The sequence below is a fragment of the Ovis canadensis genome, chromosome 25, assembly GCF_042477335.2.
Source record: "Ovis canadensis isolate MfBH-ARS-UI-01 breed Bighorn chromosome 25, ARS-UI_OviCan_v2, whole genome shotgun sequence".
NCBI classification, from domain to species: Eukaryota; Metazoa; Chordata; class Mammalia; order Artiodactyla; family Bovidae; genus Ovis; species Ovis canadensis.
Window position 1 is genome coordinate 32,983,813 of NC_091269.1, and position 144,179 is coordinate 33,127,991.

The window sequence follows — 144,179 nt, forward strand, 5'->3', positions numbered from 1 at the left end:
TCAATCCTGCGCTGAGCACTAATCAAGAGTTAGATGACTGAAATTGTTGGTTGCCGATAACATCATTAATGTACTGAAGTTGCTATTACAGACATCATCATTAACAAACAAACTCAGGTCCCTTCTACAGGGCAAGATGAGCTAACAGGCCCACAAGTGATGGACCACCTAGCCAGAGTATCCTAAACCAGTGACATCCTGACTCCTGAAACCACGATTAAGAAATGCCACAGAAATGTCACCATGATTAATCCCAGCCTCCATATTTCTCTCTCGGAAAAAAAAAAACAAAAAAACACAAAAAACCTCCTCACTCCAAGACCAAGTGGAGTAGACCTGAGGCTCATCTCCCACCCCTTCACTTGACACCTGCGATAAACACGGTACTTTCCATCCCCACACTTGCTGTCAGCAGACTGGCTTTGCTGCATGTCAGCCAATGGACCCAAGTCAAGTTTGGTAATACCTCCAAGCTGTCACTGGACTCAAAATTTCCAGGACATAGGACAGTTAAGTTTTCACTTCTCAGACTGTAAATTTGAAATAATCCTTGCAGCAAAAGGTCTTAGAAATGAGGCCATGTTAACCTTGATCTTTGAAAGAACAGAGCTTCTGCCCTTGCTCCCCAGTGATGAATCCCTTGTCAGCTTGAAAAGACTGGATTACTGTGTCCCCTGGGGGAGATGGAAGAGACTCAGAGGCCCCACACCTGGCAAGCACAGTGAGGCGTTCAGTACTGTGGAGAGGAAGAACTCCCCCAGGGCTCTCTCTCAGCCCTCCAGTCATAGCTGCCGTGGCGCTGACAGACGGTATGGAGGAAACGGCTTGCCCGTCTATGTGCACAGCACTTGAAGTGATCCCCCAGACTCCCAGGCCTGCCACTGGGTGAGGCAGAAGCAGCAGATGGGAGCCCACAGTAACAAAAGCAGGGTGGCTGTGACTAAAGAGGAACACCGTGCCTTCCAGGTAGGACCCCAGCCGTGGCCAGCCTCACAGTTATTACCCTTTATCGAGTGCTCATGAGGCCCCAAGATCCCTGCTAAGGTATTTCCAAACCTTACCTCAATCATCATGCCAAAGAGATGAGTACTTTCATTTATCCCTACTTTACAAAGGAGGAAACAGACGCTCGGAGGGGTTAAGCAACTTGCTTAATATCACGCAGCAAATCAGTGCTGAGGTGTATCAAAATTCAAAGTCCATGTTCTTAATTACCAGAAAATGTTACTCCTCATACATGGGAGGTATGGATTAGCCAAGAAGGGACTATACACAACTATGCCTGGCAGAAAGGTAAGTCTCAGCAGCATCTCTCTACACAAGTGATGTGGAGGGGATGAGACTCTGCACTGAAGGAGGGGAAGGGTACCACCTTGCAGGTGTGGGGTCAAGTTAACACCTGACAACTCTTTTTTGAATTCATGGGCTGACTGGGGGGGGGGGGGCTGTTTGATGAGCATGATACCTGCCAATCAATTGTGAATGAGAAAGACAATTATGGTCACCTACTGGTGAAAGGTACAGAAGAAGGGAAGAAAAAGCAAGCTTATCAGAGTACATATACACACCACTTCAATCTAACCTTCACAGCACAGAGGCCCAGAGAGGTTGACTTTGGAATTGTTCACATAGTTGGTAAGAAGCAAAGAAAGGATCCAACTCAGGACACAATATCCCAAGTACCCAGGTGGCTGCTCTAGAGACCTTTCTCAAACCGTATGATCCTACACCCCTTCCCAATAAAGTCTTTTGCTTTGTCAGTGTGTGTCTCCTCAGACAACTCATTTTCCAGTGTTAGACAAGAGCCCACTCTTAGGCCCTAGAAGGGGTCTGCTCATCATCTACACTACCCTAGGCTGTAAATTCCTGGAGGGCAAAGACCTCTCCTCTTTGAATTCACGCATGCAATAAATATAAAGCACCTAGTAACCATTATAACCACCCGCAGAAGAAGGAACCAACTCCAATCTCAATACTTTAAACTTCTTTCAAATACAGTATTAAATACATGTGCATACATATAAAAGATTTTCAAATGGTCAGAAAAGAATGAAGGAGAAGGCTCCTTCACATCCTAGTTGCACAGTTGCCTTAACCTTCAGAAACAGTCACTACATCTTATTCTAGATCATTCCAGAAATGTATGCATAAGCAAGCATATCTTATGTATATACATGAATTATATGCATATATATTATGAATATATATATTCCTGCATATATGTATATATCTACATATTCCTCCCGTTTATATAAATGGAAGATACTGTGCTACTTGGGATTCCCAGGTGTCTCAGCATGTAAGAATCCGCTTTCCAATGCACGAGACATGGGTTCAATCCTTGGGTTGGGAAGATCCCCTGGAGAAGGAAATGGAAACCCACTCCAGGATTCTCGCCTGGGAAATCCTATGGACAGAGGAGCCTGGTGGGCTACAGTCCATGGGGTCGCAAAACTCAGACACTGCTTGGTGACTAAACAACTGAGCTACTTATTCGCCATTTGCCACTCCCATTCTCAAGCCATTTTACGTCCTATTTTACGGCCCCCAAGAGGTGGCCCCTACGTACTTCATTACCCAGTCTCCCTTGCTGGCTGGTTTCCAGTTGAGTCTCCAATGACTGGCACAGAAGGAAGGAAGCTGGAGGATGGAGAGAGAGGTTTGGGTATCACTTCTTTCCCTGTTCTGGCCCCCTGTCCCTGATGGTAGCTGCATACCTCCACACCTAAAGCTCCACCATGCAACCCACACTCCAGGCTCCAGCATTCAGCCCCTTTAGCTCCAAGGATGTACCTTAATCTAGGTTTCCTGGAAACAGATTGAGATGGGGAGGTACATGCACATAGCTTAATGAGGAGCATCTTAGGAGACATAACTGTAAGGAAAGGAAGAAAGCAGGACTGGCCAGAAGAAGTTAACATGAAATACAGTTCAATGAGACCTCCGATGATGCTACAGGGAGCTCTGGACCTGTGGTGGTCCTTCAGAAATGCCCCAAATTGAGAAAAGGGGGTTGGGCTTTTGTAGGCCTGCATCAGATAGTCACTGGCCATGGAAGTCCCCGGGAGAGAGTGTAACCTGAAAGAAGCTGTCCCTTGTGATGGCTGAAGGCAACCAAGTGAGCAGACAGCTGCGAGCCAGCTGGGGTTGATATTCCCAGCCCCTGGGAACAGGTGCATCAGCCCTAGAAAGGAGACCTGGGTGGAGAGCCTCCATTTCCATTATAAGGAGGCAGTGGCTTCTCCCACTGACGCTGGTGTCTAAATGCCTCTGCCCACACTGCTATACACAGTCCATTCATTACAGTCTCAACATCTGAACCAGCTGGGGAAATTTTTGTTTCCCGATGGGATCGTGACCAACACACCTACAATACATGAAACCCCTGCCTCTACTCACACACACAGACTCACACTTTCATGTAATATGCCTTGAAACACATTCCATCTCAGTCTATAATTATCAAATGGCTGCACTGTGATTCACTGCTTCAACAGAATATAATGCAATTACCAACTGCTTAGACACTGAGGCTAATTCCAGCTTTGCTCTTGCAAACAATTCTGCAATGAGCTTTTGTACACACCAACAAGAAAAGGATAAATACCTCAGAGTGAAACTACTGGATCAAAGAGTATGTACCTTTTAATTGTGATAGATATTGCCTCCATGAATAGTTCACTTCATTGTCTGTTATCGTGAGCATATGAGAGTGGTTATATCAGTACCACATGTGTTCACCACTTTCAAGTCAGCCGGTTGGATCTGAGATCTCCCAAGTACATCTACCTCTTACACTTCTCATTCCTCACCTGCCGACATGACTTTTTTGGATATATCCTTATTACTGGCCAGCAGGGAGAACCCACGAAGACAGGCACGGATTTGCCAGCCATTTTTCCTAGTGTCTTTTTGTCTTTCCTTCATGTAGACTGACCTGTGATGCTGACTGTGGCCTCAAGGCCACGTGTCGAGTGTGATGAGTGAGGGATATCCATCTGTTCTCTCTCCTCTCAGAGTTCAGACCCACTTAGTAATTCCATCAAGTGTCTAGAGACAGAAAACCAGAAGGTCACCTGGAATAATGAAACTTGGCATGCGTAAATGCACCATACTGTGTAATTAGTAATCAGACCAGTATCCCACATTCTACACATTCTCACATACTCTATATGGGTTTGCCGCTTGAGGATACGAGCAATCTCACAACGATGCCTTTTTAAATAACAACATCTTAAAGTAGGCATGATCCATGGCAGAAAAAATTCAGCTTCATCAATTCCACCACCTCAGCTCCAATTTCCCCTTTAATGCCCTCCTATCCAAGCATAACATATAGCTGCATTTCATTTGTTTTGACTGGGGACACTGATATGTAAATTACACTCTCTAAAATTAGTTCTGGAACATTCTTGGAAAATGGAAGAAAAGTTACCTAATTTCAGGAACATAAAATGAAGGGCCTCCTGTCATTGTATCTAATGCTTTAATCTCTTGGTTTTAAAATGAGCTACGTTTGATTTTAACAGGAGTGGAATCATCCAGCACAATCTGAGAGGCTTATCAAAGCCCATCAAACGCTGAGATACAACCAGCGAAAAACAGACAGTCTAACCTAGAAGAGCCCAAGAGAAGAGAGCAGAGCTTAGAGTTGATGACTTGCAGAAACCAGGGCAAGGAAGCCTCAGGCTGTTCAAGGACCACAGTAAGAGCTAAGTGCTGCCCTTCTTTCCCTTCATCTTACCAGGAACATGTGACACAGGGAAGCAGATCTAGGTTCTGATCACTCCAACTAAGTACAATAGTGCTGATGTGGCCAGTGGAATCTGACTGAATAAAACAGTCACAAGTCCTAGGTGCTACTCCCAGCTCTGCGCTCTAAAGCAACGCCTCAGTCACTGAAGTGGAGTCCTCTGTTTCCTCCTCTGTAAGATGCTGAGACCATCATCTGCCTGGTTGACATCACATGGCTTTTATGAGGATCCAGTGAGATACTAGATAGGGAAGCAGTCTGTAAGCCAGGCAGTGCTGTACAATCAAAGGGGGCTACTATTTTCTACCCTCATCCAGGGCACCTGCCATTCAGCAGGGCCAGTCAGAATGATTTGCCCCAGTTTACTTCACATTGTAGAGAGAACTTTCAGAGCAGACAAGGCCAGCAGCCACTCGTTAATCAGACAAACACTTCAAGCTGGTTCTCTAGAACTATGGATGACTTTGTAATGGTTTATATACAGCTCTCTCATGTTATCCCCAGAGGTGATTAACATGCATGATCAAAGTCAGGAATTTGTTTTTGGCCACAAAACAAAGCAAAACTAATTGGCCCTGTCTTGAAGGCTCACAGAGGGACAAACATAGTAATTTGGGGCTAATTAACACCAGGCCCAAGTCACTTCAGGCTTCCTTGCTGGCTCAGTTGGGAAAGAATCTGCCTGCAATGCAGAAGACCCAGGGTTGGGAAGATCCCCTGAAGAAGGGAATGGCAACCCACTCTAGTATTCCTGCCTGGAGAATTCCAGGGACAGAGGAGCCTGGTGGGCTATAGTCCACGGGGTCACAAAAATTATTCATCATACATAAGAATAAATCTCCTTAAGAATCATTTATACTCATGATCTCCCATCACCCATTCTCTTTTGAACCTGCTCTAATAAGACCCTTCTGTACTGACTGCTTCTCCAAATGAGTTATCAAGACCACCAAAGGAATATAAACTGGGAATGCAAATTGGTGCAGCCACTATGGAAAACAGTATGGAGGTTCCTCAAAAGACTAAAAATAGAACTGCCATATGGTCCAGCAATCCCACTCCTGGGCATGTATCTGGACAAAATTATAATTTGAAAAGATACATACACCCCTGTGTTTGTTGCAGCACTACTTATAATAGCCAGGACATGGAAATGACCTAAACATCCATGAATGGAAAAGGAGATGTGGTACATACACACAATGGAATACTGCGGCTGCTGCTAAGTCGTTTCAGTCGTGTCCAACTCTGTGCCACCCCATAGATGGCAGCCCACCAGGCTCCACCGTCCCTGGGATTCTCCAGGCAAGAACACTGGAGTGGGTTGCCATTTCCTTCTCCAATGCAGGAAAGTGAAAAGTGAAAGTGAAGTCACTCAGTCATGTCCGACTCTTCGCAACCCCATGGACTGCAGCCTACCAGGCTCCTCCGCCCATGGGATTTTCCAGGCAAGAGTACTACTTGGTCATAAAAAAGAAGAAATAATGCCACTTTCAGCAACATAGATGGACCCAGAGATTATCATACTAAGCGAAACAAGTCAAAAAGAGAAATAGAAATACCCTATGATATCACTTGTATGTGGAATCTAAAATATGACATAAATGAACTTATCCACAAAACAGAAATACACTCACAGACATACAGAACAGACTTGTGATTGCCAAGGTAGAGGGAGGGGGAGAGGGGTAGGTTGGGAGTTTGGGATTAGCAGATGCAAACTATCATATATAGGATGGATAAACAACAAAGTCCTACTGTACAGCACAGGGAACTATATTCAATATCCTATGATAAACCATAATGGAAAAAATGTGAAAAAGAATATATGCATATAACTGAATCGCTCTGCTGTGTAGCAGAAACTAACACAATGTCACAAATCAACTATACTTCAATAAAATAAAAATTTTTTAAAAGACCACCAAAGGATCTCCATGCCACTCAAGCAAACAATGCATCAGCATCATTTAACACAGTTGATCACTCCCTCCTCCTTAAATCACATCCTAGTTTAGGGGACATTATTCTCTCTTCTGCAAAACCTGTTTTACAGAAATTGTTCCTTAAGATGTTGGCTCCATCTTATCTTCCAAATTTTTAAATCATGGAATATCCAGACCCACTCCTTGCTCTATCTACACTCATCCCCTAAAAATCTTCTCGTGACTCATGGCTTTACTCCAAATGCACAAACATGACTCTAAACTTTGTGCCTTTCCGTCCAACTGCCTGCTCAGCAGCTCCACATGAGTGCAGAGTAGCTTTCTCAAGCCTGACACGTCCAGAGCAGAATGCTTATTTCACAGCCTACGAAACACCTCTGCAAACAGTAACTCCATCCTTTTGGCTACTGAAGCCAAAAGCCTTGACATCATCCTTGCCTCTCTCTTCCTCTCTATCATACCTCATAACAAATCCATCAACAGATCTTCTTAGCTCTACCTTCAGAGTAAAATCAGAATCTGGTTCCTCTGCAACACCTCTCATCTGTTCCACATCACTTCTCAACTGTATCACTACAACAGCTTCCTACCTCATCTCTTGGTTTCCCGCCCTTGACTCCCCAGTCCATTCTCAATGCAGGAACCAGGATGATCCTCTGAAAACATGATTCAGATTTATCCCTTCCTTTTTCCCTACCTTCCTCCCTCCCTTTCTTTCCTTTCTCCCTCCCTCTCCCTTGTCTTAACCTCACTGAGAGAAGAAGCCAATATCCCTTTTTTAAGAGAAAAAAGTGATTTTTTATTAAAATTAAATCTTCTGTTCTTGGAACACACTGCTAAGAGAATGAAAAGGCATGTCACAGACTAGAATACAATACGAGAAGCCAGCATCCTTACAACAGTCTATAAGGCCCTAGAAGAAAGCCTGTAAGCTCCTTCACTTCTTTGATCTCATCTCCTCTTCAATTCGACTTCCCTGGTGGCTCAGACAGTAAAGAGTCTGTCTACAATGCAGGAGACCTGGGTTCGATCCCTGGGTCAGGGAAATGGCAGCCTACTCCAGTACTATTGCCTGGAAAATCCCATGGATGGAGGAGTCTACAGTCCATGGAGTCACAAAGAGTCGGACACAACTGAGCAACTCCACTTTCTTTCTATACCTCTTCAATTCACCTATTCCGCCCATCAGTCCTAAGAAGAGTCCTGCCTAAGGGCCTCGGCACTTTGTTCCTTCACCTAGGCTGATTTCTCCCTAGATAGCCATACAGCTTGTTCTGCCTCATGCCTCTACTCAAATGTCACCTCCTAGTGGAATCTTCCCTAACAGCTGTATTTAAAAACACTCTCATCCCTCTTACTCTTTTTTCCACTGTATGTGTACAATATGGCATATGGCAGACACATAGTGGCCATTTAGTTTGTTTTATAACAATTAAGAGAATCCCTTGGACAGAGGAGCCTGGCAGGCTACAGTCCATAGGATCGCAGAGTCAGACACGACTGAAGCAACTTAACACACATACATTTAAGCATTCGATTATTTTGAAGCTAGCATATCATGTGACTTCTTAACAGATGATTTCAGATTTTAAAGTTGTATTCCATATTATCTATCTAGATTTTAGATGGAGAGAGAATATCATCAATTGGGTTCCTACACCATGGATTTGGTACGTGTGAGAAAGTGATTTGAAAGTGCTGTCTCACAAAGTTTTATATGAGATCCTGGACTGAAAATCCTTGACCCCAAATTCTCATAGTGTCAGCAGTTTTCCTCAATGTTTCCTCTTAGAAACTGTCATAAGATAGCTGATTAAAAACATAAATTATTTAACAAGTCAGACACTTAACTAGTTGTTCAAGGAAAAAATAATAAGCTTAACCCTAGCTCATTTATACCAACATATATTTTAGGTGGATCAAAGATTCATATGCTAGAAGTAAATCTGCAAAACCACACAAGTGAGTCCTTCCTTTTTTCTTGCTCGTGATCATTTGCCTTAGGCTTTTCTCAAGTCCCAGGGTTAAATCTTCATTAAGTTATTTTGCCAGTTTAAATTCCAATGCCAGTGATTACACTGGAAATGTGCAAAGGCCACAATTCAGACTTAAGACTTGCCAAAGGGCTTCTTGAGAATGATTTTCATATTCTCAAAACCTGAAATCTGAGGAGGTACCTCCTTTCCCTATGTCTATAATTGTTTGCATGTGATAGCTGGAACAGTGGTGGCTCTCTGAGGCCAGAAGATTCAGCCTACAAGGATAAACTATTGCGCTCAAGATTGCAAAACAAAAAGATGTAAAGAGACTGAGTCCCAGATGACACCGTTGGGCTACAAAATTAATACTTTGACTTTCCCAGTGCCAGATCTTTATTTTGCTATGCAAAATAAATATTCTTCATATATGCACAACCTTTAATTTGACATTCTACAGCCTATAGTCAAAAATATTCTGATACATTTTTAAAAACCATCTTGAAGTTGAGAAGGCCTTCCTAAGCATGACACAAAACTCATAAGGCATAAACAGAAACATTCATAATATTCACGCCATGACATGTAAACTTTATAATTATAAAAATAAGTAAATAAAAATCTAAAACATGCATATAGCTAATATCTAAAACATACAAATTCTTAATTAAAATCAATTTGAAAATATCCAATAAAAAATGAATCAAAGACAAACATTTAAAAGCTTCAACATAACAAAGGTGTCATGAACAAAGTAAAGAGACAAATATCAAACTGGGGAAAAATCACTTTCAACTTATAGTACAAAGTGCAAATAGCCCTCAAATATAAAAAGTTTCAAAAAATAAAGAATAAAAAGGCCAGTAACTCTATGGGAAAACAGAGTTTACAAAGAAATCCAAATGTCTCCTACACATATGAAAAGATGTTCAACTTCACTCACAATAGGAGAAACACCCATTTTTAATAATACTGCACAAACCTAGTAACTAGTTGTCAATCACTTAATTATTAATTAATAATCCCTTAATTATCTCAAGGGACTAAAACACAGCAATCTGATTTCTAAAGACAAAAAGAACTACAAAGTACTCTTAAAGTGTTTTTAGTAATCATGTAATTCACAATGATAGTTTTATCATTATTTTTAAAAGAATATATACATGCTAAGATATAATAAATACTATCATTAGAAAGCCAGAATTTTCACTACTCAGCCATAAAAAGGAATAAAATAATGCCATTTGAGCAACATGGACACAACTAGAGATTATCATACTAAGTGAAGTGAGAAAGATAAATATCATATGATATCACTTATATGTGAAATCTAAAACACAAATGAACCTCTCTATGAAGCAGAAGCAGAAACAGAAGCATGGACACAGAGAACAGACTTGTGGTTAGCAAGGGGTAAGGAGTTGGGGGAGGAGTGGATTGGAGGTTGGGATTAGCAGAGGTAAGCTTTTATACACAGAATGGATAAACAAGGTCCTACTGTACAGTACAGAAAACTATATTCAATATCCTACGATAAACCATAATGGAAAAGTATTTAAAAAAGAATGTAGATATGTATATAACTGAATCACTTTGCTGTACAGCAGAAATTAAACGTTGGAAATTAACTATAATTCAATAAAAAAAATAAAATCAATGAAATCGGACAAAAATATGCGATCCTCAATTTAAATAAGAATTATTATTAACTCATGATGCACTTTCTATTGAAAAATAAATATATTATTTTGTAGAAACAATTTTCAACCCACTATTGATAAACATTCCTACTGCCAAGAATATGGTCTGAAAACCATCCCACATGACTCTTTGCAGGAATGACTAACTCCAGATCTGGGGCAGAAAATGTGAAAGATCAACCTAAAATATTGTGGCATTTCAAAAAGTAAAGAAACTAATAAAAGACTACTGAATTTTTATCAGTGGGACTCAGGAGGCAACTTGATAAGAAAATTTGAGCATCAAAAAAGAAAACTCTGCCATTGCTGGAAATCTACTGCCCCTGAAATTTTAAATCTATGAGTTCATAATGCAGTCTTCCCTCAAGACAGGGCAGGGGAACTTACTGGGGACATTTGGAGGATTCCAGAAAGCCAACCTATTTTTCTGCAACTGATAAATAAAGACAAAGAATCAAGTATGTATCTTACCTTTCTTGTATCTGCTGCTCCTTGAGGAAGTTGATAATTTGACAAGGGGAATCATCTCCTTATAGAGGGATGTCAGCTAACAAATGAAGGAATGAAAGAATATTCACCACTTTGCAACCTCTAGTGAAATAATGAGCATAAGCAATGATCATAAAAAAGTACAAAAACCATTATATGAAAAAAATATTATGGGGAAATGTACACTGGATAATCATGCTGAATCCACTGCTCAATCTTAACACCAAAAAACTGAAGCAAACAGATAGATATTTAGACAGAAGTACACACCACCAATGAATTTTTCTTCCCTGAAAAATCAAATCTCAATGTGACCAAGCCTCTAGATATAACTCCCAGTTTCCAGGTACCAAGCTACAAAAGAATATATTAAATGAAACAAGGAGGGTGCAATCAACAAGATCAAGAATATGGGAAACTCTACAGGCCAAATAAATCTGATTTGTTTACCAAATAATTGAAGAAAAATCTTAAGGTTCATAGCAACAAAATATATAAATTAAAGAAAAATCTTAAGAGAGACTGAAGATGTATATCAACCTAATATAATGTGATGAAAAAAAGTGAAAGTGTTAGTCACCCAGTTGTGCCCAACTCTTTGATTCCATGGATTGTAGCCTGCTAGCCTCCTCTGTCCATGGAATTCTCCAGTCAATAATACTGAAGGAGGTTGTTATTCCCTTCTCCAGGGGATCTTCCCAACCCAGGAATCAAACCAGGGTCTCCTGCATTGCAGGCAGATTCTTTACCAACTGAGCTTTCAGAGAAGCCCTGAATGCAGCTTCAGTTCAGTTAGTTCAGTTCAGTCACTCAGTCATGTCCGAATCTTTGCGACCCCATGCATCGCAGCGCGCCAGGCCTCCCTGTCCATCACCAACTCCCAGAGTTCACTCAGACTCACACCCATCCAGTCAGTGATGCCATCCAGCCATCTCATCCTCTGTCATCCCCTTCTCCTCCTGCCCCCAATCCCTCCCAGCATCAGAGTCTTTTCCAATGAGTCAACTCTTCACATGAGGTGGCCAAAGTACTGGAGTTTCAGCTTTAGCATCATTCCTTCCAAAGAAATCCCAGGGCTGATCTCCTTCAGAATGGACTGGTTGGATCTCCTTGCAGTCCAAGGGACTCTTAAGAGTCTTCTTCAACACCATAGTTCAAAAGCATTGATACTTCGGCGCTCAGCTTTCTTCACAGTCCAACTCTCACATCCATACATGACCACTGGAAAAACCACAGCCTTGACTAGACGGCGGACCAATAGTACTGCCCAATAAATATATAATATGAGCCATATGTGTAATCTTAAAATTTCTCACAGCCACATTAAAAAAGAGAAACAGATGCAATTAATTTCATAATGCATTTAACCTAATATAGCCAAAACAGTATCTAATTATCAAATAATCATCAAATATATACTCAATATTTTAAATTATTAACTGGTGCCTTACTTTCACACATCTCAAGAGCTGACTAGCTACTTTCGCCAGTGGCTACCATATTGGACAACAAAAAAGGTTCTTACTAATCATGACATTCTTCCTACATATTAAATCCATGTTTATTTTCAAGGGGAAGGAGTGATGTCATGAATTTCTAGGTATAAAGAGTGAGGAAGGAGAGTTCCATTCGGGACCCTGTCTCTTTCTGGCCCATGGTGTTTTCTTTCATGAGGTCAGAGGGGTGGGTCAGATCATTTCTGAATGTACCCTCACCTCCCCACCTTTGTCAATAGATAGGAGCTGGGCCTCTGCCTGAAGCACACGGCTTGATTTCCTTGATTCCTCGGTTTCTGCAACTGTCCTTGGTAACAGTGGCTCCCTCTGCAAAAGTTGTGTATTGCCCAAGTAGACTGTCCTCTGAGCAATATGAATCAAACATCATGCCTCTGAGCAGACATTTGCGCAGTGGCTCTGACCAGCAGCACTCCGCTGTAACCTGACTAAAGGTATTAACACATCAGAGGAGAGAACACTGATTGGTCAGCCATGGTGCTGTTGCCACGGAGGCAAATAGTATCTGTGCCCAACAAGCACTGTCCAGAGACAGTGCTTAGAGAGGTGAAAGCAGAATCAGGCTGTCCTCTCATGATGCTGCTAAAAACACACCTGTCACTCAATGAGCCACCATGGCCCTGATCCCAGGAACCTCAAACACCTTCTGATTGGTACTTGGCTTCCCACTGGACTTACCTACCGGGAAAGGGTGACTAGTAAGTGAGCTGGAAAGTTCTCATACAAATTAATAAATTGGCATTTTGGCCCCGATATCCATTCTTTTGGGAATCTTAGTGACTCAGAGGTGACTTGACTAAAATGGGACAATGCTAAAGAGCCATCCCACCTAGAGCTTCCCATAACACCTGGGTCTTCTGCTTCAACTAGCTCCAGGGCTCTGACAAGCTCAAAGAGGTTGGGAACCTTGTCTACCTTGCTCACAGTTACATCCTTGGTCTCTGGGAGAGTATCTGACACATAGTAGGTGCTCAGTTAATGTGGGTTGGGTGAATAAGAAATGAAGAATCTGAATCTGCCACAAGAAAGATGTACCAAGTTAAATGTACCAAGTTAAAAGGCATGTTTGTGCTGGGACTTCCCTGATGGTCCAGTGGCTGACTCTGTGCTCCCAACACAGAGGACCCAGGTTCAATCCCTGGTCAAGGAACCAGACCCCACATGCCCCAACTAGGAGCTCACATGCTGCAAATGAAGATCACGTGTGCCAGAACTAAGACCCGGTGCAGCCAAATACATAAATTAGGAAAAACAAAAAGCATCTTTGTGGCATCGCAGCAGGCTTTGCCTGCTGATACTTGATCTTTGCCAAAGACCTAGGAACTTAAACAGGCCAAGATTTGGTTGTGAAGTATCTGCAACAATACTAGGCACATATAGGCCCCCAAGAAGGATGTCTCCCTTCTCCCTCTGCTCTGATGACCCTGTGAGCAGGGCATTATCTCACTGTACTGGGATCACGGGTGTCTTCAGTCAGGTTTCCTGGTGAAGAGCTGACTATGCAATGGAGTTTGTATGCAGGATGTTGACTGGCATGTAGAAAAGCACCTTCCAGAGAACAGGGAAAACAGGATTGGGCAGTAGGAAAAGTTAAGCTGTGATGCAATTGCAACAGAGGACTCGGTTCTTACAGAAAACCCTAGAGAGAGGATAGCACTTCAGAGTTATCCCAACAGAGCCAACGAAGCCATTCATTAGTCATTGAGGCCAGGGTTACTGAAGTTCAGCTTCCCCTAAAGTGAAAATGAAGACACTCAATCTCGTCTGACTCTTTTGCGACCCCATGGACGACTGTAGCCTACCAGGCTCCTCCGTCCAGGGGATTTTCCAGGCAAGAGTACTGGTGTGGATTGTCATTTCCTTCTCCAAGGGATCTGCCTGACCCAGTGATCAAACCCGGGTCTTCTGCATTGTAGGCAGACGCTTTACTGTCTGAGCCATCAGGGAAGTCAGCTTCCCCTAAGGAGGGAGGAAATTCCTTCAGCTGAAGGCAGTGCCCAGAGCACGACTCAGCTGTGGGCCCTTAGCAACCAATCCTGGCCCCCAAGGGAATGAGTGCCAAGGTCCTGCAGCGATACTGAAATGACACAGACAACAAACACAGATACCTTTTTCTTCCCCTAGACACATATCAGAGAGAGAACTGACCTTTCAGCACAAGTACTGGTTAGAATATTGATACCATGGAATCTAGTTTTCTTACAATTTATTTTTAATTGAAGGGTAACTGCTTTACAATACTGAGTTGGCATGGGATCTGCTTTGTGTTCTAAGAAATAATTGTGAACACAAGGCTACGTCTGTCTTGTTCCTCACCATTATCTCAACTCCTGCGTACTCAGCACACTGTGCTGTGCTTTCGCCTCAGTTGTGTCCAACAGTCGTGCAACCCTATGGACTGTAGCCCGCCAGGTTCCTCTGTCCTTGAGATTCTCCAGGGAAGGATACTGGAGTGGATTGCCAGTCCTTTCTCCAGGGAATGTTCCCGACTCAGGGATCGATCCACCATCTCTTACGTCTAACCTGCATTGGCAGGCAGGTTCTTTACCACTAGCGCCACCTGGGAAGCCCTGAATACTCAGCACACAGTGAGTACTAAATAAAAATTTGTTGAATGGATACATAAATTAACAAGTTTTTAAAAGTGGCTTCTGCATTTATACTTAATTGGATATCAGTTGTTCCTATTAAACCATTAACTCCTCAGGGCAAGAGGCTTTCTTAATTATTCCTGTATTTCTAGCAGTTAGGGCAAAACCTAGTAGTAATACACTGTCCTCTACTGCTATAAAAACGATGGCCCCACCATCACACACAAAACTGTTTTGCAGAACAGTCGCTTGATAATATGCCCAGTGAGACAAGAATTCAATCTACTGTATATTGTGTATCTACTATTTTACCATATACTTATTTTTATGATACTGAGGTTTCCTTTAAGAGAAAAGTGGGAGCAGGGATTAAAAATAATGTCTTTTTTAGAAACAATTACACACTGGACATTTTGCATCTATTATTTCTAAACGTTCCGACAGTACAGTTCACCAGTAACAAAAGATCAACTCAGAAAGCTTAACAAACCAAAGAGTACCCGTCTAGAGAGGTGGTAACTGGAGGAGCTCAGAAGTAAAAGCCTGTTCTGCTGGACTCCAGATCCCATGCTTCGTCCCCCATGCCAAGCTATTTTCTTACAACCACCTATCTCCAATGGTTAGCTTACCAGGACCCTGGAGTTACCACTGCCATCGGCGTTTCAGCAGGTGCCCTGGGAGGATGCGCCTACTCACAGACCAGTCCCAGCTCACTAGGCGCTGAGCCACTGTCTCTGCTGTTACCCAGAGCCCACGCCCTTCCTGAAGATCCCCTGAAGGTGGGGTTAGGCAACTCCTCCCAAGGCAAAGTCAATGACCCACAGAGAAAATCTATCAATATCTTGAACTTCCCGAAGAAGCCCAGCTAAAAAGAATCTTCCTCTTGCCTAGAAACAACGCAGAGGTCTTCAATGTTCAGGTCTTTCTGGAAAGACTGGGAGGCTCCAGGTCCCGAGACAAGATCTTCCTGAGAAATTTCATGGTGGGCTGTGTGGGCTGACGTAACGAGCACCCATCCCTCCCTGTCTCTCTCAACCTCTCTTTCACGCACAAACGCACGCACCACACGCAGGCACGCATGCGCGCAAGCACATAATCCACGTGCGCATGCGTGCCTGCGTGGGTACAAACACACACACGCTTTCTCTCACATTTCTTAGGCACATCCCTACCTAGTCACATCAAAGCTGACTGCTCAGGTTCTTTGCTGCTTCTGTTGGTTCACACCGCTTCCCAGGGCTTTGAGAACAAGGCAGGGACAGAGCTCTTTTCCTCAGCTAGCGACTGCTAAAATGCCCCTCGGAAGTTACAGTTGTTTTCAGTCTTGGACAGTGAACGTTCCCATTTCATGGAACAAACCTATACTCTACAGTTCTGTCCAGGGACCTGAGCTCATCCTGGCTCTGTGTGTACCATGGCCCTCTCACTGGCTTCAAATGATTCCTCTACCTTATTCTCGCTTAACCTTTCCCAGGACTCTTCAAAATGGCAGCTTCCCAGCAGCCTTAGTGGCTATTTGCAAATGAGTTGCTGACCCTGTTCCATCCTTCCTTGGAGACTGATCTAACCAGTCCCACCTGGTCCCCTTAGGTGTTAGAGTTATCCGGACTAGTCTTAGAAACTGCCTCTGAAAACTAGATGTTCGGGAGCCCAGATCCAAAATAATAATTCGTCTTATCACATTGGGAATTATTCCCAGGAAGGAAAAAACAGGCATAGCTCTGTGGCTGTGTAGTTTTAAGGTGACCTATAGCAGTTCAACACCTTAACCACAGTTCATTATTCGTTTTTGAAAATGTGCTGTTTACCAAAAGTTTTAGACTATCACTTAGAGAAAACTGACAAATCTTTTTTAAATATGTTCTTTTATGTTTGAAGGGAGACAAAAGTAAATAATTTTATGAAACAAGGAATATATGTAGCAACAAGCTACTAATGTGACTGAGACTTGCTAGGAACAGAATCCCAGAGGACCTGGCAAGGAATTACACTCCCTCAAGGGTAAATCTCAAAGGCATACTGGGCAGGCAGTGAGGTAAAGGCCCTGAGCTGAAGCCAATTAGTGCTCAATAAACAAACGGGAGCCTTTTGCTTTCTGCCCAATTTCAGTCCCGCCTTCCAAGCAGCTTGGGTGATGAGTTCTTAAGGGAAAAAAAAAAAGTTCAAATTCCCAGTTTACAAAGTGGATTCTATGTGATTTGTGCAAGAACAGCGTGTGTTTTGTTCTGTTCTGTGTCAAAGCTTCTGAATGGCAATTTCAGAAAAATGTGCTGAGTCATGAATCCCTAAGGATGAAAGATTTTCAGAAGAACATGCTTGGGGGAGGGCAAAAACTGTGACAGTTGTACAAGTTGTAGGTAACAGAAGGCTTATTCTCCTAAATGAGACCCTTCAATACAAACATTTACCCCACTCCTATGCCCAGGAATACTCGATACTTGCCCCAGTACTTAGAAGCCACACACTCAAGAGTAAGGACTATAACAAAAATAATAATAGCTAATATTTATGAACATCGGCCAGTTATACATATAGGGGGATGGGCTTTCAGAGGTTTAAATAATTTGCTCACAATCACCCAGCCACAGGAACTGGAATCACAACCTTAATAAGTATGTACACCATCTTTCCAGTTATCCATGTATGATTTATAGATCTTGGATATTTAACTGATTGTGGTTAACCTCTTTACTCAAAGAGGCATCTTACTGACATTCTTCAGACACAATTGACAGTAGCACAAAAGGTCCCAAGATTCTTACTAACAAAAGAGAAATTGTACAGCACTGTTCATGTAAATTGTGTATTTTACGTGTTCAGTATAATACTCTGTCCAAGTCAAAGAAAAAAGGAGCCATTCTTTTATTCAAAACAAAGTTCTTCACTTCCCGTAACATCCTAGGTTGAGATAATCCTACGATGATTGCTAGAAGTTGAGGCTATCTCAGGTCACAGGACTTTCCAGCCAGCACAAGAAAACTATCCTGCTCAATCATGACCTCCGGAACTCCTGATTCTTGGGCTTGTTCCTCATGAGGCCTTTAAAAGTTGGTAGCTGAAACTTTTCCTCTGAAGACCTAGTCACCCTAGAGAAAATTAGATCATCAACTGGCTCCTAGGAGGCTCATGAGAGAGAGAGAGAGGCAGGAAGCAGAAAGGAGAATGAGGAGCTGCTTAAATCAGGGAAGAGGGTCCCTAACAAACTTTCTTATTTCATACATTTCCCAAAATCAACCCTAGGCACTTGAACTGTCAGGAAATATCTTCCGAGTCACAAAAGAAAGATCATATTCTAATCAATAAAATTTTATTAAATGGTGTTTTTAAATACTCGGGAAATAAGCAAGTCATGAATACTTGTCTGCATAAACATGATTCATCTATTCACTACAGGACTGGCTTTGCAGCAATCTTCCCAACTAGGCCCTATTATCCTAGCCATGTTAGAAATCAAAGGGCTTGCTAGAAATATTTCTCATTTTGCTTTTGGAAATGACTTCTGTACATCGTTTGTACCATGACAACTATGTTTTATACCATACAAAGAGGGTCAGAATCACCATGTCACAGGGCTATTATGAGGGATGAATAACATCATGTGCTTGGAACATACCAAGAATTCCATTAAGGATTAGCAAGATCAATATTAAGAATTCCAAAAGGGAGTCCATCCCCCTTTCCTCAAAAGGATTCTGTAGGAATGACATTTTAGCTTTTTTGGAAACTAATGGTCAAAATAATTTTGTTGTTCAGTTGCTAAGTCCATATCCAACTCTTTGCAACCCCAGGGACTGCAGCATGCCAGGCTTCCTTGTCCTTTACTCCTCCTGGAGTTTGCTCAAACTCACATCCACTGAGTCAGTGATACCATCCAACCATCTCATCCTCTGGATCCCCTTCTCCTCCTGCCCTCAGTCTTCCCCAGCATCAGGATCTTTTCCAGTGAGTCAGCTCTTCCCATCAAGTGGCCAAAGTATTGGAGCTTCAGCTTCAGCATCAGTCCTTCCAATGAATATTCAGGGTTGATGTCCTTTAGGATTGACTAGTTTGATCTCCATGCAGTCCAAGGGACTCTCAAGAGTTTTCTCCAGAACCATAGTTCAAAAGCATCAATTCTTCAGCACTCACCCTTCTTTATGGTCCAACTCTCACATCTGTACATGACTACTGGAAAAATCATGCTTTGACTATATGGAAGTCAAAGTGAGAGTCAAAGTCACCAATTTTGGCAAAGTGACCTCTCTGCTTTTTAATATACTGTCTAGGTTTGTCATAGCTTTTCTGCCAAGGAGCAAGCATCTTTTAATATCATGGCTGCAGTCACTGTCCACAGTGATTTTGGAGCTCACGAAAATAAAGTCTGCTGCTGTTTCAACTTTTTCCCCATCTATTAGCCATGAAGTGATTTTGAATACGCTAATAATGTCTAAATCACCAGATTCTGGATCTGAAGTGAAATCAGAGAATTCTTATTTTTACATTCAAGTGTGACTGTAATTCAGTGCTGGAGGTATGGCAGCTAAGAAGAGAAAAAGCAACCACACTGATGAAAAACAAAAAAAAAATTTATTGTAACTTAAAATTTATTCCCAAGACAATGGATAATCCACACATTGGATGATATTAGTAGACATGGTGAAGATGCATTTGGACAGGTATCAACGTTGATGAATGTGGGGATGGCATAAAAGTTTAAAAAAATAAAAAAAGGTTATAGGATTTCCTGAACATGATATTGGCAAAAAAGAACTTTTATCACAAAAACATTTCAGTTAATTTTTTTTTGAATGTTGCTTATTTTACTTACTACCCTGATAGTGACTAAAGAATGAGGTACAGAAAACTTTCCAGAAGTCGGAATATGGAGCAGAAGTCCAAGGCACTTTGGAGCCCCACGATTGGGTTATTGAGTAGGATTCACTCAGGTATGAAGTTCCCCACAACTCCAGGTTTCCTGCCTAGAAAAGCACTATTTACTGACCTCACTGAGGTTTTGTGGGGATTCAAGCTTATAAAGTGCTTCAGCTGCCTTTGAAGAAAGGCAACATAGACGTATAAAATAACCTTACCTATTTCAAAAGAAATGAAAAGACAATTTTGGCACAATGGGCAGAGTGCTTCCTATTTAAAGAACTAAACTTGGCTGTTTATTAAAAAATCCTAACCTCAATGGGTTACTGGTTTTATTTTTTTAAGAGAAAAAAATGTTTCTCTATTGCCAGTCTTATAACAGTCATTCTCAAGTCAGGCTGTGCTCTCAGAATCACCTGAAGAGTTCATTAAAAATATAGATGCTTAGCCCACAGCCTAGATGTACATAATTAAAATCTCTACCAGTGGTACTCAAACAAGTACATTTTAAAAAGGATCTATAGAAACCTCTGTTGCATAGCAAAGTTTAAAAAAACATTTCTTTAGAAAAACATCAATTTATGAAATGTTGATTTTCTTCCTAGAATATTTTTCTTACAATTGAATAAAGTTGGGTGAGGGTATCAATATCTTGTTGCCCCTTTCCACAGAGCACACAGACATGGAGCACAATGCTCACATGCCTGCACACACACACACCACACACTTTTTAGTTATGCCCTTGAATTAAAATTGGATAGCAGTAAAATCCGATAGATGCAAATAAACGCCTCACGGAGAAGATATGCAAAGACTGGCAATTCATCCCCACTGTGCCCGAAGCAAATGGATGTTTCCCATTTGCCGGAATGGAATGCTTTAAATATGCATTTCCAATTTGGAAACAGGTAAAGTCAGCACTTCTTGGGAAATGTCACTGAGTGGCTGCTGACAAAAGTGAGCGAGGTTCCAGCGACCAACCAGGAAGAAAGGGTATGGTGACTACCCCTTTGTTTGGAGACTGCCTGGATCTCAGCAAACACCTTAGGAATGGAAAGGACATGTCCTTGGTGGGCACCAAACATGCGGGCGCTTCATCAAGGTAAACAGAATCATGAAAATGGGGGATGGTAATTTAAAAATCATGTTTTTAAAAAATGACCAGTTTGTGCCATGGCAATTCTTAACGCTGTTTTAGGAACCACTTTCATTTCCTGACTGGCTCGAAGTCTTCTATGTACTAGTGAGTCTAACAGAGAGAAGAGAGTGTTTTAGTCCCTGGCGGCCTTCACACATAACTCATCACACTGCTTGCATCAGTTTTAAAATAGCCAGAGTCTCCTCTGGCTGCCCTGCAAAGGAACTAATGGAGTCGGCAGAGAAATGATATTTCTTTACACAGAGAAAGCCTTCTGAGGCTGGCCAAAATGTTCACAATGTCCAGAACTCATGAATAATAGTAAAACAGAGTTGTCCAACTTTTTGGAAAAAGGGAGGAAAAAAGAAAAAATATAGGAGATCGAGTCTACATATACAGTACATAAAGGATATGTAAAAAAACAAATCATTCAGATCAGACACAGTGAAATTCTGCTGTGTGAAAACAGTCTTTAGCGCCTTCCAATATTCCTCTAAACGTTAGAGGAATTAGAGGCGACTTTGTATAAAAAGGTTGTCGGAGCTGGCTTGGGGAGTTGCTTTTTGCATGTATCCCAGGAAGGCAAGGCTGCCAGCAGCAGAATAAAACCTCCCAGCAGGACGCAGAGGCCACTAAAATAAAATGCAATGTCATAGGTCTGGGTCCAGTCATAAAACCAACCTGAAAAGAGAGTAAGAAAAAAGTGAGTTTGATAGACATAGTGTATATAGGAATACTCTAATCTCATCAGTTTATATACAGTTCATGGGACTGACATATAGACACTACTATATATATAGAATAGATAACTAAAAGAACCTACTTAATAGCACAGGGAACTCTATTCAATACTCTGTAACGACTTACATGGGAAAAGAATCTAAGAAATAAGTAGATATATGTATATGTATAACTGACTCACTTTGCTGTACAGCAGAAACTAACACAACATTGTAAGTCAACTATAACCTAATAAAAAAGTTAATTTAAAAATTTATATACAGTTTGGATTAGGATATAAATTACCCAGTTCTACTCCCAAAGTGGCCTAATGGGAGTTAGAGGAGAATTTCTTAAATAATTGGACAAGACTAAGCAGGCATTTTGGGTTTCTCCCAAATGAAGAATAAACACAAATTCCTGAGCAAGTGTATTGGCTTTTCCAACTATAGCAAAGTGATTCTGAATAAATCATGATCAAGAGGCATTGCAAGCAGATTTATTTTGTATAAATATGTGCTATTATTACAAAAGCAATCCCTGTATTCAGAGACATTGCAAAGAAGAACAGTAAAATGGGCTTGCTGCTGCTGCTGCTAAGTCACTTCAGTTGTGTCTGACTCTGTGCGACCCCATAGACAGCAGCCCACCAGGCTCCCCCGTCCCTGGGATTGTCCAGGCAAGAACACTGGAGTGGGTTGCCATTTCCTTCTCCAATGCAGGAAAGTGAAAAGTGAAAGTGAAGTAGCTCAGTCATGTCCGACTCTTAGCGATCCCATGGACTGCAGCCTTCCAGGCTCCTCTGTCCATGGGATTTTCCAGACAAGAGTACTGGAATGGGGCGCCATCGCCTTCTCTGAAAATGGGCTTACTATAAGATAAATATCTTACCAACAATTGGTGGTCCAAGGCTATTTCCAAGTCCAGCAAAGAACATTAATATCCCATAGGCGTGGGCTAATTTTTCAATTCCCACTGTCTTCGTGGTCACATAAGGAAAGATGGACCAATTACCAGTAAGAAACCCTAGGATCCCAGAAAGTAGTGCCAACGTAACATAACTTTTGGCAAATGGAATTGCACACAAGGCCAGGCTCATGATAATTAAGGTAGCTACATAAAGATATAAGGTATTAATCCACTTGAAGTCAGCCAGTATCCCTAAAATGAGTTTACCAACTGCTGTCATAATGCCAATAATAGAAATAAGAGGCATAATAAACTCCTCTTCTTTCACATTTGAACTTCTTGCCACATCTTCCATAAGTAACGAAGGTGGAAACCCTCCGATGTCAAAGAGAAAGATGGCGATGAAGAGTGCTGAAAATACTTTGTTTTTAAAAAGAGCCACAGTTTCTCCACAATAGTTTTTATATAACTGCCATTTCCTCTTGGCAAGCTGTTTGCAGAAATATGTCCGTTCTGCAACTTTCTTCTTGTACGTTTCAGTCTCTTTTGTGTGTGCCACTGTTGCTGGGGTTTTGTGGAGCAGACTCTCTGATTTGCAGTCGCCATTGGCTAAGATGTTCTTGCATGTTTCCTCCCCACTGTAGCTCTTTTCAAGCATGTTTATGTTTTCTTCTGGGTCCTTTTCTTTTTCTTTGTAAATCGAGTACCTATCTGGTACATTTTCCAGAGCTGTTTTCTCAGGTAAAGGGAGATCAGAGGACTGGAGGGGTCTCATCAGACTGCCACAGGCTAATATATTTAAAGCTAAAGCACCCACAATCAGCAGGCATCCATCCAGTCCATAGAACTCAATCAACAGTCTCTGCAAAGCAGCATATATAAAAAGTCCAACACTTGAACCTAAAAAGGAAATGGGAACTGTTTAATCTTAACCTCTTATCATCGGGACTCTCAGAACAAGCATTATTAGTACTACAGTTCAATTTCTTTGTCACACTGGCATTCATGAGTGTGCCTTCATATTAAAATCACAACAAGAAAACTGAAGATGATGACGATGATGACCTCAACAATAGTAACACTGATAGATCTATTTTTAAAATTAGCATTTGCAGTTCAAACACTGTGTTAAATACTTTACATGGCACAATAATGTTTCCTTACAATAATCCTATTGGGTGCATGTGAGTGCTTGTGTTTGCTCAGTCATATCTGACTCTCTGTGACTATAAACTGTAGCCTGCCAGGCTCCTCTGTCCATGGAAGTTTTCAGACAAGAATACTGGAGTGGGTTGTCATCTCCTTCTCCAGGGGATCTTCCCACTTAGGGATCAAACCCACATCTCTTATGTCTCCTGCATTGTCAGGTCGGTTCTTTACCTCTAGCGCCACTTGGGAAGCCCCTCCTATTGGGTATGTCCTATTATTATTCCCAGTGTACACTTGAAGTGACCTCAGGCTAGAAAGGTTGAGAAATTTGCCACAGCTCAGAAAGCTACAAGTGGCATAAGTAGCATTCGCATTCAGTCTGACCCCAGGAACCTATGTTCTTAACAAATACGTTATACAACTACATTTTTAGTACTTACAGGCTCCATGCTTTATATGTATTCCTTTTGGAAAAGAAAAGTTTTCATATTTTATTTTTTGAGATGAAGAATATATTAATTTTTAAGTTGTAGGATATTTATAGTGGTTTGATAACTCAAGTGTGTTAGTCACTCAGTCGTGTCCAACTCTTTGCGAACCCATGGACTGTAGCCTGCCAGGTTCCTCTGTCCATGGCATTCTTGAGGCAAGAATACTGGAGTGGGTTGCAATTTCCTTCTCCAGGGGATCTTCCCAACCCAGGGATCGAACCTGGGTCTCCTGCATTGCAAACTAGTTCTTTACCATTTGAGACACAAGTAAAGCTCAAATCCATTGCTAATCATCAGAATGAATGATTGATATTAATAAACTATGAGAAAGTAAAGTGAACTTTGATAGGATATTAAAATTACAAAGTATGCCTGCTTGCACACTTGTGCAACACTGTAAATACACCATTTTTTAGTAGATCACACAAACCACACTGGAATGGCAAATTACATCAGCCCAATTAATTTGCAGTGTTCTTATCTGGTTCTGATTTCAGCTGTTGATTGACTATTTTAAAATTTAAATATCACTGAGAAATGTCAACTCAAAAAAAAAATAGGAAAGAAAGTGATCTGTAATTTAAAAAAAAATATTCTAAAGACGTTAATCTACAACAAATTACATCATAATCCCATCAGGATGCCAAGCTTATTGTAAAAATTACAAATAACCAAATGACTCTTAGAATTATTTTTAAAAAAATTTGATACCACAGTTGTCCATTCCTAACATATTTAAAATTAATTCCTTTATCCCCAAAGAAAAAAACTTTGCTTACAAACATTAATCAGTAGTTCACATTAGTGTAAGGACAGTTAATACAGTGTCCTTTTGTGGCTACTTAGGACATCTCCCTGTGCTGACTATTAAGCAATAAAAGCAGACAAGTTGAATCCTTCCTTATCTTTTTAAAAGTGGCACATACTTCAAAGGTTAAAAGCACTTCAGAAAACAAATGGAAAGAACTGAAAAGAGGACTATATTTCATGCACTTCCATAGTGCATTAGCATCCATTTACTATTAATTCATGTTTTCTCTAACATCATTTCTTTGTAGAAGTTCTAACAAAGTGTCATATAATTACTTTAAAATATTCTTGATGTTTTGAAAGTTAAATATTTTGATCTTGAGAAAGTAAACAATTCCCCACTCCTCACCAACTAAGTTTATCTATCAACATTATGAAATATTAAGGGAAACATATCAAATCACTTCAATAGGTGGTTTATCAAAAACCTATGATATGCTAAGTGTATGATAGGGCACCAAAATAAAATTCCACTTTGGACACTAGTGTTTTCAGCCCACATGCCATGAAAATGTAGTCATGGCTTAGGAAGATACATCAGGGAATACTCTGGTGGACCAGTGGTTAGGACTCCATGATCCCACTGTCAAGGGCCTGGGATCAATCCTTCATCGGGGAACTAAGATCTCACAATCCATGTGGCACAGCCAAAAAAACAAAATGCAGAAATTCTTTCAGGGCAATAAGAGTAACTAGAGCTCTCTTGCGAAACTGTGTAAACTGTAAAACTATAATTTTTAATCTTTAAAAAGAAAATCCCAATTTTAAAATCATCAATGTAAAGGAAAAAGTGAGATAAAGCACTAATTATGCTTCCATGCATGTCTATAGAATACATGATCACAAAGAGGCAAAATATGAATTTGATGTTCAGGGAACCTGAAATGGTAAGATATACACATACATCTTGATGAACTCTTCTTCAAGACCATGGGTCAATAGACATTTTCTATAAAAGGGCTAGAGAGGAAATAATTAACTCACAGTGGGCCATCCAAGCTCTGTCACAAATGCTCAACTCTGCCCTTGAAACATGAAACGGCCAGAGAAGAATCATGAAGGAATGAGTATGACTGTGTTTCAATAAAGCTTTATTTATAGACACTGAAATTTTAATTTTACATAATTTTCATGTGCCATGAAATATTCTTTTGATTTTTTTCCAACCAATCAAAAGTGTAAAAACCATTCTTTATGCATGACCTGTCCAAAAAACACTTCGTAGATCAGACTGGGTCCATGGGCACTAGTTTATCAATCCCTGTTCACCAGGGAGTAAGACTATTCCCAAAACTTCCATTTTATGCCCATGTTTCTTTCTTTTATCTCTGTCACAATATTTAAACTAAGTCACATTAATTCAGTTATTTTGATTTGGGGTTCTTTTTCAATTTTTAAAAATTTCTACTGTGAGTCTTATTTTTCTTGTCACCTCTTTTACTGATGGTAGATACTATAAACTGAATGTTTCTGTCTCTCCAAAATTTGCAAGTTGAAATCTTAACCCCCAACATGATGGAATTAGTAGGTACGGCCTTTGGGAGGTGATTAGGTCAAAGGGTGAAGCCCCTGTGAATGGAATGAATGCACTTATTAAAGAGAACCCCAGAGAGCTCCCTCTTCTGTAATATGAGGACAAAGGAAGAAGATAACAGTCTGTAACCTAGGAGAAGGCTCTCACCAGAAGCCAACCCAGCTAACCTTGACACCCTGATCTCAGACTTCCAGTCTCAGAACTCTGAGACATACATTTCTGTTGTTTATAAACCACTCAGTCTAAGATACTTTAGAGCAGCCTGAACAGACTAAGACAGTGGATTCATACTGCTCCCTGATTTCTGCCTCACCTGGCTTCCTATGTGTTGCAACTGAAAACTCCCTAATTCTGCCAAATCTGGATTGTCCACAGTCAGTCCATTTTGGTTCAGTGTGCTAAGGTCCAGGCCCTTATGGTTTCCTCTTTAGACGGAATGGAAAGCAAGAGCAACTCTCTCAGCATACAATTTCTAACACCTTCATCCCAGATAAATCTGGATGTTAAGGGAAACCTAGGTCATAGTTTTAATAGCTAACACTTTTACAGCCCTTGCCATGTGCCTTATGCATATGTTCCTTTCATATTCCTAATACCCCAGTGGGATGGTATATGCTCAGGCCACTCAAAGTGGCTGTTCTCTTGCTCTCTGTACATCCCCTGCTTGACCAGTGCCTGCTTCACGTGTGCCTACTCACACGTCACTGGGTTCTTTCTTCAGTCGTGAAGCTGGGCCAATACAGGCTGTACAGGGTGGAGTCCGAAAGATGGAAACTATTATTATCCTCATTTTATAGTTCAGAAAACTGAGGCTTAACAGTTAATTTCACAGAACAGTTAGGTAACTTGTCTGTCACCAGGCAGCTACTGAGTGATAGAGGATTCAAAACCAAGTGATTTGGCCTCAGGGTCTGGGTTTGTCACTACATTACAGTGCCTTTACCCAAAAAAAAAAAAAAAAAAAAATACAGTATAGGTGGGACTTCCCTGGTGGCCCAGTGGTTAAGAGTCCAAACTCCCAATGCTGGGGGGCACAGGTTTGATCCCTAGTTAGGGAAGATCCCGCATGCTGCATGGCCAAAAAAAAAATACAGTATAGGTAAGACCTATTGTCCTTTAAGGTGCCATGCCTATCTCACAGTCCTCCCCACACTTGTGGAAGATGCTGTCAGTTCTTTAGACTGCTAATGAACTGCTCTGGATTCTCCATCTTTTTGTTTTTTCTCTTTCTTCTCTCAGTTCTACTTTAACCATGCCCTCAGACCCTGGTCCTCTCTCCTCCTGGGCCATGATTCACATTTCGTACCTGGTAAAGCTTTCTTAAACCACCTCGGGTAAATATCCAGCTTAATTTAATCTGATCTGGAGTCACTTTGCTGCACTGGCCTCAGGAACAAAACATTAGTTTGGATCCTGCTGCCTGATACACTACTGAAGTAATTCAGCTTATCGGAACGTCTGACCTCTCAGGAATAGCCACCCATTAGCAAGTAGCAATGTAAACGTACAAGTTTCAGTAAGCCTGGACATTTTATCTCCTAAACAAACTCATAAAATATTGGCCACAGAAATTTTGATAAGTTCTCTAAATGGCTTAGGAAAAAAATACATCTGAAAAATAAAACACCACTCAAAAATATCAGAGACTTGAAGTCCAGAAGGTTTTATACTTACACTCTGCCCCCACCCACCCCCTCCGCCCAGTGATGGTCTTGATTATTAAAGGAATAACAAGGATAAACAGTCTGTCATTTGGATATGCACATAGACTAGGTGGATGTATTCACAAATCAGTACTTTAGAAAAACTAAGTTCCACAATAAATGGAGTCAGAGAGGTATCAGCATTGGTGTTCTTGACAGTGGCCTAAAGGATCTCCATTTTCCTTTCATTTCTCCTGTCTTTCTCAGGGTTCAGGTGCTTTACTTAAGTGCTCTCTGCTTCTTTTAGCAAGGCTCTTACCAGGATGTGATTCTCAAATTATTGGACCCATAAGTTTTCTTTTCTTATGTTATATTGGACATCTAATGCCCCAGCTTTTTTTTATATCTGTATCTTTAGGGTGTTTTGAAAGCTACACCCATATTTACAGTGGAAAATAATTTCCTTCTAGGATTAGAGTAAAAATTAAAAAAGTTGTGCTCCGGAGTGGTAGCTGTGGGATGGTTGGTTAAACCTATCTGTGCTTGGTAACTTTCAACTTTGATTACAAGGCTGAAGAATGGCAGTGCTGTACTTATATTGAAAATGTACCTGTTGAAATCAGGCCAAGGGCAAGGCCACGACGGCTGTCAAAATACTGGCACGTGATGGTCACCGTTGCAGTGTATAATAAACCACATCCGAGACCTACACACAAGAAGACATTGCATAAATTAAGACAGACTATATTATTTCAATGCAAGAAACAAAGAGGGGTAATTAACTCTGAGAGAAACAAGCGTTGTACATTAACACATGTATATGGAATCTAGAGAATTGGTACTGATGAACCAATGTGCAGGGAGGGAAAAGAGAAGGAGATGTAAAGAACAGACCTGTGTTTGAACACCGACAAGCGTGGGGAGGGTGGGACGAATGGATAGATTAGTATTGATGTATATACACTACCAATAGATAGCTAATGGGACGCTGTTATATAGCACAGGAGCTCAGCTCAACGTTCTGCGATGATCTGGATGGGTGGGATGGGGGGGTGGAAGGAAGGCTTAAGAGGAGGGGATATATATGTAATTCTATGTATCTTATATAGAATTCTATATATCTATATATCTTAAGTGAGGGGGATGTATACATATGGCTGACTCACACTGTTGTATAGTAAAAACTAACACAACATTGTAAAGCAACTATACTCCAATAAAAAAATTTATTTGTAAAATAAATAAATAACTCTAATAGGACATTCTGCTACTGATTGGCTAAAACTCTTCAAAGTGTGTGTTCCTAGATCCCTCTGATGTTAGCGGTGCAGCTCCAATGAACACATTTTGGCCAGCCTCGATTTTCACTCCCACCCACCCTTAAGGTCAGGGTCAAAAAAAAATCCAATTTCTAAAGCACAAAGGAGTAATGTAAATTTAATTTAAGACATATGGAGAGATAAAGAAATGGTTAAATCACACACCAAATAGCAAAATTTAACCAAAATTCTCCATTAACTATCTCTCTCTGGCTCTCTTCCACATAATTATCCTCAACTCAGTGTTCTTCCTCCTCTAAGTCCTCTAAACAATTTTATAAAATCCCCTTCATCATTCCAAGCTCTTTCACTAGACTTCACAGCTTGGCACATCCAGTCTACAAAATAAAGGCCTTCTGGGGCTCTCAGATCATCCCATCACTGTAAAATGTGTATCCGTAAGTTTTAATCTTTTACAGATGCAAATTGTTTTATATAGGAATAAAACGTCATGTCTTTAGTTTAAAATCTCTTTGAAAAAAAGAGGAAGAAAATATAATAATATATTAACAACAGTTACATTTAAGAGGTGATCATATGGTTCCTTGCTATACTATTCTTTATTTCTCTGTGAATTTGAAATTCTTTTATGGTTAGGAAAAAAATACCTTACAACCCAATATCCCTTTCTTTAGACCCTAGGGCAATATTTAAGGCTCTTGTCTGTTAGCTTAATCTTTTTCTCCCTATTAAGGATCTAATAACCCCAGTTTTGGTTTCCATAAAGCATTCCTCTGACTTCTAACTTATAACATGTGCCCTCTTTCTGCAATATCATCTGTTCTTGAGGGTCACTCTATAAACAACATAAAAGCCATTGTCTAAAAACTAATTTTAACCATGACTCATTAGGTGAGTTATTAAAGTCATTTTCATTACTTTCGATTGTCACCTGGACTATGATTAGAAAGAATACATGGGTTTAACAAATATGCTGCATAAACATTTTATGAAATTAGCACTTAAGACAACTCAAGACTCAGATGATCATCTGTGACTGTATTAAAAAGCACTCTTAAAGAAACAAGGTAGACTAAAATAATTATACTTTAAATATTATTGAATTTTTCAAATACAGCACCCTTTTGTATGATTTAAGGGAAGAGATACTATATCTCATAAATTAAAACATGAGTTGGATTGACTTATATACTTATCACTATCACATATAATATACTTCAATAAAATAAGACCTGTTCTGGAACAATCAATTTTGTGAAACCAAAAAAATGCCACCCTTAATTAAAATTGTAATTCAAAAAGTTTTGGAGAGGGAATGAATTTACTTTTGGGTAATTTGGTTGTCAGGGCTCCATAAAAAGGACATTTCTGTTTGCCAATGCCAGAAAAGTTAAAACAGTAACTTTTAAATGTTTTCCCTTAGACTAAAAAGAAAGAAATTTTTAAAAGTTATTTCAAGGTCTTGGGTTTCAGATAAGATCACTTCACTTTTTTTTAATGTAGCAGAAATTTTAAATGCCTTTTCTCTAAACTTTTCAAAACACAGAAGGTGACAGGACACTTTCCCAGATCAGGATTAGGATGGAAATAGATGGGGAAACAGTGGAAACAGTGTCAGACTTTATTTTGGGGGGCTCCAAAATCACTGCAGATGGTGACTGCAGCCATGAAATTAAAAGACGCTTACTCCTTGGAAGAAAAGTTATGACCAACCTAGATAGCATATTCAAAAGCAGAGACATTACTTTGCCAACTAAGGTCCATCTAGTCAAGGCTATGGTTTTTCCAGTGGTCCGGTATGTATGTGAGAGTTGGACTGTGAAGAAGGCTGAGCACCGAAGAATTGATGCTTTTGAACTGTGGTGTTGGAGAAGACTCTTGAGAATCCCTTGGACTGCAAGGAGATCCAACCAGTCTATTCTGAACAAGATCAGCCCTGGGATTTCTTTGGAAGGAATGGTGCTAAAGCTGAAACTCCAGTACTTTGGCCACCTCATGCGAAGAGTTGACTCATTGGAAAAGACTCTGATGCTGGGACGGATTAGGGGCAGAAGGAGAAGGGGACGACCCAGGATGAGATGGCTGGATGGCATCACTGACTCGATGGACGTGAGTCTGAGTGAACTCCGGGAGTTGGTGATGGACAGGGAGGCCTGGCGTGCTGCGATTCATGGGGTCGCAAAGAGTCGGACATGACTGAGCGACTAAACTGAACTGAACTGAAACCACAGTTATTAAGGAGATAGATCTCAAGGTCTTTCTCAGAGTGCATGAAGTCAGAACTATTTTCATAATGATACTATCATATTTTCAGCTTTTTTTCCACTCTGTTCACATTTATGCTATTGGTACAAAAGAGATGGTGAGTAAAACAGGAAGAGCCTTAGTACAAATCAAGGTATTGGTACCCAGCTTCTTATCTTATATGCTTCATCACCACTCATTCACAGGAAAAACAAACAAAGAAAAAATTTTTAAATGCTTCATCTGAATTGCAACAATTGAGGCAGGAAAAGTAATTACTCAACTGTTTTAGTAGCCAGCTAAAGTAGCCAAATTTTCCACGTAACCCTGCATGTATTTGAAAGAATGTCTGATAGGCAGACTATGGTTACTCAGACCTATATGTTGGGCATAGATTTTCTTGAAAACAAGCAAGGAAAATAACTGACAATAATGGTTACCAATGATAAAATTAGAATTTTCCAGTAAAAATTAGAATTTTTTGAAACTAGTATCTAACACCATGATTTGACAGTTTCCCAAAACATAAATATTTTCTGATGAGCCTGTTAGGTACTTAGAATAGGCAACAGGAGTCCAGAATGGCGGTGGCTAAAAGACAAGGAAGAGAAAAGCCCGTGAAAATTGAACAAAGGAAGGTCTGAGGACCGGAGTGAGGACCTCAGGTAGACCAAACAACACTCCTGGCTAGCCCAATTTACACAGGGCAGGCCCAGGGGGAGAAAAAACATATAAAAAGAGGAGCCAAAGGGCAGGGGTTTCTCTCTCTCTCCTGCATGCTGGGGAACTCTTCTCTTCGCATCTTTGGGTCAACATGCCCTCACACCTCAAGGATGGATTTTCCTGATATTATCTAAATAAAATAGAGCTGTAACACAGAGCTGTAACACCGATTTGCCTAAGAACTATAACACAGCCCATTTGAGACCTGAGAGCTATATAACACGGTCTGTCTAAGACCCGAGAGCTGTGACACATCGAGGGCTTTAATGTCCGTCACTCCAAATCTTTGTTGTGACGAGACAGAACCGAGGAGCATACACTCGCCTGACAAGCCTATTGGTGATACTAACAGAAGTGATATTTTTAGCTGTTGTTTAAGAAAATGTGTCAACATTTTAAAGTTCCTGCCTAACTCAGAGAACCAATATTTTTCACATATCCAATTCACAATGTGGCAAAATCAGACTTGAATGCTGACCTAGTCAAAGTTACAGACCTGAATAAATTGATTTAATATTACACAGCATGAAAAGTATACTGATGTGGTTTCAGTTTCCATATTGCAATTAACCCTTGAAAACTATGATATATCAAGTTTCTGAAGGAGCAAAGAAAAGTATCTACAGTGACGTGAGGAGAGTATTATAACCCTCTCCCTTTTCCAGTTACACCTTTGTGTGAGATTTTCTTGACACATTTCAATCAAAAAACAAAAACAACATATTACCACAGATTTGAGTACTGAACAGATCAGAGAATCCAGATTCCTCCCATGAAACTAGATGTTACAGAGATTTCCAAAAATGTAAAACAATGCCATTCTTCTCATTAAACTTTGTTTTGTTTTGGAAAACAGAATTGGTTTTTGTAATAAGTATGTTATTAATGCCCTTCCCAGGTAAAGAATCTGCCTTTCCCAGGTAAAGAACCTGACTTTTCCCAGGTAAAGAATTCCCAGTGGGTAAAGAATCCATTTACAATGCAAGAGACACAGGAGATGCGGGTTCAGTCCCCGGGTAGGAAAGATCCCCTGGAAGAGGGCATGGCAACCCAGTCCATGGGTTGCCTGGAGAATTCCATGGACAAGGGAACCTGGCAAGCCATAGTCTAAAAGGTCACAAAGAGTCAGACACGACTGAAGCGACTGAATATAACATAGCACATGTTATTTATGCTGGATTTGTTATTATTATATCTAAATGAATTACTAAACAAATACTTTAAAATTTCTCAACTGTTAATACAGTAACAAAGTAAGTCTAAAGAAGAATAATCCACATAATTAAAGGTTCCTTGGGTTTGAGTAGTCTCTGGCAGCTGGTGATGGACAGGGAGGCCTAGTGTGCTGTGGTTCATGGGATTGCAAAGAGTCAGACACAACTGAGCAACTGAACTGAACTGAACTGAACTGGGGTTCTAAATAAAAGAGTGTAAAGAGTCCAAAGAATAGTAAATTTGGAACCACTGCCTTAAAGCCTTCCTTGGGGAGTGAGGGATAAATTGGGAAATCAATACTGACATATATACACTTCTATATATAAAATAGGTAACTTATAAGGATCTCCTGTATAGCACAGGGAACACTGCTCGGTATTCTGTAATGGCCTATATGAGAACAGAATCTAAAAAAGAGTGGATATATGTATATGTATAACTGATTCACTTTGCTATATATCTGAAACTAACACAACATTATAAATCAACTATACTCTAATGAAAAGAATAAATACATAAAGATAAAGCCTTTCTTGGTCTCAAATCATTTCTGATTAGACTGTGACCAGTGAAAATATTTTGAGCATCAACCTCCAGTATAGCATAATAATTTTTTAAATGAAATATCTATACTACCAACAATTCAAAGCATAATCATTAGTAAAATATACTTGCTATCTTTTACTTATATAGGTGAAACTAAACACAAACATAGGTGGCAAGAATACACAGAAGAACTATATAAAAAAGATCTTCATGACCCAGATAACCACGATGGTATGATCACTCACCTAGAGCCAGACATCCTGGAAGGTGAAGTCAAGTGGGCCTTAGGAAGCATCACTACGAACAAAGCTAGGGGAGGTGATGGAATTCCAGTTGAGCTATTTCAGATCCTAAAAGATGATGCTATTAAAATCCTGCATTCAATATGCCAGCAAATTCGGAAAACTCAGCAGTGGCCACAGGACTGGAAAAGGTCAGTTTTCATTCCAAACCCAAAGAAAGGCAATGCCAAAGAATGGTGAAACTATTGCTCAATTGTACTCATCTCACACGCTAGCAAAATAATGCTCAAAATTCTCCAAGCAAGGTATCAACAGTCCATGAACCATGAACTTCTAGATGTTCAAGCTGGATTTTAAAAAGGCAGAGGAACCAGAGATCAAAATGCCAACATTTGTTGGATCATCAAAAAAGCAAGAAGAGTTCTAGAAAAACACCTACCTCTGCTTTATTGACTATGCCAAAGTTTTTGACTGTGTGGATCACTAAAAACTGTGGAAAATTCTTCAAGAGATGGGAATACCAGACCATCTTACCTGCCTCCTGAGAAATCTGTCTGCAGGTCAAGAAACCACAGTTAGAACCAGACATGAAACAACACACTCGTTCCAAATTGGGAAAGGAGTACGTCAAGGCTGTATATTGTCACCCTGCTTATTTAACTTCTATGCAGAGTACATCATGCAGGCTGGATGATGCACAAGCTGGAATCAAGACTGCCAGGAGAAATATCAATAACTTCAGATATGCAGATTACACCACCCTTACAGCAGAAAGCAAAGAAGAACTAAAGAGCCTCTTGATCAAAGTGAAAGAGCAACGTGGAAAAGTAGGCTCAAAACTCAACATTCAGAAAACTAAGATTATGGCATCTGGTCCCATCACTTCATGGCAAATAGATGGGGAAACAATGGAAACAATGAGAGACTTTATTTGGGGGGGCTCCAAAATCACTGCAGATGGTGACTGCAGCCGTGAAATTAAAAGACGCTTGCTCCTTGGAAGAAAAGTTATGACCATCCTCGACAGCATATTACAAAGCAGAGACATTACTTTGCCAACAAAGGTCCATCTAGTCAAAGCTATGGTTTTTCCAGTAGTCACAGATGGATGTGAGAGTTGGACCATAAAGCAAGCTGAGTGCCAAAGAATTGATGCTTTTGAACTGTGGTGTTGGAGAAGACTCTTGAGAGTCCCTTAGACTGCAAGGAGATCCAACCAGTCAATCGTAAAGGAAATCAGTCCTGAATATTCACTGGAAGGACTGATGCTGAAGCTGAAGCTCCAATACTTTGGCCACCTGATGTGAAGAACTGACTCCTTGGAGAAGACTCTGATGCTGGGAAAGATTGAAGGCAGGAGGAGAAGGGGATGAAAGAGGATGAGATGGTTGGATGGCATCACCAACTCTATGGACATGAGTGTGAGCAAGCTCTAGGAGTTGGTGATGGACAGGGAAGCCTGGTGTGCTGCAGTCCATGGGGTTGCAAAGAGTTGGACACAACTGAGTGACTAAACTGAAACATATTTACATGTTCTTATATTTCTTTTCCATACCTTATGTTTATTGCACATATCTCTGGGTAGACCATAACCTCAGAGGCCTTTTTTCCTTCATCTCCTCCCCCAGACATCAAGTTCGTTATCACACCCACTGCCTAAATTATCAACCTCCCACTCTGTGGACTGCCACTGCCTCAGTTCATCTCCTCCAGATCTTTTCTGTTCTGAACAAATGGCCTCCTCATTGCTGTCTCAGCCTCCAGTACTTTGTCCACCAATCTGTCTTCTAATTATCATACAGTTCTCATCACATCACTCTTCTGCATTAAGACCCTTCATCATCAGGTCTCTGCTGCAAATCAAGCTTTTTTTTAATTTATTTTTTATATTTTTATTTTAGATTTTATATTTTAGCATTGGAATATTCTCCAGGGGATCTTCCAGACCCAGGGATTGAACCAATGTCTCCTGCACTGCAGGCAGATTCTTTTACTGTTTAAGCCACCAGGGAAGCCTGTGTTAGTTTCTGCTGTACAGCAAAGTGAATCAGCTATACATATACATATATCCCCTCTTTTTTGGATTTCCTTCCCATTTTAGGTCACCACAAAGCAATGAGTAGAGTTTCCCCTGCTATAAAGTAGGTTCCCATTTGTTATCTGTTTTATTCATAGTAATGTATGTCTCTCAATCCCAGTCTCCCAATTCACCCCACACCTCCTTTCCGCCTTGGTATCTCTATGCTTGTGCGTCATGTCTGTCTCTTTATTTCTATCATTTGAAGAGATGTGGATAGACCTCGATACTGTCATACAGGCTAAAGTCAGAAAGGGAAATACAAATACCGTATATTATTGGATCTATATGGAATCTGAAAAAATTGGTATAGATGATCTTATTTATAAAGCAAACAAAGCTTTGACATATTTGCAATTCCACTCAGGATCTGTGTGTTTCTTAAACAAATATCCCGAAAAAGACCCCTATTATCCACTATATCTCATGCCCCTGAGCATTTGAGCTCCTGGAATGTCCTCCCACCATCCTCACTCCTCCAACTTGTGCCCACCTGATCACATCCCACCCGCCCTTGAAGACTTAGCTCAAGCACCAATTCCTGCATGAAGCCTTCTTCCATGCCCCCACCCCCCAACATACTATACCTACACTGAACGTTGCTTTCATTTTATTACTGCACTTAATTTTGCTATGTTACGAGTTACATATTTACAAGTCTCATCCCCCAACTAGACAATGAGCCAAGCCACTACCTGAGGGCAGGCTGTGTCTTATTCATTTGGGCCTCCTGGTTCCAGGTCTGAGCCTGGCACAGAGTGTTAAAGTTCTTCTTCTTTTTCCCATCAACTTCATTTGGATTCCCAATTTTAAGTTACATTGGCTAATTTCAACCATTTCTGTCTATTCTTACTCCGGCTGTCACTCTTTCTTGCATTTTTCTCTTCCTCTCTTTGTCTCCTTTTCACTATTCATATAACAAACACACACAAACTACATACATGCATGCTTGTGTCTGAATACACATATATTTTAAAGTATCTTATGTCTGCTTTCCAACTAAATTGTGCTGATTTTTTTAAGTTAGGCCAGAAAATACATCTTAGCTTAAAAAATATTAAAGATTCTTTTATTTCACAATAATTCATGTAACAGGATAGAATCATTATAAATATAGAATTAGAATTATATGGTTTGAATAAAGGATTTACAACTTGTATGCATTATGGGGTGATGGTCTGAGCAAATCTTACTAAACAGCCTCATTTTCTCATTTTTCTTAAATTTTTTTTTTAAATTGTATTTATTTATTTAGTTGTGCTGAGTCTTAGTTGTAGCACTTGGGATCTAGATTTTTGACCAGGGATCAAACCTCATCTCCGTGCATTGGGAGCATGGAGTTGTAGCCACTGCACCACCAGGGAAGTCCCCTTCAGTTTTCTTAGTCCTTATCTACAACTAAAAAACACCCAGACCAATTAAACTGATAAGAGATATGTATATCAGAAGACTATATAACTGAATGGAATTTTCATTTATTTTAGGAGGACAAGCAACAAAATATTGGAAATTGTGCACACATTTTGAAAATTGTTTATGAATTATTTTAAACTATCCTTTCATTATACACATATCTTTGTATATACCTAACTTAACGGACATCTATCGAGCCCCTGTATTTTCTATGAAAATTTCTCCCTGCAGTATTATCTTTACAGAAAGGAAATGGTTTAGTACTAGTTCATTTTAATACAGCAGTCTTCAAAAGTGATGAGGGGCAAGTTACAGAATCCAGATTCTACGTGTGAAATAGGGGTCAGGGGTAGCACCTAGGACTTTCTCGGTTTGGCCACTAGAAGTCTGATATCCTGGAAAACCCTTCATCCTGGGCAAACTAGAACAGCTAGTCACCGTGTGTAAGGACTTGTCTCTTGGGAGACAAGTCTCTTGTCTCATTTGGGAGATTGCCCCCTCTCCATGTTCTGGAACAAGCATTTGAGCACCTCTTAAAATAGCTGAGCCAGAGGATTTATCCTCTTGATCAAAGGTTAAGGTAGGCAATTGCATATAGTATTCCAGAAATATCTACTTTTAGAAATGAATTTGTGAGAATGGAACTTCAGATGCTAAATAAGATAAGTTTAGATCATCCAAATGCAATTACTGGTTATACTTCTAGCCTAAAACATCCGCATGGAAAAAGTTTAAAAGTTTAAGCAACTGGCTAGCTTTCTGATTGTCATGGTTTTATACAGGCATATGGGTTTGACACTGGCTTGATTAAAGCACAAACTTTATATGCTCAACATGAGTACTCTGAACATAACATTAGCTGGTCAAAAGCATAGGTTTGGGATCAAGCAGGTATGGATTCAAATCTCAACTCTAACACTTACTGGCTGTGTGACTTTCAGTTTCCTTATCTTTAAAACAATCTCATCGGTTAGTTGCAAAGATTAAGAGACATTCAAAAAATGTAAAATATTTTAGTATCTGTGCTTGGACTATAATAAAATATCCTGAAATAGACATTATACTGATATATTTTTTCAGTTTTCACCTGAGTATTACGGAATTACATAGCTATATAGCCTCAGACTAATTAGAAAATCAGAGTTCCTTATTATAACTGAACATCCACGAGAGACAAAAGGAAATCTTTAGGCATAACCATCACAAACAAACCAAAAAAGGCTTCTAAAAGTCTAACTGCTAAAGTGAATATCCAGAAAATGACCTTTACACAATTTGCCATCACTAGAGGAGAATGAGATTGTCTATGAATGTGGGCTATGCCCTCCTCAAGCTCAATGGACTATGAAGATATGACCAAGAAAATGAAGGAAGAGAAAATTGAATTTTTCCAAAATCGAGAAGATATTATTAAGAAAACAGTAACCAGGTAGCCAAGTATCAGTATAATATGAAGAAAAGAGACTGCAAGAAATTGATTTTTTCAGTTGTGCTTTTCAGAAAAGCAAAGAAAATTAATTGGGAACAAGCTTGAGCAATTCATTAATGGAATATTGTGGTCCCTGCTCCCACTCCCCCCCATCTCCCACTATACTTTGTTTTTTCTAATTTTTTTTTATATGGACCATTTTTAAAGTCTGTAATGAATTTCTTACAGTATTGCTTCTGTTTTATGTTTTCTGGCTGCATGGCCTGTGGGATCTTAGCTCCCTGACCATGGATGGAACCTGCATCCCCCGCACTGGAAGCACAGAGTGCCTCCAGGGAAGTCCCTGATTTTACTGATTTTAGGAAAGTTTTTGAGAAAACAGGAGCCTGAATTCCTGGGTTTGTGTGACATAGAGCCACTTGAAAACCAAGCAAGCTGTCATTTTATTCCAGCTACAAACAAAAACAAGATAATCTTCTATTTTCAAAATGGTATTTTTTTAAAACGATAAAACAGAATTATGCCAACTAATATACGTCAATATTATTTTTGATGTTTTACATTATAAACATACTACATAACTTCCATTTCTTCATATTATTTCATCTGTTATACAAATATTTCTGATTCAATAGAGCTTCTTCAGTTGCAAAAATCTACTGCTGTGGTCTTAAACTAAGAGGTCTTAGAAAGGTCTTTCCTTAGAAAGGAATATAAGGAGAAGGGAACAAGTATGCATTAAACACCTTTGTGCCTCTCTACACACCTTATTTCATGAATAGTCACAATATTTCTGAGAAGTCTTATTAGTCTCACTTCTTAAGAAATACAAACGGAACGGCTCAGAGAGGTTATATAATTTTCCAAGGTCACAAAACTGATAACGATGGTTATGCTAACCAATACTCATTTCATTAACTCATAGTTCAGTTCAGTTCAGTCACTCAGTCATGTCCGACTCTTTGTGACCCCATGAATCACAGCACGCCAAGCTTCCCTGTCCTTAACCAACTCCCAGAGCTCACCCAAACTCATGTGCATCGAGTTGGTAATGCCATCCAGCCATCTCACCCTCTGTCGTCCCCTTCTCCTCCTGCCCCCAATGCCTCCCAGCATCAGGGTCTTTTCCAATGAGTCAACTCTTTGCATGAGGTGGCCAAAATATTGGAGTTTCAGCCTCAGCATCAGTCCTTCCATGAACACCCAGGACTGGTCTCCTTTAGGATGAACTGGCTGGATCTCCTTGCAGTCCAAGGGACTCTCAAGAGTCTTCTCCAACACCACAGTTCAAAAGCATCAATTCTTTGGCATTCAGCTTTCTTCATAGTCCAACTCTCACATCCATACATGACAGTGGAAAAACCATAGCCTTGACTAGATGGACCTTTGTTGGCAAAGTAATGTCTCTGCTTTTGAATATGCTATCTAGGTTGGTCATAACTTTCCTTCCAAGGAGTAAGCGTCTGTTAATTTCATGGCTGCAATCACCATCAGCTGTGATTTTAGAGCCCCCCAAAATAAAGTCTGACACTGTTTCCACTGTTTCCCCATCTATTTCCCATGAAGTGATGGGACCAGATGCTATGATCTTCATTTTCTGAATGTTGAGCTTTAAGCCAACTTTTTCACTCTCCTCCTTCACTTTCATCAAGAGGCTTTTGAGTTCCTCTTCACTTTCTGCTGTAAGGGTGGTGTCATCTGCAAATCTGAGGTTATTGATATTTTTCCCGGCAATCTTGGTTCCAGCTTGTGCTTCTTCCAGCCCAGCGTTTCTCATGACATACTCTGCATAGAAGTTAAATAAGCAGGGTGACAATATACAGCCTTGACATACTCCTTTTCCTATTTGGAACCAGTCTGTTGTTCCATGTCCAGTTTTAACTGTTGCTTCCTGACCTGCATACAGGTTTCTCAAGAAGCAGGTCAGGTGGTCGGGTATTCTCATCTCTTTCAGAAGTTTCCACAGTTTATTGTGATCCACACAGTCAAAGGGGCATAGTCAATAAAGCAGAAATAGATGTTTTTCTGGAACTCTCTTGCTTTTTCCATGATCCAGCGGATGTTGGCAATTTAATCTCTGGTTCCTCTGCCTTTTCTAAAACCATGAACATCTGGAAGTTCATGGTTCACGTATTGCTGAAGCCTGGCTTGGAGAATTTTGAGCATTACTTTACTAGTGTGTGAGATGAGTGCAATTGTGCGGTAGTTTGAGCATTCTCAAATGAATGAAGCAGGGCAAAGGCTAAGAGAGTTTTGCCAAGAGAATGCACTGGTCATAGCAAACACCCTCTTCCAACAACACAAGAGAAGACTCTACACATGGACATCACCAGATGGTCAACACCGAAATCAGACTGATTATATTCTTTGCAGCCGAAGATGGAGAAGCTCTATACAGTCAACAAAAACAAGACCTTCTGACTGTGGCTGACTGTGGCTCAGATCATGAACTCCTTATTGCCAAATTCAGACTTAAACTGAAGAAAACAGGGAAAACCACTAGACCATTCAGGTATGACCTAAATCAAATCCCTTATGATTATACAATGGAAGTGAGAAATAGATTTAAGGGACTAGATCTGATAGAGTACCTGATGAACTATGGATGGAGGTTCACGACATTGTACAGGAGACAGGAATCAAGACCATCCCCATGGAAAAGAAATGCAAAGCAGCAAAATGGCTGTCTGAGGAGGCCTTACAAATAGCTGTGAAAAGAAGAGAAGCAAAAAGCAAAGGAGAAAAGGAAAGATATTCCCATTTGAATGCAGAGTTCCAAAGAATAGCAAGGAGAGATAAGAAAGCCTTTCTCAGCAATCAGTGCAAGGATATAGAGGAAAACAACAGAATGGGGAAGACTGGAGATCTCTTCAAGAAAATTAGAGATATCAAGGGAACATTTCATGCAAAGATGGGCTCGATAAAGGACAGAAATGGTATGGACCTAACAGAAGCAGAAGATATTAAGAAGAGGTGGCAAGAATACACAGAAGAACTGTACAAAAAACATCTTCACGGCTCAGATAATCATGATGGTGTGATCACTCACCTAGAGCCAGACATCCTGGAAGGTGAAGTCAAGTGGGCTTTAGAAAGCATCACTACGAACAAAGCTAGTGGAGGTGATGGAATTCCAGTTGAGCTATTTCAAATCCGGAAAGATGATGCTGTGAAAGTGCTGCACTCAATATGCCAGCAAATTTGGAAAACTCATTATTAGGGAAATTTAAAAAATAGTCTTGTTTAGGTTTCAGAGACAAAGCAGAGCAGGCCTCTGGCCTTGCTTCTAAGCTGCCTGGATACTGTCCTACCTGGGAGTGACTATGAGTGACTGCCTACTGTGACTGCAAGACTCGCAGACCATAGATAAGATGGGGGAGAAATCTTGTGCTTGTTGAGCCCCTGGAGGGGGCCTGGCCACCAAGCCCCAGGCTTACCTACATTCCAAGTTTTACACAACAAAAGAAACAGCATTAACTGGAAACCAGAGCTGCAATTTGGTGAGAGACTGAGGATGATATCAGTTTGCTACCGTCCTGGGATTATAAACAGGAACCCCAAACTGCAATCTTTGAAGTCTCACCCATGGAGCGGATGCGCTGCCTGGGACCCCTTCCCAATGGGACTCCAGATGTGCGGTGACACGGGACTCCTCAGCGCTGATTAACTCTCAATGTTGGTCAAAACTTAATTTGGTGATGTATCCTCTGCTCTATTTCTCTTTTAATGTCAGTATATTGAAAGTAAACTAGATAATTCTAATAAATATTTGTATTACTTATATACGAGTGGCTTATTTGTCAACAAATCCCTTGAACCTGAGACGAAAGTGAAAACTTTTGGCAAAATACTCATCCATCCACAAAACCTTCTAAGGTAGATACCATTGATATGTTCCATTCAAAAAATGAGAAAACAATACGTAGCTTGTGTGTAGTCCATGTGGCTAGCAAGTGAGTAAGATAAGATTAACCCACATGGTCCAACTCCAGAGCCTACTTGTTAGTCCTTGCTCCTGTGTATGCCATACTGCCTTTCTCAAGAGACCGTCTAGTTCATTCCAGGTGAAGGAGAATGCTTAGAATACTGCACAGATTGGGTGCTCAATACATGTTATTGTTAGACTGAATCTTTCTTGTTTTTTTTAAAGGAATTCATAATACCCAGTCTCAACTTATAAGTTTAGACTATGTTATAATTTCCTGTCACTTCCTTTTCAACTGGATACTCTGATTTCAATGGGAACAGATGAAAGTGTCATTGTTCATTAAATTCCCATTTCTTTATCCCATGAATATTCTATGAGCCCTATACTCTGAGCTTACTGACAAAATAAAACCACAAAGAAGTCAACCATGATTAGAACTGTTAATAATCTGCCAGCAAAGAGGTCCAATTATTACTACAGTGAGTGACTTTTTAATGACTGAAATTACAACTTGAAAAAATTTTAATTATTTAAAATGATTGGAAATTACAAAATAATTATCGAAATGAAAAATTCAACTGATTTTTTGCCGTTGAAATCCAACTCATCACTCTTATATATCTTATTTTTATTTTGCCTGATTTCACCTAGTCCTTACAAGACCTGTGTGATGCACGTTTCTTAGTTTGCCCTCACAGATGAGGAGACAGTCACTATTAGAGATCAAGAGCTTTGCACAAACTCATAGAACCTGTATCTCCTGAGCTTATAATTTTCTCCTAGCCACAGAGATTCAGAATCTGTTGCCAAATCAGAGTCATATACAATCTTTAGACATAGCTTGCTTTGCTCTTTTTTTAATCAGACTTGTGACTATTTTTATGTTTTGGCCATGCTGCATGTAGGATCTTAGTTCCCCGAACAGGGACTGAACTCTGTCCTTCTGCAATGGAAGCGCAGAGTCTTAACCCCTGGAGTGCCAGAGAAGTCCCCAGAGACCTGTTTTCTGCCCCAGGTTCCATTACGTCAAGGAGAGGCCAGGATTCCAAAGGGAAAGACACTGCAAAAAACACTGTGACAAATATATAGATAATAACATCTTCGATCATTCCCTGAAGAAAACTACAATCACGTATTTAGATATCATACACTAGAGAAAGTGGGATGCCTTTGAGCAGGGTGCTGCTGCTGCTGCTGCTAAGTCACTTCAGTCGTGTCCGACTCTGCGTGACCCCAGAGATGGCAGCCCACCAGGCTCCCCCGTCCCTGGGATTCTCCAGGCAAGAACACTGGAGTGGGTTGCCATTGCCTTCTCTAATGCATCAAAGTGAAAAGTGAAAGTGAAGTCGCTCAGTCGTGTCCGACCCTCAGTGACCCTATGGGCTGCAGCCTTCCTGGCTCCTCCGTCCATGGGATTTTCCAGGCAGGAATACTGGAGTGGGCTGCCAGTGCCTTCTCTGTTGAGCAGGGTAGGACACAAGAAACGAACTGGCACTGTTAGCTAGGGGCCTGAGGCACTTACACAGCCTCCCCTTAGAGTGGGATCTCATGGGAGCCAGGGAATTATGGGATCATGGCCCTGGTCTTGCTCACAGCATGTCCACTGAGTCCATGGGCACATCATACAGTTACTTACCCAGTTCCTAATATTTAATTGGAGCACCAAGGCGCTTACAGGTTCAACAGCAGTGTGGGCACTTGAGGGTGCTCAGTCATGTTCGACTCTGCAAGCCTATAAACTGCAGCCCGCCAAGCTCCTCTGTCACTGGAATTCTCCAGGCAAGAATACTGGGCTAGGTTGCCATTTCCTACTCCGGGGGAACTTCCTGACCCAGGGATCCCGAAACTGAGTCTCTCGTGTTTCCTGCATTGGCAGGCGGCCCTTTACCACTGGTGCCACGTGAGAAGCCCATGTGCACGATATTTGGCATAACCTTCTTTCCACATTGCTCCTTGCCCAGGGGAGTAAAAGTCACCATAGTGGAGAGAGCCACGTGGAGGATCTGCAAGTCCACCACCAGCAGCAGCCAGTAGATTAAGTCAAAAGTGAAAGTGAAGTCACTCAGTCGCGTCTGACTCTTTGCGACCCGTGGACTGTAGTTGGCCAGGCTCCTCCGTCCATGGGATATTCCAGGCAAGAATACTGGACTGGGTTGCCATTTCCTTCTCCAGGGGATCTTCCTGACTCAGGGATCAAACCCAGGTCTCCTGCATTACAGGCAGACTCTTTACTGTCTGAGCCACCAGGGAATCCCAGAGTAAATCAAGAAAAGTATCAAATCCTATCTAATGAATAGAAGATCATGGATTCACAGACGAGAGGGAACAGGATTAGCTACTGAAAGGCTACAACACCATTAGCCAAATCAAAATCAGTAGTACTAGTTGATAAAGCCCTTTCCATTGCCACAGAAAATGTGAAATTTAATTATAGGAGTTAGTTAATTTTGTCTCTGTCTTTCTATATACCCTTAGATATGCTTCCAACAATCAAATGCACATAAAATCTTGGACAACCTACAGTCATACTTTTTCTTTTTAAAAATCCATTTTTATCTATGGTAATACAAATACTATGGTATCACCCACTTTAGATCACTTTTTTAAGTCAGTGACAACTTTGGATATGTACTCACAAAGGCTATACCTTAACTCTGAAATCACGTGAGACAGTAAAACCCCACGAAATTTTAAATGCTTAGTCCAAAATTTTGCAGAAAATGCCCAAGTCATACCAATAACATAATGATTTAATTTTCTATGTTAAAAGGGGTTTGTCCTACAAGTAATCAAATGTCCATGCATAAATAGCAATATTTTTATTTTCATGATTTTAGAAAAGAATTCAAGATGACTATTCAATGAATACTTTCAAATTTTACACCAGAGATGATCATATTTGCATTTACAGGTTTAAACTGTAAAAAACACTATAGTGAATAGGTAATATAAAATATCACATATATAACCTGTTCCCAAAGAACTAACAAGTAACCTGCTTATTTAGATTATGATCTGAGTGGAATCTGAGTATGGAGTTGAATTCAAGATAAATTTTAAGAGTTCTAAAAGCATTAAAAACAATTACAAACACGTAAAAGAGGTCAGGACCTGATGTCAGACTGAATGGATTTGACACCAAGTCTCCCAGCTTTGCAGCTTTAGTTAGTAATCTCACTTCATTGAGCTTCACTTTCCCTCTCTGTAAAATGTGTTCATATGAAGACTGAATGAGATCATATAAAGCACAGAGCTTAGCGTACAGTTGTTGGTGTTGTTGTTTGTCAATAAGTCATGTCTGACTCTCTGTGACCCCATGGAGCCTACCAGGTTCCTCTGTTCATGGGATTTCCCAGGCCATTTCCTTTTCCAGGGCATCTTCCTTTTCCCAGGGATCTAACCCTATCTCCTGCTTGGCAGGCAGATTCTTTACCACTGAGGCACCAGGGAAGCATATAAAGCATAGAGCTGAACACACAGTATGAACTCAAATATTAGAGGTTATTATTTCCATCATTTATTATTAGGGAAATATTCCTATGTGAAAAAGAAGAATACTGGTTTTCAACAAAATTAGGTTCTTTCAGGTTGGACTCAAACCAGCCATTTTTCTGGAATTTGTCTCTGAAGTCTTTAAACACCAAAATTCTTAACTATAGTCCCTGTCTGGGTCATGTCCGGCCCAGCTGTGCTCTTTCCTTTGCTGCCACATGTAGTAATGAGATCTTCCCCCTGTTCCAGTCGATTCCCTTGAAGCCTCTCCTCCTATTAATTAGCTGTGTCAGCACTGAAAGGCACGTCTTCCTCCACCCAAATACGCTGTGTTCTAAGAATTTTGGCACCACTTCTGAACCAATGTCATATAGATGGTACTACAGAACTCCTGTCTAGAAAATAGGCTCTTGACATACATTTATCAAATGTGTTGTAACTTTTCTGACAGCAAAGCAAAAACATGTTCATCAGGAATAGCCCATTCTTTACATCAAATGTTTGAGGTTATTTAGCCTTTTATTGGAATTTCATTTGGAAAATGTCATCTTCCTATAGAAGTATAATTTATGTTCCTCTGATTATAACTCAAATTATAACCATTTCATTACTTAAACAAATATTCAATTACATTTTACTAAATAACAAGAGTGGAGAAGGCAATGGCACCCCACTCCAGTACTCTTGCCTGGAAAATCCCATGGATGGAGGAGCCTGGTGGGCTGCAGTCCATGGGGTCACTAAGAGTTGGACACGACTGAGCGACTTCACTTTCACTTTTCACTTTCATGCATTGGAGAAGGAAATGACAACCCACTCCAGTGTTCTTGCCTGGAGAATCCCAGGGGCGGGGGAGCCTGGTGGGCTGCAGTCTATGGGATCGCACAGAGTCGGACATGACTGAAGTGACTTAGCAGCAGCAGCAGATAATAAGAGTGGGCATAACATTTTTACAATCTAAATATAATATTTAAGGAATTCCCTGGTGGTCCAGTGGTTGGGACTGTGCTTTCACTGGTAAGAACCCAGGTTCCATCCCTGGTCAGGCAATTAAGAACCTGCAGGCTGTTGGCGTGGCCAAAAATACGAAATAAATGAATAATAAAATATTGCTATGTGACTAATACACATTTCTATTTGTTCAAACTAATATGAAAAACTAGAACAACTTCTGCCTACACTTTATTTCAACTGATTCCCCTCCAATTTGTATAACACTGGTGTATTGTTTTTTAAAAAATCTAATAGCTGAACATTTGGATTTACAGAGATGGTATATTTGAAAGTGACTATCTGATTTACAAAATACATTTTTAATATTTAGAAGGAAAAATAATTAAGTCTTTCAGACATTCAGAAGAAACTTTGAAAGCTGGTGTTTTTAAAAACTTCCCTGCCAACAGCTCCTAGGAATCATGAGTCTGGTGATGTTTAACACAGAAGACAACAAGTACAATACATCGCAAAAGTATTTCCCCCAAAACTGTCAATGTTCTCAGGCCCCGAGTCCTGTACCCTTTCCTCTCCTATAACCAAGATCATCATTAACCAGTCGGTTTTGTCTGCTCATGCCTTATATTTCACAAAAACAATCATTATTACGATGTACTTTAAAATCTACTTTTTACTTCTGCTATGACCTTGTGATTGAGGCCCTGGTGACAGCTACTGCGGAACAGCAGGATGTTTAGAACACAAATGGTTCAACACAGCCCTGTTCAACCAACCGATATGAAAGGGACCACTTCCTACATCAGTGAGAAGTGGCAGGTGTCAGTGACATCTAAGTTTCACTCTTCCCTCTCTCTTTTCCTTTGTTGTGCTAGAGAGACAAGTGCTAAAATTAAAAAAATAAAAAACCCTTCCCATGCCTTGCAAGAAAACATAATGTGCGTTGTTAAAACACTTATCCCTTGAATACTGTAATTCACTGGGTGGGCATTTCATTAAAGCAACAATTTTTGGCGAAGTGGTGGTTGAAAGTGAATTATTCCTGAGCATTTTCACTCCTTACATTAATGTCATTCATTAAAACGACATTTAACTCTCAAAGCTTAGGAAAGTGTCATAGTGACCAGATTTCTTACCTACAACAATGCCATAGGAAAAAAACAGAAAGTAGATATTGGGGGCCAAACTGCTCAACATCAGGCCTCCTGCCACCAGGAAGCCACTGAAGATTGTCACGGCTCTCGCTCCAAAAGATGAGACACACACGCTGCAGACAGGACCTAAAATCATAAATGAAACCTTCACTTATTTAACAGCAACCTCCTCTCCACAATCCTATTATCCATCCCATGGGAAGTTTAAAATGATTCTTTCCATCATAAAACAACAAAATAACAATAAGCCACTGCATATTCACTATGGGTTGGACACCCTGCTATTTCACATAAACAATCTCACTTCACCGCATTCCTGGGAGCTAGGTGTTTTTGTTATCCTCTTTTTTTTTTTTTGATAAGGAAATTAAACTTGCGGAAGAGTAAGGTCACATAGTTAAGAAATTGGGGTTCTGGAGTCAGACTTTATTAAATTCTCAATGAGGGTAACAGCAGCAGCCACAGAGTAGCAATAAAGAAATTAAAACCCAGACTGTCTGACCCTTTGAGTCCACCAGTTTTGGTGTTTTGGTGTTTTTGTGTTTTTTTTTTTTGGTAGCATGCCATATGGCATGTGAGATCTTGGTTCCCTGACCAGGGATCCAACCTGTGCCCCCTCACTGGGAGCACAGAGTCTTAACCACTGGACCACCAGGAAAGTCCCTTGAGCCCACCATCTTAACCGCGTCACACTCTTCTGAGGATTTTAAGCGCCTATCCAGCACAAGACCAGTCATATAATTGATGACAAAAATAAACTTGATGATTGACTCAGTGCAGTCAATAGCAACCCTATAGAGAGACGAAGTGAGGAGTGAGGTTACTCCCCTCCTAGAGAATATTCTGGCAGGGGTTTGGGGTGGGGGGCGGGTGCAGTGGCAATGCTTCGACCCTACTCACCCAGGCATGAGTTTGTCAGAAGGTATGAGCAGGTTCAAACAACGGACTATGATAAAGCCACGAGAATGAGTGATCTACAGCTACATACAGCAACAGCAATGCAGGAGTAATCTCACAAATGAAGGCGGAGTGGAAGACCCAACGTGAAAACAGTACACGTTGGGTAATGTCAATTATTTTCAGCACTTTTTAAGATTTTTTTTGATGTGGATCATTTTTAAAGTCTTTATTGAATTTGTTACAATATTGTTCTGCTTTACCTTTTTTGTTTTTTTTTTGGCCACAAGACACGTGGCATCTTAGCTCCCCAACCAGGGATCGAATCCACAACTCACTACATTAGAAGGCAAAGTCTTAACCACTGGACCTGCCAGGGAAGTCCCAGTCCTTCTCAGTACAAAAAGAGGCAAAACTAATCTAGTCAGAAGTCGGGACAGCAGTTATCTTTGGTAGGGGTTAGGGAGCTGTATCCAGAAGAGAATGCAGCCCAACTTCTAGGTGCTCTAATGTCCTGTTTCTGGATGTGAATGTGCTCATTACATGAGTGTGTCTGGTTTGTAAAAAAAAAAAAAAAAGAAAGAAAGAAAGAAAATCAGAGAGCTATCCTCTCATGACACGTACACTTTTCTGTACATATCTTAAAAGTTTTTAAGAAAATGCAAACGGAGAGACGGTGTCATCCATCCACAGTCTTGTACGTGGTGGAACCAGGATCTGACAATCCCAGGTCCACGCTTACCAATACCAGGCCCATTCTTATTCAACACGTTATTAACTGGAGACATACATATAGTGTATTATGGCCACAGGGATTAGTTTCTGCAAAAATCCCCCAGTCAACAATGTGCTAAGCACATATTTAAGACTAGGTTATGATCACTGAAATACTGCTGCTGCTGCTAAGTCGCTCCAGTCGTGTCCAACTCTATGCAACCCCAGAGATGGCAGCCCATCAGGCTCCCCCATCCCTGGGATTCTCCAGGTAAGAACACTGGAGTGGGTTGCCATTTCCTTCTCCAATGCATGAAAATGAAAAGTGAAAGAGAAGTCGCTCAGTCATGTACGACCCTCAGGGACCCCATTGACTGCAGCCCACCAGGCTCCTCCGTCCATGGGAGTTTCCAGGCAAGAGTACTGGAGTGGGTTGCCATTGCCTTCTCCACTGAGATACTACCAGCTTTTAAAGCCTACAGACATCCCACATTCCTCCCTGGTCATTTCAGGCCCTCTTCTGTGAACCAGTACAGAGAAGAAAACTGATATATTTACATGACAGAGGAAAATATTATACCCCAGTGTTTTAGGAGGAGAAGCCATTTGAAAGACCATACTTTTTATCTGACAGTTGAGCTATTGAGCTATGTGAATACCCAAAAAGAAACACTTAGATACTTCAAAAATAGAAATGATTTTAAGAGTCAAATTTCATAAATGGATAAAGTCGTGACCCTTTTCTGCTGTTTACCAAAATGTACTGACATTGAGAGTCAGTGTTTACAAATTCAACAGTCACATGGAATTGAAACAGAGATTGTAAATGGCATACTTGAAGTTTCAAGTTTCACCCTCAGAGTAGGTCTTTAAATTTATTCTCCTTAATGCATGCGCATTCTACAAGGAAACCCACAGTTTCAGAAGCTGGGAGTGGGATGAAGGGTAATAAATTTCATAGCATGTACAGTCAAAATCACTACTTTATAAAATATGTGACATTATTATCAATTTTGTGATAAATTCTTTTATCATGCTGTCTAATAAATGATTCTTTGAAAAAAACTTAAGCTTAAGGAAGAAGCAAGCAGAGATTCTTTAACAAATGAAAAGCAAATTGAAACTGTTTTTAAAGAAATTCTCACTTCACACCTGACTGACTTTATCAAAACGATAACAAATAAGTGCTGGTTACAATGTGTAGAAAAGGGAACCCTCATACGCTGTTGGTGAGAATGTAAATTGGTGTAGCCACAATGGAAAACAATATGGAGATTCCTCACAAACTTAAAAATGGAACTACCATAACATCCAGCAATTCCATTCCAGGGTCTTTATTCAAAGAAAACAAAAACACTAATTCGAAAAGATATATGCATCCCCATGTTAAGTGCAGCATTATTTACAATAGCCAAGATATGAAACCAACTGAAGTGCTCATTAATAGATAAATGGACGTGGTGTGTGTGTGCATATATATATATATATACACACACACAATGGAATGTTACTCAGCCATCAAAAAGAATGAAATCTTGCTATTTGTGACAGTATGGATGGACCTAGAGAGTATTACACTGAGTGAAATAAGTCATACAAAGACAAATACTGTATGATTTCACTCATACGTGTAACCTAAAAAAGTAAAATGAACAAACAAATCTAAACAGAAACAGTCATGGATACAGAGAACAAACTGGTGGTTGCCAGAGGGGAGTGGCGTAGGGGGGGGAGAAAAATAGATCAGGGAAATTAAGAGGTGCAAACTTCCAGTTACAAAATAAACGAGTCACAGGTATGAAATGTAGAGCGTGGGGAATACAGTCAATAATTGTAGAGTGTCTTAGTATGGTAACATAGTGTACTTACACTTGTTATGGTGATCATTTAAAAACATGTGCTATGCTGTGCTTAGTCGCTCAGTTGTGTCCGACTCTTTGCGACCTCATGCATTGTAGCCCACCAGGCTCCTCTGTCCATGGGGATTCTCCAGGCAAGAATACTGGAGGTTGCCATGCCCTCCTCCAGGGGATCGCCCCAACCCAGGGATCAAACCCAGGTCTCCTGCATTGCAGGTTGATTCTTTACCATCTAAGCCACCAGGGAAGCTCACTTAAAAACACATCGAAATAGCAAATCACTATGCTATGTGTTAGAACTGACATGGTGCTGTAAGTCAGTTATACTTCAAAAACAAGCCAACAAAAAAGCTCATAGGAAGAGAAATCAAGTATGTGGTTACCAGAGGTAGAGGGTAGAGGGAGGAAGAACTGGAGGTCAGTGGTCAAAAGGTCCAAACTTTCAGTTATAAGATAAATAAGCACTAGGGTTGAAACGCACAACATAATAAATATAATTAACACTGTTGTGTTTATATATGAAAGTTGTTAAGAGAGTAAATCCTCACAGTTCTCATTGCAAGGAAATTTTTTTTTTTTTTTTACTTCTTAAAAGCTGTCCATATATAAAATGTTAGATGTTCACTAAACTAAAACATAATGATAGGGAAAAAAAAAAGTTTTCTATCTCTTTAATGCTGTGCATATACGAAATGATGGATGTTCACTAAACTTACTGTGGTAATCATTTCATGATAAATATAAGTTAAATCATGCTATGCACCTTAAACTTATACAGCACTTTATGTCAATTATTGCTGAATGAAACTAGAAGAAAAAAATTCTCTACTTTCACACCATCTACTGCTGCTAACTGAAATGAAAAAAAATCTTGATGTCAGAGGTTAAAGACAAAGAATTTTAGAGCTGAAAGAGGCCTTGGAAAGGGTCTAAAGGTAAAATGATGAAACTGGAACCTAGAAGGATCATGTGATTTGACCAAGAATCCATAGCTAATCAATGACAGAGCTAAGGCCAAAGTCAGCCCAACATTCTTCCCAACTGAGAAGTGTTTCCATTGGCACCTTAATGTTTTTCTAGAAATATGTTTAAAAAACACCTACATACTTTGGTATTATCTCACAGTTTAAGTAGCTTAATGAATTTATGGAAGACGAAAACATGACATTTATGCTCATTTTGGTGCTTAAAGGTTTAGAACAAATTATTTTATTCTTATCCTCAGAACCAGGGTATTTCTAGACTTGATTTACACAGCTTTAAACCACAACAGTCCCAGGTTTCATCAATAACAATTAGGGCAAAGTACAACTGGAAGTGACCAGTAAGTCACATCCACAAAACCTGACTCATTTATGTGTTTAGCTCTTTACAGTAACAGGCAAGTTCTCCAAGATGGTAAACCATAGATTACTCCTCAGCATTGGACTAGTTTCTATTCAAGAGACTAAATAAATCAAACGACTACTCTCAGGGGAGATTGATGAAGCTTCAGGTGTTTTACTCTGCAGAAGGAACCTTTGGAACAAAAGTCGGTTAACTTGTAATGTGAACCAGTGATTCCACTGCTTGGAATCTGTAAAATTTTAGAAAAAAAGAGAGGGAGGGGCATCATCATCGGGTTGCTGATTTTTTTACTTCGACAAATAAAAACATTTTTTAAATGTAATAACCATCTATTTTCATTGCCTCATCATTAAGGCAGAAGAAGGAATATTTTAGTAAGGAAATAGTGAGGAGGATATAATTTCAGAGTAAACTGGAAGCCAGTACGATAGTGGGAAACAGACACACATACAATGTATCACTGTCTTCATATTCATTTTGTCTTTTGTGAAAAGTTTTCTTTTTTCTTTTTTTGGTATTGTTTTTCTTTTTTGGCCATACTGTGCAGCATATGGGATCTTAGTTTCCCTACCAAGGATCAAACCCATGCCTCTTGCATTGGAAGCTCAGAGTCTTACCACTGGACCACTATGGAAGACCCCATGAAAAGTTTTCTTGAACTCATAATTTTATACGTATTGGGGTTTAGGAGCCATTATTACTATTACTACCTTCTGTTTGGGTAATTAATCTTGATTGCTTAGATGAACTGAAAATGCTCAGTAGCAGGGCTGGCAGTCAGCACAGAAGAATGGTTTCAGGATAGCAGGTGACGGGGGAGCGGTAACAGGTAGCATGTATGCATGCCCGGTTGTTCAGTTGTGTCCGACTCTTCACAACCCCATGGACTATAGCCCTCTAGGCTCCTCTGTCCATGAGATTCTCCAAGCAAGAATACTGGAGTGGGTTGCCATGCCCTCCTTGGTAAGAGGTAGGCAGCGTCCTAAAAGATATTCCACTCTTCTGCATAGTGGTCTGGCAACATCTTTGGCACAATGCTGACACTTTCCCTCTAAAAAAGGTAAGAATTTGCTGTATGATAGAGGGAGCTCAAAACTAGGGCTCTGTGACTACCTAGAGGGGTGGCAGGTTGGGGAAAGGTTCAAAAGGAAGAGGACATATGTATACCTATGGTTGATTCATGCTGATGTATGGCAGAAACCAACACAATATGGTAAAGTGATTATCCTCTAATTAAAAATAAATAAATTTTTCAAAAGAGGTAAGAACTTACATATTAGGGAGTAACCCTATAAACCAAAGTGAGCAATGAAGAATGAAAGGAGGATACAGATGAGTTTTAAGATAGCTCTGCTTAGTCACTGTGTCATGTCCAACTCTTTGTGACCCCATGGACTGTAGCCTGCCAGGTGCCTCTGTCCATGGGATTCTCCAAGCAAGAATACTGGAGTGGGTTGCCGTGCCCTCCTCCAGGGGATCTTCCCAACCCAGGAATCAAACCCAGGTCTCCTGCATTGTGGGCAGATTCTTTACCATCTAAGCCAACAGGGAAGCCCTGTTGCTGCTGCTGCTAAGTCGCTTCAGTCGTGTCTGACTCTGTGCGACCCCACAGACGGCAGCCCACCAGGCTCCCCTGTCCCTGGGATTCTCCAGGCAAGAACACTGGAGTGGGTTGCCATTTCCTTCTCCAATGCATGAAAGTAAAAAGTGAAAGTGAAGTCGCTCAGTTGTGTCCGACTCTTAGCGACCCCATGGACTGCAGCCTACCAGGCTCCTCCACCCATGGGATTTTCCAGGCAAGAGTACTGGAGTGGGGTGCCATTGCCTTCTCTGAAGGGAAGCCCTACAACCTCTTAAATACAAAATGAAACAAAAATGTAAAACCATGTGTTCATTGCCATCTGAAGATCAGACTGATTGATATTATTCTCAGTCAATGAGGGAAATGAAAATGAAAACTCCAATGGAAAAAGTGTTTTGTTATAACCAGGGGTGAATTAGAAAATGAGAAGGATGAGTTGGTTTAAGGAAGTCAGAATGAACTACTAGTAAGGGATGAAATTGTTTCCTTTAGCCCTTCAGGGTGATGTGGGAAGAAACAGTGTTAAATTTTTGCTGGTGGTTGAGATTAGCAAGGAGAAAGAATACACTGATTAAAATTTTAAAATTTGCTATGAATAGTAACATAAATTTAAGTCTGCATTAAGCAAACAAAAAAGGAAATATCTGGCCATTACCATTCCCCCACTATTTACCAAGCATCCGTTAGAGAAGCACCGCAGCAAAACAGAAAAATAAGAAGCCACACATGGAATGGTAAAGTTTCTAGTAGCTCCATGAGAAAAAGAAAAAGAGGCAAAATTGATGTCAATAATATATTTTCCTAACTGACTGTATCGAAAACATTATCACTTCAACATTTCAATATCATTAGAGATATTTTACGCTCCTTTATTTTGTACTAAGTCTTTGAAATCCAGTAAGTATTTGTGACACTTACATCATAGCTCATCTTGAAATAACCACATTTTAAGTACCCAGCGGCCACATATGGCTAGTTACTGCTCTGGACCACACAGCCCTGGTGTGCAGTCTCACGGCACCTGTCTCGTATCATGGTAGAAAAGGACACACAGAAGAACACACACAGTTTCCAAGCTAGGCCAAAAGGCAAAACAGACTACGGTCCAAACCTAAGGCCATGGGGGATTAAGTCCCAAAAGAAAGGTTCAGATCATGTGTTTGGGAATTTCAGAAAAGGGAGATCATCATAGGCCAACGAACTGAGTCTTGAAGTGGGCTGTGAAGTATGGTTATATTGACAAAGGGAATGAAAAACATTCTCAGTGGAGGCAACAGAACCATAATGCAGTTTTCCAGCTTATACATTTTGTAAGAAAGCTTTGGGAAAGAAATTATCTCCTTTGAAAAATGAATCAACTTCCATGAACTCCTCTCTCCCAAAAAGATTCAGAGTCCCCAGAGTGGTAGGATGGCCTGGTCTGCCACAGGGCGTAGAAATATCTCACTCTATTCATATTAGAATGAGAAATAAATTATAGGGAATTCCCTGGTGGCCCAGTGGTTAAGGTTCTGTGCTTCCAATGCAGGGGCTGCAGGTTTGATCCCTGGTTGGAGAGCTAGGCTCCGCAGGCCTCCAGGCTAAAAATCCAGAACATAACAGAAGCAATATTATTCTTGCTTCAACAAACAACAGAAACAAATTAAATAAAGTCTTTTAAAATGATCCACATCAAAAAAAATCTTAAAAAAAAGAATGAAATTATAGCAGGTTGAAATGTGACATATATATATAATATATATATATGCTTTATATATATATTATATATATATGGGGCTTCCTTGGTGGCTCAGCAATAAAGAATCTGCCTACAACGTAGGAGGTGTGGATTCGATTCCTAGGTTGGGAAGATCCTGGAGGAGGGCATGGCAATCCACTCCAGTATTCTTGCCAGGAAAATACCATGGGCAAAGGAGCCTGGCAGGCTACAGTCCATGGGGTCCCAAGAGTGGAACATGACTGAAGCAGCTGAGAACATACATTCTGTGTGTGTGTGTGTGTGTGTGTGTGTGTGTGTGTGTGTGTGTAATGAAATTATAACCAGGCTGTGTGCTCACAGTGCTGTAAAGGTTCCCTAACAGAGTAGACTGCTTGGGTTCAGGACTCCCATCCCTCCACTTACAATGCAGGGACCCCAACAATGCTGGTTCCTCATTCCTCACTCTTGCTGACACCAGAAATTTTCAGTTTATCTTCCTGAGGAAGAGAAAGGCACTACGGAGCCACACCCACTCAAATCCTTGCTCTCAAGTATACTGATCACCTTTGCTTGTGGGCTGTTTTGGCATATTACGCACATTTGCTTTTTTCAAGTCAGCAAAACCTACACGATTCGCACCAATCAACCATAGACCTGCCTAGCACCCTGGGAGCGGGCCAGTGTAACAGGAGGCAGAAATTCAGCCCTAGACAAAGGAGTCTTCAGTACTTGGGAGTAAAATTGTATGGTTACACTCAAACTCAGCTCTGCCAACACTTGCAACTCAGGCAGCAAATCTGCTGGCTATACTGACTCATTATATTAACCCAGGGATAGATGTACTGACTCCTTAGGAATTTGAAGACCTTTAAAGGAACTAAGGGCAAAAAATGAGAGGGAAGGGACTACTCAATCTATCTGGAGTACAAAACTGCAGAACAAAAGATCCCTCTGTTCCATCAGCATCTCTGTTGTTGGAAAAATGGCCCCACCCTTTTCCTTGAATTTGAAGAATTACCAAAGAGTGCTTTCTCTCAATTTAATAAAAGACTGAATAATATTCCACTGTATATATGTAGAGCAGAAATTAACACAGTATTGTAACACAAATATACTCCAATAAAAATTAATAAAGGGGCTTCCTCCCCAGTGGTACAGTGGATAAGAATTAGCCTGCCAATGCAGCGGACACACGGTTGATCCCTGCTCCGGGAACATTCCAGACACGGTGCAGCAACTAAGTCCACGTGCCACAACTACTGGAGCCCTTGAGCTCTAGAGCCCACCAACCACAACTATCGAAGCCTGCACGCCTAGAGCCTTTGCTCCACAGCAAGACAAGTCACTGCAATGAGAAGCCCATGCATGGCAACTAAAGAGCAGCCCCCAGTCTTCGCAACTAGAGAAAGCCTGTGTGCAGCAATGACGATCCAGTGCAACAACAAAGCAACAAAATACGTATATAGAAGGCCATGATTGCCCTTTGGTTCCGTGACCTTCCATTCCTTCTGTATCTTCCAGATTCTGAGCAGAGAAACTGAACCAGAAGTAGACGTACGTTAGGAGATTTATTGCAAGGAAGTGGCTTATGCGGTTGTGGGGCTTGGTGAGGCAAGTATGGTGTCCTCAGGACAGGCATCAGTAAGGGCAAGTTGGAACTCTCTCCCACAGCCCGCAGGCAGAATTTCTTCTTCTGAAAAGCTCTCTTATGCTCATAAAGTCTTTCAACAAATTGAATCAGATCCATCTAGTTTATTCAGGATAATCTCTCTGACTTAGAGTCAACTGACTATGGACTTGGAGCACATCCATAAAACACCTTCACAGCCACACCTCCATGGGGGTTTCAACAACCACAGAATGTAGCCTAGCCAAGTTGACACCAACTGTCACACCTGTTGGCTCTACCTAACACAGTGATATACCTAACACACCTGTGTCACACCTCACACAGTCTCTCCTTCTCCAGCCAAATTTACTCTACCAGACCACGTCACGTGCAGTGTGGACACCATACATGGACTCTCCTTGGACCGCCCTTTCCCTGCCCATCTGCCTTGCCCAGCCCATACAGACTGTCTTGTTCTTGCTATTCTTGGTATTTGCAGTGATGTCTCAAAGGATCACGACCCTTTTTCCCTGTCTCTTTCCTGAGATTATAAACAACTCATAGCAGAGAAGATGTCTTCTGTCTGGGCATCCCTAACATAGAGACCAGGCTCTCTAAGTGTCTGTAATGACGATGTATAACCTAGGGAGACCAAATCCTTAACATTCAGCTTTATTCATCCCAAAGATCATCTGGAAAACAACCCAGATGCAAGGCCTACTTCTTAGCATTTCTCAGTTACTCAAGTTTCAAAGGAAAAGAATTAAGATTATAAAGAGTGTAAAGATAAGAATTGCATGTCTTTTCACTATTCTAGATTTGTTAAAGAAAACTGGTGTGCTTTAAATTCCATATACTTAGGTACAATCTTCGGGCTTCCCAGGTGGTGCTAGTGGTAAAGAACCCGCCTGTTATTGCAGGAGACATAAAAGACACAGGTTTGATCCTTGGGTCAGGAAGATTCCCTGGAGAACGAAACGGCAACCCACTCCAGTATTCTTGCCTGGAGAATCCCATGGACAGAGGAGCCTGGCAGGCTAACAGTCCTTGGGGTCAGAAAGAGTCAGACACGACTAAAACAGCTTAGCACACAGGCAGGTACAATCTTGACAGCTCCCCCGCCTGCCCATCGCCCTAGAAGTGTCTTCATCTTTCATTCTGAATGGCCCCTTTCTTTTGCAGATTCTACAGCATGGTTGGAACTGCCTGGGAGAGTAATTTTATTTGTGGGGAACTGCTGTTCTCTACTTACTAATATTTGTTGAGTACTTACCATATGCCAAGCACCATCTCTGTTTTCCTACAAAGCAATCCTATGAAGTAGGTACTTTCATTATCTCCCATCTAAAGATGAAGAAACAGACTTAACAGGTCAGAAAAAACCCTTAGACAGTGTACTTCATCTTGGGCAGGTCACAAAACCCTAAGGACAATAACGCCTACTTCACTGTATTGTACCTCGGTTCGATCCCTGGGTTGGGAAGATCCCCTGGAGAAGGGGAAGGCTACTCACTCCAGTATTCTGGCCTAGAGAATTCCATGGACTGTATTAGTCCATGGGGTCACAAAGAGTCAGACATGACTGAGCGACTTTCTCTCTCTCTCTCTCTCTCTCTCTCTCTCTCTCTCTCTCTCTCTCTCACACACACACACACACACACACAGTGTATTGTTATAAGGATCAAGTAAGCGAAGGTGACTGCCAGACACACAAGGGGCACTTTTCAAACTAAAAGGACAAACAGATGAAAAACAGAATTTGTGGGACTTCCCTGGTGGTTCAGTGGCTAAGACTCCATGCTCCCAATTCAGGGGGGCCAAGGTTCGATCCTTGGTGACAGAACTAGATCCCACATGCCACAGCTAAGAGTTCACATGCTACAGCTAAAGATCCCACATGCCACAGCTAAGACTCAGTGCAGCCAGATACATACAGTTAAACAAATATTTTTTTAAAAGGAGAATTTGTATGTTGCTTGGCAAAGTACTCCTGCTATACTTCAGTTCAGTTCAGTCCAGTCGATCAGTCATGTCCGACTCTTTGCGACCCCATGAACTGCAGCACGCCAGGGCCTCCCTGTCCATCACCAACTCCCAGAGTCCACCCAAATCCAGGTCCATTGAGTCGGTGATGCCATCCAACCATCTCACCCTCTGTCATCCCCTTCTCCTCCTGCCCTCAATCTTTCCCAGCATCAGGGCCTCTTCAAATGAGTCAGCTCTTTGCATCAAGTGGCCAAAGTATTGTCAGCTTCAACATCAGTTCTTCTAATGAACACCCAGGACTGGTCTCCTTTAGGATTGACTGGTTCAATCTCCTTGAAATCCAAGGGACTCTTAAGAGTCTTCTCCAACACCACAGTTCAAAAAGCATCATCTCCAGCACTCAGCTTTCTTTATAGTCCAACTGTCACATCCATAAATGACTACTGGAAAAACCATAGCCTTGACTAGACGGACCTTTCTTGACAAAGTAATGTCTCTGCTTTTTAATATGCTGTCTAGGTTAGTCATAACTTTCCTTTCAAGGAGTAAGCGTCTTTTAATTTCATGGCTGCAATCACCATCTGCAGTGATTTTGGAGCCCAGAAAAATAAAGTCTGACACTGTTTCCACTGTTTCCCCATCTATTTGCTATGAAGTGATGAGACCAGATGCCATGATCTTCGTTTTCTGAATGTTGAGCTTTAAGCCAATTTTTTCACTCTCCTCTTTCACTTTCATCAAGAGGCTCTTTAGTTCTTCTTCACTGTCTGCCATAAGGGTGGTGTCATCTGCATATCTGAGGTTATTGATATTTCTCCCGACAATCTTTATTCCAGCTGTGCTTCTTCCACCCCAGCATTTCTCATGACATACTCTGCATATAAGTTAAATAAGCAGGGTGATAATATACAGCCTTGACGTACTCCTTTTCCTATTTGGAACCAGTCTGTTGGTCCATGTCAAGTTCTAACTATTGCTTCCTGACCTGCATACAGGTTTCTCAAGAGTCAGGTCAGGCGGTCTGGTATTCCCATCTCTTTCAGAATTTTTCACAGTTTATTGTGATCCACACAGTCAAAGGCTTTGGCATAGTCAATAAAGCAGAAGTAGATGTTTTTGTGGAACTCTCTTGCTTTTTCAATGATCCAGCGGATTTTAGCAATTTGATCTCTGGTTCCTCAGCCTTTTCTAAAACCAGCTTGAACATCAGGAAGTTCATGGTTCACGTACTGCTTAAGCCTGGCTTGGAGAATTTTGAGTATCACTTAACTAGCATGTGAGATGAGCGCAATTGTACGATAGTTTGAGCATTCCTTGGCATTGCCTTTCTTTGGGATTGGAATGAAAACTGACCTTTTCCAGTCCTGTGGCCACTGCTGAGTTTTCCAAATTTGCTGGCATATTGAGTGCAGCACTTTCACAGCATCATCTCTCAGGATTTGAAAGAGCTCCACTGGAATTCCATCACCTCCACTAGCTTTGTTTGTAGCGATGCTTCTTAAGGCCCACTTGACTTCACATTCCAGGATGTCTGGCTCTGAGTGATCATACCACCGTGATTATCTGGGTCATAAAGATCTTTTTTGTACAGTTCTTCTGTGTATTCTTGCCACCTCTTCTTAATATCCTTGGCTTCTGTTAGGTCCATACCATTTCTGTCCTTTATTGAGCCCATCTTTGCATGAAATGTTCCTTTGCGTGAAAATGTATCTCTAATTTTCTTAGAGATTTCTAGTGTTTCCCATTCTACTGTTTTCCTCTATTTTTTTGCAGTGATCGCTGAGGAAGGCTGTCTTATCTTGCTATTCTCTGGAACTCTGCATTCAGATGCTTATATCTTTCCTTTTCTCCTTTGCTTTTCGCTTTTCTTCTTTTCACAGCTATTTGTATGGCCTCCTCAGAGAGCCATTTTGCTTTTTTGCATTTCTTTTTCTTGGGGTTGGTCTTGATCCCTGTCTCCTGTACAATGTCACGAACCTCCGTCCATAGTTCATCAGGCACTCTGTCTATCAGATCTAGTCCCTTAAATCTCTTTCTCACTTCCACTGTGTAGTCAAGGAATTTGATTTAGGTCATACCTGAATGGTCTAGCGGTTTTCCCCACTTTCTTCAAGTCTGAATAAGGAGTTCATGATCTGAGCCACAGTCAGCTCCTGGTCTTGTTTTTGCTGACTGTATAGAGCTTCTCCATCTTTGGCTGCAAAAAATATAGTCAGTCTGATTTTGGTGCTGGCCATCTGGTGATGTCCCTATGTAGATATACTTGCTCAGCTATCATCTCCAGAGGTTGGATCACAAAATTGGTAAGGATAACACCTACCAGACCTTCTCTGGACAAAACTGAGTAAAGAAAACAACTTGTGTTTCTTGGCTATGATATAGCTTGCTGCAGAAGAATCGTCTGGGGAGCTAGTTAAAATGAAGATTCCTAGGACTTCCCTGAGTGGTCTAGTGGCTAAGACTGTGCACTCCCAATGCAGGGAGCCTGGGCCTGATTCCTGGTCAGGGAACCAGATCTCACATGTAGCAACAAAGATCAGAGATCCAGCATGCCACAGCTAAGACCTGAGCAGCCAAATAAATAAATAAATACATATATATATTTTTAATGATAAAAAATGAAGATTCTTGGGACCATCCCCACCCTCACAGCACTGATGAGTAAGAAATGGGCTTTTTAAAGCTCAAGTAATTCATATATACTCCTAAACTGAAGAACAACTATCAAAGATGTATTTATATAAATACATATATGCACACACACATATATATATGTACAAATTATATTAATTTTTATAAAAAAGGATGCAGACACCAGACTGGAGCCACTGGACACAATTTATTTGTCATGATTTAGACAGAATGAGCACAGTGACACATTCAAGTAGAAACCTACAGTGTTTCTCCTTCTAAATAAGTCAACAGCAATCATATATTTGAAAAATATCAAAAAGTGCCAGAATGAAATCTAAGTAGAGAGGGCTTAAGCCAGTGGCAGTTCCAACTTGAAAATCACTTTGGAAGCTTCTTGAAAAAAAAATCATGTATGTGGGCCCCATTTATAAACTGAATTAGAATACCTAAGGTCTAATCTAGGCATTTATATGCTGAAATTTTCTGCAAATGATTCTGATTATCTCCCTATTTTAGAATCACTGATAGGACTTCCCTGGTGGTCCACTGGTCCAGAATCCATCTGCCAAGCAAGGGACATAGGTTCTATCCCTGTTTCAGGAAGATCTCACATTCCACAGGACAACTAAGCCTGTGCCCCACAACTACTGAACCCGAGCTCCACAACAAGAGAAGCTACTGCAATGAGAAGTCGGAAAGCGGTCTCCACTCTCCACCAACTAGAGAAAGCTCATGTGCAGCAGCAAAGACGCGGCACAGCCAAGCGTAAGTAAGTTAATAGAGTTAAAAGAAAAAGAATCACTGATAAACATCGGGAGGTGTACTTTTCCTGTTTCCAAGGTAGTACAGATCTGTTTACTTCTGCGTAGGACAAAGTGGTAGACAAAGTAGAAGCTGGATGAGGCTCAAACACTGCTCAACACCTCTCGCTAACATTGCATTACTGTAGCTCTCAGGATTTGTCCCCTAATTTATGCTATGAAGAGCCAAGAGAGGCCAACAACACTGATATTCAGTGGCCACTAACTAAAGTGAACACAGGCACGTTTGCATGTACACACACACACACACACACACACCCATAAGTCTTAGGTCTCCTGTCAGCATTTTCTTCTCACTGCTTCCTCATTCTGGAACCCTCTGGCCTCCATAGTCTATGTTTATCTTCAAAAGTTTTGGTTAGCTGGCCTAAGTGTCTCCTCATCTAGCTGTAGACACTGAAGATAAGTGACTTGCATGTGGTCCCTCAGCTAGAGGGTAGTGGAGCCAGGGCTCAGACTAACTCTGACTTCAGCTCAACATTTCCCTCAGTACTTGTTCACTCCCTGGACATTCAGTGGGATGCTCTCTCTCCAGCCCAACCAGCGGGACAGGACTTGGCTCTAAAAAGGGCCATGCACTTGGTCTGCTGCCCTGCTCTTGCTATCTGGAAATTCTTAACTTTTTTAACAGAAGGTCCTGAATTTTCATTTCACACATGGGCTTGCAAATTACGTATCTGGTTCTGCCTATAAGTGAAGAGGGCTGCTCGTGGCCCTGAGACAAACTAATCATTCACCTGGGAACCTGCAGAAAGTGGAGAGCCACAGTTCAAAATCTCAATGTCAGCTCTGACCACCCTACCCATCCCTAAGATGATCTTAGCTTCCCTGAACCCTCAAACTCTCAAGTCCTACCTGGACAAACTTCATGGAAAAGAGCTCTGTTCTCCAGGTATGTGCTAATGGAGATAGTATTTCAATTACCCTTTGACTCTTGCTGGAAGGCAAGTAATTGCATTCCTATTTAACTTTGAATTTGCTAATAGAAATGATGACTAATTGGAAAACATTTAAAAATTCTCTTCTCACCAGATCATTCTCTAAAAATTATACTTTCAAACATATCAACCACTATTCACTTGTACTCTGACAGCTTTATAAACAGCCCACATTTTGAAAAATTCTTGCAAACAAATCTTGGCAAATGTTTCCTGTTTTTCTTAAGCTTATGACAGTGTTATTTTCATTTGTTTAGTTATGCTTAGTTATCTTATCTGACATGGCCAGATGACCCAGCATTGGTTTTCAAGTCTTGTTTTTAATTTAACAAGGTAATGCATCCGTTGGAAGCAACTGTTTATATTTTATTTTGTTCTAAGAAGTCCCCTTTAGTGATCAGGAAAGACAACAAATTTAAAAGAAGGAATAGCCATTGCATTTTCTTTGGAAATCATTTTAGAGCTGCAAAAAGATCTTATAAATCACCACATGCGTTGTCCTTATTTTCCCATAAGAACAGAGATTGTGATTTGCTCAATGAATCATCATGTCAAGTTCAAAGCACAGAAAGAGACTCCAGGGCTACGTTTTAGCATGTCTGTTCTTAACCAGTTCCAAGTTAGACTGACAATCACTAAATATACTGCAGAGTTCCAACTACAACTCTAGAAACTGAAGTGCATATAATCCTTAAAAAAAACAAAAACCCTCCACTATGCTCTCTAAAGATGTTAAGAATCACTATTGTATCATACTTGATAAGTGCTAATCAAGAATATTACTTCTGGATACATTATATAAACATCACACAAAATGCATCACATACATAACACTACATTTAAATCCTTAGTGGCATCATCATTGTGAGATGGGACTACCCTCTGCCATGTCAGATTTTTCTTAAGAAGGTGACACAATGTAGGACGTGCAATTTGATCACAGTGTATCTGAATCAGAGAGGAGTAACTATGAATCACAGAGGAACTGTTTCCAGGACTTAATGCAAAACACTTGGCCGTTTGGTCACCAGCATTCATCAGACACGTGGATCACTGTCCTCACGCCCTTGTATCTTTCTTACTTGTGGAAGTATTTGTGTCTCACTAGACTGAACCTCTTTAAGGCAGAAATAAATGATGTGTTAGCCATTCATCCTTTCATATCCAGCATCAATGCCTACTACACAGCAGCAAATAAATGAATAAAGATATGAATTCTTCAATTTCTTATGGAATTTCTGTACTTTCACACGATTTAGTACAGTGAGGGCTTCCCTGGTAGCTCAGACAGTAAAGAATCTGTCTGCAATGCGAGAGACTTCGGTTTGGTCCCTGGGTCAGGAAGATCTCCTGGAGAAGGAAATGGCAACCCACCGTACTATTCTGGCCTGGAAATTCCCATGGACAGGGGAGCCTGGTGGGCTACAGTCCATAGAGTCGCAAAAAGCCAGACACAACTGTGTGTCAGACACACTATTACAGTGAAGGAGAGGTTTATAATCTCAGTGAAGGCAGAAAAGTAGGTATTATACTTTAAAAAAAACGTGTAGCCTCCTATGCCTTGTACAGTGTTAATGAGGCAGGAAACAATTATGTAATTAAACGATTAATGAGTGAGGAGAAGCACAAAGTAATCCACTTACTCGCAAGCAAGCCAACTCCACTTGCAAGGGATCCAATCCAGGCCGTTTTTCCTTTTCCTTCACCAAAGGCGTCCAGCCATTCTATGTACAAGACACCAACAGCTAATGGCGACCCATAACACAAAAACTGAGTGAAGAAGGAGACAGCTACAATCACCCAGCCCCAGCCACCATCAGGCGACTTTTTCAATTCCATTGTGACGTGAGGTCAAGCGGGCGTCTCTCAGTGGGTCCTAAGCGAAAAAAAGAAAAAGCATATTTAGAGTATGGTAAGGCATGGTATTCTAGATTTAAAACAGCTCCTCCTAAATTAAAATATTAAAAGTTCCCTAAAAATACACAAGGAAAAGGATAAGAGATCACTGACATATCAAGTTAACTTTAAAATCTTTATTTCTGATTTGAATAATTACTATATCCACATGTTTCCAAAAAATGTTTTTATATTATAAAAAGGATACATTAGGAGTTCGGAATAAACATATATGCACTACTTTATAGGCACCCCGCTCCAGTATACTTGCCTGGAAAATCACATGGACAGAGGAGCCTGGTAGGCTGCAGTCCATGGGGTTGCTAAGAGTCGGACACAACTGAGCGACTTCACTTTCGCTTTTCTCTTTCATGCATTGGAGAAGGAAATGGCAACCCACTCCAGTTTCCTTGCCTGGAGAATCCTGGGGACAAGGGAGCCTGGTGGGCTGCCATCTATGGGGTCACACAGAGTTGGACACGACTGAAGCGACTTAACCGCAGCATATATAAACTAGATAACCAACAGGCACCTACTGTATAGCATGGAGAACTATAATCAATATTTTGTAATAACCTATAAGGGAAAGAATCTAAAAAGAACACATATATGTGTGTGTGTGTATATATATATATATATATATAGTTGTATATATATACATATATACACACACACACAATATATGTACAACTCAACCATGGAGCTGTACACCTATAACTAACATGACACTGTAAATCAACTACACTTCAAAATTTTTTTAAAAGGCATAAAGTGAAAAGCCTCCTTCCCAAATTTATCCCCATTCACCAGGTTCCCAGCCCAAGCCAACCACAGGAAATGACTGTTTTGGATTCTTGTTGCATGTTGAGTTCCCCGTGAAGAAGATCTTAGCAAGAGCAGGTTTACTAAAAGTGTTCTCATTGGAAGAGAACAGACAGCAGCAAGAGAAGGCAAGCCACCACACAGAGTTAAGGGCTAAGGAGATTTCCAAAGCCGGCTGACCTCTCAGAGTTGCCCTGAGTGGGGCAAGAGGAGCTGGCCCTTCACAGCCCCATGTTGATAACTCACCAGTTGCAGGCCACCTGGGAAGGGGACGTGACCTCGGGTGAGGTGACTCTATTCAAAAGGGGCAACCATTACCCCTGGGGGGTGTTACCTGAAGCCATCTGTCAGCAGCCCTTCAGTTTCAGTCTCAGGGGCAAGAAATCTTTCATTCCTAAAGGAGGTCTGGAGGGAGGGTAGGCAGCACGTCACAATGTTCACCAACTCAAGTATCCCTCCTGAGTTTCTTTTTTTCAAAAGAACATGTTGATGTATTTTTTTGCACTGGGTCTTCCCTGTGCTACGTGCAGGCTCCTCACTGCAGGGCTTCTCTTGCTGCAGAGTACAGGCTCTAGACTTGGGGTGCAGGAATCGTGGCTCCTGCTCCCGCGCTCTAGGGCACAGGCTTGGTAGTTACGGCACACGGGCTTAGTTGCACCACGGCATGGGGGATCGTCCCAGATCAGAGATGGAATCCATGTCCCCCGCACTGGCAGGTGGATTCTTAACCACTGGACTACCAGGGAAGTCCCCTTCAAGGGTTTCTTTATGAATATCACAAGCAAAAATGAGCAAATAGTCTTAGACATCCTTTTTTCAACAAAACATCCATCTGGTTCAAAATGGAAAAAAAATGACAGAAGATATACAGTCTCCCACTACCTAGTTGCTGTCTAATTTCCATACCCTTCAAAGGTAACCAGCGCTTCTCGTTTCTCGTTTCTAGAACTGAAGCAACTTAGCACACACTCACACAGAATTACCTTATAAATACATAAGCAAACTCAAGTACAGATTCCCTCTAATTTTTTTTAAGACACAAAAAAATAGCATGTTATATATATATTGGTATGTGTCTTGCTTTTTCTCACTTGAAAAATACCTTGAAGATCTTTCACATCAATGCGTAATAACCATCCTCACTCCTTTCTTTCGGCTACGTTGTGTCCCAGTAATTCTTAATTCTTTAACCACTGCTCCCAGTGAAAAAAATGCTATAATGAATAACCTCACATTCACATATATCTTTATACATATCTGAAAAGAATTGCTCAGTCAACTACAAATATAGATTTGTAATTGTAACTAGTATTAGCAAATTGACTTCAAGGGATTAAACCAATTTATCTGAGCCCCAGCAACTTTGGGTGTGCTGCGAAACTTCTGGATTTTTGCCAATTTGTTGGCTTTAACGTGAATTTCTCAGCATTCTCTGAATGATATGTGTTGTTTCATAGGTGAAAAGTCATTTGTAATTCGTATCTAATTCTTGGGTATATATGGGTATTTCTGGATTTTCCTTTCTGTTCCAATGATCTGTCTAGTCACCCACCATTACCAAATTTGTTTAACAATTAAGTCTTTCTATTTCTTTCGGCCAATCCTTGTGGCTTGCGGGATCTTAGTTCCCTGACCAGGGCTTGAACCTGCACCCACAGCAGTAACAGTACAAAGAATTAACCACTTGACCACCAGAGAATTAGTCCTTAAGCATTTTTAATATATTTCAAGTTTCAGTGCAAATACTTTCTTTCCTCTCTATCACTGCACACCTTTTCAATATTTTCTTAGCTCTTCTTGTTTGTTTGGGTTTCCCTGAAAGCTCAGTTGGTAAAGAATCCGCCTGCAATGCAGGAGACCCCAGTTTGATTCCTGGGTCAGGAAGAGCTCTTAAAGAAGGGATAGGCTAACCCACTCCAGTATTCTTGGGCTTTCCTTGTGGCTCAGTTGGTAAAGAATGTGGGAGACCTGGGTTTGATCCCCGAGTTGGGAAGATCCCCTGGAGAAGGGAAAGACTACCCACTCCAGTATTCCGGCCTGGAGAATTCCATGGACTGTATAGTCCATGGGGTTGCAAAGAGCTGGACACGACTGAGTGATTTTCACTTGTTTGTTTACTTTTTTATATGAACTTCTGAATCAGTTTGATTCTAAAATCTGATAGTGCTTTCATTATGACTGAGTTAAATTATAAATTGATTTAAGGGGGAAAATTCCTTTTATGATGTTGAGTCTACTTTCCATTTCATATCTTTGCATTTGTTCAGTCTATTTTGTGTTCTAGTGTTTAAAGTTTTCCTCAATGTTTCTTTTTATTTTTATATAGTTTATTCTTTTTGCTAACATTATAATTAGGCTTATTTCTTTACCTCTGTTTGTATGTATAAAAGCTATTACTACTGTATGTTAATTTTGGATTCTACTACCTTATTATAAAATCTCTTATTTGAATTAGACTCTTCGACGATTTTCTTGGGTATATACAACTGATAATACAATACAGTCATATAGCCATCTACAAACCCCTTACTTTGGATTCTCATATGTCTAATTTTTTTTTGCCTTTGTGTGAGACAAGGCATACAAAATAATGTTAAATAATCAGAGTATATATCTTTGTCCAGTTTCTAACTTTAATGGAAAAGCCTTCACGTGCCATGGTATTGCTTCTGAGGCTCAGATAGATATATTCCACAAACTTAAGGACCAAAGTTTCTACTTTCAAGTGTTATTATAAAGAATGTGTATTATGTTTTTCTCAAATGCATTTCCAGTGCATATGGAGATGATTGTGATTTTTTTTCTTTTAACTGTAATAAAATCTCTAATTTCTACTATTGAATCATCCTTGAATTAGCAGACTAAAACTTCCCTGGTTCAGGCTCTGTTTTGATTATGTCAGTCTCTTTGGGGGAGGGTTAAAGTCATAAGTGAGATTTGTCTCTTTTGTTTTTAATTTTGACTGGGTTTTGGTATCAAAATTATACTTTAAAAGAATTTGAAAACATTCATTCTTTATAAATCCTGAAGTAGTCTATATGGTAATGGATTTGGAGGCCCAAGGCCTGAACTTCCTGCCCTCGACAGGGCCTCCCAGTCTTCTTTACTTTCCGTCTCCCTTCACCATGCCAGCTTCACAGTCAGGTTCAACAGAGTCCTCTTCATCCACAGACTTTGCCAAACCATTCTCTTGGCTGTAGTTTCATCAGAAAATAGGTGAACAGAGAGTAGGAATATCATTCTTCCATTCATGCATGTCTCTAATTAGATGGTGAGGAATTAGCCCCCTTAAGAGAGACTTCCCTGGTGGCTCAGACAATAAAGCCTCTGTCTACAATGCAGGAGAACTGGGTTCGATCCCTGAGTCAGGAAGATCCCCTGGAGAAGGAAATGGCAACCCACTCCAGTACTCTTGCCTGGAAAATCTTATGGACAGAGGAGCCTGGTAGGCTATAATCCATGGGGTCACAAAGAGTCAGACACAACTAAGCAACTTCACTTTCACTTTTTCAAAAGAGCCATAGCTATACCCATCAATTTACCTGCAACTCGGTGAATTTCTTCACTTTGACATTCAAAGTACTGGGCAAAAATCATGTCACCACCTGCCACAGCTTTTTGTACAAATTAACTTTCAATATTTCATAACTGAAAACCAAAAAATATTACAACTTGTGCACAAAACTGTAGAGTCTAAAATTTAGTCTCTCAGCCCGCATGACTGTGTTAGCAGACAGAATACTTGCAAATATAAAAATCCTTTGAAGTATGCAGATATACCCTTCCTGAGAAGTCTATTCTCTCCAGTACCTACTCTATTGTAAAAGTAAATAATAAATTCTGTTCCTTCTAGAGACAACACAGTGGTACTCTGCAATTCCTATTTAGAATACCTTTTAAAGAAAAGATAGTCTTAATTCCCTAAACTAGACAATGTATGACTTCAATAACCAAATGCCTAAGGAGGCCAAAAGGTTGTATAAAAAACCAAATGCAGGGCTTCCCTGGCGGCTTAGTGGTAAGTAGTCCGCCTGCCAATGCTGGAGGCACAGGTTTGATCCCTGATCCTGGAAGATTTCACGTGCCAAGGAGCAACTAAACCTGTGGGCCGAAAGCACTGAGCCTGCGCTCTTGAGCCTGGGAGCCACAACTACCGAAGCCCACGCACCCTAGAGACCCTGCTCCAAAACGAGAAAAGCCGCTGCAGGGAGAAGCCAGCACACTACAACTTCAGAGCAGTCCTCGCTTGCTGCAACTAGAGAAAAGCCCGTGCAGCCGCGAAGACCCAGCACAAGCAAGCAAGCAATCGCTCAGTCGTGTCCGACTCTCTGCGATCCCATGGACTGTAGTCTACCAGGCTTCTCTGTCCACGGGATTTTCCAGGCAAGAGTACTGGAGTGGGTTGCTATTTCCTTCTCCAGGGGATCTTCCTGACCCAGGGATCGAACCCAAGTCTCCTGCATTGCAGGCAGACGCTTTACCCCCTGAGCCACACAGTCATAAATTAATTAATTAATTAACATTTTTTAATGTATAAGAGATTGCCCTTCATTTAAATCTTCAAGGTAGAGCTGTCCAGGAAAAGTACACATTTACAAAGGCAAAGCACCATGATCTTTAAAAAAGTCAGAGTTTTCTGGAGGGAAAGGAAAGGGGAGTGAAAAGGTAAGGAGTATCTCCCTTGCAAGTTTTCAAACTGAAGTAGACAGAAATGCCTTTATACACCAGATACCTGTGGCCACACCTTGCTTTGCTTTGTCTTGCCTTGAGTGACATTTCAACACACAGGACAGGAGCCAGAGAAATTCTTCTCACAGTAAATGTTTGGGAGAGCAAATCTTTGAAATACAAAGCTCCCATATGTATCAACTGGGACTAGAATGACAAGTTTTTTAAAGAGTTGGCTAAGAGCTTCTGACCTTTCATTGTCTCAGAATTTGAGACACAGGTAGTCTGAACGGAACATGGTGAAAAATACCATTTAGTTATTTCTTATTTTCTGCCAGGGCAACATCTTTCTCCTGTAATCTGCTATCCTTTAGATGTCTCTCACCTGCTTTTTCTGATTTTCTATATTCCATAAGGTGACTTCACAACTAGACTAGCCTTTCCCCCTTGTTGTAATGGTAGCCAGTTTTCTTTGGAGCACTTGGGTCTTTCCTCATATATAGATGGTTCGTGGGACTGTTAACCAAGAGGTCTTTGATCTTGACCTATAAAATAGAACCTGAACCAAGCAAGGCCAGTATAGGACCTCTTCCCCAGGATCCTGAACTTGAGTGCAATGTTCTAATAAAAGAAAAATATTTGGGATTTATTGATCCCAGTGGCAGTGCATTAAAGAAACACTCTGTCAAATCCTACTACCTTGGCTCCCAAGGGATATCCAGGCCTGGTTCCTCCAGCCTTCCATTTCATCCTCAGAGCTAACCTAGCAAATTATTTTAAGTCAGCTGGCATTTGTTTAAGTGCAACAGAATAAACATGTGTGAGTGTACAGTAATTTCAAGTTGATTATTTTAACTATCCACACCCAGCTTGATCTGGTTTGGGTCAAAGGTTAAACTTAGGTGTACAGTCTATGACCACAAAATAAGGAAATATAGATATGTTACCATTTTTTTCTGAAAATTTCATCTTACTCATCCTCCTTCTTCATAGCTTATGATCCAATACGATAAAATGTCTTTCCTGGTATTCTTGTGAATAAAGAGCTTCAGTTCAGTTCAGTTCAATCAATCAGTCATGTCCAACTCTTTGTGACCCCATGAATCACAGCATGCCAGGCCTCCCTGTCCATCACCAACTCCCGGAGTTCACTCAGACTCCCGTCCATCGAGTCCGTGATGCCATCCAGCCATCTCATCCTCAGTCGTCCCCTTCTCCTCCTGCCCCCAATCCCTCCCGGCATCAGAGTCTTTTCCAATGAGTCAACTCTTCGCATGAGGGGGCCAAAGTACTGGAGTTGCAGCTTTAACATCATTCCTTCCAAAGAAATCCCAGGGCTGATCTCCTTCAGAACGGATTGAGCTTAAATGAATTGAAATATTATATATCAACACATACATATGGAACCTAGAAAAATGGTATAGATGAACTTTATTTGCAAAACAGAAATAGAGACATGGATGTACAGAACAAACATATGGACACCAAGAGAGGGAAAGGGGAGGTGGGACGAATTGGGAGATTGAGATTGTCATATATACACTATTTTTACTATGCACAAAATAGATTACTAATCAGAACCCATGGTATAGCTCAGGGAACTCTACTCAGTGCTTTCTGGAAGCAACTAAATGAGAAAAAAATCCAAAAAGGAGGGAATCTATGTATACATATGGTGGATTCACTTTGATGTACAGTAGAAACTATCACAACATTGTAAAGCAACTATATCCCAATAAAAGGAAATCAAAAACTAATTTACTGAAATTTCCACTAAGCCTGTTTATCCCAATATTTACAGAAATGCTGTGTTATACAAATGGGATCCTCATTCCAGAAATTTTTTGATCACTTACAATTTAAACTATATTGCAATAGATACCAAGGGACCTCAGAAGAAATATAAGGCATAGCCCTTGCCACCTAGGAGCTCATAACTCCATTAGGAAGGTAAGATGCATGCACAAGAGTATATCGTGAAGTGCCACAGAGGTTGGGTGGAAAGTAAATGTTTAGGAGTCACAGGGAAATGCAGGCAATCAAGGCAGGAGCAGGAGCAATAAATTTGAAACGAAGAGATCAGTAACTTAAAACCAGCACATATAAATACAGACTTCTATATTAAAAACTTCATGGTAACCACAAACCAAAAATCTATAATAGATATACACACAAAAAAAGAAAAAGGAATTCAAACATAACACTAAAGATAGTCATCAACCTACTGAATGGGAGAAGATACCTACAAATGATATGACAGATTGGGGATTAGTATTCAACATATATAAACAGCTCATACAATTCAACATCAAAAAAACACACAATAACCCAATTAAAAAATAGACAGAAGGACTAAATAAATATTTTTCCAAAGAGGAAATACAGACGGCCAACAGACGACACATGAAGGGGTGCTCAATATTGCTAATCATCAGGGAAATGCAAATCAAAATAATAATTAAACATCACCTCACTTATGTCAGAATAAAAAATGAATGAAGTCACTCAGTCGTATCCGACTCTTTGCGACCCCCCGCACCATGGGATTTTCCAGGCAATAGTACTGGAGTGGATTGCCATTTCCTTCTCCAGTGGATCTTCCCAAACCAGGGATCGAACCTGGGTCTCCTGCATTGTAGACAGACGCTTTACCGTCTGAGCCACCAGGGAAGTCAGAATAGCTGTCATCAAAAAGAACACAAATAACAATGTTGACAAGGATGTAGAGAAAAGGAAACCTTGTACATTGTTGGTGGGAACATAAATTGGTGCAGAAACTGTGGAAAACCGTATTGAGGTTTCTCAAAAAAATAAAAATAAGATTAGCATGTGAGCCAGCATTTCTACTATTGGGTATATACCAAAAAAAGATAAAAACACTAATTTGAAAAGATACATGCATCCCAATGTTCAGAGCAGCATTACTCACAATTGCCAAGGTATGGAAGTAATCTAATTAAGATTTCATCAACAGATAATTGGATAAAGAAGATGTGGAGTACGTATACAATAAGATACTATCCAGCCACAAAAAACTGCCAAATTTTACCATTTGCAGTGACATGAATAGACTTGGAGGGTGTTATGTTTTAGTGAAATAAGTCAGACAGAGAAAGACAAATACTATATGATGCCACTTACATGTGGAATCTGAAAAATTCACCTAGTGAATACAACAAAAATAAGCAGACTTATAGACAACTATTAATAGTGGTTACCAGTGGGGAGGAAGGGCAATACAGGGGTGGGGGAGAGGAGGTACGAACAACTGGGTAAAAGATAGGCTCAAGGATGTACTGAACACCACAGGGAATATAACCAATATTTTGTAATAACTGTAAATGGAAAGTATCCTTTAAAATCATATGAAATTTTTTTTTAATTTAAAATGCCTGATGAAGTAAAAAATGTTGGTCTTTAAAAATAGATCTATCCCACGTATTATTATAAACCTCCCTTGGACAAGAAAGAAGAACAATAAATAAAACGAACCATAATAAAATCACACCATTCAACAAAATTAGATTATCATTAGTATAAAAGATAGCATGTACTCCTAAAGTTAGCATTTGTTCTGTTAAAGGAAAAGGAGAGTTAGGTAAATTTCAAGACATTTCCTTCAGAAAATGAAAAGGACTGTTGATGAAAGACTACATTACACTCACGGAAAACTTTTAAGCTCTAACATCTTAGATGGCATTCAGTTCTGTTCAAGTGATGCCAAGTCTTTGATATTTCCTCAACTCTACACTGGCTGAAAATTTCTATTCTCCCGGATATAGGATGGGATGTCAGAATTGCGCATTTGACATTTACGAACATTTAATGTTGACACAGAAGCTTCCTGTCCCTGAAATGTATACGAATGTTCTACACTCAAATACAGAGTGATTTACAAATACAGAGTGATTTACAACTCTTTGGTCTTATTTTCAGTCATAGCTGCCTCAGTCATTTTTCTCTAGTAACTCCTTTTTGAATGTTACCATTAAATATCTCTCTAAGGATTCCTAGACACATTTTCTACTTGAACAAAAGTAGGCAAAAACAGCAAATTTTTATTTGAATCTCAATCACTACCAAATTATGTGGTGCTGAATTGTTACTTTATTTTAATTGAGAGCCTACAATCATGGGCTACATCTCGGGGGGAAACAGTTTATTCCAGGTTGATTTTATCTTGATCTAGGCATCCAACTGTGAGGAATGTCAGAAGTCTGAATTAGCCTGGGTTTCATGACCTTTCCTCAGTCACATTAATGCCACAGTCATGTGGGCAGGTCTAAAGTATGGGCAAGGAGGTAGACTACAGACAGTCTCCCGTGTTGCTGGTGGGGATGCAGAGGCAGTGGCCACTTTGGAAAAGTTTGAGGAGTAGAAGTGGAGAATGACTGTTAAAGGGACAAGGTTTCTTTGGAGTGATGAAAATATTTTACAATTATTTTTATTTATTCACTGGCTGAACCTTTTGGCATGTGGAACTTCCCTGACCGGGGATCAAACCCACATCCCCTACAGTGGGGGCTCAGAGTCTTAACCACCGAACCACCAGCGTAGTCCAACAATTATTTTTTAAATGTTTTGAAATTAGATTTTGGTATAGTATGCACAACTCTTGACTAAGATCCACTCAACAGTACACAGTAGGTGGGTGAATTTTATCACATGTGAATCTTATCTGTCAAAAGAAAACACATTCAAAAGCTCCTAGAGTATAACTGATTCATTTTGCTGCACAGCAGAAATTAACACAACATTGTGAAGCAACCATACTCCAATAAGAATTAAATTTTTAGAAGTTCCTAGAAATTCTGTTTTAGTTCTGACTTCAGTACAGGTAACAAGTTTCATAAACTAAAAAGCAGAGCTCTTCTAGGGTTAGCATTGCTCTTTCCCCGTGGTGCCTTTGCCCCTCCAAACATTCATCATTCATTGCCTGCTACCACAGTTTGGGAGAAAGGGATTCTGAGAACTGGGAATTCTAATAAAATTGTAGGTAAACAAATCAGCCTTTGGGTGCTGTGATAAAAAAGAAGGTAAGCAAATAATTCTTTGTGAATTATTGTGAATTAAGCTTATTATAGATAAAGAAATATATACTAATACATACTAAAGTTCATTGTTGTGGCTCTTTCACTAAGTCATGTTCGACTCTTTGTGACTCACAGTACATCAGGATACCCTGTCCTTCACTCTCTCTCAGAGTTTGCTCAAATTCACGTCCACAGAGTCAGTGAAGCTATCTAAACATCTCATCTTTCTCCTTTTGCCTTCAATCTTTCCCAACAACAGGGTCCTTTCCAATGCGTTGGCTGTTCCCATCAGTTGGGCAAACTATTGGAGCTTCAGCTTCAGTATCACTCCTTCCAATGAATATTCAGGGTTTGATCGCCTTGCTCTCCAAGGGATTCTCAAGAGTCTTCTCCAGCACCACAGTTCTAAAGCATCCATTCCTCCATGCTCAGCCTTCTTTTTTTTTTTTTTTTTTGCTCAGCCTTCTTTATGGCCCAACTTTCCATCCATGCATGACTACTGGAAAAAAATAGCTTTGACTAGATGGACATTCGTCAGCAAAGTGATGTCTCTGCTTTGTCACATGCTATCTAGGTTTGTCATAGTTTTCCTTCCAAAGAGCAAGTGTCTTTTAATTTCATGGCTGCAGTCATCATCCAAAGTGATTTTCGAGCCAAGAAAATAAAATTTGTCACTGCTTCCACTTTTCCCCCATCAATTTGCCATGAAGCAATGGGACTGGATGCCATCATCTTAATTTTTTGAATGTTGACTTTTAAGCCAGCTTTTTCAATCTCCTTTTTCACTTTCATCAAGAGGATCTTTAGTTCCTTTTCACTTTTAGACATCAGAGAGATAGCTGCATATCTGATGTTGTTGATATTTCTCCAGGCAATCTTGATTCCAGCTTGGGATTCATTCTGCCTGGCATTTCGCATGAGGTACTCTGCATATAAGTTAACTAAGCAGGGTGACAATATACAGCCTTGATGTATACTCCTTTCCCAGTTTTGAACCAGTCCGTTGTTCAATGTGGGGTTCTAACCACTGCTTCTTGACCTGAATACAGGTTTCTCAGGAGACAGGTAAGGTGGTCTGGTTTTACTTCAGTCTCTTTAAGAATTTTCCAGTTTGCTATGATTTACACAGTCAAAGGCTTTCACATAGTCAATGAAGAAGAAGTAAATGTTTTTCTGGAACTCCCTTGCTTTCTCCATGATCCAATCAATGTTGGCAATTTGATTTCTGGCTTCTCTGCCTTTTCTAAACCCAGCTTGTACCTCTGGAAATTTTCAATTCACATACTGCTGAAGCCTCGCTTGAAGGATTTTGAGCATAATCTTGCTAGCATGTGAAATGAGCACAATTGTACAACAGTTGGAACATTCTCTGGCATTGCCCTTCTTTAGGACTGGAATGAAAACTGACCTTTTACAGTCCCATGGCCACTGCTAAGTTTTCCAAATTTGCTGGCATATTGAGTGCAGCACTTCAACACATCATTTTTAAGGACTTGAATAGCTCAGCTGGAATTCCATCACTTCCACTAGCTTTGTTCATAGTAATGTTTCCTAAGACCCACCTGACTTCACACTCCAGGATATCCGGCTGTAGGTGAGTGACCACACCATCATGGTCATTGGGGTCGTTAAGACCTTTCTTGTATAGTTCTTCAGTGTATTCCTGCCACTTCTTAATTTCTTCGGCTTCTGTTAAGTCTTTACCATTTCTGTCCTTTATCATGACCATCCTCACATGAAATGTTTCCTTGATATCGCCAATTTTCTTGAAGAGATCTCTAGTCTTTCCATTCTATTATTTTCCTCTATTTCTTTGCATTGTTCCTTTAAGAAGGCCTTCTTATCTCTCCTTGCTATTCTCTGGAACTCTGCATTCAGTTGGGTATATCTTTCCCCTTCCGCCTTGCCTTCCACTTATTTTCTTTCCTCAGCTATTTGTAAAGCCTCCTCACACAACCACTTTGCCTTGTTGCATTTCTTTTTCCTTGGGATGGTTTTTGTCACTGCCTCCTGACTACTTCTTCAGGCACTCTGTCTACAAGATCTAATCCCCTGAATCTCTTTGCCACTTTCACTGTATAATCATAAGGGATCTGATTTAGGTCATACCTGAATGGCCTAGTGGCTTTCTCTCCTTTCTTCAGTTTAAGCCTGAATTTTGCTAAGGAGCTCAACATCAGAGTTACAGTCAGTTTTGGGTCTTGTGTTTTGCTTACTGTATAGAGTTTCTCCATCTTTGGCTGCAAAAATATAATCAATCTGATTTCAGTATTGACCATCTGGTGATGTCCATGTGCAGAGTCGTTTCTTGCATTGTTGGGAGTGTGTGTTTGCTATGACCAGTGTGTTCTCTTGACAAAACTCTGTTAGCCTTTGTCATGCTTCACTTTGTGCTCCAAGGCCAAACTTGCCTTTTACTCCAGGTATCTCTTGACTTCCTACTTTTGCATTCTAATCCCCTATGATGAAATGGACATCTGTTTTTTGGTGTTAGTTCGTGAAAGTGTTGTAGGTCTTCATAGGGATGTTCAACTTCAGCTTCTTCAGCATTACTGGTTGGGGCATAGACTTGGATTACTATGATGATGAATGGTGTGCCTTGGAAAGGAACCCAGATCATTCTGTTGTTTTTGAGATTGTACCCAAGCACTGCATTTCAGACTCTCTTGTTGACTATGACTGCTCCATATACATCTATATGTGTATATATATACATTTTATACATATATATTATATATACAGTATAAAACTGAATCACTTTTCTGTACAAAGAAACCAATACAACATTGTAAATCAACTGTTGTAGTTCAGTTGTTCAGTCGTGTCCGACTCTTCGCAATCCCATGGACTGCAGCATGCCAGGCTCCCCTGTCCTTCATCATCTCTGCCCTGTCTCCATTTTTTAAAGTCTTATTATTTAAAAATTAAAAAAAACAAGTATAAGTAATGATGCCTGTACCTAGTTCTTGACTTCTCCTATCATTTCACATCTACTTTCACTTTCCTATTTCTCAAGCACTTTAGTTCTATGATGTGTTTTAGGGGTGAGAACTGTAACATCTGCAGTTACAAGAGTGTCAAAACTATTATGACTGATTTTTGATAATTTATGAGTAGCATAAAGCTTTAAAATAATGTAAGTTTCTTCTGGGTCAAAAACGTAAACTATTGATTTATATATTTTCAAATAGAATAACCACTGGTTCCAAATAGGAAAAGGAGTATGTCAAGGCTGTATATTGTCACCCTGCTTATTTAACTTAGATGCAGAGTACATCATGAGAAACGCTGGACTGGAAGAAACACAAGCTGGAATCAAGATTGCTGGGAGAAATATCAATAACCTCAGATAGGCAGATGACACCACCCTTATGGCAGAAAGTGAAGAGGAACTAAAAAGCCTCTTGATGAAGGTGAAAGAGGAGAGTGAAAAAGTTGGCTTAAAGCTCAACATTCAGAAAACGAAGATCATGGCATCTGGTCCCATCACTTCATGGGAAATAGATGGGGAAACAGTGGAAACAGTGTCAGACTTTATTTTTCTGGGCTCCAAAATCACTGCAGATGGTGATTGCAGCCATGAAATTAAAAGATGCTACTCCTTGGAAGAAAAGTTATGACCAACCTAGATAGCATATTCAAAAGCAGAGACGTTACTTTGTCAAGAAAGGTCCGTCTAGTCAAGGCTATGGTTTTTCCTGTGGTCATGTATGGATATCAGAGTTGGACTGTGAAGAAAGCTGAGTGCTGAAGAACTGATGCTTTTGAACTGTGGTGTTGGAGAAGACTCTTGAGAGTCCCTTGGACTGCAAGGAGATCCAACCAGTCCATTCTGAAGGAGATCAGCCCTGGGATTTCTTTGGAAGGAATGATGCTAAAGCTGAAACTCCAGTACTTTGGCCACCTCATGCGAAGAGTTGACTCATTGGAAAAGACTCTGATGCTGGGAGGGATTGGGGGCAGGAGGAGAAGGGGACGACAGAGGATGAGATGGCTGGATGGCATCAGGGACTTGATGGACGTGAGTCTGAGTGAACTCCGGGAGATGGTGATGGACAGGGAGGCCTGGTGTGCTGCAATTCATGGGGTCGCAAAGAGTCGGACACGACTGAGCGACTGAACTGAACTGAACTGAATACCAGTGTTAGTCCTTCAAAAGTAACAGATATTGTGTCAATTTTGACACTTACCAATGACATTTCATAATCAGCACAGTTTATGATTTCTAAAGTAAAATAATTTGTTATATATCAATATTACTTTTTAAAAGAAAAAGAAACTGCATGTTGTCTTTGTAAGTTAACTTTAAAACTCCTTGTAAAACCATATGAGTTATCCTTATTTTATACGTATACACGCACATATAGATTAGGGCTTCCCTGATGGCCCAGCAGTAAAGAATCTGCCTGCAGTGCAAAAGACGAAGGAGATATGGGTTCGATACCTGGTTAGAAAAATCCCCTGGAGGAGGAAATGGAAACTCACTCTAGCATTCTTGCCTGGAGAATCCCACGGACAGAGGAGTCTGGCGGGCTGCAATCCATAGGATCACAGAGTCAGACACAACTGAGAGCCTGAGCACGCACATGCATATACATACACATGTATATGTACATATATTTCTATATCTACAGTTCTATATGCATTTTCCACAAAATTAAATAGCGATGAAAGAGAATACACTCCAAACAAGAATTTTAGTACAACTGTAAATCCAGTTGTTGTGACCCTAATCAGACTGTCCCAGTAGTCAGGGGAGGACTAAGACACTTCATGCAGGCGTGCTCAGGCGCTTCAGTTGTATCTGACTTTTTGTGACCCTATGGACTGTAGCCCCCCAGGGCTCCTCTATCCATGAATTCTCCAAACAAGAATACGGGAGTGAGTTGCCATGGGGGATTTTCCCAACCCAGGGATCGAACCCAGGTCTCTTGTGTCTCCTGCACTGGCAGGCAGGTTCTTCAACACAAGCACCACCTGGGAAGTCCAAGCTACTTTATACTCCTGGCATATTAGTAAGGAAAAAAAAAAAAGCCTAAATGAGGATTTAAAAATCAAGGTATCTATTAAAAGCTTACTCTTTAAAAATCAGTGTTAGGGGACTTCCCTGATGGTCTAGTGATTCAGACTTCGTCTTCCAATGCAGACGATCTGAGTTCAATTCCTGGTCAGGAGCTAAGATTCCACATGCCTTGCAGCCAAAAAAACAAAACATAAAGCAGAAGAATATTGTAACAAATTCAACAGACTTTAAAAATGGTCCTTATAAAAAAAGTATTAGAAGAAATCAATGCTACCAGCCAAAAAAGTAGAAACAACCCGGATATCCAAGAACTGATAATAAATAAAACTTGGTATATCTACACAATGGAATTTTTTCTTTACTATAGATTGTATTTAGCTTTCGGTCTCCAAGTTAACTGAGGAGGTAGGTTGTTTTATTCTTCCATTTAAAAAAAAATCATTTTATTGAAGTATTATTGGTTTACAATGAAGTGTTTCTGTTGTACAATGAAGCGTTTTACAATGAAGCATTTCTGTATATATGTAATTCTTTTTCACACTCTTTGCCATTACTGTTATTACAGGGTATTGAATATAGTTCCCTATGCTATACAATAGGACCTTGCTGCTTACCATCCTGTGTGTAACAGTTTGCATCAGATAGTCCCAAACTCCCAGTCCATCCCCTCCCCACCCTTACCCTTGGCAACACAAGTTCTCCATTTCTGTGAGTCTATTTCCATACACAATGATATTCTTCAGCAATGAATGAAGTATTACACATGTTACAACATGTATGAACCTTAAAAACACTGTATTAAGTACTAAGGGAAAGCAGCCAATCACCAAAGACTACATATTACATGGTTCCCATTTCTATGAACCTTCCAGAACAGGCAAGTCTACAGAAAGTAGGTGAGTCATTGCCTAGGACTGAAAGAGTTGGGAGAAAAAAATAAATGACTGCTGACAGATATAAGGTTTCTTTTGGGGGCTGATGAAAATATTTCAGAATTGATCACAGTGATAGCTGTACATGTCTGTGAATACACTGAAAACCATCAAACTGTACACTTTCAACAGGTGAATCATAAGGTTTGTGAATTATGTTTTAATAAAGCTGTCAAAAATTAATGCAAACCCCAACTGAATATATTTATCAAAATTCGTCATATTGTATACTTAGACCTGTTGGATTTTGTTGTATATAAAGTATACCTCAGTAAAGTTGCCTTTATAAAGAAAAATTATTAATGCTATAAACACACATATGGTTCCAATGACTGCTCTATGACCTGATTTGGAGATAAAATCAACAATATCTGTTTAAGGTCTTTCATAAATGTGAGGTTCCCTCCCCTCCCACACACCTTCCAACACACACACACACAGATTTCTTTTTTTTATAATGACCCCTCCAGTTCATGATTCTTTCATGTAACTTAACTAATACAGACACAGTCACTTCCTAAGTTAGAGCATCAAGGTCACTCCTGATCACACCCACATTTCTAACCTAGGAACAGGTTTAAACAAGGGCAATAAAATCAGGAGATTATGCTTTGCTTATTCTGTTTGCATTGTAGCTCCTCACATAAAGCAGTAACAAAGCGCCAGTTCAAGCGCAGGAATGGCTACACATCATAAAAGAAGAATCTAAGCAATGAAAATAAAATGCAAGTTCAGGGCTTCCAAAGTAAACGTCAGTGATCCCTGGCTGCTTTGTGTACGTATACAAGAATGCACAGAAAATGGTAAGGAGCAAGTTAATACTTTCAGTGGTTTGATAGCTTCCTTTTTTTCCTCTTGATTTCACCATAAAGACGGGGTAGAGAGGAAGAGAGGTTTTGCCAGTATCTGGTTGCACAGCAGAAGGAACTGAGGAATGGTTAAGGTCATGAGCTTTATTCAGTTCAGTTCAGTCACTCAGTCGTGTTCAACTCTTCGCGACCCCATGGACTGCAGCACACCAGGCTTCCCTGTCCATCACCAACTCCCGGAGCCTGCTCAAACTCAAGTCCTTCGAATCGGTGATGCCATCCATGCTGCCATCCGTGAGCTTTGTTATCACATGTATATCTGGTTCTGATCCAGTCCACACTACTTACCATATGTTTTCGATCTAAGTCCTTAATGTCTGTGAGCCTCAGTTTTCCCCATCTGTAAAATGCTGAAGCTGAAGCTCCAATACTTTGGCCACCTGATGCGAAGAACTGACTCATTTTTAAAGACCCTGATGGTGGGAAAAACTGAAGGTGGGAGGAAAAGGGGATGACAGAGGATGGGATGGTTGGATGGCATCATTGACTCAATGGACATGAGTTTGGGTAAACTCCGGGAGTTGGTGATGGACAGGGAGGCCTGGCGTGCTGCAGTCCATGGGGTCACAAAGAGTCGGACACGACTGAGTGACTGAACGGAAAATGGTAAATAATGAGTTTAAAGTACAAAATTCATTTATATGCGCAATGTCAAAAAAGAGTACAAATGAACTTATCCACAAAACAGAAATAGAGCTACAGATGTAGAAAATAAACTTAAGGTTACCGGGGAGAAGAGGGGAAGGGATGAATTAGGCAACTGGGATTGACATATAGACAATATTATATATAAAATAGATAAAAAATGAGGACCTATTATATAGCACAGGGAACTCCACTCAATACTCTGTAATAGCCGATATGGGAACAGAATCTAAAAAAAGAGTAGCTGTATGTAAACCTGATTCACCTTGCTGAACACCTGAAACTAACACAACATTGAAAATCAACTATACTCCAATAAAAAAAAATGTTCAGTTCAAATCTCAGTGCCTGGCACACAATAAAACATTTTACTAAACATTAGCTATGATTTTATACCTATAAAGGATTTCTGGGGACTTGATCGCCACTTTCTCAGAAGTAGTTCCTAGTTACTCACACCAGAATTCAAGATCAACTAGTTACTGAATCATTTCTCACTCTAGGGCTTCTAAGACTTTTTGTTCTTTAGTTATTTCTTAATACTAAGGACATTTAAATCAAGATCTGGGTACTGGCAGGTTGCACTTGGAATGATTCAAAACCAAGTTTACTACTGTTAAAACTTGATTTGGTTTCAAATTTAGAAATTCCAGAATTTGCATTTTTAAAAAGTCACCCTATGGGGAACTCCCAGGCAGTCCAGTGGTTAGGACTCAGAGCTTTCAATGCCATGGCCCCAGATTCAATTCCTGGACAGGGAACCAAGATCCGGTAAGTCTCACAGCACAGCCGAAAAAAAAAAAAAATCACCCAATGATTCTGATACAGGTCATCCACAGATACACTCTGAAAACTGCTGCCCAACCACAGTGATTCTGGACCATGACTGCACTAAAATCATCTGGGAAGCTTTTAAATATCCCCAATGCCAGGTCCCACCACCAGCCTGCTCTGGGGTAGAGCCTAACACGTCCAGCCATTCTAATGTGTAGCTAGGCTGAGCATCACTGCCCTAGAGGATACAGCACCTTCTGACCAACCAACCCATCTTCCACCCCAGTGGAGGAAGGACACAGGTGAGGAAGACAGAGGAGAAAATAAGCAGTTGGCGACAGTGAACTGAGCAAGTGCAAACTTATGCCTGGAGCCCACCACCCCAGTGCAGCAGCCAGCACTTGGCTGTCCTTTGACTCTACCCTGTCATTTACCCTGTCAAAGACAAAGCTTACTCAGCCCCACACCTAAATCTCTACTGATCATCACGTCATCGTTGGTTTCAAATAGAAACAAAAGCAAAAATTCTTACAGCAGTGATAACCATGGCAAAAGCTAGTTTCTTGATTTTCTATAAATGCCTGCAGAAAAGATGCAGAAGAGGATCAGTCTATAATACAAAATTTAAAAGATGATTACATCCATTTATCTGCTTTTTTAACGAAAAGAGGAGAAAGTGGTATAAGAAAGTGTATCAAACAATGCAAAAAATAAACAAACACCTCTACCATGCTAATGCACCTAAGTGACTTGAAGGTTATAGAAAAGTCAGCATCTCTCTCCAAAGAATCAAAAGTTTACCAAACAAGAGAGCAGAATAATTGGACCATCTCAGGACAGCATGACTTTCATTTTTCTAAAGCCTCCTGGAGTACAGAAGAAGGAAAAAAAAAGGAATGGATGGTTGCCTGCTCCATCTTCACTTGTGACATCTGGCACTGTCCCCACTGGTGGTGGCATCGCTATTAACCCCACCCTTTGATGTGGCAAGTGCCCAAAATCTGTTGGCTGGTTTTTGGCCAGAGAAGGAGCAATTTCACCCTGATGGCTCCAGAGAGGGCAAACACACACACTGCCAGATGGAAGAGGGAAGAATCTTTTCCCTTCTCTCCCACTGTCCCAGATGGCCAAGTCTGGGTGCACCGCCTCTGGAGCATCACTTCACCACCTGTAATGCCATCCTGCTGCTGCAGAGCAGTGCAGGTGAAGACCTCGGAGGAGCAGCTTCAAGAATCTCCAGGCAGGGGCTTCCCTGGTGGCTCAGTGGTAAAGAATCCACCTGCCAATGCAGGAGACACGGCTTCAATCCCTGATCCAGGAAGCTCCCACGTGCCAAGCAGCAACTAAGCCCATGCGTCGCAACTATTGAGCCTGTGCTCTAGAGCCTGGGAGCTGTAACTACTGAGCCTCTGTGCCCCAGCCGTTGAAGCCCATGTGCCTAGAGCCCACGCTCTGCAACAAGAGAAGCCACGACAGTGAGAAGCTCGAGCACCGCAACAAAGATCCAGTGCGGCCAAAAATAAGTGTGTGTGTGTGTGTGTGTGTGTGTGTGTGTGTGTGCACGCGCGCATGCTCAGTCATGTACAACTCTTTGTGACCCCATGGACCAATACAAAAATAAAAATTAAAATAGATATGTATGTATAATTGAATCACTCTGCTGTACAACAGAAAGGAACAGAACACTCTATATCACCAATACTTCAATAAAGTAAACTTTTTTAAAATAAGGGAAGAGAGAAGTCTCAGTGAGGAAAGACCCCAGTGACAATGACGGTGTGCTCTTAGGTCCCAAAGAGCCATCAGATCACCCACAGCCCAAAGAAGACAAAACAAAGAGGCGCTGAAGCCCAAGAGAGGCTTACTTTCATTTCCTTCCTTCCTTTACCTCTCAACTCAGGGAGCTATGTAACTTATGCACACCTCTTTGCCACATGATATTCCACAGTTACCAGGGTGCTTGTTGGTAGAATGGAGGTGAAGATGAATCCTCAAAGATAACAGGGCAAAATCAATTCCTTTGTCTCCTGAGCACCGCAGGAAGTCAAGTTCCCCTTGACAGTCTTCTTACCCATTTTCTACTCTTCCCCAGTTCAAAAATACCCCTTCCTGACTTCAAATATACCAAAGATCTTGAGGGTACCCTGGTTGTTCAGTGGTGAGGATTCCATACTTTCACTGCAAGGGTGAGGGTTCAGTTCCTAGTCAGGGAACTAACATCCCGAAAGCCGTGAGGTGTGACCATAAAGATACCTAAGATCTTGTTTTCTAAAACTAGTTCTTAAGAAAAGGTGATGACTCTGTGGGCATTAAAATAGCAAACAAAGGACCCAATGTTAAGGTTGTACCTCCACAGAAGCATGTTTCTAATCATTAAAGCATATACTTTTCAGGGGATTTCAAACCTGGCTGTGGCTCAGACAGTAAAGAATCTGCTTGCAGTGCAGAAGACCAGGGTTTGATTCCTGGGTTGGGAGGATCCCCTGGAGAAGGGAATTGCTACCCACTCCAGTATTCTTGCCTGGAAAATCTCAAGAACAGAGAAGCCTGGTGGGCTACAGTCCGTGGAGTCGCAAAGAGTCGGACACAACTGAGCAACTAACACTTTTCATTTCAAACCTGGCTGTACCTTAGGGGCTTAAAAATGACCAATGTCTGAGACTTCTCTAGACACGTGGAAACAGGATCTCTGGGCTTGAGGCCAGATTGCTAAAGGGCTCCAGGTGATCTCAGTGTGAAGCTTCTAACAGAAAGGAGTGGACCACTGCACTAGCTTACATAATTGCTCCTCTTGCCGGACAAGGCTAAATTGAAAGACTTGACTGATTTTAGTTGTTTAAACCAATCTAACATCTATTTCCACTTTATTGACTATGCCAAAGCCTTTGACTGTGTGGATCACAATAAACTGTGGAAAATTCTGAAAGAGATGGGAATACCAGACCACCTGACCTGCCTCTTGAGAAACCTGTATGCAGGTCAGGAAGCAACAGTTAGAACTGGACATGGAACAACAGACTGGTTCCAAATAGGAAAAGGAGTATGTCAAGGCTGTATATTGTCACCCTGCTTATTTAACTTCTATGCAGAGTACATCATGAGAAATGCTGGACTGGAAGAAGCACAAGCTGGAATCAAGATTGCCGGGAGAAACATCAATAACCTCAGATATGCAGATGACACCACCCTTATGACAGAAAGTGAAGAGGAACTCAAGAACCTCTTGATGAAAGTGAAAGAGGAGAGTTGAAAGTTGGCTTAAAGCTCAACATTCAGAAAACGAAGATCATGGCATCTGGTCCCATCACTTCATGGGAAATAGATGGGGAAACAGTGGAAACAATGTCAGACTTTATTTTGGGGGCTCCAAAATCACTGCAGATAGTGATTGCAGCCATGAAATTAAAAGACACTTACTCCTTGGAAGGAAAGTTATGAGAAGGCAATGGCACCCCACTCCAGTACTCTTGCCTGGCAAATCCCATGGACAGAGGAGCCTGGTAGGCTGCAGTCCATGGGGTTGCTACGAGTCAGACACGACTGAGCGACTTCACTTTCACTTTTCATTTTCATGCATTGGAGAAGGAAATGGCAACCCACTTCAGTGTTCTTGCCTGGAGAATCCCAGGGACGGGGGAGCCTGGTGGGCTGCCATCTATGGGGTCGCACAGAGTTGGACACAACTGAAGCGACTTACCAGCAGCAGCAGCAGCAGCAGCAGCAGAGCATATTAAAAAGCTGAGACATTACTTTGCCAACAAAGGTCCGTCTAGTCAAGGCTATGGTTTTTCCAGTGGTCATGTACAGGTGTGACAGATGGACTGTGAAGAAAGCTGAGTGCCGAAGAATTGATGCTTTTGAACTGTGGTGTTGGAGAAGACTCTTGAGAGTCCCTTGGACTGCAAGGAGGTCCAACCAGTCCATCCTAAAGGAGACCGGTCCTGGGCGTTCATTGGAAGGAATGATGCTAAAGCTGAAACTCCAGTACTTTGGCCACCTCATGCGAAGAGTTGACTCATTGGAAAAGACCCTGATGCTGGGAGGGATTGGGGCAGGAGGAGAAGGGGACAACAGAGGATGAGATGGCTGGATGGCATCACTGACTCGATGGACGTGAGTCTGAGTGAACTCTGGGAGTTGGTGATGGATAGGGAGGCCTGGCGTGCTGCGATTCATGGGGTCGCAAAGAGTCGGACATGACTGAGTGACTGAACTGAACTGAACTGAACTATATCAGACACAGTGCCAGGATTTTCAGATATTATCTTTTTAATCTACGTAAGATAAATTAGGAAAGTATTAATAACCTTCCTTCTACCTCCAATGTCCACAGAATTTTTGCTAGATTCTACTTAAGGCTCTCTCTCTCCATTTAACCCTAGGATTGATGACCTAATGGAGGTTCATAAATGGTTCGTAAGTTTGCATTCTTTTACTTTGGGAAGTTATCTTAAACTTTTTTTTAATGGATACTCTTTAACATAACTGGACATGCTAGCATCCTTCTAAGGGCTTATAGTGGACAAACTAATGTCTACGTAATGACAGCTTGACCATTTCAAGGACCTTTGAGAATAATACACAGAATACTGTGGTCTTCAGATCTCCATTGGCCCTAAGTCCTAATAGTCTTTACCAAAGACACTTCTATTTATTTCATAAAAGTCTTTTAACATTCTTGCAACACACACACAACTACTAAACACCACCAGTATCCATCACTGTTCCCATGTTCCATTCCTATGTTCCTATGTTTCACAAGCCATTCTATGTGGCTTGTGCCTTTCTTCTTCTTCTTTTTTTTTTTTTTTTTTGCTGGTCTGCATTATAATTAGCTTGTCTTTCCCTTCACTATACTGAAAATTCTTTGGGGTCAAGGCATACGATATGTTATGTTCCTTCCACATCTCTGCATATAGTAGGCACTGAATAAATGTTTGCTGACGTTAATAGAAAAAGATATTAAGCTGTAGTTCAGGGAGCAAGGTAAAATTGCTAGCAGGCTAGAGGGGTGTGGTCCAAACTGTGTAGTACATCGTCAGTCTTCAAATCAATCACACATTGTGAGCAGCGATGTTTAAAAAACTGAAATTTAGACTAGAATAAAATCTATTAAAGTAGCAAATATAAGCCCTCCTGCACACTGCTAAGGGTTGAGCACTACTTTGAGAGACTTGGCTTCAGTGTTGGCATGTACGCTTGTGTTTGCTGGCAGGGTCAGGCTGAAAAATAAATCTCACTATGGGTCACAGTCAAAAACACTGAAAGCCCCTAGTCCAGAAGGGTCCATGTTCAACCTGGGTACCTAGTTGAGGTTAGACCACAATTAATAGCAGAGCATTAGCCACGTGAATTTAAGCAAGTTAAAAAACCTCAGTTTCTTCATCTATAAAATGAAAATAGGGTAGGAAGAACTCCTTCGTCATAGAATTTCATGAGGAACATACGAAATAATCTCTATGAAGTACTAGGTGTTGATACCTGGCACAGAGCAAATGTTTACCAATACTGTTATTGTTGTGGCATGTTCTAAAGGTTTTCCTAGAAAAACTTGAATGAGTACCTCCCTCCCCTCCACTTTCTCATTTCCTAATCATTCCTCAACTCAAAGTCTTCTGGCTTCTATGCATCCAGACAAGAAAAATGTCCTTACTGTGATTTTTGTTTAACTTTTAAGTGCAAAAGAAAATCAAAGATGATTATTCCTGCCCTCATGGAGATTCAAGCTAGGCATCAATGAACAGTATGACCCAAAAGTTATAAATAGGGTTTCCCGGGTGGCTCAGTGGTAAAGAAGCCACCTGCCAATGCAGGAGACACAGGTTCAATTCCTGATCTGGGAAGATCTCAGATGCCGTGGAGCAACTAATCCTGCGTGCCATAACTACTGAGCCTGTGCTCTAGAGCCTGGGAGCCGGAGCTACTGAAGCCCACGGGCCCTATAGCTTGCGCTCTGCAACGAGAGAAGCCACCACAACGAGAAGCCCAAACATCTCCACTAGAAAGTAGCCCCTGCTCAATGCACAGTTGCAGAGAAAAGCCCGTGCAGCAACAAAGACTCAGCACAACCAAAAATATATAAATAAATTTTTTAATTATAAAAATTATGAATAAAAAATAAAAACTGGTTTTACAAATCTGTATTTTGTTCATATGACATTTGGTATTCAGATCTTTCAATACCCAGCTAGCTACCTGATTCTTTCTATTTTCTCTAAAGATTTGCAACAATTCAGCTCCAACTACCTCTGTAGGATTACCAAAACCTGGGCTCTCCAGACCACTGCCACAATTCATCCCTTAAGCCATGCTCCTCTCCTCCTGCACACCTTAGACTCTTCACTCCCCACCAGCTGCTGGAGAGGCTGTAATCCTTTCTGAAACTCCTGCTTCAAGTTGTTGTTCAGTTGCTCAGGCATGTCCAACTCTTTGTGACCCCATGGACTGCACCACATCAGGCTTCCCTGCCCTTCACCACCTCCCAGAGTTTGCTCAAACTCATGTCCATTGAGTCAGTGATGCCATCCAACCATCTCGTCCTCTGTCGTCCCCTTCTCCTCCTGCCTTTAATCTTTCCCAGCATCAGGGTCTTTTCCAATGAGTCAGCTCTTCACATCAGGTGGCCAAAGTATTGGAGCTTCAGTTTCAGCATCAGTCCTTCCAATGAATATTCAGGACTGATTTCCTTTATTGACTGGTTGGATCTCCTTGCAGTCCAAGGGACTCTCAAGAGTCTTCTCCAATACTATGGTTCGAAAGCATCAATTCTTGACTTAGCCTAAATGTCTCCTCTCATTTGATGCCATCCAAACCCTTCAACAGTTGGTCATTCCTTCTCGAAGTTCTCACAGTAATTTGGGCAATCTTGTTCTTACAACATTTATCACAATATGTTATTACTCATTAAGGTATGTAACCAACAAGATTATCCTGCATCCCTAGCACTAAGAATTGTGCTTGGCACATAGTAAAGGCTCAACAGGTCTTTATGAAATGAGTGAATAAATGAATGCATAGAAAGCCTACTGACCTAAATCTCCTGTATATAAAAATGATTAACCATACAGCTTTCATCAACAGAAAGAATTGAGTACATTTGGGAGGTATTTGTGTATCTGGAAGAAAATGAATGTATTTGGAAGAAAATGAATGTATATGGAAGGTGCTGTGGACCAAAGGTGGATGTGGTTCCTTCCTCCAAAGGGCTTAGAGCCTGCCTCCATCATTAAACCTGAAAGGCTAGCCAAATACATGGGTAAACATAGAGTTGACTTTTTAAATTCAAAGTTGTTACCAGTATAAGATCAGACAGTGTGTCTTTAATGATCACACAATTACCTGATTCTTTCAGGTTTGTTTTAAATGATAAACATCCAGGGTTGGCTGACAAACTCCGGTAAGTGCAAGGGAGGGTCAACTCACCACTGGAGCAGGGACAAGGACAAAGTGTGGCTCAGAACTGTCACTGACAGCCTTCCACTGGTCCTCTCTGTCAGCTCAGCCACAGTAAGGTCTGCGATTTCTCTGAAAATGCCATGCTTCTTTTATTTACTCAGATGGTTCCTTCCTGTTGTCAACGTCTGCCCTGAGCTTTTCGGGTAGAGGCAGGCCCACTTGTTTGTAAAATAGCTTATTAGCATAAAGCAAAGAACACATCTTAGCTCATCACATTCATGAAACTCTGCTTTAAAAATACTATATTACAGAATTTAACTGTACTGTTCCCCCAGGAATGAGTTATTCAAAAGAACTGGAGATTGGAATCACATGCAAGTCCACTACTTTTGTTCTCAGTTTTTTTGGGGGAGGGGAATCCATATAAATATGCTTTAAAAAAAAAACTAAACTTCCATATTAACACATAAGAGCCAAACTCTTAACTTACTCACCTTGTTGCAATTGAAGAAATCCCCAGATTAAGAAGAGAGACAGACTACAGGGCAAAATCTTGCTCAGGTAAAGATGATGAAGATTTGTCTAAGCACTGTAAGAAAAGCCTATTGGGAATTCCCTGGAGATCTAGTGGTTTGGACTTCAAGCTTCCAAGGCCAGGGGTCTGGGTTCCATCCCTAATCAGGGAATTAAGATTCTGCAAGGTGAGTAGCATGGCAAAAAATAAATAAAGCAAAGCAAAAACTAAGCTCATAAATACACCTTGTCCAAGTGACAACCAGGATCTATTTTCCAGTTGTCATTATCTTCTTACGTTTAAGTGAGAAGAAAGAACAGGAAGGAAAATATTTAGAGAAACAGCTCTGGGTCCTGGAATTAAACCGAACTAACTGTCCCTGAAAGGGATAATTAACACAAGCAATTAACTGTCGGGGCCTCTGAATTATGTCAACAGCATGGCCATCGAAAAAGGGCATTCTTTGATCTTACAGGCCTTATAAATCTATCATGGTCCAGCACTCACCAAAGAGATCTTCTAAAGCTATCATGCTTTAGATCCAGTGAGTACTGGAATATGTGTCAATAAAGAAGAAGTGGGTTAGAGATCAGATGGACTGAGTACAGGATCATGGAAGTCTGAAGCCAGAAGAAAGCTTGGAAGTCATCTAGCAAATTAGTGGCAAAAAAGCCAAATCTGATCTCTAGAGGTGTTTTGTTTGGCCTGCCCAATTCTTATTCTCTTTTATTTTTAGCCATGTTGAATGAACTGCCAATGCTTTCCCATCAAAATCTGAATTTCCAGATTCTCTTGAAGATCTGGCAACACTGGGCTCTTGTTCTTATGTAATAATTGGCTGGAACTGAGTAGCTCTGGCCCTCGGGAATGGGCATGTTCTTCCCAGCTCCTTCCACTCCCTTCTCTCCCTTTCATAGGACCAAGGCTGACTTGCCTTGGAGTTTCACCTGTGCTCTCCCCACCTCCCACCCCGGTCTGTTGCTCTACAAGGCCAGTCACCCCTGGGTGAACCTAGAGAACTTACTGCCCCCAATCTTAACAATTCCTCAATTTCCTCCTCTGTATGAGGAAACTGGGGCTTCTCTGATAGCTCAGCAAGTAAAGAATCCGTCTGCAATGCAAAAGACCTGGGTCTGACCCCTGGGTTGGGGAGATCCTCCGGAGGAGGGCATGGCAACCCACTCCAGTATTCTTGCCTGGAGCATCCAGGAGCCAGGCTCCTCTGTCCATGGAGTCACAAAGAGCTGGACATGACTGAGCGACTAAGCACAGCACAGGACGAGGAAACTGAGGTTTATAGATATTTTGTTACAGGAGAGACGCATCTCAAGACCCCTTACTGACCCGTCATCCAGCGAAAAGCCACCTGTTTCCAGTCCTACTCTCAGAAACAGAAGGGGAAATAGCAGAGTTCATAAATCATTCAGAGTCTGAGAAGAAACAAAAAGATAGATCCAGAGATTTAACAGAGTCAATATAGGCAGAGTGAGGGAGAGACTTAGACGTGAGCTGGTGCCATCATTTCATTTATCACAGGCATTTATCATGCTCCCTGTGCTGCCAGGCTTCTGTTTCAGCTGATCTTGATTCCATACAACCCATATCCCATAAAACTGGGTCCAAGTGTTAACAGCAGCAGTGAAGTTCTGAAGAGATCTCTGATGACGCTGTCTCCAATGGTGTGTCATTTTGCTCAGTACGTGCTTTGTATAACTTGTACACGATTATGTAGAATCCAGTCTTTTGCCTAGATACCTACTTCAGCATGTCATCTACAAACCAGTAGATTTCCTATACAGTTTTCAGAGTAAAAACTCTGAAGACACATGGTAATATATACGGGATGCTGAAATACCAAAATATCTGGTGCATGTGGGGGATTTGCTGGGCAGAGTGAAAAGAATACATGAAATTGATGCTCTTCCATGGAATCTGGGAGGTCTAGTCTTTGTATTTAAGGCTGTGAGATTCACTAAAGTTTTTCTCATCTCATATCCCATCTCTTCTCAAAGAGATTAAGAGTTTCTTTTGAGTGGGTCATAAAAGCACAAGATCATATAATAGTTTGAAGATGAGGCTTCCTTGGTGGCTCAGAGGTAAAGAATCTGCCTGCCAATGCAGGAGACACAAGTTTGATCCCTGATGCTGGAAGATCTCACATGCTTCGGAGCAACTAAGCCCATGGGCCACAACTATTGAGCCTGTACCCTAGAGCCTGGGAAGCTGAAACTGCTAAAGCCCCTGTTGCCCATTTCTCTGCAATAAGGAAAAAAAACAAAGCCACGACAATGAGAAGCCTGCACACTGCAACGAGAGAGTAGCCCCTGCTTGCTGCAACTAGAGAAAGCCCACTCAGCAATGAAGACCCAGCACAGCCAAAAATACTGATTAATTTAAGAAACAATTTGAAGATGTGTTAAAACACTGAAATATGGGTCATCATGGAACATATAGTGTAAAAATAATCAGATAATGTACAGTACAGTGACTGTAACATACTGTGGTATATATTTGAAAGTCGCAAAAGAGTAGATTTTAAAAGTTCTCATTGTGTTGTGTGTGTTAATGTCCGACTCTTTGCAACCCCACGGGCTGTAGACTGCCAGGCTTCTCTGTCCATGGGATTCTCCAGGCAAGAATACTGGAGTGGATTGCTGTTCCCTTCTCCAGAGGATGTTTCTGACCCAGGGATTGAACCGTGGTCTCCTGCTTCGCAGGCAGATTCTTTACCATTTGAGCTACAGGGAAATCCTAAAGTTCTCATCGACACATGAAAAATGGTGCATGTTAATTAAATTTACTGTGTCACCATTTTGCAGTATATATATATATTTAGAATATCATGTTGTACACCTAAAAGTAATATTTTATATGGCAATTATATAAATTTAAAAAAATTAAAATGATAGAAATGAGGATGCAAAGGAAAAACAGAGAAAAACTTCTCCTACAGGTAGCAGGCCCAATTTCTAATTACTGTGGAGTAACAGTTATCATATATTATGCCCCTGCCCAAAGAATGGGCTATCAAGACAAACTTCCTGGATTCAATACCTGGTTCTATCATTTACTTAGTTGAGTGATCCTATTAAAATTCTCAAGATCGAGAGATCAAGGTGACTTCTCTGGTGGTCCAGTGGTTAAGTCTCTGCACTTCCAATGCCAGGGGCTTCAGACTGATCCCTGGTCAGGGAACTAAGAACCCACATGCTGTGCAATGAGGCCAAAAAGAAATTCTCAGAATAAGTTTAAAATTATACCTCCCTAGATCAAAGAAGATATGTAGCTCACTTAATATGTCATGTTTAATAAAGATTAATAATAATCATTATTACTGCCAATAATTGAAACAGTGAACAGAAAGTGACTTTACTCTGCATATTGACCCAGGAAAGTGGGGATATTTTCCTATCCAAAGTTTTAATCAAACTAAAAGTTTGTATCACAAGATTGCAAATTCAGGGGAAATAATTGTTGGATTTGAATAAAGCATTGAAATCTACTTGAAAACACATTACTCTTTCACATTTATAGAAAGTAAATGCTATTAAGATCTTATTCATTTACTTATTAGGGGAAGCTCACAAAATTGAACTTCAAGGAATAAACTACAGTGAAGGCTGTTAACACTGTTGGTATTAATACAATAATAATGTTTAATCACACTTTAATTTCTTACCATGGCTTGTCATCTCCGTAATCTAGCCCCGTCCCACCTCCCGGTCTTTTCTATCTTAAATTCCAGACTCCAGCCACTCCAAACTGCTCTGCTACCTTTGAACACACCAGACTTGCACACCTCCATGCAACATGCTTGTTCCAGCAGCCCTCCTTTGCATCAAGGAAATCCTCTTCCTTCTTCAAGTCTTAGCTCAGATGCTACACCCACCACATAACTTTTCTCATTTCTTAACCTTGAATGAACCTCTCTGCCATTCAGTCGTACACGATTGATGTCACTGCCGTATGATTACATTTTTACTATCCTGTATTACAGATATTTATAAACATGCCTATCTTTCCCACCAGACTAAACGCTTTGAAGGCAGGGGTCATGTGTTCTTTCCTTGAACTCAGTTTTAAGTCACACTTCAATCTCATTATCTGCAGGGAATACTCGGAGGTCTACAAAGAACCTCTCAAAGAAAAGGCCAGCTAGCTCAAAATATAGGCTTTTTTGCCAACTTTAATTAAAATTAAAGTCATTAGGTGATACTTTCTTGTAAAGCAATTATTAAACAAGCAAGACATTGTTTCTTTTGTACCTACCCACGGGCTTTCTATACTCAACTGCATTGTATGAAGTAAGTTCAAGTAATGACTCGCTCAAGAGAAAGACTAAAAAAAATGTAGGCTCAAAAGATCAGGTGAGAAAGCTTGAAAAGCTAACTACATCTAATTGTCATTTTCTTGCTCTAGTTTTATGACCAGAACCACACCCAAAGCACCCAGATCTGCCTTGATACAGATTCAGACACCAATCAATGCACATATCACCACCACCTTTTCAGAGTCAGTCAGAAATTAGAGAAGACTTCCCAGTGTCCTGATCCACCTCTGCATATCTTTTCTCTTTTCCTATAGGCATCCCACAGAGAAAAAGGGTCCGTGTTACCCTCTCTTGCCTACACACAAAAGGGAAGAAACAGAGAAGTGTGTTCTTGGGCAATCAGTGCTGCTACAAGTATGAGTTATTGCAAAATTGCAGGTTAAGCTATTTTATTATGTAATTTCCACTTCTCGAGCCTGAAAAGAAATAAATTTATTTCTAGCAATGACATGGATAACCCTGTCATGATCCACAAGGTATTTAAAAGAAGGTGTAATCCTATAAAGGAATAATTGGTGCTTTCACTTCAGAATCTTGTCTAGCTTCCTCAGTCCTCTGCCTGAACCAGCCAGAACAATTTCTCACAGCTGAAACCAACTCAAATCTGAGAAACTGTTAGGACATACCAAATTAACAGGATTTGCTGGAACGACTGAAAATCCTACTCGGTGGGGAAGGGGAGGAACTCACCTGCAACCTGAGCTACTATCCGGGTAATTCAAGATTTAAAAAATACACCCAAACTAACTGTGACCCAAGACACTGATCCAAAAACACAAGGTATTAAATAACTTACTGTGTAAGTAGTATGTCTATTCAGTGTAAATCCTACCTAACCTCCAGGATATATTGATTGCTTTGGGCTGGATTAGACATGGCAACCTAAGAAGCATTGATCTACTTCTGATGACCAAGTTTTTAAGCGTTTATTCTTTCTTTCCGAACCCTCTAGGAGCAGCTAGAGGTGGTTACCTAAAGTGAGCCACAGATGGAGCGTGAGGGACCAAGTCCTCGCAAGTTCCGGCTCTGTGTCCAGGCGGCCGAGGCGCCCCTGCCTCCTGCGCTCGCCCGAGCTGACCCCGCGGTGCTGAAGCTGGCGCCGCGCCTGGAACCCTTGGGCGCCCCAGTGCGACCCTCCCCGGGTCACCTGCGTGCACCAGCTCCCAACCGGGGCACTTGGAGGCCTCGTGCCTCCTGGGAAACAGGGGCTAACCTGAGTCGCTTACCCCCCAACCCCCACTCTGCTCTGCCACCGGCAGTCCCGGCGCAGATCTCTAACCCGAGCTCAATCCGAGGGCACAGACCTCTCTGCAGGACCTCCTTTCTCCCTCTCTCCCGTCCAACTCCGTGCACAATACTGCCCTCAGAGCGCTGGGAAAACTGGCCCGCTGCAGGGCAGCACCCTACCAAAGGGTTGGGAGCTGTCACGCGGTGGGCGCGAACACCCCGAAGACGCTCTCAGCTCCCCCGCACACTCCAAACAAGAAACCGGCTCCGAACTGCTTGGCCGCAGATGACAGCGCCGCCCCCGCCGCCTCCGGCCGCTGGGAGACCGAGGAGTTTCTCCTAGCCTCCGGGAGGCAGACGGGGGACCGCCGACCCCCGGGCCCTCCCCGCGAGCTCCAGCTTTTTACCTGGGTACCGGCCGCAGTGAGCGGCGTCTCCGGGGCGCAGCACAGGGCGCACTGCCCGGGCGCGTGGTGCGGGGAGAACCGCGGCAGCCGCTCTCCCCGGCAGCTTCGGGCCTGCGGGGCGGCTGTTTATCCGGGGGCTCGGCCCCAGCCCCGGCCCCTGCCGGAGTGTTGGGCAATTCGTCCCGCTACAGGCTGCCCCGGGAGCCGCCGCCCTCTGCCCCCGCCGAGCCCCGCGGCAGCGGCGGCGGCGGCCACATGGAGGGAGGGAGCCGGCCCCTCCGGTGGGCTCCACCTTCTCGCCCTCCTTCTCCTTGGGAAGTTATTTCCCGTGTTTTTCCCCCCGGTCTCTCTTTTGCGGGGCACCCTGGCCAGTCTGAACCGGTTGTGACTGAGCGGGTGGCTGGGGGAAGGAGGAGGAGGCAGAAGAGATGGAGGTGGAAAAGCCGGCGATAGGGGCGCTGCTCTTGCTCTCGCGGCTCCCAGCCCGGCCAGTGCGGCCGGGAGGAGGGAGGGCACGGTGGGGGCCGCGGCCCCGGCCCGGCCCGGAGCCACGGAGGCCGCGGGAGAGCTGGGCACCGCCGGCCAGGCGCCCTCTCGGTGCGCACACTCGCGCGTCCCCCGGCGCCGCTGCGCCCCCGCCGCCCACCGCGTGCTCGCGCCGGCCGGTCCAGGACCGTGCGCCCTTGGAGCGAGCCCGACTGTGGAGATGAGTGCGAGTGCCCCCCGGGTCTCCCAGGCGCCTGGGCGCCCTCCTAGCCGGAGCTGGCAGCGATCCCAGAGAAACGGGCACCAGAACTTTGAGGAGTTGGTGCTCCTGGGCAGTGCGGAGTGAGGATGCCAAGTGCTGTCCTTTGTGACAGTTCCAAGGAAAGGGGGGGCGCCCCTGCAGTGCACAAAGTGTGCTGGAGCAGAGGCTGCGTCTGAGCACGTTCTGTCTACAAGGCAGGTGCGCTGCACTAAAGATACACTCCTGTCTTTAGTTTAAAGGTAACAGTCATGGCGCTGAGATTTCCACTGGGGCCAGTCCACAGGTAGGTTACCAGCTATGGCAACTTCCTAAAGCGATGTGCAACTTTTGTGTTCCTGTATATACGGGTATTTCTGAGAAGAGACACCATACATTCTACTAGCTTCTCAAAGAGGGCTGTGACCATCCACCACTGAGATGCAAATTTCCTTTATACACTGAACCTCCTCTAGTTCTGACCTAGACAAAGACTCTACACCTTGCCAAGGGTTGGTTTCTGAAGTCCAAATGAAGCTGCATAAGCTTCCTTAGCCTCCCTGTTTCATCTTTTCTGTATCAAGGAGTCTACATGAGATGAAAGTTCCAACAAAAAAACCTGTGGACCCTGGCCACATTGGTGAATGTTCTTACAGATAGGAAAATAGTATTTCTTTTTTTTTTTTTTTGGTAATTTTATTTTATTTATTTTATTTTTAATTTATTTTTATTTGTTTTATTTATTTATTTATTTATTTTTAACTTTACAATATTGTATTGGTTTTGCCACACATCAACATGAATCCGCCACGGGTGTACACGTGTTCCCAATCCCAAACTCCCCTCCCACCTCCCCCCAGGAAAATAGCATTTCATCTGTTTGCCTCACACCATTCGTTTCCCTGCAGTTTACTGACTTTCATTCAGGTCATGGGGAAGAGTGCATGCCTGTGTGCTAAGTTGCTTTGGTCCTGTCCTACTCTTTGTGACCCCATAGACTGTAGGCCACCAGGTACTTCTGTCCATGGGATTCTCCAGGCAGGAATACTGGAGTGGGTTGCCATGGCCTCCTCCAGAGGATCTTCCCAACCCAGGAATTGAATCCATGTCTTCTGTGTCTCATTCATTGCAGGCAGATTCTTTATCAGCCGAGCTACCAATGGAAGCCCCAGTGGGGAAGAGAATGACCAGTTATTAGGTAATGGTTAATAATTACTTTGTTTTGTCCTCCTTGGTAGGTCAGCTGTTAAAGAATCTGCTTGCAATGGAGGAGACCCTGGTTTGATTCCAGGGTCGGAAAGATCCCCTGGAAAAGGGATAGGCCACCCACTCTAGTATTCTTGGGCTTCCCTGGTGGCTCAGATGGTAAAGAATCCACCTGCAGTGTGGGAGGCCTGGGTTTGATTTCTGGGTGGGGAAGATCCCCTGGAGAAGGGAACAGCTACCCACACCGGTATTCTTGCCTGGAGAATTCCATGGACAGAGGAGCCTGGTGGGCTACAGTCTATGGGGTCACCATGAGTCAGACATGACTGAGCGACTTTCACTTTCACTTTAAAGATGAAGAAAGATTAAGCGGGGGGGGGGAGTGGGCGAGTAACAGTAAGAATAATAGGAAGGTGGTCCCAGAAGGTTTCTGGAAGGAAAAATGGAGAGATGGTATGTCAACACCATCAAAAATTTATTTCTGAGGAGAGGAGATCCAATAGGGACTTCTCATCCTCTTCTATTTTTGACCTGGTTTGCAACCACACTCAGCTGCACTCATTTGTAATAATGTGTTGACCTGTACACTAATAATTTTTGTACTTTTCTCTATACATTTCAATAAAAGGTATTTTTAGAAAGTTTTTTCTTTGATTCAAATACCCCCTAACCACTAGAGCAAATGTCATCTTGACAGTTGGTTGAACCAATCAATGCATTTTGTTGTTAAGCTACCAGGGAAGCCCAATCAATGTGTATGAAATTATATTTGGGGGACAAGGAGACCCCGCTTGAAAAATATTTCTTTGTTCACCAGCTGTCTTCTGAAGTTGCCGTCCTTATTTTCATCTTCACCAAGTTCCCAGATTTCTTTTAAAGAGAGGATGTAATCCGCGTTCTCCTATCTGCTCAGCCAGTCCACACCTATCACCTAAGAACCAAAAATTAGCTCATTCTTACACGCAGCATGGATCCAACTTTAGTGTAAAACCGAATCCCAGGAGTCAAAAACTCAAATGGCTGAGGGTCCAGACTCATGATGTTGTGAATGAAGTGGGCAGAATGCAGACTGGGAGCATGGAAGCTGGCTCCAGGGGTTAGGGGTGGGGGGTGGTGGCGAGAAGCCACCTGGTTTAAGGGATTATTGCCTGGCTGGAATGTGAAAATTGCCACTGATGAAGGTTTATTATTCATTCATACCTCAGCAGAGCATTTAGACATACTGGAGAACTCAAAAATCTAGTCCAAACCTGATACTTTACCTATGAATGGAATTTGACCCAGAGAAGCCAAGGATGAGTTCCTGATCAACCCCAGGTTAGAGTGGTGGGGTGGGGAACAGGTCTGGCAGACAGAGACGGTGCTGTTGCCTTTGCTCCTCAAAGCAATCTCAAGTGGTCAAGTATGTTAGCTCCATTTTACGGATGATGTTACTTGCTAAAACCTTCAGTCGGTAAAGACCAAAATGACCTCCTGACCACCCAGAGTTTTTATTCCCATGAAGTAAAGATGCAAGATCTGCTTGAGAGGCAAGGATCAGACAAGTTCAATATTGTACAGCTTTGTGCAGCCCCTGCCCTTTGAGTCTCTCTTGGGCTTAGAAGCTGATGTACTTTCAACATGATGGAGTGAGAGAAAAAGGCGGATCATGAAATAAATTGGATTTAAATGAGCCTCCCTTGGGAAGAAAGGAACCTAAGGGAAAGCATTTAAGGAAAAATGATACAGAGGTGGTACCCTGAAGGAAGACATTTGTTGTCTTGGGTTGTCCTTATGGAGCATTTGTTAAGAAGTCTGTGTAATATTCGGTTGGTGTAATATTCTAAGCTCCCCAGTTCTTAAACTATTTGTTGCCTTAAGCTTTTGGAGGGTAAGATAGAGAAATTAACCTCAAATTAGCCCAGCAAGGAAGCCAGAAATACAAAGGGCAGAGGCAGGCATCAGTGGGTAGGGAAGGGTTGGGACAAGGGTAGCCCCTGAGATGCAGGTCCACCGCCTGCCTGGCTGACCGGACTTCCGTTCCCGACTTATGTTAGAACATCAGGGCAGGTTTCTTCTCTTTTAAGCCTTGTTCGTCCCCTGTTTATGAATGACAGCACAGCTACAGAGGACTCCCCAGGTGGTGCTAGCAGTAGAGAACCTGCATGCCAGCGCAGGAGACGTAAGAGACACAAGGGACACGGGCTTGATACTTGGGTCGGGAAGATCCCCTGGAGGAGGGCATGGCAACCCACTTCAGCATCCTTGCTTGGAGAATCCCATGGACAGAGGAGCCTGGCAGGCTACAGTCCATAGGGTCACAAAGAGTCAGACACGACAGAGCAACTTAGCACAGCTACATAGACACTACACTTTGACATAAAAATAACACACACACACAAATAGACTTTAGTGTTTTTATAGCTCAGAGATCTAAGATCATTCTATTCATTCCCTTTCACTCACTCACCCTCTAACAGGATCTACTCTAATGCTTGATGATCTGGGAAACCAGATCCCGAAACCATCCCCACACCCCAGGGTCTGTAGACAAAATGTCTTCCACGAAACTGGTCCCTGGTGCCAAAAAGGTTGAGGACTGATGCTCTAACTGATAAAAGATCAGAAAAGAGTAGATAGAAGTGGATAAATCCTTCCCTTTATGCTTATAGAGCTTTTACTGAAAAGGACACCATTTCAAACGTCAAAAATTACCTGAAGAACATACTATATCACTTTTCTTTTGCAATCCTCCAGAGTGCTGTTTCATCTTTTTCTTGCCTTTTGTTTTATCATTTTATCTGGCTTAAACAATTTTTAATCTCAGAGGAAGGAAGAAAGAGAGGTGAATACTGTTCTTTAGTTCAGTTCAGTCGCTCAGTCGTGGCCAACTCTTTGTGACCCCATGAATCGCAGCACGCCAGGCCTCCCTGTCCATCACCAACTCCTGGAGTTCACTCAGACTCACTCCATCGAGTCCGTGATGCCATCCAGCCATCTCATCCTCGGTCGTCCCCTTCTCCTCCTGCCCCCAATCCCTCCCAGCATCAGAGTCTTTTCCAATGAGTCAACTCTTCGCATGAGGTGGCCAAAGTACTGGAGTTTCAGCTTTAGCATCATTCCTTCCAAAGAAATCCCAGAGCTGATCTCCTTCAGAATGGACTGGTTGGATCTCCTTGCAGTCCAAGGGACCCTCAAGAGTCTTCTCCAACACCACAGTCCAAACACATCAATTAAGTGCCTGGTAATTGTCAAGAACTATGCTATCTCATTGACTCCTCAAAGTAATCTATTGTAGTCTTGAATCATTATCTTCACTTTGTAGATGAGGAAACTGGAATTCAGAGCTGTTAAGTTACTTGCTGAGTCACTCAGTAGGTAAGTGATAGAGTCGGATTCAAGCCCTGGTCTGGCTGATGGCTAAGCCTGTGCTCTCCCCAATCTACCTTAGAAAAATGTATCAAGGCTTGGATGAGCTAATGGAGGACTGCCTTCTCAATGGTAATAAGTCATCTGAGGCTCACAATAAACCTAAAAAGGAAGTGCTCTTATTATTACCCACACAGTTTGTCAATGATAAAAATGAACTAGAGAGCAGTTAAATAACTTGCCCCCAGTCACACAGTTAATGATGGGTAGTACATGTGTGAGTCCTCAGTCGCTTCAGTCCTGTCTGACTCTTTGTGACCCTATGGACTGTAGCCCACCAGGCTCCTCTGTCCTTGGGATTCTCCAGGCAAGAATACTGGAGCGGGTTGCCATCCCCTCCACCAGGGGATCTTCGCACCCAGGGATCAAACCCACGTCTCCTGCAGCTCCTGCATTGCAGGTGGATCCTTTACCGAGCCACCTGGGAAGCCGAATCATGGGTAGGCTGGGGTTCAAATCCAGGCATCCAAGTTCTGAACCCCCACCCTGTTTCATGAAAATGGAAATCAGAAATGTAACATTATATAGAATGTACATGCCTTCTGTGTGTACATATATATCCACTTCACATCCTTCTGCCCTGTGTTGCATGGTTTCAAGGCCATAACCAAAAGGAACCTACAACTTTATGCATACCATTTCCAAAACCCTCAGTTTATCTGCAGGTGTTGGACTGACAGCATCTGTAATGCCCTCACTGTCTGTTTGCGTAGCAAAACTATAACCTCCTGAGAGCAGGTACCAGATGTGTCCTGTCTGTCACTGTTCCCTAGAACACAGTGGCGGCAGCAGAACAGAACTTCACTTAATGAGCTTTTGTTGAAGGAAGGAAGGATTGAAAAAGCAAAGGAATAAGTGAGTGATCAAAGTATCGGCAGTATTTTTGCTATAGCAGATAATTGAAATTCTTCCGTTGCCTTACTCTGCCAAGCTCTATTCTAAGTAATTATTACAATCATTTCATTGACTCTCATAGGGCAACAACTACTTTTTAATCCTTTTATAGTTGGGTAACTAAGGCCCCCTGAGATTAATTGAGCTGCCCAAAGTGAGGCACCAAAGCAGAGGCAGAGACAGGAGGTAAACACAGGTAGATAAGTCCAGGATGCATGCTTCTCAGGCTAGGCTGTGGCCCCTTACTCTGCTGGTTCATAGCTTACTGTACCCCAGGATCAAGTATGGTGCTTGGGACATAGTTGACTCTCCATAAAGGTATTAACAAAGAAAAGGAAGAAATTCCCTCATGTTTCCATAACGGTTTAAGACCCTTTCCCACATTTAAATTCACTCATGAAATCGTGTATCCTACAAATAAACAAGAGGCACCCAGACTGGACAGTGGGCAGTGATTATTGATTCTGGGCTTTAAGTAATAAAAGGAAGATCTAGTGTTACCAATACCTAGGAGAGCAGAACCTGCAAAGCAGGGATAACCTGGTGGGAGCTAGAATTTGGAAGAGATTTTGTTTTATTGCCAGAGACAGAGAGTCCAGGTGCATGTGGAGAGAATACTCCCACCTCTCTCTTTGCTTTCAGATTTCTTGGTGGCATCTACCATTGGCCAAAGCCAGGCAGAAGCCAGGCACTGAGGGAGTCCAGAAAATGCTGCCCACCCAGGGTCTGGTGCGCAGAGCAGAGCAAAGAAGGTAGACATTGGGTTGGGCTGGGGAGAGTGGCAGAGGGAGAATGACCAGGACCACCAGGCACTTAACTGAGCTCTGCACCTACCACAAGACTGACCTTATCATTGCTACTCTGATCAGTTTACCTTAATCTTGTCAGCAATTTAGATTACCGGGAGTTTCATGCATTTTATGTTGATTCTATGAACGGCAACTTACGAGCCATTTCTTGAATTCTGGAAATGTGCCTCACTTGTTGCTTGTAACATACATCTTCACACAGGGACTCCAAACTAGACAGTCAATTCTTCTTTGTTCATTCATCCAAATAATTCTTAATCATTTAAGCTGTGCCAGGCAGTATATGAAAACAAAGAGTCTTGCAATCTAGCGGGGGAAGAGCATCAGGTGAAGAATCACTAGAATGTGCTAAGTACCTCAGTCGAGGTACTTAGGCTCTGTTAAGAGAGCAGAGAGGAGGAAACACTGCTTGAGTTGGGAAGGGGACATTTCAGGTCTGAGGGAAGAACATTTACAAAGTCTTAATGTTGTAAAATGCTCCTGGACTATGAAAATACGATGGATAATTACAAGTGATTCAAGATCAGAGTACTTATGGGAAGTGGGAGGTAAACAGGAAGAGGCCTTTTGATCATCAGCAACAGCTCCTATCTCTTGGCAGGAAAACATAAATAGAGAACTGGGGAGAACTCTGGTGTACTTGGAGATCTACAGGGCAGGGGCTACACTGCCTCAACAAGAGCTCGTAAAGAATTGCTGTAAAATTAGGGAAGTATGCCTCACACTGCAGGATCCTCTTAGTTCAGCTCAGTTGCTCAGTTGTGTCCAACTCTTTGCGACCCCATGGACCGCAGCACACCAGGTCTCCCTGTCCATCACCAACTCCCGGAGTTTACCCAAACTCATGTTCTTCGAGTCAGTGGTGCCATCCAGCCATCTCATCCTCTGTCATCCCCTTCTCCTCCCACCTTCAATCTTTCCCAGCACCAGGGTCTTTTCAAATGAGTCAGTTCGTCACATCAGGTGGCCAAAGTATTGGAGTTTCAGCTTCAGCATCAGTCCTTCCAATGAATATTCAGGACTGATTTCCTTTAGGATGGAATGGTTGGGTCTCTTTGCAGTCCAAGGGACTCTCAAAAGGCCTCTCCAACACTACAGTTCAAAAGCACCAATTCTTTGGCACTCAGCCTTCTTTATAGTCCAACTCTCACATCCATACATGACCACTGGAAAAACCATAATCCTCTAGAATAGTCCAAGTTTCAAACACTGTATCTCATTGTTCCAATAAAACATTAAAAATTTTTTAAAGAAACCTCAAGTTAAAATACATCTCTCACATTCCTTTTGCAGCTGGGTATGGTTCAAAGTTCTTGGGTCTGACTCTCCTGACTTCTGGCATGGATAATGTGATCATAGATGAGCGAATATACACAACAGAAACAAAACGCAGGAAACGTTCAGTATCAGTATAGTGAGCAGTGGGCTTCACTGGTGGCCCAGACAGTAAAGAATCGGACTGCACTGTGGGAGACCCGGGTTTGATCCCTGGGGTGGGAAGATCCCCTGGAGAAGGGAATGGCTACCTTCTCCAGTATTCTTGTCTGGGAAACCCCATAGATAGAGGAGCCTGGTGGGCTACAGTCCATGGGGTTGCAAAGAGACAGGCACAACTGAGTGACTAACACACACACACACACACACACACAATGAGTAGTGGTGCCTGCAAGGTATATGCTAGGGTTTTACAGGAAGAAGGCTTATCCTAACTGAGAAGAATCTGGGTTGATTATCAGGTTAAAGAGACCTTAGAAGGAAGGGGCCAGATCCTTTGGCAGCAACAAGCAAACATCGATAAAATATACCAGATGTACAGCTGACTCGGAGACAGGCCAACAACACTAATATCAACAAATAAGATATCCACAACTAAATCCATCAGTCTGTATGTAAAGAAATATCTACATTTCTAAATCTGGTGTGGTATGATCCACAGTATAAATGCTTGGATTGATCAAACAGACCCTGGCACTCACCAAGTGAAAGCTGAATTAACTCTCAATATCACGGACAAGAATAATTGCAGGCATTTCTTTCCATTGAACCTGGTCCTCCTGACCCTGTTGGAGAGCCAAAGAGGCTGCTTCTGGGTATTTCAACAACATAGTTTGTGTCTTCATTGTTTCTCTTAGTTACACACAGTCATGAATGCTTCTTTAGAGACAGCTGAATTTGAATCAGAGTCTGAGAACTGGAAGAGGTCTTGAAGATTAGCAGGTAGAACATCATACTTGCGGTAGCATTTAATCTAATAATTTTTCAGATGAAGAAACAGAGGCCCCAAGAGGTTGAATGATAAGAGGTGGAAAGTGTAGAGGATATAAGCGCACAACCTGAAGCCAGACTTCTGACTAGCTCTGTAACCTTGACGAGGTTCCTTCTCCCTGTGCGGAGAATGATACCTATCTCATATGATAGTTAAGAAGAATCAGTGCATTAAACCACATAAAGTGTTCCTGACACATGAGAAGTGTCATATAAATGCTTATATTCATGAGCCCCATTTCAACTGGGAAACTGATCCTACCTTTCCTACACATAGTTAAAAGAAGAAATTTTTACCTACTGGCAAATTTACAATGATTACAGATAGTTGTCATATATAATATCCTTTAAGGGTGTCTTATCAAAACCCGCATTTGAGTTCTTAAAATTCACTCAAGAAGAGCTCCTGCAGAGACAGGCAGGTAAGAGAACCAACCCAGGAAATCAATAAAGTCCAGTGACCAAAAAAGTGTGTAAATGATCCTTTTTAAGAAGTAGATCCTAATTGCTCCTCAAGTGTTAGCCTCATTCCACATCACATGAATATTTGTACAACTTGGGTCCACCTTCTGTCAACTATGGTCTTAATGAACTGAAGATGTTTGACTCAGATGCCGTTTTTGGCAAGACTCTTAGTTCAACTTTTCTTTGGCTGGTCAAGATTATTTTTCAACAGATTCTTTAGCGGACAGTGTTACAGTATAGCTCCAAAGAAATCAAAAAATGAATATTGCTGTGGGTGGAAAAAGAAATACAGAATGAAACTCCTGTCATGCTAATAATTATAATCTACAACATGTTTGATTCACTGAGTGTGGCCAAAGAGCATATTTTACAAGAAGTTTGCAGCATAGATATCAAAGGGTAAAAACTCAACTGGCAAAAAGACTGTTCATGGAAAATGACATTTAAGTCATTTGCACTATAACCATATGATTAATGAAGTTGATTTCATCATTGCAGATGGCTGACTGCAGCCATGCAATTAAAAGACACTTGCTCCTTGGAAGAAAAGCTATGACCAACCTAGACAGCATACTAAAAAGCAAAGATATTACTTTGCTAACAAAGGTCTGTCGGTCTAGTCAAAGCTATGGTTTTTCCAGTATTCATGTATGGATATGAGAGTTGGACTATAAAGAGGTCCAGTTCTTCAGCTGAGTGCCAAAAAGAATTAATGCTTTTGAACTGTGGTCTTGGAGAAGGTTCTTGAGAGTCCCTTGGACTCTCAAACCAGTTGATCCTAAAGGAAATAAGTCCTGAACATTCATTGGAAGGACTTATGCTAAAGCTGAAACTCCAATACTTTGGCCACATGAGGCAAAGAACAGACTCACTGGAAAAGACCCTGACGCTGGGAAAGATTGAAGGCAGGAGGAGAAGGGGATGAGAGGTTGAGATGGTTGGATGGCATCACTGATTTGATGGACATGAGTTTGAGTAAGCTCTGAGAGTTGGTGAAGGACAGGGAAACCTGGCGTGCTTCAGTCCATGGGGTTGCAAAGAGTTGGACACAACTGAGTGACTGAACTGAACTGAATGAAGTTGACCCTCCTAGAATTGAAAACAGCACAGAAAATATCCAGCACCTCAAACATACCTGGCTTAGAGTAGGTATCCAGTGAAAATTAATTGAATAAATCTAATCTTCATCAATTAAAAATTAACTCACATGAACTTGGATCTTTATTATCTGACCTAAGGTACTTGAAAGAAATGTGATAAATTTCTTATGTAATGAACTCTTTGATATGGAATGGGTAATTAAGGAGATCAAATAAAGAGTTCTGATAGGTAGACAGCATAAAATAGAGGTTTAAAGAAAATCAATGAAGGTTTTAAAACTGTAATGAAGAGGAAAAGAGTAAATACTTTCATCTTTAGCCTTTATTTCATAACCTACCTGTTTAATATTTGAAATCCTGAGGATTATCAGGATGACAAAAATGTTCTCTTTCCTTTAGAGATTGGGAGACAGACTTCTCAAAGATTATAGTTGTGGGGCATCTGCTTTGTAAAATAGTCTGGCAGTTTCTGAAAAGGTTAAAGGAAGAGTTACCACCAGTTCTGTCCAGTTCAGTCTGACGCAATAATTTCACATATTGATGTACACCCAAGAGAAATGAAAACATATGCCCTAGGAAAAATCAGTACATGAGTTTTCATAGCAGCTTTATTCATAGTTGATAAAAATAAAAACAAGGCAGATACCTATCCACTGATCAATAGATAAATGAAATGTGGTATATGCATACAATGGGATATTACTTGGCCATAAAGAAGACAGGCATAAAAGGCTATATATTGTACGACTCTTTTTATATGAAATGCCCAGAACTGATGAATCGATAAAGAAAAAAAGTATATTAGTGTTGCCTAGGGCCAGCAGCAGAGGTGGTTGGGGGGAGGTTAGGTTGAGGGAAAATAGGAAGTAACTGCTTGCTCATGGGGACTAATAGGTATGAGGAGTTTTTTTTAGGGTAATAAAATTTTTCCAAAATTGATTGTGTTAAGAGTTGCACAACTCTATAAATATACTAAAAAATTCATTGAATTGTACATTTTAAATAGATTAATCATATGGTATAGGAACTATGGCTTCCCGGTAGCTCAGTGGTAAAGAATCCACCTGCCAATGCAGGAGACGCAGGTTCGATTCCTGTGTTGGGAAGATTTCCTGGAGTAAATGGCAACCTGCTCCAGTGTTCTTTCCTGGGCAATCCCATGGACAGATGAGCCTGGCAGGCTACAGTTCATGGGGTCGGAAGAGTCGGACATGACTTAGCATCTAAAAACAGCAAACAATAATAGGAACTATATGTCAGCAAGGCTGCTATTAAAATAAGTTACAAACTGATGCAGTGTTAGCTCTGCTTACATTTTTTTAAAAAAAGCTGTCCCCAAAAGACAGCTTTTAAATTCATCTAGTAGAGCGATAGTACTCCCTAACACCTGTGACGAGTTAGAGATCAGACATGATCTGCCTAGAATAATCATGAAAAGAATTGCAACCCCCAGAAAGAGGATTTCTCGTTTAATTTAAGCTGTGATGTGCACCACACAAAGGACAAAGAACACTAGAGGGTCTCATATTCTCTCTTTAGTCTGCCGTGAGAAAACTTCGCTAAACCGAGAAACTATGTAGCAGCCGATTTTTATCAGTCCTAAAAAAATTAACTCCCTACTTCTTCACTAAGTTGTACTCACACTTGTCTTGCTAATGTTTTGCTGAGCCCTCTCTACCTCAGGGCTTTTGTATCTGCTGCTCTCCTCTTAAGAAGTCCTCACTTGTCCCCGCATCTCCACTAGCTGACATCTCACTAATTAAGCCTCTGCTCCAATATTGCCTTCTCAGGAGCATTTCCTTAGATCCTGTAGTTAAAATTTTCTTCCCCCATATAAACCCTCTCTTACACCTCGCTTTATTTTCTGTACAGCATGGCGCTATCTGAAATTCTCACATGTTTATTAATTATTGTCTGGCTTCCCTGGTAGCTTAGATGGTAAAGAATCTGCCTGCAATGCAGGAAACCAAAGTTCCATTCCTGGGTCAGGATGATCTCCTGGAGAAGGGAATGGCAATCCATTCCCGTATTCTTGCCTGCAGAATCCCATAGAGAGAGGAGCCTGGTGGGTTACAGCCCATGGGGTCAGAAAGAGTTGGGCACTACTGAGCAACTAACCCTTTCACTTTCCTCCAGCAGAAGACAAGCACTATGAGGCTGATGCCCGAGCAGGAAGCTCTGGGTCTCCTGGGCACAAAAACCTTTCTGTGTCCCTATTTCTGGATTACAGGAAATAGGCTTCATTTCAGTCTCAAGGACCTTCGCAGAGTTCCAAGAGCAAGTTGGAACAGATACTAATCAGTGAAGGGAGGGGATACAGAAAAAAGGGAGGAATGGTTAAGAAACAATAGTGCAGTCCTGGGGCTGAGTCCTGGCTCCCCCTCAAGGGATACACATAACAAGGTCTTTGAGCTAATTTGCAGATAATAAAACCCCCACCAGGTGGGACTAGTTAAATTAAGGTATGCTGCCCACAAGCACAGACTCCAGACTGGTTGGAACCAGAATGTTGATGATGCTGATTCCTACTTAACTCACAGCTAACCAATCAGAAGAATGTCCACAAGCTTATCACACCCTCTTTGAACCATTACATGGAACTCCTCACCACCCTCTCCAGGCTGAGACACACAGTTATGAAGGCATTAGCCTGCTGTGGCTCCCTTTGCCCAGCAAAGCAATAAAGCTATTCTTTTTTCAATTCAGTTCAGTTCAGTCTCTCAGTCTTGTCCGACTGTTTGCGACCCCATGAACCGCAGCATGCCAGGCCTCCCTGTCCATCACCAACTCCCAGAGTCCACCCAAACCCATGTCTATTGAGTTGGTGATGCCATCCAACCATCTCATCCTCTGTCGTCCCCTTCTCCTCCCGCCTTCAATCTTTCCCAGCATCAGGGTCTTTTCAAACGAGTCAGCTCTTCACATCAGGTGGCCAAAGTATTGCAGCTTCAGCTTCAACATCAGCCCTACCAATGAAACCCAGGGCTGATCTCCTTTAGGATGGACTGGTTGGATCTCCTTGCAGTCCAAGGGACTCTCAAGAGTCTTTTCCACCACAGTTTAAAAGCATCAATTCAGCTTTCTTCACAGTCCAACTCTAACATCCATACATGACCACTGGAAAAATCAAAGCCTTGACTAGACAGACCTTTGTTGACAAAGTAATGTCTCTGCTTTTTTTTTGTCCTTTTTTATTAATATTTGTTGGTTTTAATACTATGAAAATGAATTTCTCCAATACCTGGCCATACATAGATCATCAGTGAAAGAAAGAAAGTGATGTCTCTCAGTTATGTCCGACTCTCTGTGACCCCGTGGACTGTAGCCCACCAGGCTCCTCTGTCCATGGGATTTTCCAGGCAAGAGTATTGGAATGGGTTTCCATTTCCTTCTCCATGTCTCTGCTTTTTAATATGCTATCTATGTTGGTCATAACTTTCTTTCCAAGGAGTAAGCATCTTTTAATTTCATGGCTGCAGTCACCATTTGCAGTGATTTTGGAGCCCCCCAAAATAAAGTCTGACACTGTTTCCACTGTTTCCCCATCTATTTGCCATGAAGTGATGGGACCAGATGCCATGATCTTCATTTTCTGAATGTTGAGCTTTAAGCCAACTTTTTCACTTTCCTCTTTCACTTTCATCAAGAGGCTCTTTAGTTCTTCTTCACTTTCTGCCATAAGGGTGGTGTCATCTGCATATCTGAGGTTATTGATATTTCTCCTGGCAATCTTGATTCCAGCTTGTGCTTCTTCCAGCCCAGCATTTCTCATGATGTACTCTGCATCTAAGTTAAATAAGCAGGGTGACAATATACAGCCTTGACGTACTCCTTTTCCTATTTGGAACCAGTCTGTAGTTCCATGTCCAGTTCTAACTGTTGCTTCCTGACCTGCATACAGGTTTCTCAAGAGGCAAGTCAGGTGCTCTGGTATTCCCATCTCTTTCAGAATTTTCCACAGTTTATTGTGATCCACACAGTCAAAGGCTTTGGCATAGTCAATAAACCCGAAGTAGATGTTTTTTGGAACTCTCTTGCTTTTTCGATGATCCAGCAGATGTTGGCAATTTGATCTCTGGTCCCTCTGCCTTTTCTAAAACCAGCTTGAACATCTGAAAGTTCATGGTTCACGTATTGCTGAAGCCTGGCTTGGAGAATTTTGAGCATTACTTTACTAGCGTGTGAGATGAGTGCAACTGTGTTGTAGTTTGAGCATTCTTTGGCATTGCCTTTCTTTGGGATTCTTTTTTACTTCACTCAAAACTCTGCCTCCAAAAATTAACTCAGTGTTGCTGTATAGAGGCCAGGTTTGTCTTCAAGAACAGGGACTGAAATATTTCCCTGTGCTCACAGAGCTCCCAGATAGGTAGTGAATGCTTGATAAATGTTTATTGAGTACATGATCTCCAGGGGGCAAGTCATAATCAACTTCGTAAACAGCACCTGAAAGGTCAGGCTCTGTACCTTGAGATCACACCTCAGACCGGAGTCCTGGGACACTGACTCTTCAGAGAACAGTCTGTAGCCTCCTCCAAGCTGAAAGGGCAAAGGGCTGAGACTGAAAGCCCAGTTGGTCATCAAGGACTTCCTCTGCTCCTGCACTAATCTTCCCTCACTGTGGTCCCGGGTCAGGCGGTGGATGGCTCTGGGGCCTTTCTTGTGGGTTTATAAATAAATCTGGGCTCATGGCTGACCCCCAGGTGGCCTACAGGGCAGCATGCCTTCAGCTTGCTCCATTAGTAGGACTGCTCACAGGAAGCACAGAAAACGATAGCCATGCAGAAGCCACCCAGAACAGCAGCCTGCGTCTGTGTGGTCACACACCCATCACATGCTTCAGATTCTCTCTCAAAGGACCTACTGTACAGCACAGAGAACTCTGCTCAGATTTCCGTAATAACCTAAAAGGGAACAGAATCTGAAGAAGATATTTAATACATGTGTATGTATAACTGAATCACTTTGCTGTATACGGGAGACTAACACAACATTGTTAATCAACTTTACTCCGATATAAAATATAATTTGATCTCAGTCTTTATAGAAGCAGTTCATCCACATCATACCCCAAAGTTAGGGAATATCCATTATAACTCGGAATGGCTTTCTGGCTTAGTTTTCTTGCAAGTCATTTCATTCAAGTGAATATTTAATCACTAACGTTTCATCAGTTGTAGAGTACTTGTCACTCAGTTCCAGGAAATACCTGTTTACCTAACCCAGACTGCATACATACACATATGCCCTGGATACTGCATGGATATTGTTGCCACTTAGGAAAACGATCCTTTCCCAAGCCTACTGAAGGTAGTCACAGGTCCCTTACTTTACAGAGCTACTCCTGTCTTCTTGATGTTTAAACATCTTAGATTTCTAGAACTCCTTTCTGTTAAATGTCTTCCTGCAAATAGCAGTCCAGTTTATTTAATAACTATGGTGTTTCTACGTGATATGCAAAGCCAATGATATTAATGCCACTTTTGATCTTTTCTTGGTTCTGTTTTGACACAGGAAGCGTAGGATACCCAGAGAAGTTAAACGGTGTAATCCGAGGTCACAGAACTGTTCGGTAGCCAGACAGTAGGAACATGTAGTCCGTGAACTTCCCTCCGCATCAGCATTTCTCAAATCCATAGTAATCTCTGGGGATCTGGTTACAATGCAGATTCTGAATTTAATAGGTCTGGGGGGTTGGGGGGCAAAACTAGGATCCTGTGTGTTTCCTAAGCTCCCCGGACTTGTTGCTACGGGTGGTCCTCAGAACATCTTTCCCCACACCCTTCATGACACCCCAGACATGTCCATCCTACTCTTTCCTCCAATGGCAGTTGTAGTATTTGGGTATTCACTAATTTCTGCCACTAACCTATCAAGCTCCATGAGAGCAGGAACTAGGTTTTATTCACTGCTTTGACCTGGCCACCCAGCACCATGCATGCCAAAAAGAAACCAAATGAATATTTTTGAAAGGTTAAGTGATCTATTTGCAACTACACAGCCATAATAATTAAGACTCTGATTTCTTATACAAATGAAATTATTTACAAAACAGAAACAGACTCACAGACTTAGAAAACAAATTTATGGTTACTGGAGGGAAGTGATAAATTGGGAATTTGGAGTTAACATATATACACTACTACATTAAAAATAGATAGCCAACAAGGACTTACTGTAACTACATTAAAAATAGATAGCCAACAAGGACTTACTATGTAGCACAGGGAAATCTGCTTAATATTCTGTAATAACCTAAATGGGAAAAAGAATTTGAAAAAGAATAGATACATGTATATGTATAACTGAATTATTTTGCTATACACCCAAAACACAAAACTATGAATCAACTATAGTCCAATATAAAGTAAAAATTTAAAGAAGAATCAGCCATTTAATCAATCTTTCAAAAGGCTATTCATCAAGTATCCTTTGTTGTCTGGAGTCACATTATGATATCCAGTTGTCATTGCCAGGTACCAAAATAACCAAATAAAAGCCACATAGGGTCAACCGGTTTATACTGGCTACAGAACATTGTAATGGGTCCGGGGGACAGAATCACATCCTTGGGCCTACAGGACTGGTTAACCTAAGGTCATTCCAAGGGCAAGGGGAAGGTGTGGAACAGTCAGGGTGATGGAGGTTCGCTGAAACTCAGCATCACCTATGGATGTTGACAACCCCAGTCCTCCATGGACGGCGCCTTTTTCATATGCCAGGCACTCAACTAAGCACTTTGCACCTGTCATCTCATGCCATCCTCTGGACAAGCCTATGACACAGGCACCTTTTTTTATAGGTAAGGAAGCAGAGACTGAGGGTTATTACACCATAGGAGATGAAGCCAAGATCTGGACCCAGGCAGTGTGGCTTCCGAATCAGTGCTTCTAACCATATCGTTGATTGCCTAGAAATACACAGGGAAAAGAAGCAATTGCCAGGCTTGGGAGTGACTTGACTCTCCTCTCAATAACCTGATAAAAGGCTCCAACAAATCTCAAATAGAGGCGCTTGGGAAAAAACATCATATCCACATTATATCCCGAAGGATGTCCAATGATATAGTATAGGAAAAAAGATTCTGTTACAGCAAATGCTCACACAGTGTGATTCTATTTGGCTTATGGTTAAATATACAACTCCACTGAAGGTTAAGTAAAGTCAGTGAAGTAACAAGTCTCAAAGGTCTCAGATTCCTTTCACACTTCATTAGGTCTCTTGTGAAAACTTGCCCTAATGTCTGGGCCAAAGCTGAGAAGATGGTCATCACATGGAAGAGATCAGGATTTTGTGAAGCATGTGTGTCCAATGTAAAAAGTTAAAAAGTCTAAAGGACAGAGAGAACTCCATTTTTCAAAGACTTAAAGAGCAGAATTCAACAGTTATAGTTTAATACTGTCAGAAAATGAGGGAGTCAGAAAACAGAGGAAGAGAACACATTGTTCAGTTGGATATGAGAAAAGGGTAAACTTAATCTGGTTTTTATAGAAGATTCTTAAGTGTGGAATAAGAAAATAAATCGGGACAATACTAAAATATACCTGCAGGGTCTTGAATGAAACATTACTGTGAAAAAAGTTGAACTGTCTAGTTTTTTAATTGCGCTTGTTTCATTATTATTACCTTTGGGGGCAACATGATATGATGGATTGTGAAGCCACAAGGCCTGGTTCTGCCACTCCCCAGGTATGGTCTCCAGCTAGCATAATTGTTCCAGGATTCAGTGTGCTCATCTGTGAAATGGACAACACACCCTTGCCTCCCAGGATTACTGGGAGTCTTATGTTAAATGACATACTGTGAGCATTTAGTTCCAAACAGAAAATCAACATGGGTTGCGTCCTGTATTCTCTTCTTTCTTATAAGTTCTGTTTTCCTAAAAGAATCTCTTTTTAAGCATTTCTATTCCTAACTTAAAGTTTTGTTTGTTGGTAGAAACATAAAGCTGTGGAGGATTAAGAAAAACAATCTACCCACACACAGATGAAATGTATATATAAGAAAATGAGAATAAACTATTAGTGTATCATATGGAAGGATTATCTTATGCTAAGTTTGGTGTGTCAAAAAATAGAATCACATAATAAACAACAAGATCCTATTGTATAGGAGAGAAAACTATATTCAATATCCTGTGATAACCCATAATGGAACAGCACATGAAAAAGGATGTATATATATGTACAACTTAAACATTTTGCTGTACAGTAGAAATTAATACAACACTGTAAATCAGCTACACTTCATAAAATAAATTTTAAAAACAAATTAAAACTTTAAAAATAGAACCATATAAAATTTTACATAGGTATGCATCCATAACAAAAAAAATCACTCATAATTACACTTACACATTGTAGTCAATCTATTAACTATATCAATCATGTTAAAAATCAAGAAGTTTTATGACAGTAGTATAGATTTTTGAAAAAAAATTCCATTTTAATTTATGTGAATGTTTTATAAACCATCAAGTTCTAAATAACACATAATGTTGTTTTTATTGCAATGTCCTATTAGCTTCTAGAATAACTGGAAATGTCATCAAATTAAAATCACTCAATGTATTAAATTATAAAATTTTATTCACTGGAGTTCAATATGAAATTCACAAGTAAAGAAAAGGAAGTCATTTTTCTAAGAAGTTATAACAACATATATAATAGACAGGAAGTCAACAAAGATTACAAACAAAATTTTTAGAAGTCTTCCCACAATTTCATCTTCTAGACTTGTGGGGGTAGTAGTAGAAATTAATATCCAATTTTTACATGTCACATCCAAAATGCTTCTGCTTCCTAAGAAGTAAAGAGAAAATATCCTTAAATAAACAAGTTTGTAAGCCTGATTTTTTAAACTCAATCTAATAATTTGCACAGTAAAGAAATAGAGATCAAGAAATGTCTTTCAGTCAGGACTTTGTACATTTTAGTAATCAATCAATGAACTAAAATATTTTTCTCCTTAATGAACTAATGAACTTTTACCCACTAATTTTGACCATCTTATGTCATAATCATTGAATCTTCTACTTGTCTGTCTATTTTTTGGCTGAGCTGTGAAGCTTGTGGGAACCAAGGGGGAATCAAACTGGGCTGCAACAGTGAGTGCAGAGAGTCCTAACCACAGGACCACTAGAGAATTCTCTTATTTTTCCTTCTTTAAAAAAAAAAAAGGCAAAAAATTTTTTTAAAAAAGCTCAAGAACTATCAGAATTACCACTCTCTTCCCAATGTTATAAATTATCAGTTTATTTTTGAAGTCTTTTCTGCAAAGTCACTTATAACCATTTTTATGGAACCAGTGAAATTGCAACTTTTCTAACCTACAGCTAGTATTACCAGGAAAGAAGAATTTGAAGTCATGCAAAAAGGCAGGTGATAAAATTTTTAAAAATTAAACAACAAAAGGTTTGTTTCATCTCCTTGATCTTTCCTCAAAATCCTCTTTCTTATATTTTGGTCACTTATTAAGACATTAAATATTTTCATTTCCACCACACTTCTGTGTTCAGTTGGTAAAGAATCCCTCTGCAATGCAGGAGACCTGGATTTGATCCCTGGGTCAGGAAAATCCCCTGGAGGAGGGAACGGCAACCCACTGCAGTATTCTGGCCTGGAGAATCCCATGGACAGAGGAGCCTGGCGGGCTACAGTCCATGGGGTCGCAAAGAGCCAGATACTGCTGAGCAACTAACACTTACTTTCTGTGTTAATCAGTTTTTTTTAAATATCTGGAATTTTTTTAAGTATTATGGAATTGCAAAAGGTATTAATTTGTAGTCTGTTGAGCACACTGTTGGAATGTTTTACTGAATGCCTGTCAGGTAGGGAATTTAGAACCATTCCCAACTCCTTTTTCCAGGAATGTAAGGTCAAATGAGTTAAGTAATTTTCAAAGCCTTGTATCCAAGTCCCTTATATACACTCAACTTAAAACGAGCATCAGTACTTTTAAAAAGTGGAAAGATTGGGGTGGGAAAATATTTTCTGCTATTTTTTTTGCTCAAACCCAAAAAGGCAGGTAGAGTTTTAGGAGAGAACATGAAAGAGAAACAGGGAGATAAATGAGATGTATACAAATACCTTCTCCCTCTTTTGACTGATACCTTCTCCCTCTTGATTCATCTCTGTGATAACTAACCCCTCCCTAAAGGAGGGGATGATTTGCCCCAGATTTGGCAGCAATCATTGGCAAAGTGGTGATGGTGGTGGTGGTGGTTTGTGACCACAGAGAGCTCATCAGAATCCTCTGTCCATGGAATTTCCCAGGCAAGAATGCTAGAGTGGGTTGCCATTTCCTTCTCCAGGGGATCTTCCCAACCCAGGGATGGAACCAGCATCTCCTGCGTTGCAAGTGGATTCTTTACTGCTGAGCCACCAGGGAAGCCCGCATTGGCAAAGTAAACACCTAGAATTTCCCTTAAGTTCAACAGTTCCTTGGGAATTGTTTGGGAACAAGGGTAAGAATAACATATGCATTTGGAAAGTGATTTTCCTTGCCTCGTATTTCCTCCACCTCCAGCTTGTGTTTCTTCAGTCTGTACTCCGAGGGGTACCTTCAATTTTATCCAATTACAGTAGGAGAGAGACAGAATAGGAAGCAAGGGAAAGACCAGATGAGTGATGGGGATTGGACAGTGCACAGAAACCCACTTCTCACCTGATTTAATCCGGGTAGTGGTAGATAATGCTGCGCCTCGGTTTTCTCTCTGGCTGCTCTTCCTAGGACAAAGTGCATTCAGAACAGGTGGTCTCTTAGCAACCTTGGTTCCTGTGTCAAAGCACATTAAAAGCCTTTATTGAATGGTGAGGCAGTCTGTGAAGTGGGCAGTCAGGGAGCCTGCATGGAAAAGCTCTCAAAGAAGTTGGGAAAAGGTGATATGTTAATTTTGGTGGATTACAGAAACTACAGCTAAAAACTACAGCTAAAAACTGTAGCTAAAAACTACACCTTTCACAGAAAAGTTAAACAGAATTCTAGAATTTTCCTGACAGGGCAAACATTTACCACTCTTTTAAAACAATAGTTCTCAGGGGGTGGGGGGAACAGAAGAGATGTTGTTTAAGGGTTACATATGTGCCACTGATAGACAAATAAGTTCCAGAGCGGTAATATACAGTACAGTGAGCATAGTTGTAAAAGTGTATTATATACATTAAACTTGCTAAGAGACTAGATATTAATTGCTTGCAGCACAGAAGAAACGACAATCATGTGACATGCAGAGGTGTTAGCTAACGCGACCATGGCAGTGATATTACAATATAAACATATCAAATCAGTACACTGTACACCTTAAACTTATGCAACGTTTGTGTCAAATATAAATTAAATTTTGAAAGTTCCTAAAATTATTTTTTAAATATATGTTTCATTATCTTCCATAGTACAACAAACAAAAATTCTCTTTCTGCATAAGAGGCAATACTTCATGGGATTTTATATCTGTTATAAATTTTATAAGTTTTAAGATTGTGTATCACTTTTACAAACAAATTAGAAAGTGGAGGAGTGAATTTATTTGCAGAGACCAGGCTGTAAAATTCAGACAAAACTGAAAAATTATTTATCCAATAAAATGATGATTATTACAACTATGAAATAATAGAAACATTACTTAGAAAATCATGTTGGAATATTTAAGTATGATGAAAACCAATACTTTAGGACCAGTCATCACACTCCTGGGTATATACCTGAAATACAAGCATAGATATCCACACCAGGACACACATTCAAACTTGATTTGTAATATACTGAAGCAACTTAGCAAAAGCAGCAGCAGCAACTTAAAAACAAACCAAATGCCTATTAGTAGATAGATAAATCCATATAATGGAATATTATACAATAATGAAAATTAAGTTACAGCTACATGAAAAAACAGTGGTGAATTTTACAAACATAATATCGAGTTTTTAAAAAGCAAGACACAAAAGAAAACACATGGTAAATACATTTATGTAAAGTAGGAAAACAATTAAAGCTGCATGATTTAGGAGTACATAATATGGGTAGCAATGGTGTAGGTGATTAATCGATCAAGTAAAGCAAAGGATGGACTACCATAAACTCAGGATAGTGGTGGTGTTAAGGGAAGGGGTGGAGAGCTTCCAGAAATATTTCATTTCCTTCTTTCTTTTCTTTAAAATTTGGCCCTGCCATGTGCCATGCAAGGATCTTAGTTCTCCCCACAGTGGAAGCACTGAGTCTGAGTCCTCGTCACTGGACCACTGGGGAAATCTCTTTTATTTAAAAATTTGTCACTTTCTGTCCTTGGTGGTGGTTATGTTAATAATCAGTTTTTAATTACTTCCTAAACTTTTGAACTGTGGTGCTGGGAAGACTCTTGCGAGTCCCTTGGACTGCAAGGAGATCCAACCAGTCCATCCTAAAGGAGACCAGTCCTGGTTGTTCACTGGATGGACTGATGCTGAGGCTGAAACTCCAATACTTTGGCCACCTCATGTGAAGAGTTGACTCATTGGAAAAGATCCTGATGCTGGGAGGGATTGGGGGCAGGAGGAGAAGGGGACGACAGAGGATGAGATGGCTGGATGGCATCACTGACTCGATGGACGTTAGTCTGAGTGAACTCCAGGAGTTGGTGATGGACAGGGAGGCCTGGCGTGCGGCGATTCATGGGGTCGCAAAGAGTCGGACACCACGGAGCGACTGAACTAAACTGAACTGAAACTGCACATAGAGATTTTATAGGCCTTTCTCTAGGTATGTAGGACTTCACAATTGAAATATTCTTTAAAAAGTCAGAGAATTCTCTACAAATGTCAATAATGACTGTAGTTGTTGAGTTTGGATGAAGGACTATACATGATTTTTTTCCCCTTGTTTCTTTCATTTCTCATATTTTCATTTAAAGGATGTTGCTTATGAAACTTCAGAACACTAAAGAAAATAGTTTTCTAGCTCCCTGTCCTCCTTCTTGTCCATCTGTTTAATAAAAGTAATGACTATATCTTTGTCAAACAAATCATTTTAACAAATATGAACTCGGGAAAATTAAATGCATCAGTGAGAGATCTGAATGAAAATATGTAACCTACACTTTATCCAATAAATTACACATTTTCATTAAAATGTTTCACTGACCCATTCCATTTTTCTTGAGTTTATATTAAATCTCTTTGGCTAAAGAACATGTTCTTGCTTCAGTCCAAAATGATCATGAAAAACAGGAATGTGGGTGGTTCCTGTCTGGGTCTTCTCCTTAATGTTAGATCTGTTTCTAGAACTAAATCGCTGGAAGCACTTGCATCTGTACCACAAGTTTACTAGCACACTCAGATTTTACTGGGGATTAAATGATGCTTGATTCACATTTTGCCTAATTAGTCCATGCTATGCTATGGGGTTGCAAAGAGTCAGACACGACTGAAGCGACTTAGCAGCAGCAGCAGCAGCATGCTAGAAGCTTGGTAATCATGTGTTTTTTCTCTTAGGAACATTCTTTTGGAGGAATGGCTATTTCACAGCAGCATTTTCAGAAAAAAAGATGATCTGTAGTGTTTTTTATTGGATAAAACATGCACTGAATAAACAGATTTCAAAAATAAGTTGATTAATTTTAAACAAGTTAGCACACTTCTTGAAGTGTAATAGAATGTATTCAGTGGAACTATCTTATTTTGAATACAACATTTAAAAATCCTAGCTAAAATAACATTAACTCCAATTTCTGATATGACATCCTACGTTATTTGGTGCCTAACATATTTCATGTTGAAATTTCAGATGGCTGCAAATAATTGCCCCTATCTTTTGAATGTCTCTTTATACCTTTCTTTCCCCTATTTCCAAAAGGCAATGAGAAACCATCTATTTTGTAGAAATTAATTTCTAGAAAGTTATACTGAAAGTAGTATGAATAATCTCTTATCTAGTTTTCAAAACTTGTCTTTATTATCTTCTCTTTTGACTCCACCAAGAGTCCAAATAATCTAACCCAAATTAATCTGTTTATTGAACAGTGGTATCCCACAAAGAAAGTTAGACAAATGCCTAGTAGTCGTCACTTTTGGTCTCTGGGGGTTGAATTTCATTGCATTCTCTGTTTTTCACCCTGCCATCAGCTTGTAGGTGCTAGCCTTTCAAATCTCCACAATCTTGTAGATTGTAGAGACTCCAGGGACCCCAAGAAGAGTGCATTTGCCAAATGGCTTGGTCCCCTAGGAAAATCAAAACAATGAAAATGAACCAGTAAAACCCCCTCTATTACATAAATTTATTACTTGTCCTAAGACTTCACCCATTTCTCAATCTCTCCCAACCTCTACTATTTCCACTTATGAGGCGTGGAGTCTCGGTCAAGACAAAGAAGAGAACATACTTTGCAAAGTCTGTTTTTCAATCAGAAGAAAAACACTTTTCATTGGATTCAAGATTGTAGTCTTAAACACATGAGTCACATTTCAAAAATATTTTCTGTTTTGATAAGAATTTGCTAATCCTACTTGTTTCCATCAATATCTAATGGTCAAGATAACATTCACAGAAGTTCCCTAGAGACACAAATAGAAAAATGAGACACAATTGAAACCTGTCCACTCTTGCTTAACAAGTCACTTAAAGAGGCTCAGACAGTAAGGAATCTGCCTGCAATGCAGGAGACCTGGGTTCAGTCCTTGGATTGAGAACGATGCCCTGGAGAAGGAAATGGCTAGCCACTCTGGGATTCTTACCTGGAGAGTCCCACGGACAGAGGAGCCTGGCAGGCTACAGTCCATAAGGTCACGAAGAGTTGGATAGGACTGAGCAACTACCCATTTCACTTTTACTTTTAAGTAAAGTATAATAATGGCCATTTATCATGGGTCTAGTATGTGCAGGTTGTGATTAGACACTACTGGGGCATGGAGCAACTGCCCAAGTTTCGAAGCTACAGCCTTGACGCTAGTAATCTAGAACTTTAGCCCCCAGATGCCACTCTGTTTCAACTACGTGGATTTATTAATGTTTTCAAATGAAATGGATCAAAATGGAAATATCCACATGTAATTACCAACAGCCGTTCTTTCTCTTTAGTCCTGACTCCTCTCCGTATATGTGAATTGCTGGGTGAACAAAGGAATGGATAGTCTTGCAGTTACCCCTCTGGGCCTGATAACCCTGAATTTTCTGGAACACTTTTACAACAGCCAGTTTTATTCACATCAAAACCATCTTCTCTTTATAAATGGATCTTTCACAGGCCACTACTACAAGCTTACTATCTAGCAACCTGATTAGCTGAAAGTTCAGGGTTTTTTTAATCTGTTTTTTATGAGCTTTTACTCTCTGCAATTTTATTCTCTTCTATTATTAGTTTTGTTATCGACCCACTGATCATCCTATGACTGACAAGTTTGTCCCCTTGATCTTTTTTTTTTTTTTTTGGGTTGTGCCAGCGGCTTGTGGGATCTTAGTTTCTCAATCAGGGATTGAACCTATGTCCCCTGCAGTGGAAGCAAGAAATCTTAACCACTGGCCCACCAGGGAATTTCTCCTCTTGATCTTATTAACATTAGCTGGATGGAGAAGTAACAAGAATGCTTCCAGGACTTGGTAGTTGAGAGATGGGTCAGGAATAAGACTGGTGGTATTTGACTTGGATCTGCCACTTACTCTGAGACCCCGGGCAAGTCATGTTAACTCTCTGTGCCTCTGTTTGTTAGCACTTCTATAAAACGGGGATGATAATAACTGTGTGTGCATGTGTGTGTGTGCGCATGCTCCGTTGTGCTCTTTGTGACCCCGTGGACTGTATCCCACAATGCTCCTCGGTCCATGGAAATTTCCAGGCAAGAATACTGGAGTGAGTTGCCGTTTCCTACTTTGAGGGAATCTTCCTGAACCAGGGATCGAACCCGAGTCTCTTGTGTCTCCTACATTGGGAGGCGATTCTTTAATACTGTGCCACCTGGAAGCCCAATAATGACAGTAGCCACTTCTTAGGGTAGTTTGGAGAAGGCAATGGCACCCCACTCCAGTACTCTTGCCTGGAAAATCCCATGGATGGAGGAGCCTGGTAGGCTGCAGTCCATGGGGTTGCCAAGAGTCGGACACGACTGAGCAACTTCACTTTCACTTTTCACTTTCATGCATTGGAGAAGGAAATGGCAACCCGCTTCAGTGTTCTTGCCTGGAGAATCCCAGGGATGGGGGGAGCCTGGTGGGCTGCCATCTCTGGGGTCAAACAGAGTCAGACACAACTGAAGCGACTTAGCAGCAGCAGCACAGCAGTGTGAGAATTAAATGAGATAATACTGTGCCTAGCGAGTAAACACTTAATAAGCAAGGGTAACTATCATTATCAATTGTACTCTACCATATTACCTCCTAGATGGCACCCCTTGAATGAATCAGTTTTCTCAGTTTCTCTTTAGGTATCCAAACATAGAAAATTGTCACACACCTACTCATCCTTTGAAGCCCAATATATCTCCTCTGTGATCCTTCCTGATGTCCTCGGGCAGAATTTAGTGTCCACTTATCTGTAATGTATTGAAACTCACTACAGTGTATAATGGTTATTGTTTGCATGCAACCCCCATGGGCAGTTGCTGTCTTCCTAGAAAGTGGGGATGGACTTACCCATCCTGAATCCCACTGCCTCATGGTATTTGATGTTAATCATTTTTAACAATATTGATTTATTAATTGCACATCAAACAGAAGCTTTCTTGGAAGGCTGAAAGTTCATTTTGCCCAAAAGACAACTACAATAAGAAAAACACATATAGTAAGTCTACTTTTACCACCAAAATTTCAAAAATAAAATCCCAATGTTGGGTAGTTTCAATTTTGTCTCCAGAAAATGTCTCTCTCCCACAAAATTTATGTTTAATGAAATTTATCTTTTAGAAACCTGAGAAATCATATAGGAATCATGCCTTGTTGATGTTTTTTCTTTTGGCCTGTAATTATGTGACCTAGTCAAATGTTGGAAGAGAACAAAACTTTTGTACCAGCCTACAGGGTTTCATGATGGAAATGTCTTGTTGGGAGGGTTACTATTTCTCCAGCATAATGGTGATTTGTCTCCGTAAGATTCTAGAAACAGATGACAGCCTGGTAGGATAGGAGACATCAACTCCTTAATTTTGAGTCATTCAGAAGTTAACTAAAAAATCAGGCACATTCAATAGTTAAAAGGATTCTGTGCATTCTGTAAGTTTCCAAAATAGAGTTCAAGGTGCATTTTCTGAATTAATTATGTGAGGAATTATATGAGGAAGAGGATTTAACAGATATCTGAGAAATTAACTCATCAATAATATGAGCATTGTACAGAGAAAGCTTGAATGAGAATAACAATAAATGGCATATGGTTTTACACCAGTGATTATGAGCATGATTGTTAAACCTTGTTTCCTGATTAAAATATAATTTCAAGGAGACCTTTCTCTCTCTAGCTAAGAAAAACAACTGTAGTGAAAAAATCTCAACTATGACAGAAATGTTAGCACTGGCAAAGAAATTTGAGATTTCTTCCAGCTTCTCATTTGACAAGCGAGGCCCAGAGAAGTACAGTAACTTGTCTGAGGTCACATAGTTACTTTTCTTCTGAGCAGCCATATTAATTGCCTCAGCAAATTTTTGATACATTTATGATAAATTGGATTCTGCATTTCACCAGACTTGGCTCTTTGAAGATCTACCTTCAATACCTCCCAACTGCTTTGATTCAGGCCAAGGGAGGGCCAATGTCCAGGATAAGATAAGCCACAAGGAGAACTTGGAAACTTGGGAGGTAAGACTTGCCAGAATTGACAAAGTGGACTTTGCTTGGAGACAGAAACACGTGCTCTGTCACAGAGATGGGGGTCAGAAAGGTTGTGAAGCTGGATGGAACTGGTTTGAGATCCTGGTTCTGGCTGGTATTAGCACGATAGCCATTGACCAGACCTCATCTGGAGATAGACATAACCAGTCTTGCATGGGATTGAAAGGATTTTATTGATAACTATAGTTAAGAAGGGCCTGCACATATTCTGATTTTAATCTCATAAAGCCACGTGAGGTGAGTGCTAATGCTTCTATTTCCTTAGTTGGAGAGACTGATGACCTGAAACCTCAGGGAGCTATTTGAGATCACACTCCTGGGGATGACCCGGGATTTGAATGGAAGTCAGTTTGGCTTCAAAGCCTTAGCCACTGCAGCATCTCAGGAGTGGTCAAAAGAAAAAGGTGAGCTAAGAGCCCAGCATGTTGCCTGGCAATAGATAAAATAATGGTTGATATGATGAAGCTTGGGAGTCAAAAAGGTGGACACTTCCTGCAGTCCGACAATGATGGAGGGAGGTGAGGGACTCAGATGGACTTCAGAGATGGCAGGCCCCAGGAAGCTGAGACAGACATGCAGACAAGTGGGCCAGAGGGCACTGTCTGGCCTGGCAGAGCCCCATGAGGGTGCACCTGACCCCTAGAAGTGTAGAGAGGGTCCCAGACCTCTGTGGAATCCCTCTGCTCTCCTCCTCTTTGACTGTAGTTCTCATGCTTTCTCTCCATGTCAACATCTGTCCAATCTGGGCTTTCCCAAGCCATATATGACCATGCCTCAAGAAGGCAATGGCACCCCACTCCAGTACTCCTGCCTGGAAAACCCCATGGATGGAGGAGCCTGGTAGGCTGCAGTCCATGGGGTCATTGAGGGTCAGACACGACTGAGTGACTTCACTTTCACTTTTCACTTTCATGCATTGAAGGAGGAAATGGCAACCCACTCCAGTACTCCTGCCTGGAGAATCCGAGGGCCGGGGGAACCTGGTGGGCTGCCGTCTGTGGGGTCACACAGAGTCAGACACGACTGAAGTGACTTAGCAGCAATAGCAGAACATTTTTAAAAAACATTAATTAGTTAATTGTTTTGGCCATGTGCACAGCATGTGGCAGGGCTTCCCAGGTAGCTCAGTGGTAAATAATCTGCCTCCCAATGCAGGAGATGCAGGAGACTCCAGGTTAAGAAGCTCCTCTGGAGGAGGAAAGGGCAACCCACTCCAGTACTCTTGCCTGGGAAATCTCATGGACAGAGGAGCCTGGTGTGCTACAGTCCAAGGGGTTGCAAAGTCAGACACGACTGAGTGAGCACACAGGCACACACAGCATGTGGGATCTCAGTTCCTTGACCAGGGAGGACCCCGTATTCCCTGCGTTGGAAGTGAGGAGGCTTAACTCCTGGAGCACCAGAGAAGTCCCTTGCCTCACACATTTGAGTAAATATTCCAGCCCTAAAATGAACAGTTTTTCTACCTATGAATAAACATCTCTTCTTAATCATCCAGTACCAAGACTCCTGAAGGCTGAAATTTTCCGAGACCCTGTTCCTAAACCAAATAGGAGATTGCATTGCCCCTAAGAAGACATAAATTACTCAGTTACAGGCACTTAACATTAAGAAAGATTCTGGAACCAAAACAATCAAAATGTTTTCAACCTTCTCCCTGCCAAGTTCCCCAACCCTTGCCAGGAATCACAGCTGTAGTGCAGTCTTATGAGGCCAGATGAACTGTCCAGAGTTGTGGCGAGGACCAGACCTACAAAGCTTCCTTGCGGAGCCCCACAGGGCAGTGCCACATGATGCCTTCCATGGTGTGGTGAAGCAGGAGTGGAGCTGAGGCCAGGTGCTTATTTGTTGGCTTTGGGGGTTTTATCTGCAGAGCTCTTATATCGAAACAAGTGTCCTCCCAGGTTTGGCGAGTGGAGGGGAGGTCTCTGGACCTGTTTGACTTCTTAAAAGCATTCGGGAAAACCTTTTAAACTACTTTCTTGGCCTGCAACACACACTCCTTTGCCTAAATTCATTGCTAGCAGTTTTGTATTTTTAATCTAATATTTGATTTCTGAAACCAGCTAAGTGTTATTTGGAGTCAAGTTAAGCTGAGAAGGCAGATGGCCAGGTTGGAGAACAGAATTTCAGGTTCAATGGAAGACTGTAACTTCTTCTAAGGTCAAATTAAATTCCTAGCATTTAGCACAGGGCTGGGGCTTCCCTGATAGCTCAGTTGGTAAAGAATCCACCTACAGTGCAGGAGACACTGGTTCTATTCTTGGGTTGGGAAGATCTGCTGGAGAAGGGATAAACTACCCACTCCAGTATTCTTGGGCTTCTCTTGTGGCTCAGCTGGTAAAGAATCCGCCTGCAATGAGGGAGACCTGGGTTCGATCCCTGGGTTGGGAAGATTCCCTGGAGAAGGAAAAGGCCACACACACCAGTATTCTAGCCTAGAGAATTCCATGAACTGTATAGTCCATGGAGTCGCAAAGAGTTGGACACAACTGAGCAACTTTCGTGAGCCGGCTCACCCTTATGGCAGAAAGTGAAGAGGAACTAGAAAGCCTCTTGATGAAAGTGAAAGAGAGTGAAAAAGTTGGCTTAAAGCTCAACATTCAGAAAACGAAGATCATGGCATCTGGTCCCATCACTTCATGGCAAATAGATGGGGAAACAGTGGAAACAGTGTCAGACTTTATTTTTTCGGGGCTCCAAGATCACTGCAGATGGTGACTGTAGCCATGAAATTAAAAGACGCTTACTCCTTGGAAGAAAAGTTATGACCAACCTAGAGAGTATATTCAAAAGCAGAGATATTACTTTGCTGACTAAGGTCCGTCTAGTCAAGGCTGTGGGTTTTCCAGTGGTCATGTATGGATGTGAGAGTTGGACTGTGAAGAAGGCTGAGCGCCGAAGAACTGATGTTTTTGAACTGTGGTGTTGGAGAAGACTCTTGAGAGTCCCTTGGACTGCAAGGAGATCCAACCAGTCCATTCTGAAGGAGATCAACCCTGGGATTACTTTGGAAGGAATGATGCTAAAGCTGAAGCTCCAGTACTTTGGCCACCTCATGGGAAGAGCTGACTCATTTGAAAAGACCCTGATGCTGGGAGGGATTGGGGGCAGGAGGAGAAGGGGACGACCGAGGATGAGATGGCTGGATGGCATCATGGACTCGATGGACGTGAGTCTGAGTGAACTCCAGGAGATGGTGATGGACAGGAGGCCTGGCGTGCTGTGCTTCATGGTGTCGCAAAGGGTCAGACACGACTGAGCGACTGAACTGACTGAACTGAACTGAGCAACTTTCACTTTCACTTTCACTTTGGAACAAAACAGGTACTCCAAAAAAACAAACAAACAAATAAACAAACTGGGGTGGGGAGGATGAGATTCGACTATATGGTGAGTTTTTCTGTGCCTCCCAAGCTTGTTGCGTAGAAGGTGAACCCAGGGAGGAACACTGAAAACCAATGAGCCATTTTCTAAGAATGCACAGCTCTCCAAGGTGAGGTCTGATGATAATACCCATCCTCAGTGAGTAAGTTTTGGGAATGATGGCCCTGTGGAATGCCTGCCCACTGTTTCACCTCTCATGTACCATGGATCAAAGCCATTCTGACTTATATCAGTTACTCATGAAATGACTTCTCTCTCCTGCCTTATTCTGAGTTTACTGACCCTTGGAGAAGGAAATGGCAACCCACTCCAGTACTCTTGCCTGGAGAATCCCAGGGAGGCAGAAGCCTGGTAGGCTATAGTCCATGGGGTCGCAAAGAGTCGGACACGACTGAGCGACTTCACTTTCACTTTGCTAATCTAGCACTGTGTATTCACACAGTGGGAATGAAATAACCATCTGCAGAATGAAAGCTTGCAGTGGAAAACGAAAATCTCATCCTGTCTCCTGAGCACACAGGGTAACACTTTGGGAAGCAGGTATTCTCTGAAACAACCCTCCTTTCTGTCTCATCCAGACACAGAATTGGAGCTAGGAAGCGGGGTAACCAGTCTTTCAGAAGCACAGAAGCATGGAACCAAAAGAAAAATTTCAGAATGCTGATTACAGAAGAGCAGAAAAGTTTATTACAATAATAGCTTGTGCTTTGAATTTGTTTTGAGTTTCCCCAGCACTGTTGATCTTGTTGTAGTTGTTTAGTCACCGAGTCATGTCCAACTCTTTGCAACGCCATGCACTGCAGCATGCCAGGCTTCCCCGTCCTTCACTATCTCTTGCAGTTTAGCCATAGCCTAATGTCCTGAACTGCTTACCATACGGCATCCTCCAAAGGCCCCATCCTCAGCATTCCCATGGCTGATACGATCCTAAGGATGAAGTTACTAAAAGCACTAAAAGCCAATTATTGTCTCTACAGATTAAACTTTCCCATCAAAGACCATGTTGGAGGTTCTAGGTTAAGAAGAGTCAAGAAAAATTTCAAATGAGGGACTTCATCGATAATGCTCCCATACTTGGCCACTTAGAAACATGGTGAGTAAAACCCACCACCTTATCAAGGAGGTTATAACTCTCATCTCATAAACAAGGAAACTGAGGCTCAGAGAGGGTGAGTACTTGTTTAAGGTCGCACAGCTTGTTGAGCCAGGCCTCAGTGCCAAGCCAGCATCTCCCTCCTTCCAGTTCCCTGTGATGCCTCTCTTATTTAGAAGCCTGATGCACATGTTCAAGAGGACTGAACCTACCTAACTAAAGCAGGAAAATCTCTTAGTCTGTAATCCTGAGGAGGGACTGGAGTGTCAGCTTTCATCTTTTCTGAGAGGGCTGGGCAGGGCCCCAGCTTCAGGGTCTTCCTTTTCCAGACCGTAAACACAGTGACCTACTTTGCAGGACTCTCAGAAACAACCATTATTTCAAAAGAAAAAAAAAAAAAAAAGGCTGCAAGGACAAAGCCTTTGGCTAAACACTCAAGGTGGCAATAAATTCAAGCAACAGGACAGATGCCCTCTCTCTGCAGCAAACCTCAAACGTGGAAAAATAACAGACAAGGCCCAAGTGTCCAGTCCAATATTCCCCTGCAGACACTTTCCATATGTGAAATTTCTCTTTGAAATCACTGAAATCCTCTCTTTGGGGAGGGAACACAGAAAGATAGAAATACTGTTAATAATAATAATATTATAAAATAATTAATAATAAATATTAATATCTGGCATGACCACAAGGCTGGGTCAAGCTTTGAGATCATATTAACCCCTTGCTTCTCCTTCTGGCTTTATTAAGCTAGAAGGAAATGGAGGGGATAGAACTCTAATTCATATTAGATAATATAACCAACCTTATAAAAACTGGGAAGACATTGAAAGACAGGGAGAGAAAACAGGTTTCCAGGGTCTTTGAGCTTCCTGTATTCCCCTACCAGAAGCAAGCAAGACTTCTGCTAAACTTTCCTCTTGTCAGCATTTTAAAAGGCCACTAAAAAACAACCAAAACTTACTGTTTAGGGGTTTGATAAGCGAAGTCCAAAGTCAAGGAGATGATCTCTCTCTTTTGTGAAAAACACCATCTGCTCCTAGGTGGCTCAGGAGACTCACTGGGCTGTTATTAATAAACTGGCTTAGCGCCTTCCTGAGAAACATGAGCCAGGCTGTCATGGGAGGAGGCAAGTGGGGAGGAACAGACAGATACAGGTGGGGTGGGTAAATGATGACAAAAACACCCTTAGGCCCACAGAGGAGTGCAAATAACCCGTGAGTAAGGGGTGGGCCCCTCCACATCAGTATTGATCGTGAGGTGCTAAAGTTCATGTCAGAGGTGCTAAAAGTTCAACATCAACTAACCAAACACTCGCTACTATCTTACGCTATTGGAAAACGTCATGACTCAAGCAATGTCAAGCTTTCCTTTGTTCTTCTGAGCAATTCTTTTCCATGGATATTAATATTTGAATATCTTCTCAAACTACACATTTTTGCTTTATGTTGAATTTCTTGTTTTTCAAATAAACAAATAGACTTTTAAATGCACATTATCAATTTGTTAAGGTTTGTTTTCTCGTGAGCATATCAGTCTCTCTCCAACAAATAATCCCAAACCTTTCCTGGCCAAGGGAGGCGTGCATTGTGACAGCATCGTAATAAAGGGAAACCTGTAGAATTCAAATTCAAAGAACGGAAATAGTCGTGACCTGGCTACTGGTTTACAGCAGGTCTTCCCTTTTGAAAAACTATCAACTATTTCCCAAAAATCTAAGTCTATGCCTCCCTTCCCCTAACCACTGACACCAAATTGTTCAGACCAAGAACTACCTGTCTTCTAACTTACATGATCTAACTTACATTGGTTCTGTATCTGTCTAAAGTGTTAAAAGAAAACTGAGGATCACACAAAAGTTATTAGATTATATAAAGATACAGAATTGAAGGGAACAAACACTCATCAAATGTCCAATTTGTAAGGATCCAGCTGCCACCCGGTTCAGGCCTGGTAAATATTCTTTTTTCAAACTCAACTGGGGCTTCTCCTCTCCAGCCAGGCCCCTGACATTTGACCCACCTTCAACCTGAATCAGCATATCCAGAACAACCCTTCCTTAGTCATCCTACCCCAGCCCAAAAGCTGACCATGAACGTGGACCTTCCCTGATCAATGGTCCAGACATCAACTTGTTCACCCCACAGACAACATCCAGCTCCTTCCGGTCTTGTTTACCCTCCTTTGGGGAAAAAGTGGAAGCAGTGACAAACTTTATTTTCTTGGGGTCCAAAATCACTATGGATGGTGACTGCAGCCATAAAATTTAAAAACACTTGTTCCTTGGAAGAAAAACTATGTTAAACCAAGACAGTGTATTAAAAAGCAGAGATATCACTTTGCTGACAAAGGTCTGTATAGTAAGAGCTATGGTTTTTCTAGTAGTCATGTACAGATGTGAGAGTTGAACCATAAAGAAGGCTGAGCGTTGAAGAATTGATGCTTTTGAATTGTGGTGCTGGAGAAGACTCCTGAGAGTTCCTTGAACAGCAGGAGATCAAACCAGTCAATCTGGTTTGCTTCATGGACGGACTGATGATGCTGAAGCTGAAGCTCCAATACTTTGGCCACCTGAAGCGAAGAGCGGACTCATTGGAAAAGACTCTGATGCTGGGAAAGACTGAGGGCAGGAGGAGAAGGGGGCAGTAGAGGATGAAAGAGTTAGATAGCATGGAGATGAATTTGCGCAAACTCTGGGAGATAGTGAAGGACAGAGAAGCCTGATGTGCTGTAGTCCATGGGGTCACAGAGTCGGACATGACTTATTGACTGCAACAAACTACAAAATTTAAAACAAGCCATTTTCCACCTGACCTTTGAGATGCTTGCAATCTTGTGGTCAATGTGTTATTTTGCAGTGGGCCCCTTCCCCATATTATAAGCCTTTTCTCTTTTTTGAGAATTTTTGAAGTTGTGGTAAAAGGCACATATCGTAAACATTAGCACCCTAAACATTTTTAAGTGTGTGGTTTGGTCATGTTAAGTACGCCCACTTTATTGTGCTACAGATCTCCAGAACTTTTTCATCTTGCGAAACTGAACTCTTATCCCCGTCAGAGAGCCGCTGTCTACTGCTGGCCTTTCCTCCCACCTCTGGCAACCACTTACAATAGTCCTTTCAAATACTCCCCCTTACCTAAATCTGGATTTGTCTTGGACAGTTTGCTGGTGCCATGTCTCAGACTGAATGCCAGCCCTCCCGTGGGCCAGGCCGTCTTCACCTAGGTTTTCCCGTTGGCTTCTCTGACCCTCTGTGTCCTGGGGATCTGGGATGTTCATTCGGGGCTTTGGCCGGCCGTCTCACGTGACATGCTGAGTTACAGTGACTCTTCCAGGCAAGGTGACTTTCCTCTGGCTCTTCTGTGAGGCCCCTCCTATTTCTCTTTGGTTCCTCTTGTGAGATTTTTCCAGGAAGTTCTTCAGCTCCTCAACTGAGGATTGAATGAAGGAGGATTCTTTGCACTGGGACAGTGTGGGAAACATCAGAGCAGTAACACAAGAGGGGGATGATCTTTCCTGTCTTTTTTTTTTCCCTTTTTTTCCCCTTCCCCCCGCCTTCCCCCCCGCCACCCTTTTTTTTCCTGTCTTTTTTCCTGTCTTTTCATGTCTGAAGTGATAATCTAATCCCACCGGTTACTAACTGGATGAGTTTCCTAGGGTTGTCCTGACAAAATGCCATAAACTGTGTGGCTTTGAACGACAGAAAGTTGCTGTCTCAGAGTTCTGGAGGCTAGAATCTGAAACTGAGGTGTTGGCAGGGCCACCCTCCTTCTGCAGGTTCTAAGGGACGATTGTTTTCTTGTCTGGTCCTGGAGCTCAGTGACTGCCTGCAGTCCTTGGCACGTCCTGGTTTATGTTAGATGATCTACATACGTCATTTCTTCTCCTTTTTTTTAATTTCCCTGTAAACCGCCTCAAATAACTATTTTTTAAAAATAATTTTATTGATTGATTGATTGATTTCTGGCTGTGCTGGCTCTCCGTTGCTGTGCGGGCTTTTCCCTAGTTTTGGAGAGTGGGAGCTACTCTCTAGCTGTAGTGCAGGGACTTCTCACTGTGGCGGCTTCTCCAGTTGCACAGCACAGGTTCTAGGGCACAAGGGCTTCAGTAGAGGCAGTACATGGGCTCAGCAGTTGAGGCTTCCCGGCTTTACAGCACAGGCTCACGGGTTTAGCTCTTCGGGACATGTGGGATCTTCCCAGACCAGGGATCAAACTTGTGTCTCCTGCATTGGCAGGCAGATTATTTACCACTGAGCCACCAGGGAAACCCTACATCATTGCTAATAAGATAAAATACTGAAATATTGGCAACTCACTCCAGTACCCTTGCCTGGAGAATCCCATGGATGGAGGAGCCTGGTAGGCTGCAGTCCATGGGGTCACGAACAGTCAGGCACGACTGAGCGACTTCACTTTCACTTTTCACTTTCATGCACTGGAGAAGGAAATGGCAACCCACTTCAGCGTTCTTGCCTGGAGAATCCCAGGGACAGAGGAGCCTAGTGGGCTGCTGTCAGGGGGTCGCACAGAGTCGGACACGATTGAAACGACTTAGCAGCAAGCATAATTTTAAGACTTTATATATTTTGATCTGTTAGTGAATGTGTTTTCTTTTGCCACATCAAGAAGCTGTACTGTAAAGATGTATATGGCCATAAAAAGTTGTGAGATGTACATTCATAAGCTTTGCTATAAAACGGTGTGTGACAGTTCACAATTATCCACTTTCCAGTTATTTCTGTGCAACAGAAGTTGCTGGGGTTAAAAGTTATGATCATTATATGTGATCATTATATGATCATTATATTTCTCTGGGAGAAATAACTGCATAGGAAAATACATGTGTATGCAAGGTATCCAGGATGTGCTTTTGTTAAGGGAAAGAAGAGTAGCTTTGTCCTAAAGTAAGATGATTGGTTGTTTGAGAGTGAGGAGCAGGGATGCAGAGGACAAAATCTGCATGGATATAGAAAGTTGTAGAAGGTTCACAGAAAGGGAACTGTATTTGTCACGGTCAACATTTGTTAAGGGTTGGTGGTGGTTTAGTCACTAAGTCGTGTCTGACTCTTCCCAACCCAGGAATTGAACCTAGGTCTCCTGCATTGCAGGCAGATTCTTTATCAGCTATGAGGGAAGCCTCCTTTGTTAAGAGTTAATGGGCTTATTATAAGATTGCCTTTAAAAGATCACTAGTATCAAATATCATACTGGTGAAACACTGAAATTCTATTTTCTCGTTGCCAAATGACAAAATTTTCTTGGATTACTGATCTGCTTCTTAAGAGATTAGAAAAGTGTTCTCAGTCTGCCTAAAAGGCAAAAGATTCTATGTCTTAGCGGAATACTATCCTGTGCCTTACGCTGACTTTACCACGCCCTTGATGACTGAAAGGAACAAAGTTTTCTCACTTTGGGAAGAGCTAAAGTTCTTTACAATCATGTGATCTTCTACTTTAAAAAATATTTGTCACTTTGATTTCAAATTCCTCAGTGAGGAATAGCCCCCGCTCACCAAAACTAGAGAAGAGCCTGTGCAGGGACACAGTCACAAATAAGTAAATAAAAGTCATTAAAAAAAAAAAAAAGCAGGGGTTAGAGTGTGACAGTTTTCTGGTGGATAAAAAGGGTAGGAAGCCCTGATTGGAGGCTGTTAGTGTGGAGAAGCAGTAGATAGGCCAGTGAGACATGGCACTTTCCTGTGTAATTGGTTAGGGGTGCATTCTGGCTTTCTCTGTCTGTCCTATAGCAGAAGTAGGTACAAAAATTAGGGAGGCTGTCAGTTATTAATCAAGTCCTAGCTGTTTGGGATCAATTGCCTCAGGGATTAAGATTTGGCTTCCTGGACTGGCTACTGTTGTTAGGAGGCTGGCTTCCTGGGCAGACTGCAGCAGGCTGTGGGCCAGGGTTCTATTTTTATTTATAGTCTGGCCAATGTACGTTCAGTCTCTCAGGGCTCTACAGGGACCCTGCATTTAGAAGAGGCTTTCAGATATCTGACCAGTCCTGCAGAGGAGTCTATACACAGGCCAGGGATGCTGGCAAGAGGTTTTCCATATCCAGTCTGGAGGAGGGAAAGTATTGTCGACTTAAAAAGTAGTTACAATTTCCTGCCTGACAGAAGGGGGCAAAGGTGGTCACTTGCAACCCAGCAATCCTACTGCTGGGCATACACACTGAAGAAACCAGAACTGAAGGAGACACGTGTACCCCAATGTTCATCACAGCACTGTTTACAATAGCTAGGACATAGAAGCAACCTAGACATCCGTTGGCAGATGAATAGATAAGGAAGTTGTGGTACATATATACAATGGAATATTACTCAGCTATTAAAAAGAACACATTTGAATCAGTTCTAGTGAGGTGGATGAAACTGGAGCCTATTATACAGAGTGAAGTAAGTCAGAAAAACACCAATACAGTATATTAACTCATATATATGGAATTTAGAAAGATGGTAACAATGACTCTATATGCAAGACAGCAAAAGAGACACAGATGCAAAGAACAGACTTTGGGACTCTGTGGGAGAAGGTGAGGGTGAGATGATTTGAGAGAACAGCACTGAAACATGTATATTCTCATATGTGAAATAGATACCAGTCCAAGTTTGATGCATGAAACAGGGCACTCAAAGCCAGTGCACTGGGACAACCCAGAGGGTTGGGATGGGGAGGGAGGCAGGAGGGGGTTTCGGGATGGGGGGCACATGTACACCTGTGGCTGATCCATGTCAATGTATGGCAAAAATCACCACAATATTGTAAAGTTATTAGCTTCCAATTAAAATAAATAAATAAGTTAATTTTTTAAAAGTAGTTACAACCTTGAAGTTGAGAGTTATATTTTATTTGGTGGGAATTTTTAGGACTTCAAGCCCAGGAGACAGCATCTCAAGGGAATCTGAGAGAACTGTTCCAAGGAGGTGGGGAGAGGAGTCAGGTTATATATAAGTTTGCAGCAAGGGGCAGGTCCACTGAGATCTCTGTGAGTCATGCAGAAGGGACTTGATGTCCTCAAGGAGCTCAGCCAAGTGGGAGAAACAAGCAAATAGGTGAATGCACTCAGTGATTTCCCCAGGCCTACCAGCAGCTGTCTGGGCTCTGAGCTTGCAAATGGCCATCCCTTCTGTCTAGATGGCCTTTCCTCGCCCTAGTTCCTCACTGTGCATTTCTTTCTAGTTTCCCCAAGCCCCAGGCTAGAGACCTCTGAGTGACCTGCGCTCACCTTTCCAGGATTGCTTATGCTATTCTGCTCCGGGGTTTTTGCCTCCTTTCCGTAAATGATTCTGAAATCCTGAAGACCACCTCTCAATCTGGGTTTCCATCATCTGTCTCATTCCTAATACAAGGCAGCCGCTCAGATATTTGAAGATGTGCATGGAGCACAAGGGCAACCCAGGTGGGAAGACTGAGTGCTGGAGGAGCTGGTGCCAGGGCCAAGTCTGAAAGTGATGCCAAAAGCTCAGCTTCTCTGTGTACTGGTGCCGGATAAAATCCCGGAGACAGAGTGTTTGGGGGCGAAGTAGGAAAGGATAGCTTTATTGCTTTGCCGGGCAAAGGGGAACCCAGCAGGCTCATGCCCTCAAAGGCATATGTCCCCACTTGGGAAAGTCTGTGAGAAGTTTTATAGTAATTGTTCAAAGAGGGAGTGATTGACTCTCATGGACATGCTTCTGATGGGGTGGCGGTGAGTTAAGAAAGAGTCTGCATCACCCACTTTCAGGTCCAACTGGTCTGGGGTCTACATCCTTGTGGGTAGCATACCATTGTTAACTTCTCCCACCTGGAGGGGTTTCAATGCCTGCAAAATAGCTCAAAGATAATGTGTGTATCACTTGATGGGGAAACAGGACCCTGCTCCAAGGCTGCTCTTAGCTGTTTGTTTCTCTCTGGTCTTGCCTCCTTTCCCTTCCCTAATTAACAACTGCTTGAATCTGCCCACTGGAACTCAGGGAAGGTCATGGAGGCTGAATGAAGGCTGTTTCCTATAATCAAAGAAACTTTGAGAGACTCTGTGCCCAGGAACCCTACAGGACCCTGCTCAGTATCAAAAGGATAAGTAGGAACTTGCCAAGGAGTCAATAGAAAAAGCATTCCAAGCAGAGCTATTATCGGAAGTGAAAATATGGGAGGAGGAGAATGGATATGGATGGGATGAGAACATCATGGGGCTTGCACACCTGAAGGCTAAAGAACAACGCAGGGACTTCCCTGGTGGTCCAGCGGTTAAGAATCTGCCTGCCAATGCAGGGGACACAGGTTCAATCGCTGGTCCGGGAAGATACCACATGCTTTGGAGCAACTATGCCCACGTACATCTACTGATGAGCCCACATGCCCTAGAGCCTGTGCTCCGCAACAAGAGAAGCTATCGCGGTGAGAAGCCCATGCACCATAACAAAGAGTAGCCCCTGCTTGCCACAACTAGAAAAAGCCTGTGCACAGACGCAGCATGGCAAAAAATATATTAAAAAAAAAAAAAAAGAACAAGGCAGAAGCGGCCAGAGACATATAAAATTTTAATATTCTGCTTCCTCACTTACTAGCAGTTTAACTCCAACCAAGTTATTCAACCTCTCTACACCTCAGTTTCTTCATCTGTCAACTAAAAATCAGAACAGTCATTCGCACATAAAAATGTTGCAAGGGTTAAGTGAGTTAACATACACGAAACCTTTATCAATAGAAGAGCACAGAGTAAGAATGATAAGACTGCTTGCTATTTTTATTATTTTATAGGCAAGATCTGGCTAATTCTCCTATTCTTAGCAGGAGGGAGAGATGGTTATCGGAGCGGGACCTGTGGCCAGCACAGAGGAACGATTTCCTACAAGAATCCAGTGAACAATACGGGCTGAACTGGCCTGGGGCAGGGGTGGGGAGGATAAGCAGGATTCAGCAGCATTTAGCAGGTAAAACTGGTCAGACTTACCGCCTGCCTGGAACTGGGTGGGAAAGACTACAGGAAGCCCAGGAAGCATTAGATGTGTGGTTTAGGCAATTTGAGTTGGTAAGATACAGAAAGATGAGGAGCTTGTAAGTGCTTCCTATGTGCTAGGCACATAGCTAGATGCTTGATGCCAAGAGATGCTGAGGAACTGATCCAGGGCCAGAGCAAGTAGCCAAACAAGACCTGAAACTGTCTCCCGAAACCCAGCTTATGCTCTTTCCAGCACACCCCACTCTAGTCAGAGAACTGGCTCCTTCCCAGGGATAAGATTTCTGCCTCGCATATCACAGCTCTTAACCCTTAGGAACCAACAAGGAAAATTTAACACTGGGAGAGTTAAGAGAGGGTATTTTTGAACTGTCAGGGCTTTCCACAAAATAAATATATAATAGAAGTGTACCTCAAGCCACCTTCCCTTCGCAAATTCCTTTATTTTATTTATTTTAGCGTAACCCATGTCATATAAACTTAAATACTTCTAACCCCCATTTCTTATTCCTGGTTCAGTTCTTCGCATCAGGTGGCCATATTGGAATTTCAGCTTCATATCAGTCCTTTCAATGAATAGTCAACACTGATTTCCTTTAGGATTGACTGGTTTGGTCCCCTTGCCGTCCAAGGGACTCTCAAGAGTCTTCTTCAACACCACAGTTCAAAAGCATCAGTTCTTCGGTGCTCAGCTTTCTTTATAGTCCAACTCTCACATTCATACATGACTACTGGAAAAACCATAGCCTTGACTAGACAGACCTTTGTTGGCAAAGTAGTGTCTCTGCTTTTTAATATGCTGTCTAGGTTGGTCATAACTTTTCTTTCAAGGAGCAAGCATCTTTTAATTTCATGGCTGCAGTCACCATCTGCAGTGATTTTGGAGCCCAGAAAAATAAAGTCAGCCACTGTTTCCACTGTTTCCCCATCTATTTGCAATGAAGTGATGGGACCAGATGCCATGATCTTAGTTTTCTGAATGCTGAGTTTTAAGCCAGCTTTTTCACTTTCACCAAGAAGCTCTTGAGTTCTTCTTTGCTTTCTGCCATAAGGGTGGTGTCATCTGCATATCTGAGGTTATTGATATTTCTCCCAGCAATCTTGATCCCAGCTTGTGCTTCATCCAGTCCAGTATTTTTCATGATGTACTCTGCATATAAGTTAAATAAACAGGGTGACAATATACAGCCTTGACGTACTTCTTTCCCAATTTGGAACCAGTCTGTTGTTCCATGTCTGGTTCAAACTGTTGTTTCTTGACCTGAATACAGATTTCTCAGGAGGCAGGTCAGGTGGTCCAGTATTCCCATCTCTTAGAGGATTTTCCAGTTTGTTGTGATCCAGACAGTCAAAGGCTTTGGCATAGTCAATAAAGCAGAAGTAGATGTTCTTCTGGAACTCTCTTACTTTCTTGATCCGATGGATGTTGGCAATTTGATCTCTGGTTCCTCTGCCTTTTTTAAATCCAGCTTGAACATCTAGAAGTTCTCAGTTCATGTACTGTTGACACCTCACTTGGAGAATTTTGAGCATTACTTTGCTAGTGTGTGAGATGAGTGCAATTGTGCAGTAGTTTGAACATTCTTTGGCATTGCCTACCTTTGGGATTGGGAATGAAAACTGAACTTTTCTAGTCTTGAGGCCACTGCTGAGTTTTCCGGATTTGCTGGCATATTGAGTGCAGTACTTTCACAGCATCATCATTTAGGACTTGAAATAGCTCAGCTGGAATTTCATCACCTCCACTAGCTTTGTTCATAGTGATGCTTCCTAAGGCCCACTGACTTCACATTCCAGGATGTCTGACCCTAGGTGAGTGATCACACCATCGTGGTTATCTGGGTCATGAAGATCTTTTTTGTATAGCTCTTCTGTGTATTCTTGCCACCTCTTCTTAATATCTTCTGCTTCTTTAGGTCCATACCATTTCTGTCCTTTATTGAGCCCATCTTTGCATGAAATGTTCCCTTGGTATCTCTGATTTTCTTGAAGAGATCTCTAGTCCTTCCCATTCTATTGCTTTCCTCTATTTTTTTGCATTGATCACCGAGGAAGGCTTTCTTATCTCTCTTTGCTGTTCTTTGGAACTCTGCATTCTGATGGGTATATATTGCCTTTTTTCCTTTGCCTTTAGCTTCTCTTTTCTCAGCTATTTGTAAGGCCTTCTCAGACAACCATTTTGCCTTTTCGTATTCCTTTTTCTTGGGGATGGTCTTGATCACTGCCTCCTATACAATGTCATGAACATCCATCCATAGCTCTTCAGGCACTCTTTCAGATCTAATTCCTTGAATCTATTTGTCACTTACACTGTAGAATCATAAGGGATTTGATTTATGTCGTACCTGAATGGTCTAATGGTTTTCCCTATTTTCTTCTATTTAAGTCTGAATTTGACAATAAGGAGTTCATGATCTGAGCCACAGTCAGCTCCTGGTCTTGATTTTTGCTGATTGTAAAGAGCTTTAAGTTGCATTTTCAGAAAGAAAACATTTAAAAAGGAAAACTTGGAGTTATGAGAAGAAGTTAGGTTGATGTCTGTCATTAGAACTTAATATGATTGACAATACTA

At 41.4% G+C, this 144,179-nt stretch overlaps 2 protein-coding genes and 1 non-coding gene across 6 annotated transcripts; all 3 read right to left on the minus strand.

The window, feature by feature from the left end:
- Positions 1–19,518: 19,518 nt before the first annotated feature.
- On the minus strand, positions 19,519–100,354 carry SLC16A9 (solute carrier family 16 member 9). Of its 4 annotated transcripts, none has more exons than XM_069571706.1 (6): positions 99,530–100,354; positions 66,638–66,870; positions 48,891–49,034; positions 28,825–28,920; positions 22,570–23,487; positions 19,519–21,639 (listed from the first exon to the last, which is right to left on the minus strand). In XM_069571706.1, the coding sequence occupies exons 2-6, from the start codon at positions 66,831–66,833 to the stop codon at positions 21,452–21,454; spliced, it is 1,542 nt and encodes a 513-aa protein (XP_069427807.1). In that variant the 5' UTR covers positions 66,834–66,870; positions 99,530–100,354; the 3' UTR covers positions 19,519–21,451. The 4 variants fall into 4 exon arrangements, with proteins under 4 accessions (XP_069427807.1, XP_069427808.1, XP_069427809.1 ...); XM_069571707.1 differs by lacking the exon at positions 99,530–100,354 and adding an exon at positions 82,492–82,633; XM_069571708.1 differs by lacking the exon at positions 48,891–49,034.
- Positions 74,979–75,050, minus strand: TRNAC-ACA (transfer RNA cysteine (anticodon ACA)). The gene has a single exon. It is a non-coding gene; the product is annotated as a tRNA-Cys (tRNA).
- Positions 100,355–118,967: 18,613 nt separating the features above from the next.
- Positions 118,968–136,852, minus strand: MRLN (myoregulin). Its single transcript, XM_069571535.1, has 4 exons — positions 136,832–136,852; positions 135,802–135,886; positions 121,063–121,173; positions 118,968–119,198 (listed from the first exon to the last, which is right to left on the minus strand). The coding sequence occupies exons 1-4, from the start codon at positions 136,850–136,852 to the stop codon at positions 119,038–119,040; spliced, it is 378 nt and encodes a 125-aa protein (XP_069427636.1). The 3' UTR covers positions 118,968–119,037.
- Positions 136,853–144,179: the final 7,327 nt, after the last annotated feature.

What these genes read in the sequence shown, in the direction of transcription:
- SLC16A9 (XM_069571706.1), bottom strand. Translation starts at nt 66,833, where the DNA reads ATGGAATTGAAAAAGTCGCCTGATGGTGGCTGGGGCTGGGTGATTGTA. An exon ending in TTCCTATGGCATTGTTGTAG is followed by an intron (nt 28,921 to 48,890) that starts GTAAGAAATCTG and finishes TCTTGTGTGTAG; the next exon opens with GTCTCGGATGTGGTTTATTA. An exon ending in CCTTGGACCACCAATTGTTG is followed by an intron (nt 21,640 to 22,569) that starts GTAAGATATTTA and finishes CTCTCTTTTCAG; the next exon opens with GTTGGTTTTATGACTGGACC.
- MRLN (XM_069571535.1), bottom strand. Translation starts at nt 136,852, where the DNA reads ATGTCCCGAAGAGCTAAACCC. An exon ending in CAAGACAAATCCAGATTTAG is followed by an intron (nt 121,174 to 135,801) that starts GTAAGGGGGAGT and finishes GCTTTGACACAG; the next exon opens with GAACCAAGGTTGCTAAGAGA. An exon ending in CACTACCCGGATTAAATCAG is followed by an intron (nt 119,199 to 121,062) that starts GTGAGAAGTGGG and finishes TTTACTTCTTAG; the next exon opens with GAAGCAGAAGCATTTTGGAT.